We start from the raw sequence: 144,179 nt of genomic DNA, 5'->3' as shown, positions 1-144,179 counted from the left end.
GGTATCAGTAGAATAGATAGTACCCCATTGGTGGTATAAGTGGGAGGAATAGTGCTTCAATGGTGGTGTCAGTGGGAGGAATAGTGCCTCAAGGCCAGGTGAAGGTGAGCAAAGGGCCTGGAGCTGCAGTTTGGAGACCGCTGTAGTAGAAGAAGAAGACAGCCTAACGTATGTTTAGGTGCAGCTATGGACCAAGCAACATGTATATTAAAAAAGAATAGCGCACACATGCAAAAGAAATGACTATCAAATATGGAGACAATCCATAAATAAAAATGGGGATTTAGTCCCACCATATAGTGTAGGACCCATTGATAATGGGGTACTTTGACGTAGTGGTGGGATTGAGCATGATATGGCCATATGGTGGGACTAAATCCCCATTTTTATTTATGGATTGTCTCCATATTTGATAGTCATTTATTTTGCATGTGTGCGCTATTCTTTTTTAATATACATGTTGCTTGGTCCATAGCTGCACCGGCTTTAGATATACATGTTCAGGGCTTGCTCCCCCAATTTTTTGCATGTTTATTATGTATTCGGTCTGACCAGACTTCTGAGGTTGAGCACCCCACCCCCCACACACACCTGTACTCTATCAGTGTCCACTATCAAGTAGATATAGGAGGAGTCTCTTGTAGTGCATTAGCACATCTATCCCAGCAAGGAGTGTTGTCTCCAAGGGTTAGAGAGGCTGGATTCACCCCTTTTTTATGGATAGTGTAGGACCCACTGATAATGGGGTACTTTGACGTAGTGGTGGGCTTGAGCACGATATGGCCATATGGTGGGACTAAATCCCCATTTTTATTTATGGATTGTCTCCATATTTGATAGTCATTTCTTTTGCATGTGTGCGCTATTCTTTTTTAATATACATGTTGCTTGGTCCATAGCTGCACCGGCTTTAGATATACATGTTCAGGGCTTGCTCCCCCAATTTTTTGCTTGTTTATAATGCATGCATGCTTTCCCCATATCAGCCGACACATTTCAGATCCATTTCCTTTCATCGGGGATGTAAGACAAGGAGATACATAAGTTCATTCACTTCTGTTAAAAAAAGAGTAGCATTGTAATAAACATCATTAGAGATAACATGTTTCACATGAGTAAGGTATGTTGTTGTCCATATGGTACCTACGAATCTGGGGTGAAAAGGGAGTTCTAACTGTGTGGCATTGTAGAAAAGTTGAGATGTTTCCCCCACTAGGGGCAGATGTGATGGCGGAAGGGGGGAGGGGAAAAAGAAGATCGGTAACCCTTGATATTTCCACAAAGGTCCCTCACACAGAGAAGGCTGCTGGTGTGTGTATAGGTGCTGGTAAAAGGTAATAAAAGTTTTATAATAGATGTGTAACATATGTAATCATATTTAACCTAATATACAGTGCCATACATCTCATATATGTGTAAATCCCATAGAAGCATTAAATACCTTAGCTGCGGTAGTGATGGGGGGATAATAGAGGGTATGGAAGAACTAGAGAAGTATATCAGGAATGCCTTATGGGTCTGATTCCTGTGAAGGTCTGGTCCTATGTAGTCCTGCCAAGTACTATCCCAGGAATAGTCCTGAATAAATCAATATAGGGAAATTTATTAAGTCGTAGGTCCTCCCTATATCAAACAGGGTTTGAACAGAAATCATTGAGGCTGACCTTATTTTACCAGCTTGTTTGTATCCACCATATCCTCAGGTCCAGCACTAGCTGGGCAGACCTGAGGGTTATTTATGGCGTCCGAATACCTGTGCATGCGCACTGCATTGCGGTCACATTGCGCAGGCTTGGGGCCGCAGCCAATGGGACCAGCAGGCTGTGGAGTGCATGGCATTGCCCCACTCAGAAGTGGGGTGGCTCCATGCACTCCACCGCCTCCGATGCACAACAGCAGTGCTGAACACAGAGGCCACATAGCCGCCCAAAAGGGATGCCGGATGACATCCAGGACGGCACCACTACAAAAAAGAGGGAGGTCCATCCCACGGGGCAAACAACCACCTAGGAGGACCTCCCTTTGTGCGCCGGGTGGAAACATCAAGGGGAAAGGGTAGGGGAAAGGAGACAGGAGGGGGGGAAAAAAAAGGAGAACAGAGAGCAGATGTGTATAAAATATAGTCCGCCACCAGTTTCAGCATACATATACAGTGTATAAGAAAAAAGCAACATACATGTTGGACTAGGTGTAAAGATCATCTTAGTTAACTACAGTAGAGCTCCCTTACATGATGCATCCATTTTAAGGGGATCATGTGACAGACTCATAGATGTTCTCCAAGGTCCTTAGTAGCCACCTCTGTGTATATATATATACACACAGGATGTATATATATACACACACACACACAGAGGTGAGCTACTGATATCTATCAACTACTGTGTATTATTTATTTAAAAAGACGCCTGAAAGAAAGTCAGCTATATGTATCCTCCTTTCCAAATTAACATTGTATCACAAATATACTTAATAATGTATTTACATATTGCTCTGCAAATTTAAAAAAAGGACATTTTATGAAAAAAAAATAATCTATATTTTATTGGTACTGAGGAAGAACTTTGTAAAATATCTGGAGGGATCTCATACAGCACATACTGGAAATTATTTGTAACAGCAGATATACTTGTATGTTTATGTGATCAGCATTTCCTTTTATGAAAGGTTTAGATTATGCCAACACTTCCTGTTCTAAAACATCAGACATGACTTGGCTTGTTAGAATGTTTGGCACTTGGAGCCTGGGAGCTGCTTGTTCTGGATATGAGACTTTTTGTGCCAAGAAGTGACAAAGATTAAAATATATGCTAGAATGTCCCTAACCTGTACCTATCCTTAAAGTAGAACTATAGGCAACATTTCTTTTTTCATTTTGGATAGATCAATCCCTGTCAGATTTTTTTGTGCCATCTGTGTCCCATGGCAGAGATTAACCTTAATTTCCTGTCCCATAGCCAAACAGGAAATGAAAACAAAAATCGCTGCAAATTAAGGGAATTCCTTGGGGACCCCCAGGTCACCAGAACTAGTGTCTCCATTGGAAGATATCCCCTATATTACTTTTCTGGTGACAACCAAACTTTTGCTTTCACTTCCAATGATCATAGTAAACAGGACAAATAGAGAGAGTGAATCTCCCTAGAAGGGGCACAGACAGCAATGAAAGCTGACACGTGTTCTAATCTCTCACCCCCTATCCAAAACTAAAAAGAAAAGTTTTGCCTTTAGTTATACTTTAACCCTGCCTCTTAACCAAAGTAACTTTACCCTTAAAGTTAAGCATTAGTTCTTAAAGTGATCCCTTAATTTTTATTTAAATCCTATCATTTAAACATAGCCCTCTCCCTAACTCTAACATACAACCTAACTTTTTAAAAATAAAGTTTAACCCTTGCCAGCATGCCTCCCTGATCCGATTAGCTTCCTGAGGTTTAGAAAGGCATGCTGAGAGATGTCCATTAACAGAGCTGCAAGAACTGGAAGGACAGATCCTAAGGAGCTGATCAATACAGCGGGAGGCTCTGTTCTGGTGCGAGAGCGTTGTCTGCCCCTGACAACACTGCTCGCTCCTGACAACTGGCATTCTCCAATGCATGCCATCACACTGCCCGTCAGTTTTTACACTAGATCTGGTGCCGATTATACTATCTTTTCACGCACGTTGCTCAATAACTTGGCTGAGTCCATCCCCTGTCAGTGGTGCCATTGGGGGCTGGTGTATGCTGTTTTATAAGAACCCCAAATGTATGTGTGTTATGCCTAATAAATGGTGTTTATTGCAGTTTGAGTAACTGCATCGCCTTGTGTCTCTCTTTCCAGTTTCTCATGTGGCCCCTTGAGAAAGTTAGTTGCCTACCCCTGCCTTAACATAAAACTTAACACTTCAGTGCATAATAATATACTCTAAATTCTTACTTATTGCCATAAACCTGGCCTCTACAAGTCTTGCTTTGAATCTAGTTTTGGTCTAATGGTACTGAGATCTCAGCATCAAAACAGACCGATTCAAACCAGGCAGTCTTACACTAGCCATACCCATGGGACTGGATGAGAGAAATCAATAGGTTCCCCCATCCACACTAAACAGAATGGATGAAGGAATTAGTCCTGTTGACTAATGTTTTTAACACACACACAATCTATGGAAAGTGCCAAACAAACATCCAAGTGTCCAAGAAAATGTAATGATACAATTTACATATTTACATGTAAACCAAGTAGCCTAGGAAAAGTGACTGTGACAGGAGTTGGGCTAAACTTGAAAACAGTCATTAACCAAAAAATAATATAGATAATAAAAGGCATGTAAAGCAAAAACCCAACTCCTGGAAATGCCCAAATTTCCAGTAGGTCTTGGAGACCTGCAAGGGATCATTTCGGGAGTTGGGCTTTACCATATCAATAATATATTGATAATATTCCTGTGATCACTTGTATTATTTTATTCAGTAGAGAATCTCAGAAGAGGTGATGGAACATGTGAAGGCTACCAGGAAGATCTCAAAATCCCAGATGGACATGAACAGAGTCTGGAATTAGGGTAGGGCGATCTCCCTGTTGGAGCATCCAAGATGTATAAGAAGCCAGGTGTTGTCTTATCCACAGGACTCCATCTATAACAAAAATGTCACTTTTGAGTTTGTTGATCCCTTTTACGTGGATACATGGTATACTAGTTACATTGTAACCCCCTATCTTTTTCTGTATCATTTGTTATATGAAAATGTAAAAATAAAATCCTTTTTTTCACATGATTTTTTTTTTTCTGTCAGTTATGTCATCAATTTCATCACCAAGAGCAGCATTTTTCAAGCATGATGAGCAAGCTGCACTCACTAGTATAAGTATAGGAAGAAGCAAAGCCATCTCCTTCCTGGAAAAATAGTCAGTATTTTATTATTGTGCTAATATCAAAGTTCTTTACTAAAACGGAGCTTGTAATCAGAGAAAATGATTTTTGGCTAGTTGACTTGCTAAATCTCTGGTTTCAAACTTCTAAGTCTCTAACTTTAAATACGTTTATAGATTCAAAGTTCGGACTTTTTGGCAACATTCCTGTTACAGGTCAGTGCCTCGGCATTGAAGCAAGTGACAACTAGGCAAGTAGCATTTTTAAAAGAAGCTTAGCTATGAGCTTAGCTGTGGGTGCCTATATACAGTAAAACCTTGGATTGCGAGCATAATTCATTCCGGAAACATGCTTGTAATCAAAAGCCCTCTTATATCAAAGCGAATTTCCCCATAAGAAAAAATGGAAACTCAGATGATTTGTTCCAGAACCATTTATTCATAAGTCCTTCAGTTTATAGTCTACATAAAAAGATTATAGCAATGTGATAAACCATAAAATGTCCATCCACAAATGGAGGCCTCCGCAAGGGGATTTGAAGTAAAATCCAGCAGGAGCTACAGAGTATAAAAGAGAAGAGAGGTGCCTCTAAGTGTAGCAATATGGTTACATTAAATGAAGGTTCAACATTTACAGCCCATTCAGACTGGCGTGATCCGACTTCCAGGGGCGACCTGTGACTTCGGCGCGACTTGCACGGACTTCATATAATTGAAGTCAATGCAAGTCGCCTCCAGGTTGCCCCAAAGTAGTACAGGACCCTTTTTCTAAGTCGGAGTGACTTGTGTCGCTCCTATTAGAACGGGTCCTGTGCTAATCAATGGCGATCGACCGACCGCGACTTGCCAGGCGACTTGGTCGCCTGACAAGTCGCGCTAGTGTGAATGGACCCTTAGCAACTCACATGATTGATTTTTAAAAGAGGAACATGTAAGTATGCAGGCATCCAGGGTAAAGCCTCCCCCTCTGTTCTCTTTTATACTCAGTTGTGACGTGACGCTACTTGTATATCAAGACATCGCTTGTTTATCAAATAAAAATTAATAAAAAAATTTGCTTGTTTTGCAAAATGCTCTCAAACCAAGTTACTCTCAGTCCAAGGGTTTCCTGTATTTTCCTAAGGACAGATTTATTTTATATCACAATATATCAGATTTTCATTTTCCCTATTTTAATTTTTCATATTTTGGATGACAACATACTGTATGCTTCCTTAAACTTGGCATAATTTAATATTTTCTGTAGAGATAATCTGGAGAAGGAACATGGCAATATTTTTATTATATTTACTGGTTTTAAGAGTTCCCTGTTTCATTAACACTAAAAACAAAACATTTGGGCTTTAAATATGCATTCATGATTGTAGTAATTAATTTAAAAAAATTGTTGATATTAAAATGTATGTTTTAGGTATTTAGTGCACTGCGGGTTCTAGTACTCCTATTTGGCATTGCTTTCTGTAACGTTTTTCTTATAGAATTTATACTTGGTTTACTGGTCCTGTAAGTTATATGGTGGGAAAGTTGTAAAGGAAGCCAAATAAGAAAAAAAAAACAGCTTTGCAAACATAACCATTGGGAATATACATTATTATGTCTTCCATTATACTTAAACAAGAGGTGACCTGCCCCCGCCCTGAAAAACTACAGGAATGAGGCTTTAGTTACTGTAAACCATTTCAGAGGCTTTTCTTTATATACAAGTGGTGAAGATTACAATACCAGAGGTTTGGTGGCTGCCTGAGAGACTTAAGTTCTTTTTAGCTCATGGCTCCCGTCTGTCCACTATACTGATTTCCTATGTCCAACCCAAGACCTACTTTAAGGTGACCCTGTTACCTATATATATATATATTATATATATATATATATATATATATATATATATATATATATATATATAAAGATTTTATGCACATACCTGCACCAGATCTTATTCACTTTTGTTACAGCCAAATGCTGACTGCTTTGACTGGTCAAAGCTTCAGGACATATACTGTATTTTGCTTTGAGATATATATATATATATATACAGTATATATATACTATATCTCCAAGACAGACGGTTGCAGCACACATTCTGTCATTGCAGGATACAAAGTAGCAGCAACTGTTTTGAGCCTTTATCTTTATCCCCAAAAAAATGTCTGTGACTAATCTGAAGCTGGCCATACACAATTAGATTTTCATTTGAATAATTATTTGGGTATTCTGAAAAATTGCTTGTCAGAACATTCTTTCTTGCCAGAGGCGTAACTAGAACCTTCAGGGCCCCGGTGCAAGAAACCATGAAGGGCCCCCCCAGACCCCTGGTCAGGGCCCTTCCCTTGAAGCCTGGGGCTCTTCCCACTGATCCTGGGGCCCTTTACTCTCATTGCGGGGCCCTTTATTATGGTCCCACAGCCGGACCCTTTCACAAGTTCTGCAGTGGGCTCCCTTCCTGCCATCTTGGAGCCACCCCACGGTGGTGGAATGCCAGGGCCCGGTTGCAAGTGTGACCTTTCTGATCCTGGAAGTTCACCCACTGGTGTCAGTAGTTTTTATTTTCTGGTATTTTATTTGTATTATTTTTTATCATTTTATTTTATTTTTTTACAATGTCACTGACTATGACTCTGTCCATTCAGAAAAGGAAGGAGCTGGTAAATTACATATTTACCGACCCCTTCCTGGTTCTCTGTTGTGACACATCCCCTGCAGCATCTGGCAGGAGAGGGAAGGGAGCACAGTGGGGGGGGGGACTAAGGGCAGCACAGCAGGGGGGGACCAGGGGACCTACCTAGACTCTGCATTAAAATCTTCCCAAACTAAAAAAATATTCACAGTATTTCGTACATGCAAAAAAAACTTTCCATCCTGCTCCTTCAAATTTTCTCATCACTATAGTCGAAAACATTTTTCCATAATTCTGCTGAAGTATGGCCAGCTTAAAGGAGAACACTAAGCTGTGACTCTATAACGGGGCTAAATTCACAGAGCCGTGACATCACCCGCTGGCTTCCATTGTCCCCCCTTTGTTCGTAGCCCTTTCCATGAGCTGTAGTGAATGCCTACTTCCGCGTTTAGGGCAAGTGCACGCCGACCCTCCACCTGACACCCACTGTGATTGTACACAGTGGGAGCCTGTCAGCAAGTCCTGGCCAATGATTCACACTTGGGACCTGCTGATTGGCTATTTGCAATCACAGCCCAGAGCTTTGTGTTGGTAAACAACACAGAGATCTGTACGGAGGGAGCGATCTGTCTTTTTCTGAGAAACAGAGATTTAGTAGTAAAAGCTGCACACTTTACACACATTACACATAGTTAGACGCACATTTAACCCCTTGATCGCCCTAGCTGTTACCCTTTCCCAGCCTGTGTCATTAGTACAGTGACAGTGTACAGTATTATCACTGATCGTTGTATTAATGTCACTGGTGATGTCAGGGGCAGTTAATTAGTTACTCCCAGCCTCAGTTAGTGTCCGACACACTATCCCAGTCCCATTGTAAGTCACTAATCGCCACCATTAGTAGTATTAAAAAAAAATTCTAGAACTGTATATAACCCATAATTTGTAGACGCTATACCTTTCATGCAAACCAATCAATATACACTTATTGGAATTACATTTTAATACATTTGGGCAAAATTTATGAAGAAATTCGATTTTTTACATTGTTTTATTGGATATGTTTTATTGCAGAAAGTAAACAATATTGTTTTTGTTCCCCTAAAAGAAATTTTTATTTCATATCGCAAAAAAATAAAAAACTCAGTGGTGATCAACTACCACCAAAAGAAAAAAATGTATATAAATTTGGGTACAGCATTGCATGACTGTGCAATTACCAGTTAAAGTAGCACATTTCCAAATAGCAAAAAATAGCCTTGTCATGAAGGGGGAAAACTCTTACATAACTCAAGTGGTTATATAATGTATTTACACTAGGCTATTTTATAAAGAGTATGCAGGTATGCAGTATGGGTATAAGGAGTGGAAAGCAATGTTGTAAACCTGGGTTATATTAGTCTTTACTTCCACTTTAAATTAAAGCTGACCATATATTGTGAGAATTTTGACCAGTCCCTGTTGGCCCTCTCCTGCCCAACATCCTTTGATTGAAAAATTGAAGGAGCCAGGCAGAATATTGTTGGCCAAACACCAGCTGCATCTAATCAGATGTAATCATTGCTCATGTATTTCGAAAGCCAGAGAGGGATTTGACAGCAGGGGATACACCCTTCCGTGCAATATATTTCTTCTAAATGTATATGGCCATCTTAGGAGCAATAAGATGAGGATTATAAAAATAAAGGTAAAATCAAATTTTCATATTACCCAGAACTAGTTGATCCTGAAATTCAAATGACGTTAGATTCTAATTAAAATTGAATGATTCTGGATTTTCAAAATCAAGTCCAAATTTTCTTTTAAATTTTTAGCAGTTCTAATTCTCAAAGGGCTTGTGGGAGAAAGGGACCAATAATCACTCAAAAAGGTATTTTTTCTTCTGCTCATGACTGGGCAACTTTACAGACTGCTGGTGTTACCAGGTCCCACCCTTCTTAGTGTCCCTGGTAGTATAGTTAAAGGGAATGGCATCTTATGAGCAGGGCCAATGCAGGGATTTTTGACGCCCTAGGCAAAACCCCATTTTGCCACCCCATTGGCACCGCCCCCTTGGCCCCACCTTCTTTGCCCTGCACATGTATTCCCCTACCTTTTTAATCATTGCTACCAAGGGGGGGGGAGAAGGAGAAGGGGTGAAGGAGGAGAAGGAGAAGGGGGGAAGGAGGAGAAGGAGAAGGGGGGAAGGAGGAGAAGGAGGGGGGAGAAGGAGGAGAGGGGTGGGGAGAAAGAGGAGGGGGGGAAGGAGGAGGGGGGGAAGGAGGAGAAGGAGGGGGGAGAAGGAGGAGAGGGGTGGGGAGAAAGAGGAGGGGGGGAAGGAGGAGGGGGGGAAGGAGGAGGGGGGAGGAGGAGGGGGGAAGGAAGAGGGGGGAGAAGGAAGGGGGGTAGGAGGAGGGGGGAGAAGGAGAAGGAGGTGGGGGAGAAGGAGGAGGGGTAGAAGGAGGAGGGGGGGTTCACTCACCATCAGGGCTCTGCTGCCAAGGGTTCTCTCTCTATCTCCAATCTCCAGGCACAAACCCTGCCTCAGCGGTGTCTCCAGTCCAGGCTCAAAGTCCTCCGGGCTCCAGCTGACACACACACGACCTCCAGCCAGGTAATGACCCCGTGCCACTGATCGTGACTCTGCTCTGCGGCAGGGGAGGGGAGAAGGGCAGAGCAGAGCTTATTATGGGAGTGATGGCACTGATGGGAGGGACCAGCCAGAGACGGACAAATCGGATGATCACTTCCAAAGCTGGACTGGCACCAGAGAGACTGAGAGAGAGAAACAAGTCACAGACTGGGACCTGCCTATCATTGATCATAGAGGCACGGACCACCCCTGTTCTGTCACTGTCCAGAGACCGTCAGGACTTGGGAGACCGGTGGCATCAGGTCTGTTCCTCTGCCACGGCGCCCACACTTAGTGTGGGTCCAGGGCAGTTGCACAGCACAGACGGCGGCGTGACTGGGGAGAGCGAGACTGAGCAGGTAAACCAGCAGCAGGGCGCCCCTAGGCGGCAGTGCGCCCTAGGTGGCTGCCTAATTTGCCCTACTGGTAGCGCCGGTCCTGCTTATGAGGTAGGACTATCATGAGGATTCCCAAACCATACTGAATACATTTGAATAATTTGGTAATCTGTGATACACACTTTTTTTTTTTAAATCTGGTTTGGCTTTCCATTGACTTCAGTAAGACTCGTGGTTCAAAAATTAAAATTTTTTAGGTGTGCAATTTTTTTTTTAATTTTCCCAAACCACAACTAATCTAACTTTTCAGAGGTTCACCCTTTTCTACTCAGAGCCATGTACATATTACATTCAGAAACATGTTTGCAGTCCAAACTGACACAACTAAAAACAGATTTGTAGATACAAAATCTGAACCATACTAATAAAATATATAGAGGAAGGGAGAATCAGAACTGAATTACAAAGGTTATTCGTTCTGGGGTTTGATGTGTGGATCCAAAGTAAGTGAATTGTAAGCAGGGCTGGGACAAGGGGTGGGCAGAAGGGATGGCAGCACTGGGTGCAGCATGTATTGTAGGGATGGGGGTGCCACAAGTTCCTTCTACTATAAGGCTGACAGGAGTAGTAATAGCGGCACCACTACTTCTGTCAGCCCAGTGCTGGAAGCAGAAAGAAGCGGAGAAGAGAGCCTGGAGGAGGTGCAGGCTGTGCTTTCTTTCCCCCTCCTCCTCATGGGCTTGCATATAATGAAGGGGGCGCATTTTGGCATTTTTGCCCTGGGCACTGAATGATCATGTCCCGGCACTAACTGTAAGTGCCCTGTGCCACCAACAGAACTGTGCAGGGGCTGCAAAAATAAAGATCTGCCAGTTAGTCCTGGGGGGTGAGCTGGAACCTTTCATTGTACATGACAATGTCTTATTATAAGCGGCATGAAAGGCGGAAGCTCACAAAGGTCTCATTGCCATCATCTCGAATAATATCGAACAATATGATTCCTCTATTTTAGTGGGACTGTGAAGAGCAATATTGAACCTATAAATTAGAAAACGAAGTATAGAGAATACAATCTTATAAAAATAATTCCAATATTTATTAGACCATATATTAAAAAGAAGCCTCCAAATGTAAGCAGAAAAAACAGGGTTTCTGTCACATAGGACAATGAAAAACATATACAAATACAAATACAGATAAATTCCTTATTGAAAAGGGCAAGTCAATACTTTTGTTAAATCAATATATCTAAAAAAATTAATACAAAGTGGCAATTCCAGCTGTTCGTAGATGACTTAGCATCATGCTTGCACATCGAGTACATTGGATGCTACTCCGAGCTGGAAACTTCCAACGCGTTTCAAAACATTAAAACTTTTCCTTAATCAGGGATTTTTTTACCATTCTGCAACCATAAATGACCACTGTTAAGTTTCAATTCATCAATTGAATAAGCATAATAGTATGCAGTCATATATAATAAACACATTCCCAAAAAGTTAGATTGCAGTATTACCCCACAGACGGTCTCTAAACGGGGTGTACCAGTCCTCCCCAGATTGCACAAGAGCCATATCAGGTACCTTCCACCCATCAGATTGTCCTCATCATCAGAATATACTCCAGTATAAAAAAACTAAAGCTTTTAAAGAAGTACTCAAACTGAATAGAAAAAAACAGTATATACAGTGGGTACGGAAAGTATTCAGACCCTCTTAAATTTTTCACTCTTTGTTATATTGCAGCCATTTGCTAAAATCATTTAGGTTCATTCTTCTTCCTCATGAATGTACACATAGCACCCCATACTGACAGAAAAACACAGAATTGTTGACATTGTTGCAGATTTATTAAAAAAGAAAAACTGAAATATCACATGGTCCTAAGTATTCAGACCCTTTGCTCAGTATTTAGTAGAAGCCCCCTTTTGATCTAATACAGCCAGGAGTCTTTTTAGGAAAGATGCAACAAGTCTTTCACACCTGGATTTGGGGATCCTCTGCCATTCCTCCTTGCAGATCCTCTCCAGTTCTGTCAGGTTGGATGGTAAACGTTGGTGGACAGCCATTTTTAGGTCTCTCCAGAGATGCTCAATTGGGTTTAAGTCAGGGCTCTGGCTGGGCCATTCAAGAACAGTCACGGAGTTGTTGTGAAGCCACTCCTTCGTTATTTTAGCTGTGTGCTTAGGGTCATTGTCTTGTTGGAAGGTAAACCTTCGGCCCAGTCTGAGGTCCAGAGCACTCTGGAGAAGGTTTTTGTCCAGGATATCCCTGTACTTGGCCGCATTCATCTTTCCCTTGATTGCAACCAGTCGTCCTGTCCCTGTAGCTGAAAAACACCCCCACAGCATGATGCTGCCACCACCATGCTTCACTGTTGGGACTGTATTGGACAGATGATGAGCAGTGCCTGGTTTTCTCCACACATACCGCTTAGAATTAAGGCCAAAAAGTTCTATTTTGGTCTCATCAGACCAGAGAATCTTATTTCTCACCATCTTGGAGTCCTTCAGGTGTTTTTTAGCAAACTCCATGCAGGCTTTCATGTGTCTTACACTGAGGAGAGGCTTCCGTCGGGCCACTCTGCCATAAAGCCCCGACTGGTGGAGGGCTGCAGTGATGGTTGACTTTCTACAACTTTCTCCCATCTCCTGACTGCATCTCTGGAGCTCAGCCACAGTGATCTTTGGGTTCTTCTTTACCTCTCTCACCAAGGCTCTTCTCCCCCGATAGCTCAGTTTGGCTGGACGGCCAGCTCTAGGAAGGGTTCTGGTCGTCCCAAACGTCTTCCATTTGAGGATTATGGAGGCCACTGTGCTCTTAGGAACCTTAAGTGCAGCAGAAATCTTTTTGTAACCTTGGCCAGATCTGTGGCTTGCCACAATTCTGTCTCTGAGTTCTTCAGGCAGTTCCTTTGACCTCATGATTCTCATTTGCTCTGACATGCATTGTGATCTGGAAGGTCTTAAATAGACAGGTGTGTGGCTTTCCTAATCAAGTCCAATCAGTATAATCAAACACAGCTGGACTCAAATGAAGGTGTAGAACCATCTCAAGGATGATCAGAAGAAATGGAAAGCACCTGAGTTAAATATATGAGTGTCACAGCAAAGGGTCTGAATACTTAGGACCATGTGATATTTCAGTTTTTCTTTTTTAATAAATCTGCAACAATGTCAACAATTCTGTGTTTTTCTGTCAGTATGGGGTGCTATGTGTACATTCATGAGGAAGAAGAATGAACCTAAATGATTTTAGCAAATGGCTGCAATATAACAAAGAGTGAAAAATTTAAGGGGGTCTGAATACTTTCCGTACCCACTGTATATATAGATATATATCTATATATATATATATATATATATATATATATATATATATATATATATATATATATAAATATGAATATATCCTACAGTAATATGAGGTGGAACAAGAGTAGGGGGAGGGAAGTGTGGGAGAAAGAGGGGAAAAAAGATCCCCTCCAATCCTCTGGTAAAATGTAATATTTAATAATCAGTATACTTACAAAACAATAATAATGTAGATGTGGATGCGGAAGGTCCCAAAATTGAGGAGAGTTCACAGTTTGGCTCCCAGTGGGTAAGCCCTTAGTAAAAAATGGAAAAGGAGAAAGAAGTATTACTGGTCTACAGCCATGTAGAGAAAGGGGAGGATAAGAGAAAATTTCCTACATATCTTCCAAAGAGAGGAGAAAAAAAGAATCACAGTATACTTAGAACAAAAGAAAATAGTGTTGATTTCTCCAATAAAATCCCAGTAGGGCTTGGTCCCAAATGGGGTCACAGCTCCCACCTATCTGCGTCCCCCAGGAGAGGCAGGCGGGATCGTGTGTCCTCGAGGCTCCCGGCCTCTTCCTAAAAGCACTGCGCATGGGTGATATGGCGCATAGCGTGGTTACATCACCGCCAGTCCGTCCCACCTGCAGACCGCACATGTGCAGACTGCACATCGCAATGACATAGAGTACTCCGCTAGCGCTTCCTCGGAATCAGATGGCAACTACATAGAGGGAGACAGCCGCTGACACAGGAAAAAATATCCAGGTTCCCGACCTGGATGAAAGGAAGAAAGAGATGTAATAGTCCTCCTCTGATAGCCACATATAAGCTATGGCTTTCCTGTGGCGGGTGGACTCTTGTGGCGAAAGCAAAAAAAGGGGAAATGTATAATGATGTATAATTTACTCTGCTGCACTGCCATATTACCAGGCAATTAAGCCCTATTTAAATGGAGGTGGCACCGCAGCCAAGCAACAATATAGATTATATAGATATACAGTATCTCACAAAAGTGAGTACACCCCTCACATTTTTGTAAATATTTTATTATATCTTTACATGTGACAACACTGAAGAAATTACACTTTGCTACAATGTAAAGTAGTGAGTGTACAGTTTGTATAACAGTGTAAATTTGCTGTCCCCTCAAAATAACTCAACACAGAGCTGTGTCTAAAACGCTGGCAACAAAAGTGAGCACACCCCTAAGTGAAAACGTTCAAATTGGGCCAAAAGTATCAATATTTTGTGTGGCCACCATTATTTTCCAGCACTGCCTTAACCCTCTTGGGCCTGGAGTTCCCCAGAACTTCACAGGTTGCCACTGGAGTCCTCCTCCATGATGACATCAGGGAGCTGGTGGATGAGACCTTAGGCTCCTCCACCTTCCGTTTGAGGATGCCCCACAGATGCTAAATAGGGTTTAGGTCTGGAGACATGCTTGGCCAGTCCATCACCTTTACCCTCAGCTTTTTTAGCAAGGCACTGGTCGTCTTGGAGGTGTGTTTGGGGTCGTTATTATGTTGGAATACTGCCCTGCGGCCCAGTCCTTGAAGGGAGGGGATCATGCTATGCTTTAGTATATCACAGTACATGCTGCCATTTATGGTTCCCTCCATGAACTGTAGCTCCCAAGTGCTTGCAGCACTTATGGAGCCCCAGACTATGACAGTGTGCAGCGTATGGTCTGAGCACTGAGGCTGACCCCCCCCCCCCCAACCCCTTTAACCTCTGCAGCAATGCTGGCAGCACTCATACGTCTTTTTCCCATAGACAACCTCTGGATATGACGCTGAGCATGTGCTCTCAAGTTCTTTGGTTGACCATGGCAAGGCCAGTTCTGAGTGGAACCTGTCCTGTTTAACCGCTGTACGAACTTGGCCACCATGCTGCAGCTCAGTTTCAGGGTCTTGGCAATATTCTTATAGCCTAGGCCATCTTTATGTATAGCAAAAAATGTTTTTTTCAGATTCTCAGAGGATCTTAGCTATGAGGTGCCATGTTGAACTTCCAGTGACCAATATGAGAGAGTGAGAGCGATAACACCAAATTTAACACACCTGCTCCCCATTCACACCTGAGACCTTGTAACACTAAGGAGTCACATGACACCGGGATGGGAAAATGGCTAAATGGGCTCAATTTGGACATTTTCACTTAAGGGTGTACTCACTTTTGTTGCCAGTGGTTTAGACAAGCTGTACACTCACTACTTTACATTGTGACAAAGTGTTATTTCTTCAGTGTTGTCACATAAAAAGATATCATAAAATATTTACAAAATTGTGAGATACTGTACATTTTTTTACATATGCATTTCTCAGAGAATACAATAAAAACATTTTTAAAAAACATTTGGATTACAAAAATGGAAATAAATATAGCAAAAATTGAAAAAATTCAACTCGGCAGGAAAACTCTATTGCTCCAAGGAAACATTACAGAAAGGGTCGCTCTGTCCCTATTGACCAAAAGACAAGACCTGGAAAGAAAGAAAGATCCTACTTAACAGGAAGCACATACGAATATCATGTCTTATTGTCAGGATGCATAGGAATGACCTGTAAAAATTAACTAAAACTGTAGGAAGTAACACGTGAAGTTCATCCTGGTAGACACATCCCAATGCTTTTGCTAATCGGAGACATTTTTATTAATACATTTAACTGGGGTACTATATGCTTTGTTACAACTTTCTGATATTTTTCACCATATATTACAGTATAGGCAAAAAAAACTGCTATTATGAGCATAAAGCTATATATGAGTATTTTTAACTGTAAAGGATTATTTTTTTTGCTGAACCCCCATTGCTTAATATTTGGTTTTGCTTAAGTACTGTTTACTACATAATATAATAAACACAGTTGTGGTGTATGATGCAACATGCGTTTGCTGTGTAGCTTTATTCATTATTAGTACATGGGACACTAATTATACCTTCCTTTATTTAGAGTTTAGGGTAAATGTTAATTGCTCCCTGTTCTTTAACAGCCTCAGTCTAGTAAGTCTGGTGCCTAGTGAGCCACATAACTGCCCTAGGACTAACCAGAAACTTCCTTTAGAATTTTATCCAACTCTTTCTGCTTGACTTGTTACAGACCATCACCTTAGCCCAAGACCAATACTGCAAGTTTTATTAGTGATAGAGATAAGAGAACAATTTCCTGACCACCATTAGACCATGCAAATTCTTCACATAGCAATAACCTTAGGTGCATATCCATTCAAAACTTTTTGACCGCCATGGCCTCAGCAGAAAAAAAGGCTGCTTCTTCCAGGGCAGAATAGATATAATACACTACCCTGCCTCTGCATATATGCTTTGTAAACATCCCCTAGCAACTCTTCCTAAGCTGGCCAGTGCCACAAGTTATCTTAAATTACGCATATTATCCTATTAATTTCACGATAATGTATACTGTACAGTATCTCACAAAAGTGAGTACACCGCTCAAATTTTTGTAAATATTTTACTATATCTTTTCATGTGACAACACTGAAGAAATGACACTTTGCTACAATGTAAAGTAGTAAATGTACAGCTTGTATAACAGTGTAAATTTGCTGTGCCCTCAAAATAACTCAACACACATGTCTAAACCGCTGGCAACAAAAGTACAAAAGTGAGTACACCCCCTAAGAAAAATGTCCAAATTGGGCCCTTCCTGTTAACCACTTAAGACCCGGAAGATTTTACCCCCTTCCTGACCAGGGCCTATTTTGCGATTCGGCACTGTGTGAATTTAACGGACAATTGCGCGGTCGTGCGATGCTGTAACTAAACAAATTTGACGTACTTTTTTTCCCACAAACAGAGCTTTCTTTTGGTGGTATTTGATCACCTGTGCGATTTTTTGATCATGCGCTATAAACAAAAAAGGAGCGTAAATTTTGCAAAAATAACAATATTTTTTACATTTTTTTATATGAAATTCCCCAAAAAAATGTAAAAATCTAAATTTTTTAACATTTTAGGCCAATTTGTTTAATGCTACCTATGTTTGGTAAAAAAAAATCGCAAAAAGCGTATTTTGATTGGTTTGCGCAAAAGTTATTGCGTTTACTAACTAAGGGAAAGATTTTTGTCATTCTTGTTGTTTTTTTTTTTACGAGTAATGGCGGCGATCTGCGTTTTTTTTTTGCGGGACTGCGACATTGCGACAGACAGATCGGACCCTTGACTGACATTTTTGACACTTTTGGGGTTACCAGTGACATTACTACAGTAATCAGTGCTATACATATGCACTGTTACTGTAAAAATGACACAGGCAGGGAAGGAGTTATTTGAGAGGGAGGGGTTAAGTGTGTCCCTAGGGGCGTGCTTCTAACTGTGATTGGATGTGGCTACTGGTGTAAGAACAGAGATCAACGGTCCTACATAGTAGAACCGTGTGATCTCCATTCTTACACAGGGGAGAATGACAGGCGGCTGTGTTTACATTAGCCGTCTGCCTTTCTCCCGCTGTAACGGACGATCGTGAGTGCCCGGCGGACATCGGGTCTGCCGGGCACATGCGCGGGGGGGTCCGTGAGTGAGCGGGAGCGCGCCTCCTGTGGTGCACGCTCGCTTCCTACGTCGCTTTGCCTGTGAGGGGCTGACTGCCAACGTAAATCATCGTTAGGCAGTCGGCAAGTGGTTAAACCATTGCATGGTCTTGGCCACTGTGCTGAAGCTCAGTTTCAGGATCTTGGCAATCTTCAAATAGCCTAGGCCAGTGATGGCAAACCTTGGCACCCCAGTTGTTTTTGAACTACATTTCCCATGAGGCTCATTGACTCTGCAGTGTAGTTGAGCATCATGGGAAATGTAGTTCCAAAACATCTGGGGTGCCAAGGTTTGCCATCACTGGCCTAGGCCATCTTTATGTAGAGCAACAATTCTTTTTTTCAAATCCTCAGAGAGTTTTTTGCCATGAGGTGCCATGTTGAACTTCCAGTGACCAGTATGAGAGAGTGCGAGCGATAACACCAAATTAAACACACCTGCTCCCCATTCACACCTGAGACCTTGTAACACTAATGAGTCACATGACACCGGGGAGGGAAAATGGCTAATTGGGCCCAATTTGGACATGTTCACTTAGGGATGTACTCACTTTTGTTGCCTGCGGTTTGGACATTAATGGCTGTGTGTTGAGTTATTTTGAGTGGACAGCAAATTGACACTGTTATACAAGCTGTACACTCACTACTTTACATTGTAACAAAATGTCATTTCTTCAGTGTTGCTACATGAAAAGATATAATAAAATATTTACAAAAATGTGAAGGGTGTACTCATTTTTGTGTGATACTGTATATATGTAACTCTGATTACACCAGGAAGCACCAAGTTGACAGCCAATTTGAGGAAAGACCACATAATATACAGTATGTAGCACTAGGCCTGTAGGAGCGATAGGAATAGTGCCCAGGTCCTAAATAAAAGATTCACCTTGCAACTATGCACATAGGCTCATTCACACATTTTTTCAATGACCAGTCTAGGGGTGTTGTTTTCGTTGTTTTTATTTTCAGAGAACTTGTATAGGGTTGAGGGAATTGAGAGGGATACTCCAAGAACAGGAACTATGTACAACTTGAGGACTAAGTATTCTATTTCTGGACAAGCTGTAGTAAAGAAGCCTATCCGGCTACTAACTAATACACTGTTTCACTTTCTTCATCAGCTCATCCCCCACAGCTATTAACTTTTGTATCAATTGACCCTCCCTTTTAGATTGTAAGCTCTAACGAGCAGGACCCTCTGATTCCTCTTGTTCCAAATTGTATTGTAACTGTAATGTCTGCCTTAATTTTGTTAAGCGCTGCACAAACTGTTGGCACTAAATAAATCCTGTATAATAATAATAATAAAGACTCCATGCTTGTAAAAACATTTAAGCTTTGGAACATCAGAAGTTAACTGGAAACTCCTTTCTTAGAGTCCCTTTATAGAGGAATGGACGGACGAAGCTCTTCAGAACACCAGCCGGTGTCCCATTTACCTAGACGCACAGCTGACTCTCTATACCAGGGGGTGGGGTGGCAGCATCCAAAAGTCTCTAAGATTTCTCAAAACCATCTGTACTTGCAAGGCACAAGGACAGCTGGTTGCTTCCTTCCAACTTCCAAGCGACACCCTCCAGTAGTACTAGACCAGATCTTCAGCAGACAGCCCCGTCATTCAGCTCCCCTGTGGTCTCAACATCCCAGGTCTTAAGGTCGCCCACCTGAGGCCTCAAAACAGCAGGCATATAGCAGCATCAAATGGGAAATATAGGGAGCGCTAGTGATCCACAATTAAAACCCACCCTAAAGACTATATATAGTGTAGTTCACATGCTAAAATAAATGTATAAAAAATTATACTCCATAAATATATAAGCTTTCAGTTCATAAGGTATGTGATCCAGACAAATATAAACAAGAAATGTGAACAAAATTATTAAAAACTTGATATAATATCAAGTCCTTCTAATTATACCTAGACATGAAAAACAGTGAAATAAGAACAGTGAATACCACTACAATTATGCAAAAAGCAATTGCTTAGTCTACTTGTGGGCTGTATTAGTGTCGATTGGGCACCATTTTATGTAAGAGGCCATCTATTTGTTGTTGTTGTTTATGTCCCAAATTTTAATTAAATTTGCTACACTATGAGAAACTTTTCTTTTCTGGGCTAATCTGGTATATGTGAAAGATGCATAGGAGGAGAAGCTTGTAACAACTATAGAGCTGTTTCCCCTGGATACGTGTGGAATGGAAACAAGCGCACTGGTGGTCTGGTGAGTTTTTAGCATGCACACTAATCACTGGGTGTCATAGCACAGTGTGGGGAGGATTTTACGGACTGTAGTGGTTCTCTTGATTGCCTTTTGCACAATTATGGTGGTATTCGCCGTTCTTATGTCACTGTTTTTCATGTCTAGGTATAATTACAAGGACTTGATATTATATCAACTTTTTAATATTTTTCTTTACATTTCATTTTTATTTTTGTCTGGATCATATATCTTATGAACTAAATTTTTTTATATTTATGGAGTCTCATTTTTTATACATTTATTTTAGCACATAAACTATACTATATATATAGTAAAGTTGAGCGAACACCTGGATGTCCGGGTTCGGCGGGTTCGGCCGAACTTGAAAAAAAAGTCCGGGTTCGTGACCCGGACTTAACCTGAACTTTACCCCGATCCCGAACCCCATTGAAGTCAATGGTGACCCGAACTTTTGAGCACTAAATTGGCTCTAAAAAAAATGGAAAGGGCTAGAGGGCTGCAAATGGCAGCAAAATCTTCTTAAGAGCATGACAAGTGCTCTGCAAACAAATGTGGATAGGAAATAACTTAAAATAACATAAAAAACATAAAAATAAAAAATAATCATCTTGATCTAGGAGGACGAGGCCCATATGGAGTATGGGGTTGAGGTGGATGTGGCGGTATAGGTGGAAGCGGCGGCGGTGGAGGAGGAGGACGGGGTAGCCAACACTGGTTTTGGTTTTTAATTTTATTTTTTCTTAAATTAGGGTACACCCCAAAAGAGTAAGAAAGATCAAATACAACAATGGCTGGGTAAGGCCGGTATACATGTCTATTCTGCACAAGGTACAGACAAGTCCTGTGGGATCCATGCCTGGTTCATTTTAATGAATGTGAGCTTGTCCACATCTGGACAGGCGGCTGCGCTTGTCTGTGATAACACCCCCAATTAAATTTTTTTCCCCTAAATGGGTTTTTATTGAAAAGCGGAATACAACAACAGTATCCAATGGGTGTATCTCACAGTAACATATGCAGACTAGGCTGCAATTTAATTTTTTTTTCCTAAATGGGTTTTTATTGGAAAGCGGAATACAACAACAGTTTCCAATGGGTGTATCTCACAGTAACATATGCAGACTAGGCTGCAATTTCATTTTTTTCCCTAAATGGGTTTTTATTGAAAAGCGGAATAGAACAACAGTATCCAACAGGTGTATCTCACAGTAACGTATGAATGAAAAATTTCCCTATAATTGGTGCTTTTTGAATAGCAGATTAGAACTGCAGTGTCTAAACGCTGTATGATAGTGTCACAGTAAAGTATGAATGAAAAACTGAAAAATAATTGTCCCCTTAAATTGGTGCTTGTTGAATAGCAGATTAGAACTGCAGTGTCTAAACGCTGTAAGTCACAGTAAAATATGAAGGAAAATTTTTTTATTTTTTTTTTCAAATCCAGATTAGGCAGACACATATGCACTGAGCTTGCATTACATGGCCGCTACACGCCGCACGCCGCCCACCTAACAGACTGATAAAAGTTTTTTTTTTTCTCCCTCCTCCTCCTCACTGGGCTCAGGTCAGGGCAAAAAGATTGTGCACTGCACCCCCACACAATAAAATAAAAGTAGATCGCTGTCTGATTAAAGAAGATTCTTCCTATTCTTTCCCTGAAAGCAATCTCCAGCCTGCCCCTACAATAATCTCCTATCTCTCCCTCAGCAGCAGCAGGAACCTCTTCCTACAGTAGTTAGAGCAGAGTGAGGTGCAGCGATACGTGACTCCAGCTTATATAGAGGCTGGGTCACATGCTGCACTGGCCAAACACAGCCATGCCATTAGTAGGCATGGCTGTGATGGCTTCTAAGGGCACACTAGTTATACGCTTGCTGATTGGCTGCCTTGCAGCTGTTGAAACCGCGCCATTAAAACTGCATCAAAACATGAAATAAATTACCGAACAACGGACTGTATCCCGAACATACAGTGAAATGTTCGGGTCTGTGTCCGGGTACCGAACACTCAAAAGTCCAGTACGATCCCGAACAATACAGTCCGGGTTCGCTCAACCCTAATAGTTAGTCTATCGGGTGTGTTTAATTGTGAATCACTAGCGCCCCCTATATTTCACTTTTCATTATTATTTTCAGTGTTTCTACACTTCATGGGTGGCAGCAAGATTTTCATGTAGCCATTTATTTTTTATTTTTTGTCAATTTTGGTATTTAAAATTTCTCCTGCGGCGCATGGGTTTATGAAATAAATATATAGCAGCATTGCCTGGAAGGGTAATGTGCTCCCCAGGCTGAACTAATCCTCTCCAGGAAAAGACCCAGAGCCCAGTGTGACGGTAATATTTACCGTCTCCCAGCATGCCTTCAGAGCCTGCCTCTCTGGCTTGGCCAGAGCTGTATCAATATTCATGCTACCATCTGCATAACTCCATACCTATAATACAAAAGCTTCTCAAGCTCTCTGGAGACAAAGGGAGCTATCAGTCTGGCAGCAGCTGAGCACAGTGAGCAGACCTAGTGGAATGCAGCTGCACTGAATACAGTGAGCAAACTATTCTTTTACCTAACAAATAATAGTTGCCACCCAGTAGCCACACTGGGTACTGACCTGGGTGGCAACTAAATTTACCAATCACATACTAATTCTATCTATCTAATCCTAGCACCTATCTAGGAGTGTGCTGCATCTATAATAAATTAAAATGCCCAAATGGGATCAAAACGTGTGCGCTACCAGATAGCGGTTTTCTGAGCGCATTAAAATAATTGCTACGTGCCACATCCTAAATTTGGAACTAAGCTAATTAATGAAGGAAAACATGGACTTTATTGGCACAAGATAAGATAAAACATACTCATTTTATGCCCAAATGGGGACTTACACTTTTCCAAAAACATTTGTTGTCCTGGGGAGCCCTGATAAGACTTTGAAGGTGGGGGGGCATGACTGCAGGGAGGACTGCGATGGGAGGCCATGACTGCAGAGAGGACTGTGATGGGGGGCCCTGACTGCAGGGATGACTGTGATGTGGGGGGCCATAACTGTAGGGAGGACTATGATGCTGGGCCATGACTGTAGGAAGGACTGTGTCCGGGGGCCATGACTGCAGGGAGGACTGTGATGGGGGCATGACTGCAAGGAGGACTATGATGGGGGGCAATGACTGCAAGGGGCACTCTGATTTTGGAGGGGGGCAATAACTGCAAGGGGCACTGTGATATAAATGGGACTGCACTGCAAATAGGGACTGTAATCATTACAGCCCCCTTTATATCACAGTGCTCCTTTACAGTGCAGTTCAGGGGGGGTTGCAAGACTCCGTGAACCGCCTTCCCCATCTGCCACCCTCTTGTCCCTAAAAAATAATTGGCTACACCAAAATCGCTGGTGCCAAAAAGGTTGGGGATTGCTGGTCTAGAGAAGCTACAGAAAAGCATGGTTTCTATTTTACATGTAGATATGTGCAGGGAATCCTGAGAATTAAATAAGGTAGGAGCTTACCTACACAACACTGCATGTAAAGCTGTAATTGCTCAGGGTAGTGAAGTGTAGCTATGAAGCAGGATAAATGAGCAACATTGAAGGAGGTGCCATATTAGTGAGCAGTAGGCTTAGTCTTGATACTGTGCACAGAAATAGGTGTTTATTTGTATAATTATGGAGTATATCAAATCATTTTTTTCTTCTACCTTAAAAGCTATCCAGTGTTTTAATCCAATGGCAAAAAAAAAGTCCTTATCAAGTACAAAATAGTCAGAAAATTGCCCAGTCAACAGAAAAAAAAAAACAGTGGAATAATTACACTTTCTTCGTTTTCGGGCTCCATACTACAAAGCATGAAGCAATCTAAATAAATGTTATTCTGTGTAACTAATAAATGAACTGGAAGAACCAGTCTTGATAATTTAGTCATTTAGATTCAAGCTGGGTGAGGCCGATGTATTCATAAATGTGGATGGCATTCATTTGAAAGGTCAGGTACAGCATGTTAGGAATGCCTATATAAAGTATTGTGATCAAAATGTAATTTTCCCTGCTGAGAGACACAGAGGAACATTCATTTGTGTTTAGGACTAAAAAATAATAACACAGTCAACATTTTTTTCAGGTAAATATAAAGCATTGAATATGCACATTTCATATTACAACCAGCAGGTGGAACTCTAGCTTTATCTTCACGTTTACATGTCCATTATTAGCTGCTGTGTTGAAAAAGCCATTCGTTTACAGCAAACACTCAAATTTCCATATATAGTTGCATGAGGCCTGACTTGTCCCAGCCCCCTTCCTGATTGCTCTGCTTAGAAGGGTCATAGAGAATTTTAATCAGTGAGAAAGTGAGGGAATCAGTTTCTGCTGTATTTTCTTTAAAACCCAACAATGCTCTGTGACAGCAACATCATAGGTGCACCCTACATTCAATGTTTATTTTCCTAAAATAAAGATTTTATATAAGCCATTAAAAAAATATAAAACACCAGTTGATTAAAACATATGAAATCCAAAATTCTTGTATATTTTTCAAGCAGTCCCAGCATTGGGCCTGATGTGGGTCTGCCATTGTTACCGGTTACCTCTCCAGCCCTTGTGAGCTACGACCCTGGGTGTGAGAACTGAGACATTGACAACTCCGGCATCTTTGTTTTGTTGTATTTAAGGGGATGGGAGAAGGGAATGAGTGGGATACTCCTTTAGGCTCAACTAAGTACAACTTGGGACTTTCTCAGAAAATGTCTGTTAACGCTGCCTTGACGCCAGCCGACGCTAGCCAACGCTCACTGACTCTTAGAACACACTGTAACTTGAAGGAAGTGCTGAATCCTCAACTTTGAGTCCAGAAGATCCAGGACTATAGAATAATGAGCTTCTAACACTGCTGCACTGCAAAGTCACTGACTTCTTCCTCCAGTCTTTCACTGGCTTGAGGTAGATTGTTATGAATACCTGTATGGCTGCAACTCTCAACCAATACACTGTACACTTCAGGGCCCAAACTGCAGGTGCCCCCTTTAACTCTTCAGGGTCCCCTGACTAGGTACCCCCTGTGTCCTCAACCTAGACACTCCCTTTACAGCTAGCTGATATCTGGATCCTAGAACCTTCTCTGGAGTGGTCCCCTCTAGGCAATCCTCAGTACTCACGACCTGTGTAGGCTTTCCTTGGACTGGACCCCTCTCGCTCTCCACAGACTCTCGGTACACCGGATCCCCCTCAGCTCAACTCAGCACTCTCTGGATTCTCAGGCGACACCCCGAGACATCCTCTTCCTCAGACAGGAGGAGAGACAGCCTTCTCTCCTTCCTGGGACTCTGCTCCCGCCAAAGACACAGAGTCACACACTTCCCTCAAACTTATACCCACTCCCAGAATCCCTTGTGGCATAATCTGCCTTCTGGGGTAGTTACAAGCCTGAATGTGTCCACTGATTGGGTTTCCTCCACTGCCCTATGAGAAGCCTCTCACAGGAACCAGTGGGGAGACTCCCCTCTCAGCAGGCACACCTGGAAGCCATGATAAATAATGAGTGGTGTGCTATATCAATAAATTGTGTGTATATTCCAAACAATAACAATGTAACGCTCCTGCGTTTCTTATATGGTGTGGATTTTCAGCTGCAGAAATAGTTCCACGTCAGTAGTCATGTAAGAGATATGCTGAGATACCATTCCCAACCTCAATGACTCATCATGTGTGGAAGGTCTTATTTCAGCCAGTAAATACACACAATTAGCAAGCTGGTTCCTAGAGTGACTTTATGTATGTGGTAACACAATGATGAAGGTTGAGGGATAGGTTGAGTGGAGGTGGTAGGTGATAGACACTTGAAGGTGAGACAGTAGCAGATGGATGCAGGAAGGTTTAGCAATGTTGTATGGTAGCAGATGACAGAATAGCAGGTGGACATACAAAAGAGATCAACCCAGTGCAGAAAAGTAGCAGTAGTCTCAAGAGCTAGCAATCTAGTTATGCAGATGTAATAAACAGTCTTTACTATGCAGAGCTAGATATTGTAAGCTTAGTATAAGTTTATAGAGAATTCCCCTGCGGGGTACTTAGCACTATTAGCGATACAGCCGAAGGGTGGTTCAGGAGAGGCGGATGATCCAGTAGCGGGATACAGGGATCAGCGCAGCGAGGTTCCGTCAGCGAGGTAAGCTTGCAAGCATGGAAGCTTCAAGCAAGGATAGCATCCAGGTAAAGGTGTTTGAACGAACACATGTGAGTGAGAACCGGCGCTTTAAATAGCCATCTAGTCCGGCGCTGGGTGATGCCAGCTCCAGTCTTAAAGGTGTATGCGCACCTTTCCAAAAGTAAATGGTGGGGCGCATACACTTGTGGAAAGTGTAATTTAGGGTACCAAAGGTACCGGAACATTAAAAATACCCCCCCTTAAGGCCTGCTCCTGAAGGCCTCTGGAGCTGGTTTGTCTGGGTATCTCGCATGAAAATTGCGGATTAATCTAGGGGCATGTATGTCAGAGGTGTTTAGCCAGGTGTCGTCTTGGGGCCCATAGTTCTTCCATCTAACCAAGTACTGAAGTCTTCTTCTGTAGATACGAGAATCCAGAATCTCTTTTATCTCGTATTCTTCTCCACCTTCAACTTGTACAGGAGGGGGAGGTGGAATATTAGGCCTTATTCCTTGGTCCGGAACATGGGGTTTTAGTAGAGACACATGGAAAATGGGATGGATTTTTAGGTCCATTGGCAATGTAAGCTGCACTGCAGCTTTTCCAATAAGTTTCTTGATTGGGAAAGGTCCCAAGAACAGAGGTCCAAGCTTTTTGCTAGGGATCTTCAGTCTCAAGTTTTTTGTTGAGAGCCAAACGAGGTCCCCGATAGTATACTGTGGAGAAGGTCTTCTACGAAGATCATAGTACTTCTTTTGTTGACTGTGAGCGTGTGCAATGGTAGTATTTAGTAAACCCAGAGAATCCTTTATCTGGGTAAGATAGTCTGAGGCCACTGGGTTACTTGAAGGAAGGATGCGTGGAGGGAGAATAGAGGGATGGAACCCATAGTTCAAGTAGAACGGACTCTGCTTGGTTGTACTGTGAGTTGCGTTGTTGTAGGCAAATTCTGCCAGGGGGAGAAGATCCAACCAATCATCCTGTTGGTAAGAAGTGTAACAACGTAAATACTGCTCGATGCATTGGTTGACTCTTTCAGTCTGTCCGTTGGTCTGCGGATGGTAAGGAGAAGTGAGCTTCCGCTCAATCCGTAGTATGTGACATAGTTCTTGCCAGAATTTAGAAATAAATTGGGATCCACGGTCAGACAGAAGTGTTTTTGGGATACCATGTAATCTGAAGACATGTTTCATCAGGAGTTCTGCCGTTTGTTTGGACGAAGGTAGTCTGCGAATAGCAATGAAATGTGCCATCTTTGTCAGATGGTCCACTGACACCAAGATGGTATTAAATCCTTTGGAAGGAGGCAATTCTACGATGAAGTCCAATGACAAAACCTCCCATGGAGTTTGGGGTATTGGTAGACTGCATAGTAGACCGGATGGTCTCGTAGTGTCAATTTTGGACCTGGCACAGACATTGCATGAAGAGACGAATTTTTGTATAGATGTTTTCATGTCAGGCCACCAGAATTGTCGAGAAATCAAATTGAAAGTCTTTGTCATACCCATATGTCCTGCCATAGGCACATCATGCGATAATTCCAAGATCTTGGTGCGTAGGGTAGGTGGTATGTAAAGTTTGTCGTTGTAGTAGAGGAAGCCTTCTGCATCAGTATTTAGTTGTGGTGGGGGTGAATCCAAACTTATACCATGCAGAACCTCTTCCTTTTAGGAACGGACAACTCCAATAATGCGTTTGTGAGGTATTATAGGAACGGAAGGGATTTCAAAGTAGTTTTCTTCAGTTAGTCGTGATAGTGCATCCACCTTTTTGTTCTTATCTGCAGGTGTGTAGGTCACTAGGAAGTTAAACCTTAGAAAGAATAGTGACCATCGTACCTGTCGATGCGAGAGAGTTTTGCTAGTCTGAAGATATTGGAGGTTTTTATGGTCCGTGTATATAATTATTGGTAATTGGGTGCCTTCGAGTAAATGTCGCCAATTCTCCAGAGCCAATTTTATAGCAAGCAGTTCCTTTTCACCCACGGGGTAATTTATCTCGGGACTGCTCAGGGATTTAGAAAAAAAAGCGACTGGATGAAGTGGTGAAGTGTGGGTAGGTCGTTGGGAGAGTATTGCTCCTACTGCCATGTTTGACGCATCTACCTCCAGAATGTATTGGAGGGATGGGTCTGGATGGCGTAATATGGGAGCGGAAGTAAACCTTGTCTTTAACAAGTGGAAAGCCTTATTTGCTTCTTCTGACCATTTAAATGGTATTTTTATGCTAGTGAGCTGTGTGAGGGGTCTCACAATAGTAGAAAAGTTTTTTATGAACTTCCTGTAGAAATTTGAAAATCCCAGGAATCGCTGTAGCGCCTTGCGTGTAGTTGGTGTAGGCCAATCCTGAATGCAGGATATTTTACTCATGTCCATCTCGATTCCTGTTTTGGATATGATGTAGCCTAGAAAGAGTACCTCATCTTTATGGAACAAGCATTTCTTCAGCTTCACATAAAGATTATGTGCAAGCAATCTCAATAATACAAGTCTTACATGTCTTATGTGTTCAGACAGGGTCCGTGAATATATAAGTATATCGTCCAGATATACCACAACACAGACATCTAGTAAGTCTTTAAAAATATCGTTTATAAATCGTTGGAAAACTGCAGGGGCATTGCATAGGCCGAATGGCATCACAAGATATTCGAACAATCCGTATCTAGTTCTGAATGCAATCTTCCACTCGTGTCCATCACGGATTCGAATGAGATTGTATGCCCCCTTCAGGTCTAATTTTGAAAAATAGGTAGCTCCACGCACCTGCTCAATGAGCTCAGGGATAAGCGGTAGAGGGTAGCGATCTTTTATTGTGATAGCATTCAATTTCCTGTAGTCGATGATAGGTCTGAGACTTGAATCTTTATTGCAAACAAAAAAGAGTCCTGCTGCTGTGGAAGAAGTGGAAGGTCTAATAAAACCTTTTTCCAAGTTCTCATCCAAATAGGTTTTGAGATGGGCAAGTTCATCCTGTGAAAGAGGATAAACATGACCGAACGGCAATTTGCTATTTGGGAGTAGATCAATGCTACAATCAAAGTCTCGATGGGGAGGTAATGTTTGAGCATTTTTCTCAAGAAAAACCTCAGAAAGATCCTGATAACATAGTGGTGCAATCTCATCTGTCACCACAGACAGAATCTTCCCGGAAAACGGGAGGTTACACGTTTCCTCGCAATAACAAGAAGGGAAGGTCAATGACCGTTTCTTCCAATCTATGGTTGGTTGGTGTGTGTGTAACCAGGGAAGTCCCAACACAATGGGAAAGTGGGGTAAGGGAATTAAATCGAAGGTAGAAGTCTCCCTATGAGACTCGTTAATAGTGACTAGAAGTGCTTGTGTCTGATCGGTGATCGGACCAGAGGATAACGGAACACCGGTAATAAGACTTACTGAGACAGGTTTGAGTTTAGAAATAATAGGAATTTTATTTAAAGCAGGAAAACATATATCCATATAATTTCCACAAGATCCTGTGTCAATCATGGCCTTAGTAGTAATCCTGTTCTGGTCCCACTGTAATGTCAAAAAAACAGAAATGTAGGGGTTAGTGAATGAAGTTGTCAATCCTCCTAGAGAGACATGTGAACACTCACCCTTCTTTTTGTTGACTAGGGGACAGACGTTTATCTTGTGATCCGGGGATGCACAGTACAAGCAGAGATTTTCATTTCGTCTTTTGGCTTTTTCCATAGTTGATAGCGGTGGGCGTATGGTTCCTACCTCCATAGGAACGGCCAGACTCCGAGAGGAAACGGATAATGGCATTCCCATCTTTTCAGCCTTTCTTTCTCATAGTCTTCTATCTATGGTAATACTGAGTTGTATTAATGCATCCAGGGTTTTTGGCAGATCCGCTCGGGCGAGCTCCTCCTTAACGGCTTCTGATAGGCCAAGCCTAAATTGGGTTTTCAGAGATGCATCATTCCATTCTGAATCAAGGGTCCATCTCTTGAACTCTGCGACAAAGTCTTCTACAGGCCTCCTTCCTTGTTTCAAGGATCTTAACTGAAGATCAGCAGTACTCTGCCTATTGGGGTCATCATATAGGCTAGTGAGCTCTGCCAGGAACAAGGCATAGGAGTTGAGAAGCTGGTCGTTTTTCTCAAAAAGAGAATCTGCCCAGGCTCGAGGATCGCTTGATAGGTAAGAAATAATAGTACAAACCTTAATGTGATCAGTAAGGTAGGTACAAGGTTTTAGCAAAAAAAGTAACTCACATGCGTTTTTAAATTCGCGAAATTTTTTGCGATCGCCTGTAAATACCAAAGGGGGATTTATCTTGGGTTCAGGGGACTGGGCAGAGGTAAGTTGTGTCAGTCTAATTACCTGCTGCGACATAGCCTGATTGTCTTCTTTTAATTCAGCAAGTGCGTGTATTAACGCAGATACTTGCTGTTTTAGTTGTGTCACCTGAGTGGTTATTTCTGCTGAATCCATTTTTGGGTTCGGTCAATCTGTAACGCTCCTGCGTTTCTTATATGGTGTGGATTTTCAGCTGCAGAAATAGTTCCACGTCAGTAGTCATGTAAGAGATATGCTGAGATACCATTCCCAACCTCAATGACTCATCATGTGTGGAAGGTCTTATTTCAGCCAGTAAATACACACAATTAGCAAGCTGGTTCCTAGAGTGACTTTATGTATGTGGTAACACAATGATGAAGGTTGAGGGATAGGTTGAGTGGAGGTGGTAGGTGATAGACACTTGAAGGTGAGACAGTAGCAGATGGATGCAGGAAGGTTTAGCAATGTTGTATGGTAGCAGATGACAGAATAGCAGGTGGACATACAAAAGAGATCAACCCAGTGCAGAAAAGTAGCAGTAGTCTCAAGAGCTAGCAATCTAGTTATGCAGATGTAATAAACAGTCTTTACTATGCAGAGCTAGATAGTGTAAGCTTAGTATAAGTTTATAGAGAATTCCCCTGCGGGGTACTTAGCACTATTAGCGATACAGCCGAAGGGTGGTTCAGGAGAGGCGGATGATCCAGTAGCGGGATACAGGGATCAGCGCAGCGAGGTTCCGTCAGCGAGGTAAGCTTGCAAGCATGGAAGCTTCAAGCAAGGATAGCATCCAGGTAAAGGTGTTTGAACGAACACATGGTTTGATCCACCAAAGGATAAAGGGATCACAGGCTTGTGGGGTCTGTGTGACCCACCTGTATCGGATTAAGATCTGAATTCTGGAGGATTCGAAGAGCATTGGGAGGGAAGAAGCCTCCAACCCAGTGTCCGGGTCTTGCCAGAGACCAGCAGGCTGAGTGTATAATCAAGGGCATAGCAGCAGTTCAAGGCTCCTATAGGAGACAGTTGTGCTCTGCTCAGGAGACTGTACTCAATGCTGAAGTCAGGAGGTTCTGCATCTAGAGAGAGTCGAGATGACTGAGTGAGTCTAGAGGACTGAGAGAGTAAAGATAACTGAACGATTCTAGAGGACTGAGAGAACCCAGAGGTCTAAAAGGACCAAGAGAGAACAAAGAGCTGGGAGAGAGACTTATGAATACAGAGGTACTCTGTAAGAGGGCGTGAGGGACCCTACCAGAGGCCTGAGTCTGAGACCTAAACAGAAGAGTGAAACGATCCTCCTAATCACCTATAACAAGTGGCCATGAGCACTGTCTGGACATAGAAATCTACCTGACTGTGAACAGTAGAGTGGTATATGACTTCTACATCCATTGTGGCTGCCAGCATCGGTTGGATCTGAGAGCAGTGAGCAGTGCATGATATCCCTATTTATCTGGTAAGAGGCCTGACGGGCTCTTGTGAATGCACGGTGGGGAGCACTTCGTTTGGTTTGAGCACTAGGATGGTCTATTTTCACCATAGAAAAGCACTTATTTTATTCCGTCCGGTAAGGAGGAATTCCAGCAGGTGGAGGGAATTTCAAGTCACCAATTTGAATTAACTATCACCTGTCACCAATACACCACTGTCGGTGGTCCTACTATTGACACGGTTGTGTCTTGGGACTTTTTACACCATATACATTTCTGCACCAATATATTTTGTTTATATTTGAGGTTGTATTTATTTATTGATTGTTATTGTTTGGAATATACACACAATTTATTGATATAGCGCACCACTCATTATATATCACGTACTATTTTTCATCTGGGAGCAGCATATCACAGACCAGCGCACTTTTCTTTTTACAACACCTGGAAGCCATGACACCCTGGCAAAAAGAAATCATGGCCCTGCTGTTAGGCAGACAAGGCCCACTATACATTTGCCTAGTACCTACCTGTAGGGTGCTACATATAGTTGCATGAGGCCTGACTTGTCCCAGCCCCCTTCCTGATTGCTCTGCTTAGAAGGGTCATAGAGAATTTTAATCAGTGAGAAAGTGAGGGAATCAGTTTCTGCTGTGTTTTCTTTAAAAACCAATAATGCTCTGTGACAGCAACATCACAGGTGCACCCTATATTCAATGTTTATTTTCCTAAAATAAAGATTTTATATAAGGCGAGTAAAAAAATATAAAACACCAGTTGATTAAAACATATAAAATCCAAAATTCTTGTATATTTTTCAAGCAGTCCCAGTGTCCCCTCTGACGGGTTTTTTTTTCTCGCTTTAACTAAAGCCCTATGCAAGTATGTCTGGAGCCACAAACGTCCGAGAATTAAACTGAACGTTCTATCCCTGGCAAAAGTGAGAGGCGTGGTGGCGTTTCCATGAATCTGCCTCTATTTTCATGTGGCAGCCTTGATTTGGGTACTAGATTGGTATCATGGGATGTCCTCCAAACTATGAGTCTCTTTAGGATATGATTTGGTGGTGATACATGATATCACATTTATGCTTTGGATGAACCCATAGGCCTCCTTCAATGCCTCTCCTCCCCGGGCTACCTTGAAAATCTGGGATTCGTACCTTGCCAAGGGCTTGCTTTCCTAAAGGCTAAGTCCAATGTGCCCCTTGTTTGGGTGCTCTGCCTTTCGACTGGCTCTTAATGGAACACGTTTCCTTGCATGGGTGAGAGATGATAATCTACGGTTGAGTCACACCTTACTTAGGGGCAAGCTTCTCCTTCTAGTTAGGATACTCACTCACTGCCAACATCCCTGCAGTGATTGGATTGAATATACTGAATTGCAACATTACATGAAGTCCTTACACCCTATGGACTCATTGACCAGACCATACACGGACTTTGAGTCATTACTCTCCCAGTCCACCAGATCTGAACACCCTCTCTCCCTGGTAAACCAAATGGGAGAAAGGGTTCAATATATCTCTTGAGGGAGCAGAGTAGGACAAAATACTTTTTCCTATAAAACTTCAAGACCCTCAATTGCCCAGAAACGTAATTTGCAAGATACTGTCTAGATCAGGGTTCGACAAGCTGTCGATCGGGATCGACAGTTCAACTTTGGGGAGCCGACAGGTGGTTCATGAACACGGCTCTGCCTCCCCCCAGCCTCCACCACTAGGCTGTCACCTGATCTACGCTCTTCTGTACACATGATGGCAGGTAGGAAGTGCTACTTACACAGCGTAGTGTGTATGTTGAACTCAGGACACTACAGTGGGTGTGCTGAAAAATGGACAGAGGACACTGCTTGTGGTTGGGGGGTGATGTGAAAGGGGGCAGAGGACACTGCTTTGTGGGGTACAGGACACTACTGCAGGGGGAGAGAGGCAGAGGACATTATAATGAGAGGGGGGGGTAATGTGAAGGGGGCAGGGGACAGTGTATTGGGAGGGGGTATAGAAACTACAGTGGGAGGGTGATGTGGAGGGGACAGAGGACACTACTTTGGGAAGGTTATGTGAAGGGAGGGGCAGAGGGCATTACTGTGACACAAATGTGGTTTTCATGCTGTCTTTTTCTTGGGAGCTTGATAGTTTTTTTTTTTTTTTTAAGAGCGCTAGTATCCTCCCCCCACCCCCTGACTATCTTACATAAAATAAACCCATCTGTGCCAGATACTTGTGATACTGATGTGGCTAGGTCGGTGATAGCAGGACACCAGCACAGGACAGTGTTTGTAGAGAATTTTAGCCTGCAGAGGGAATTTGTATTTAGGAGAGAGGCTCAGATTAGTATTGTGTTGAATTTTTTTTTTTTTTTGGGGGAGGGGGGGGAGGTGGGGGAGATGGGATTTTTGCTGAAAGAAAAAGTGAGGAAAAGTATTCCTTGCAGGGAAAATTTTGCATTCCATTGACCCCTACACTTAAACATCCCTAAATCCTACACTCTGTGTATTATGTAGTCCTGACTCCTGCACTCTGTGCATTACACATCCCTGCAATGTGAGTCACGTGCCTTTAATCCCCGCATTCTATGCCTAATATACTTCTGACTCCCCAAATCCCCGCACTCTGTGCATTACACACCCCTGACCCCTACATTTTGTGCATTGCCTACTTCTGACGCCTGCATTCCGTAAATTATGTGCCCCTAATTCAGGCACTCTGTGCATTATGTACTCCTGACCATAGCACCCTCTACAATATTGATCCTTGTACTCTTTGCCATACACACCCCTGATCCCTGCACTCTGTGTTGCAGACTCCTGCACTTGGTACATTATATTGTATATTACATACTTCTGACCAAAGTGTTCATTGTATCAATAGTTGTTGCTTGCTAAGCAGTCCCTAACAATTTAATGGAGAAGTACAGCCAAAGCTCTATTGGCTGTACTTCTCCTGTGAATCACAGGAGTGTAGTTTGTTTTGCACTCCTGTGACCCCTTTTCAGCAGACAGCGGGTTGAAGCCCGCTGTTGACTGACATCACAGAGCCAGTCCAGGATCGGAAAAGATCGCAACCATATGGTCTGGATCTGCCCACATGCCTGGACCGGCACCCGGCTCAGACTCTTGGTGAATCCCTAAAAGCCTGAGCCTACCGCTCCTGCCCCCTCCACAGCCTAGTGCTCCAGTTGGCACAGGAGGACAGATTAGAGAGACGGTGACTGACAGTCACCAGCTCTTTACTCAGGGAGCTCGGAGCACCAAGCAATCGATGGTGTTTGATCGCTTGATTCTTTATGTTAAAGCTGGCGGGGGGGGGGCAGATGCAGCATCGGAGGGATGGTGCATCAACCTAGCTACTGTAAGTATGATTCTACAAAAAATTAATTCCCCATACTTCTCGTTTAATGAAGTTCTTTTTTAAAGTAAGTAGGATCAGACTTAGCATTAGCTTTTTGTCCATTTTCTGTGTACACAAAAGCATATATAATGGAAGCATTGCATTTTTTTTTTTTTAAATAGTTGTGCTGAGGTTTATACATATCTGTGAGACTCTCATTTGTGGCACAGCAATTAAAGGATATTTTATGGGAACAAGGAGGCTTGGGTTGGCCACAGCCACTGCATGCCACAGCGTGCTGGAGGCTTCACATTATTTTTTTTTTTCTGGCTTCACATTATTAACCTCTTTGGGGTGCCCAAAAATGCCCAGGTATTTTAAAATTCCAGCAACAACCATGGCTGATTTCCTTCTAAAAACTTATCCCATGTCATCTAAATAATTCTATTTTGGTGGAGCAATACCAGTCTTAGGATCCATAAAGTGTTTGGTCTGGATAAAATCTGAAAATGGAGGATGCAGCAAGAGGACTAAGACTTCCTTACAAGGGCTTTATAATGGTAATCAGAGCTTTGCAGTGTAATTCATTGGGGGATTTTTTATCACTGGAAATCTTGAAAGATTTGAGAGACTAGTTGGTAGTTTAGCCCACTAAAGCAGCCAGCCACTGTCAACAAGGGTTACATAGAACCTTGGGCCAACACCATTTGGCAGAGCCAACTGTCTGCAATTGGGGCTATTCTTCCCTCTGACTACCAATGTAAATAGCCTCTTCCCATTGACCCATTATAATTACATTTTAATAGGGATCGCTAAGACTTGAAAAATAGTTCCTTTGGTGTAAAAGGGTTGAGAAAGGCTGCATTAGAGTCGACCAAGCTTGTCAGCAGACTGGGGGTGTGTTTCTGTCCAAGCTGTACTGCTGCTGAAGAGAGGGGGAGATTGAAGATGTGAGTTGGAGAGTGTAGGATAGAGCCAAAGGGTAAACATAGCTTTTACTAGGGAACAGGGTCCCGGGGGCTGGTGGTTAGGTGGGCATTAAAAAAAGTTTAGCAACCTCGTTTATAGTACTGGGGTTGAATGAGGCAAGTAATGATTGTACCTGTGGATATGGAATGTTAAGTGGGGGAGTTATTTGTGCAGTGGAGATCTCCTCACTAATTCAATCAATCTTATTTTAAAGTGATTGGCAATCTCCTGGGCAGTGAGTGAGGTAGTGGGTGGAGCCAGTGGAGGATGAAGTAGTGAGTTAAAGGTAGAGAAAAGTTGACAGGGACTGGATGAGAAGGTGTTATTCAGAATGATAAAATAGGTCTGCTTGGCAGTGAAGAAGCAGGAAATGTACTTATTGAGGGCAGATTTATATTAGTTGAAGTCTTCCTGAGATTTAGTCTTATGCCACAGGCACTCAAAAGGGTGGCTAGGTTTTTTGACACTTCTGGTGTCATCTCTTTGCCAAGGCTGTAGGGGTCGAGGCCTGACTCTGTGTGTAGTGAGGGGGCAAGCATGTCCAGGTAGAATGACAGTGAACTGTTGTCGAAAGAAGTGGCTAGGTTGGAGAAGGACAGGGGTGAGATTGTGTCATAAATGCGGTCAGTAGCAGAGTAGAGAAGAGTTGAGACAGCAAAGGTTTCCACGGGTAACTGTTATCCGGTTGGAGGAAGAGGAGGTGGAAGACAGGGAGAGAGTGAAAAAAGGTAGTGATCAGAGAGAGGAGAAGGATTGTTGGAGAGGTTGCATGGAGTGCAAAGGAAGGAGAATACAAGGTCAAGGGTGTTGCCATCAGAGTGAGTAGAAGCATGTATCCATTGCTTGAGGTCAAAAGAGGAGGTCGGACTGAGATGTTTAGTGGAGGTCGGACTGGGAAGTTTAGAAACGGCAGGAGTGTGTCAGGATTCTTCAGCAGGGATAGCAAGACCCGTGTGGCTACACTTAGGAAACTGGGACCAGACTGAGTATTCTTGAAGGGTGTGGTTTATTTACAGTGAAATTAAATCCATACAAACACCTGCACACAGCAAACAAAAATACACGTGAACCAAAAAACCCAGTGACAGAATACCTGACTAATAAACCTACAGCAATATATACAACATGGGGAACAAAGAAAAGCAGAGAAAACTGGGGTGCAGGCAGCGGATGGGGAGGGGAAATCAAGACTGGGATTAGAAACAAGGAACAGGGCAGCAGGATACAGGATATAGCAAACAGGGCATCATCAATGGCAACAGGCTATGGTAGAAGCAAAACACTGAAGCAAGAGGCACCAAAGGGAGAGAACCTAAATACCCTCCCAGCAAGAAGGTGGAGACTGATTACTGGAAACTACTGGCTGTTGGAAGATTACCGCTGGTGGAAACTGGAACTGTAATGTCCCCCTCTGGGAAGCACAGTGCCACCAGCAGTTGATTTAGGTCCTGACAGAGTGTTAGTATTAACAGATGTTGAAGTCACCAAGAATGATTGTGGGAATTTCTAAAAAGAGAAAGTAGGGCAGCCAGGCAGAGAAGTCATCAAGGAAGGTTGATACTGGTCCAAGGGGCCAGTAGATCATGGCAATTCTTAAAGAAACTTGAGAAAAGAAGAATACAATGTGCCTCAAACAAATTATTTACCTAAAAGGTGCTATGTGGGGATAGAAGAATCCCCACTCCACCTCCCTTCTATCCACTGTGTCTGGGGAAGTGAGTGAGTCCAGAGAAGGCAACCATGGAAGAGGGAAGCAGGAGAAGCAGTGTCAGATTCATGAAGTCAGGTTTCAGTAACAGCAAATAAGTTAAAGAATTTAGTGATAAAGAGGATGTGGACAGATGTGAGTTTGTTACAGACTGAGTGGGCATTCCAAAGGGTGCAAGAGAAGAGGAGGCTGATATTGGGAAGAAGAGCAATGGAAATTAAATTATGTGGATTGCAGCTGCTGCTAGAGGGTGTGGGGTGATGGTTGTGTTTGCCACAATTAAATGAAGGCGGCCCAGGGTTTATGGATTTATCAAAAGAGGTAAGCAGTAGCATGTGGGTGGGTGCAGTGTGGTGTGGCGGCAATAGCACACACTCAGTCCAGGTGAAAATAATAGAACTTGTATTGGAGTCAAAGAAAAACAATTCATACAAGCTCATTGGAAGGAAGTCCCGCCCAGGAACATTCACGGATGACAACAGCTTGTAGTGGAGCAGGTTTCAGACGAACTGACAGTGTCTGTCTGGATGCAGCCTGGCTGGTCAGAGCCCAAATGAGAAGATGTCCACAAGAGTAGCAGATCCTTGAGCTTTTCCTACTTGTCTGGAACTTTTCCCTACCGCTAATACTGTCTCTGACAGACAGGTGACCTGCACTACTCACATGCTGAATGGGTGCAAAACCCAGGAGCCAGGGTCTTAGACTTTGCCAAACCCAAAGTAAGTGTGCATTAGCTAAAAAATGTAAAAGTGTGGCAATAACAAGTGTCCCTTTGATTACCGTGGAACAACAAATAGCAACTATCCAATTTAGTAAAAGTAAAAACAATGCAGCGCTCAAACACCGAGTTAAATATAAACCAACCAAATAATAATGTGTAGCAATAACAAGTGTCCCTTTAAACACCATGGAACAGCAAATTTGCAGTTCAATGTATCTGTATAACATATAATTGTTCCATATGTAAAATGAATAAAGGTGATAAAATTACGTAAGTGAAAAACATGTGTCTGAGTTTCCTTTAAATGTATATATATATCCGGATAAGTTCTGGTCCTATAGTACACTTCTCCACCACGTGAACCACCACCAACACATTGCACTCACTAGAGGATGTGGCTGCTTAAGTTATGATTTATGCATTATAATATTTACCAAAGGAACAGTTCACAGCTTCTTATCATCAGGAGCGGTTCCCTTTAAGGCTGATGACTCTCTGGTAATGGCATCAGTAAACCTATCACTTCAAGGACCAGCAGGAGAACAGTGGAGCTATATGGAAGAAGTGTTCAGCACAGGGGCCAGAAGCACTCACATAGTGTATTACTGTTATTAACAGAGTTCAGCAAACATCAGTTTAAAAGCACATAACAAAAACTTGCAAAGATGGCCGCCACATACAAGAACCATGCAACTTCACATCCGCATTCCTAGCTCTACCCAGCGCGTTTCATGCTCTAGTGCGGCCGTCACTAAATGGCGGCCCGCGGTCCATTGACGGCCCGCACAATGCTTCCGCCCGGACCACGAGGCCGCCTCCTGTTATCAGTCACTGGTTTGCTGGGACCGCGGGTGTCCCAGCAACCAGTGACGTGCTGTGTGTGCCACGCCCCCTCCTTACTGCGGCTACCGGCTCACTCCCAGCCGGTGTCCTGCCAGGCCCTGAGTAGGAGCGTGACGTCACGCACGCGCCCCGCCCCCTGCTCCTGACTGCGGCTCCCATTCAGTGGGGCAGCGAGTTGGGGCATGACATTATGTGCGCGCCCCGACCCCTGCTGCTCGCAGCTCCTGGCTCGACTAATGGCTCCAATTTCCCAATTTCAAAGCTGCACTTAAAGCTGGTGAGAGGTTTTTAAAGTGATGGGCATATTTTGTAGTGCTCATTAGAGTGCCCCATAAAAAAAAAATGTGCCCATCAGAGTGCCCCTAACATAAAATGTGCCCATCAGCATGCCCCTTATTTTATGTTAAGGGTCACGCTGATGGGCAAATTTTATGCTAAGGGGCACGCTGATGGGCACATTTTATGTTAGGGGGCACTCTGATGGGCACATTTTATACATTTTATGTTAGGGGGCACTCTAATGGGCATATTTTATGTTAAGAGCAACGCTGATGGACACGTTTTATTTTGCCCATCTTTCTGAGTCATAGCACAGACTTCAGATTCGGACCTTGGCCCAAAGAAAATTTTGGCAACCGGACCTCCTTGAATTTTAATTCATTACCCCTGCTCTAGTGCATCCTCAGGGATCCCCATGCCTATGTGCTGTCTATACCTTAAGCAGCTACATCCTCTGGTGAGTGCAGTGTGTTGGTGGTTCACATGGTGAAGAAGTGTACATGTTTTTCACTTCTTTTAATCACTTTTATTTCTTTTACATATGGAACAACTATTTGATACATGGATAAATTAAACTGCATATTTGCTGTTCCATGGTATTTAAGGGAACACTTGTTATTGCTTTTTCTTTGGTTGGATTATATTTAACTCAGTCTTTGAGTGCTGCATTGAGTTTACTTTTACTGAATTGAACTGCATAATTGCGATTTGTTGTTCCCTGTTATTCAAAGAAACACTTGTCATTTCCACACTTTTTCATTTTTAGGCTGGTTCACACTTTTTCTGGGTTTGAGCACTGCACTGCTTTTACTTTCATTTAATGAAAGAACCCCAATCACGTGCTTTCTACATGTAGCACCCTCACAGTTGCTAGTGTAGGTACATTTAGTTTAGCTCCCCTGTAGGCAGGGGATCATGGGTTAATTGTGTTTAGGAGACTGGGCAGTGCTTCACAGGCTGTGGCTTTATTACCTCCCCCTGTCTTCTGGAACTCACTGGAAACATTATCAGAACCAACATAGTTGGTGGAGGAACAGAGGCTGCAGTCTAAATATTTATGACGTTTCCACCAATCCCTGGGAAGGAGGGCCCAAAAGGTGGGGAAACAATTCTTAAATACTTGTGGGTTGTTTCCCCATAAATAAGCCTGGCAGTCTGAGAGCAGGGTCCAGCCATTTAGAGGTGACCCCTGTGTTTGGGGTTCTGCCCCCCTGGGGCAGAAGAGAAGGACAGAAAAGGAAAGCTCCAGGACATCATTTAGCTAAGCTTAGCTGCAGTCTGCAATGCAAGCCAGGAACATCCTGCTAAGCAGAGAGGCCAATCCAGCAGCTTTCTCGATTTTATAAACGACTTAAAGGAGACTGAATGAGTACAAACCAGCATCACACTCAAAGCCACAGGGAAGACAGTGTAGTGCAATACCACACATGTCGGGGACCTAGGGGACAGCTTGAGGGCAATGCAGGACAGCTAGGAGCACCCCAACATCTCTACTTTGGGCCTAGAGCAGCCAGGTCTCTTAAACATTGGCTCTTTTTTTGGAATTTCTGCCTTATTGTTTCAGCTGCTTCATTACTCCTGCAAGGCTGCAGCATAGTTCAGCTGGATTTCAGCAGCCAGAGACTTTAGCAGTTCCTCACCTGTTTGTTTGGAGTTTACAAGTTTCACCAGTTCTGGCATCCCATGTATCCCAATCCCTATCCAAGTTCAACATTCCCTAAATTAACAAAATATACTAAAACCCCTATAATGTTATTTTAAACCAATTGGAGAGTGTAAAAAAATTTGTGTCGCCTGGCTGTGGGTACAGTGTGAGTGTGTGGGAGGGGGGGGTAGCCCAAATTCCAGTGGCTCCTATACACCCATAAGCCCTTGTTCACATTGAATGTGGCTTTGAAATCGTGCGACTGTATTTGAAATTGCACAATTTCAAAGTTGCGTGTCAGTGTTCCTTTGAAGACATCTGTGCAGCTTCATGCACAGTCTATGCAAGTCGCACCTGGAATCGCCAAAAGCAGTGCAGGCACTACTTTTTCAAATTGATGTGGCATTGCAAAGTGTGTATCGCATCGAGTTGAATACTCTAGTTTTCTATACTGTTATAGGTGGGGTGGCTATTTGTCAATTAGTCAAACAACTTAATTAAGGGCACATGGCTTGCAGAGCAAACTTTTCACAGCAGAGTCTTGCAAGAGTTGTAAAGATTAAAGTCAGCCCAAACTTTAGGTAAGACGCTAAAGCCTCGTACACACATTCAAATTTTCGGACTAATTGTTGTCCATTTTTTGTTGCATGTTATGCCCCATACACACGTGCAGATTATCTGCAGACTTTTGTCTGCAGACTTACCAATACCATATAATATGAGGTCAAACTTAAACACTTTCAATTTGTATGCAATCCGGCAGGCCCTTGCACTACATAGAAAAGGTAAATCTGAAGACAAAAGTCTTCAGATAATCTGCACGTGTTTATGGGGCATTAGTCGCATGTAGAAAGCAAGAGGTTACTTTCATACGAAAATTCTCGTACGACAGAATACAACTTCAGAAGTGATGTCGTGTTGAATTTTTTTGTATGTATCCTTTTATTTCCAAGCATGCGTAGTCTTGCTCTTCCGATTTTTTTTTTTTTTTTTTTTTCCAGACGAAAAATGTACTTAGTAAACGAAAATTGAACGTTGTGTTCATGTACGAAAAAAAATGTATAGCCTGCACTCCCAGTTTTTGTCCTATGAAAATTCGTAGCTGACTGTCGAAAGCACTATACTAACTATCTGAAAATCGATTGTTCGTCGGATGAAGTTTTACTTCCGATTTTCTTATCGTGTGTACGGCCTTTAGGCTCCTTTCACACTAGTGGGTTGTTCAGATCCACCTGTCAGTTTTTCAGGTGGATCTGAATGGATGCCCCATGCATCTCTATGGGGCATCGAATGTCAGCGGAGACATGTCCGCTGACATCTGATCCGGTCCATCAAATCTGGACGCATGGAAACCCTTTTTTCCATCTGTCCAGCGGATTGGATCTGATGAGAACGGATAGACGGTCAGTTCTCATCCAATTCCCCCATAGAGAACAGCGGGGACCTGACAGCTCTGTCTCCGCACACAGCGTGGAGACAGAGCTGTCATCTGCCTGCTCAGCGGGGGGATCAGCGGATCGATCCCCCGCTGAGATAAACGGAGTCCACCGACGGACTCCCTTGTGTGAAAGGGGCCTTAAGAACAACATAAGTGGACAAGGTTACAAGCGGTGAAGAAGCAGCAGCTGACCATAGATGGAGCAATCAGTCAGTTTTAGGTGGCCGTGAAAGCAGCAGCCTACCTGTGGAAGCACAGAGAAGCAATGTTCATATAAGGTATATGGTTTCCTGTTGTGACATCTACCATAGGATATGATTATTATATGTTCTCTATTATTTGTCATATTTCCCTTCCAGGACAGCTCCACATGCTGCTGGCAATGTCTGTGAGCAATGAATGGGAGAGGCCCGTGTTGTAACTTGTGCTAGTCCTGTCTTGTTATTGAGTAACACAACACTTCTGGGTTGGGCATTATCGTCCGCAATACATTCACGACAGGATATTTCACACTTCCACCTAGGTACTGACATGCTGTGAGAGGAGCTTACTTCATCTTTCACAATTTTTCTTTTTTTCTACGTTTTCCTTTTTAAAAGCAGTTGATGGCCAATTGAGGAGATCCATATAGCTGGAAGACCGTTTGACGCGCTGTAGACATGGGGATCTTATACTCTGAGGTTGGTGTGTTTTTTAAATGAAAGCAAAACGCAGTTTCAGCTATTAGGTTTGAGATGTGCTGTTTGTACATTATATCTAATACTCTTTTGTTTAAGGGCTTATGTACACCAATACAGAGGGCTGTACACCACCAGAATTCAGCATATTTCTGCCCTGGAGTCACAGGTGTTTATGTAATTCTGCGGCCAGCAGCCTGTACAAATCAATGACTGGCTGACTGATGCCACGGCCAATGGATGCATGTGTACAGGGACTGATGAGCATCAGTTTACATTCAGGACCGAATATCACTCCCTGTATCCACACAGACGTGCACCTGTCAGCCTTTCATTGATTTGTACAGGCTACTAGCTGCGGCTGTTTGCAAACACCTTTGAGTACATGTTCATATTGGTCTGTTTTGGCATGCGATTTGACATGTCAAATCGGAGCCACTTGCCGTCAATGGCACAATCCGAATCGGTGCGATGGCGACTTTGCAGGGCGTACTGATTCCTAAAAGCAGTTTCTGTACTACTTTTGGTGACTTTGGGGGGCGATTTCCAATAGACTTCTGAGCAGGAACCCGCATAGATGTCTGTGAAATCGCCTCCGAAGTTGGACTGAAAATGCCGGCCTCAGTGTGAACCTAGGCTTACTCCCAGATGGAGAAATGGGATCCATGTTCCCTTGGCAGAAAAAAACATGCTTATTTAGGGTTCTTTCACACGGGCTGCCTGAACAGGTCCGTCTTTCAGTTTTTCGGACATACCTGATCAGACCCTCCAGTCTTGTCTATGGAGCAGCGCATGTCCGCTGACGCCTACTTCTTTCTGATCCGATCCTGCCGGCAAAAACCAGAGGGATGGTGGTCCCATTTTCCATCCGCCTGGCGGTTTGGATAGGATCAGAAGGAAATGGACAGGTGCCCGTTTACATCCGATTCCCCCATAGAAGAGAGCGAGACTGTGTCCGTGCACAGTGAGCAGACACGGACCTGTTATTTGCCTGCTCAGTGGGGATCAACAGAGCGATTCCTCCGTTGAGCAAGCCAAATCCGTAACATTAAGGTGCCCTAGTGAAAGGGCACATAGAGCATTTTTTGTACATAGTTTAGACAAGTTTAGGAGCATTTTGTGTTTTATTCTGACAGAAAGCTCCATTCAGAAACGCAAACCAGAAGGTTTTTTTTTTTCTTGCCTCTAAGCCTTGAGCTTAAAATATGCCTGTAATTGTCCTAATGTGCATGGACACATAGGAGAACATTGAGCTGCTTCTACAGGTGGAGCACAAAACTCCTGTAGAAGCAGTGATTTTAAAGTCATTGTGCATGGAGCCATACACTGAATTTTGGTGGTGTACAGCCCTCTGCATCTGTGTGCATAAGAATAAACCATGACCGTATCAATATAAGTGACGGTTTCTAAAGACTTGACTAATGCCAGTCTATCCATATGTATAGCATATTGCTTCGCTTTAGACTGGAGATTGGCAAAATCTAGAACTTTTATTGCTGTCTGTGTCCCCATTAGTGAGGTTAACTCTTTATAGTTGTCCTGGTGGTCATTGTCCGACATTGAGACAGAATGTAAAAGAAAATCTCACATTTTACAGTTGTCACCAGAACAGAAGAATGAGAAAATCATCCACTGGGGACACTTGTTCCAGTAATAAATATCTAAGAGGGGAATTCCTCTTACCTTGCAGAGATTTAATTTCACTTCCTGGTGGATCTCTGGAACTGAGGGGGAAACTCTCCATCAGGACTTAGGAAAATTTTAAAAATAAACTGACAAGTTTTTAATTCTCTTCTGTATTTAAAACTTAAAAAAAAAAAAAAACAACAAAAAAAACCTTTTGACTTTTACATACACTTTAGGACCATGGTGCCAATGGGAGTGTCAAGTTAACTTGTAGGAGCAGGTTTTCTGTTGTTGTAGGTTTAATCAGTGACAGATCCGTGTTGCTTTTCTTTGTGGCAGAGGAAAAGTCTGAATGTACAACATTCATGTGGTCTTCACTTCGCACAAAATGTACCTTTACCCCAGTTTTCACCTGTTTAACAAAGCCATTTAGAATTAAAGTTACACTAATCTCTCAATTTTATTAAAAAAATCCAGCATGCTGTAGTAAACAATTATTTTTTAGCAGAATCATCAGATTGCATTTCCATCTTTTTTTTTTTCCCTAAAATGTGAACCCCCCCCCCCCCCCCCAGCGAACACAGGCGCTTTTCCTGTCCCTTACATACTTTAGGTTTATGAGAACTGTGTGTATTGCTGTCACATGCACTGCTCACCTTTAACTACAGATCCCAGTAGTCAATGGACAAGGTTCTACTATGCATGGGTCTATAAAGTGGTAGACAGGTAGTCTGTCATGTCCCCCATGTTTCCTTCTCTCATTAGGCACCAAGAAAGGGTCACATGAGAGGTCTCCTCTCAGGGTGGGTTCTTTGGACTACGCCAGGCATTGAATGGAGTCACTAACTCATGTATGTGGGGTAATAATTCATCCGAAGGCATTCTCGGGGACGAGGAGGCAGCCGCAGTCATGTGAAAAGGCAGACTTTAAGGCAATCTCCTAAGTTCGAGATGAGCCACGTGTGTAGTATCCGAAATACAGAGTTCCACCTTAGGCCCTACACACTTGTACTGATGTATGCATTGAATTCAGAGGGACAGGCTGAGCTCCTGCCCACTCCACCAATTGGCGTACCTCTGTTACCTCACTCTTAGAAACAGAACGGGGTCCTGCTGAGTACTTGGCTTGGACCTCATACATGTGCTCCCTTAACCCTTCTAATGAACGCCAAAGATCTTTGTAACGCTAGCCCACTCATGGTGACCGACTGAAAGGGACAGCTAGGGAGGGAGTTCAAGCACCAACCCCTCCCCCGCCCCTCTACAGGTGAACATATGCCAACGACTGGTTGTTGTTTTTCCTTGTAGATACTCTACTCTATCGTTGTGTTACACATATCCCATACACTGGTTAATGACCCAAGTTCTTTGATATGCCAAATCCCCACATGCACCCCTTGAGTAACTTTAGATCAGGCTCTGAGCAATTTAATCAATGTTCACTGTAACTTGGAAAACATGTATAACATTCCATTCCTAACTGTGGCTGCCCCAGGTTACCTGCACAGGTAACGTCTCTTAGAGGAAAGTCCATACTTGGTGATGCTCTGACAAAGAATTGCATGTTCCAGAGCATAACATACTGTAGGTTCCAGCAAGTCTTTAGCGTAGGTTCCCCAGAGCAACCACCCCCCCTCCCCCTTCGGGCATCAGGATCTCTTCCCTTTTGTAGAACACAGGAGGGAGGCTGGACCCTTAGAATTTCTTCTAACCAGTTGGAATTCTTCATGTAATATCTTTTCTTCCGAGATGGCTGTGCACATATGTAGTACAGAATCACTGTTGATGTCTATGGCTGTTGGCAGTGATCAGGCGGAAAAAAGTCCAACAGGCTGATTGTACTGAGGTGAATCGATGTCAGTACAACCAGCCTGCCCATAGATGGATTGAAATTCGGCCAGTTCCTGCTGAATTGGTCGAATTTTAATCAGTCTATGGCTGGCTTTACACTGAGCAATAATGTGTAGCACTGCCCCTGTAAGGGTCGCTGAATATAGATTTCCTTGGGTCTCCCTCTGATTATCTTACAGCCAGTTGCTTTCACTCAACCAGGTGCACACTCATATGCTCATTATCCAATGACCAGTCTAGGGGATTTGTTTTATTTATTTATTGGTAGAACTTGGATAGGAGAAGGAATTAGTGGGAGACTCCAACTCAGTGAACTGATTCTTTGGGAAACTAGCCAGTATCCCCTTTAGCTGGCACCCGTCCACTGACTTTACTAGCTTAAAGGGATGGAACTTACAGAACAGGCTCCTAGCCGACGAGCTTGGTATTTATACCATTGGTATTTATACCAAGAGCGCACGTGTGCACACCTGCTCTCCTGGTATAAATAGTCACCCAGCATGCCTTGAGGCACTTTCCTCTGCCAATGGCCAGGGCTGTATCTACACCCATGCTCACATTTTTCAGGTTTCCTCCCACTGTCCAATATACCCCTTTTCTATTTTCTTTCAGTGTGAAACAGGCAGGCAGACAACATGAGCAGCAACTGATCACAGTGAGCAGACCTTATCAATGGATTACTGCTCCTTGTTAGACAGAGGGTACCTACATTTGCCTGACAGTCCCTCTGTCAAACAGGGAAACCCAAAAATGATGCACTCTCTAGCACCTACCTAGGAGGATTCTACAAATGCAACCTGTTTCCATAATAATGCACTGCTCTGCATGGCCCGCATGTCGTCACACAGCAAGTGCAGTGACATGATCACTTTGTACACTTCATATAAAGTTCTGTTAAAAATAAACACAACATAAAAAAAAAAAAATAAACACAACATTGATCACACCACTGACAGCAAAAATGGGGCACTATTCCTCCAACTGACACCAACTATTTCTCCCCCAAACACCAAAGATCGGCATGGTTTACTCCCACTGGGCACATTTCTGCCCCCCTAAAGGTTTAAAGGACAGTAAACGGGCCCTTTTTTATTAAGTTTGGAGACCTCTGTCTTAGAGGATTGTAAATGACCATTTGACACTGACAGGGGTACTTGGCAAAATCAGATTTTATTATCTAAAACCTTTATCACAAAAAAACAAAATGTGTGCTTTAATGGTTAAAAAAGGGTTAGCAGGAGTTCAACTTTCATTTGTTAGTCTAATCCATCTAACACTCGGTTCACATATGTGAATCGGATGGGTTTTTTACCGCATCTGATTCACATAACACGTGAACCGGACTGTCTTTCAATGGAGCCGGTTCACACATGTGCAGGACAGCCGTGGTCCATTTTCGAAAAGGGTTCTGTGCGATCTTTGGGTCCGATTTTAGGTGTGAATTCCAGCAAAAATTCAAAACTGAATCACACCTGAACCGGTGAATAAAGCCGTACCGCAGCCGGACATGTGTGAACCTAGCCTTTGTCTGCTACAGCACCTAACTACCCCTTCCCCAGACTTATAATGCTGCTGCTGTTGCTTCTTTTATCTAGAATTCACATGGGTGCGAATTGGATACGGTTTTCACCGCATCCAATTCGCATGACCGGTTCTTAATAGAGCTGGCTCACACATGTCCGGAGTGGCTGCAGATTCCAAAAGGGTCCTGTGTGTTTTTGGGTCCGGTTCAGGTGCAAATTCAGGCAAAAATTCGGACCTAAACCGGTGAACAGGGACGCAGCGGACCCCAGGCTGGAACCCGCGGCTGCACATCTGTGAACTCGGCCTAAGACAAGAAGTGTGTCACTGGCCAGATCACCAGGTGAAAATAAGAACAGAAAAGAAAAATACACAAATACAGCCACCTTCTCTAAAAATTGGTAAGCTGCAATACTTTACATTTTAGTTTTTGGATTTTATACCGGTTTAAACGAGAAGTAAGGATTTGGTTCTCCTTTTCCATATACATACTTACCTAGAGGGATGCAGCATCAGTCCAATGCTGCATCTGTCCCCTGGCGCCTCTACACTGAGAACCGAGCGATCAAACACCACCGATCGCTCGGTTCTGACAGCTCCCCGAGCAGAGAGCTGCTGACCGTCAGTCAGCAGCTCTCTGCTCTGCCCGCTCCTCGCTTACTGGAGTCCAGGGATGTGGAGGGGCAGGAAGTGGCTGGCTCAGCCTCTCAGCATCTCTCCTGAGTCCAGGAACCTGGTGGATGTTCTGTGACGTCAGCAGAGAGCGAACTTCAAGTGATGGTAATGGTTCGTTTTTAAGAAAAAAAAATTACCAACATGTTATACTTACCTGCTCTGTTCAAAGGTTTTTCACAGAGCAGCCCCGATCCTCCTCCTCTGGGGTGCCCTGGCCTTGCTTCTGACTCCTCCTCTTCATCGGGTGCCCCCACGGAGAGCCGCTTTCCATGGGGGCACCCACTAGTCCTACTACTGTGTACACTGACACAGACAGCAGGACTTGGCCTCGCCCCCGTCTCCCGTCTCACTGGTTTTGATTGACAGCATCGGGAGCTAAATCAATCTATCCAATGAGGACCCGAGACAGTGGCTGGAGCCGTGGAGCCGCTGGGCTTGTGCTCATTGGTGAAACGATTGTGTTCAGGTAAGAAAAGGGGGGGGAGGGGTCTGGGGGGCAGCTGAAGCAGGAAAGAAACGATCCCGATTCTTTTCTTTTTTTTTTTTTTTTTTTTGCGTGTTCCGCGACCTACAGTAACGTGAACTGAACCTTGGACAGGGGTACCTCAAGACTGAAAATACTTTTCAAGGGCACCCCGACTGGAAAAAGGTTAAGAAACACTGCTCTAGGCATCATATGTACTCAGTGGCGTAGCGTGGGGGGTGCAGGGGGGGCCGGCCGCACCGGGCGCAACATCTGGGGGGGGGCGCATGATCTGCTCGGCATTCTGCAGTTTCATGTCCGTTCAGTTGTCACTCACACTGTCTTAGGCTGGCTGCCGCCGCCCAGCTCTCTGCCCTGGCTCACTCACTCTCTCACTGCAGTCACAGTGCTGGCTGTGGCTGTGCAGCTCGGTTCCCGAATCCGATCCGAGCCGCCAGGTCGCCCACTGTGGGGGAGGGGGGGGGGGTGTTTGGAGAGACAGTTCCTGCACGCCTGGCCTATCTGGGGGAGGGACTAACCCCTGCAGCGGCCGCCCAGCGCAGCGCTGAGCGCGGGAGAGAACCACCAGGCCAGGCAGGAGCAGAAGAACCTGGCAGCAGTGGCAGATGAGAGGCCAGAGAGGAGAGAGCCAGTGGAGACGACGGTGAGACGGTACTGCAGGAGGAAATCCTAGGGGGACTCGAGGAGAAAACCTAGCCTGCTGTGATGGGGTCTGGGACAGGTGAAAAAAAAAGGTAGGAGTGTGTGAGAAGAACACTGAAAACTGAAAAGATCTATCCCCCCTTACAGCAGGCCAGGGTGAGGTTAGGTCACTCTGGGGTCCCCCATATAGATCCCCCCCCTACAGCAGGCCAGGGTCCGGACCTCACCTCACCCTGGCCTGCTGTAAGGGGGGAGATCTATATGGGGAACCTGCCCTGGCCTGCTCTAATGGGGGATCTATAGGGACCCTGCTCTAAATGGGATCTATGCCATAGATCCCCCCTTTAGAGCAGGATCCCCATAGATCCCCTTTAGAGGAGGCCAGGGTCCCCATAGATCCCCCTTTAGAGCAGGATCCCCATAGATCCCCTTTAGAGGAGGCCAAGGTCCCCATAGATCCCCTTTAGAGCAGGCCAGGGTCCCCATAGATCCCCCTTTAGAGCAGGGTCCCCATAGATCCCCTTTAGAGGAGGCCAGGGTCCCCATAGATCCCCTTTAGAGCAGGCCAGAGTCCCCATAGATCCCCCTTTAGAGCAGGGTCCCCCATAGATCCCCCACTTTAGAGAAATGTCCCCATAGATTATATGGAGACCATTCTCTAAAGGGGGATCTATGGGGTCCCTGCTCTAAAAGGTGATCTATGGGGACCCTGCTCTAAAGGGGCATCTATGGGGACCCTGGCCTGCTCTATAGGGGATCTATGGGGGACCCTGCTGTAAAGGGGGATCTATAAGGACCCTGCTCTAAAGGGGATCTATGGGGACCCTGCTCTAAATGGGATCTATGGTATACATTGATAATTGTTTAATTAAAAATGTTTTAATACCGCTTAAATGTTTGTTTACATTTATTTATAAAAGTGTGTGTGTATATATTCATATATATATATATATATACACATGCACATGTGGTTGAGGTGCACACCCTAATGCCATAGGCTGCGCACGCCTATGCACTCTGTCTGACTCTGACATAACAGTTCGCTCAGTCAGTTTAGCAGCGAGCGAGCAGAGTCAGCAGTCTGGCGCTGTCACAGATTTCGCTCCTCCAAGCCAATCAGGAAGCAGGATCCGCTTCCTCATTGGCCGAGCTGCCGAGCAGGAGGCGGGAGGACTCGAGGAGACGCGGGGGAACTGAGGAGAAGCCGCCGCTGCAGGTAAGTCTCTCTGTATTGAAAGGGGGCACACTGGTCATTCTGCAATGAAAGGGGGCACACTGGTCTCTCTGCATTGAAGGGAGCACGCTGGTCATTCTGCATTGAAAGGGAGCACGCTGGTCATTCCGTATTGAAAGGGGGCACGCTGGCCATTCCGCATTAAAAGGGGGTACGCTGGTCATTCCGCATTGAAAGGGGGCACGCTGGTCATTCCGTATTGAAAGGGGGCACGCTGGTCATTCAGCATTGAAAGGGGGCCTGCTGGTCAATCAGCATTGAAAGGGGGCACGCTGGTCATCCAGCATTGAAAGGGGGCACGCTGGTCATCCAGCATTGAAAGGGGGCACGCTGGTCATTCCGCATTGAAAGGGGGCACGCTGGTCATTCCGCATTGGAAGGGGGCACGCTGGACACTTAGCAGGGCAACTAATCTAGTGGAAGAGACTCGAGTGCTAAAATCCACAGGTTAGGGGGCGCAAATTACTTGCCTTGCCCCGGGTGCTCACAACCCACGCTACGCCACTGTATGTACTGCCTCAATACATGACCATGTACACAGCATTAAGCTGCCCATATACAGTTCGATTTTCGTTTAAGCATTCATAGCAAAATCATTCATCAGAGCATTCGTTCTTGCCATCAGTCAACTAATTTTGCTCACAAGCCCTTCACATTTCTTCCAGACCTGAATAGCCTGAATGATCTGAAATGAAATTGCAGACATATAAAAAAATTTGAATTACTGTATGTATAATTTTTTTGACTGAAAACCACATTCAGTGTTGGATATTTGTTCTTGCAAGCAAAAATTTCCATTCTTCTACCTGTGCTCAAAAATGAACATCGATTTGACTTCACCAACCATTTTGAAAATAGGATGAACAGTCTATGAAAATGATGTGTGACCTGCAACATTACAAAAATCTTCAGTGTTAGGCTCAGTTCATACTGCTGCAACTTGTTAGGCGACTTAGGAGTTCAAAGTCACATGACAAGTCGCACCCTATTAACTGCAAGGGAACCCTTCTATTAGGTGCAACTGAATCGCAGCAACTTAGAGAAAGGTTCCTTCACTACTTTGGGGTGACTTCATCGCGACCTACATTGACTTCTGTTAATGAAGTAGCAAGCAAGCCGCAATGAACTTGTGCAGGATGTCGGCTGTCACGCACTTTTGAAGCTGCGTAGATGTGAACCGTGCCTAACACTACTGTATTACCAAAGAGACCGCCACATGAAAGATGAGGACAATGCATTTAGAGACACTACTGAGTAAAAAATTGGCCATACACTGATTAAAGTTCAGCCGGTTCCACAGGAATCAGTGTCTGGGTCCTCCTGTTCCAACATGTCAAAGGGACATTTTGGAACATTTTTATTGATCTGCAGCTGCTGATCAGTGCATCGAGACAGTGGCACCTGTGGAATCTGGCGGAATGAAAATTAGGGATATAGAGACTGCCATGTTAGACTTTCCATATGACATTTGAACAGAGACTAGCCCCTACATTACTTTCGCAGGATAGCCACAGGTGGAGAGTGCATTTATAGTTTGTTAATGGCTTTAATCAAAAAGTAACATAAAGATAAAGTACACGCACAAGAAAGGAGTGTGACAGATGCGGTCCAGATCCAGTCCAGAAGACCCCCATCAGCCGTGGCCACAAAAAAAAGACAATATGTTTCTAAGATGCATGGATTAACTAGATGGCGCACAGTCTTATATGCGGGTAGAACTCTGCTTTAAGTTTGCTTTTGATTAGAACCTATAAACTACTGCATTTATGTAAGCAAAATCTTGATTCACACAATAGAGTTGCAGAATCCTCATAAGTTAAGCGTACTTTATATTATAAACTTTGACAGTATAATTTAGAATCCAGAAATGTAGCTAAGCCCTGGAACTGTTTTTTGAATTAGTGATATTGCACAAGGTAAGTCTTTGTGTATCTCATCAGATACACGAGGAAATGGTCCATTGTGTACTTAGTATGTGCCCGATACTCTGTTTATTATCAATGTAAGTAGCTGGCTTTGGCTATTTTTTTTTTTTTTTTATGTTCTATGAACGCTCACCGACCCAACTTAGATGGTGGACATGGTTTCGAGGAAGACTCCTTTGGTGGATGCAGCAAAACATCCAATGCCCATATTGTTTTAGCTGCTGTAGAGCTATCTTGCATGCCGTGGTTGGGTCATCACAGTGTAACTTGATGCTTAATATTGAACCATTGCACTTGGTTGACCCTTACATTTCTAGTGGATGAAGACCTCCAACTGGTGTTGAAATTGCCTGCCGAATGAGACTTGTGTGAAAGAGCCTAAAAAAGGGCATGTGTTTTGATATGCTCACATGAAAGAAGAATATAAAATATAATACTCTTAAATATTCCAGTGGGATAAAGCAGTGGTACTCACATGGGACTCCCATGGGATATGTCTGATAGGCTCAGGTAAGGGGCTCTGCAAGATTTTAGCAAATACCTTATCGTGTTAAAAATACATATCAACAACTTATCTACTATCGAATCTTGGTTTCCCTGGTAAATCAGGAAAAGCCAGTATGAACCTATGAGTAAGGCGTTACACTTGAATACTTGTGGCTGTTGAGATGACATTTATTTTCAAGTGTCACACCCATGCTGGAAGAGTCGCCCATTGAAACAATGCACGCCCTGTATCTCCACATTTTTCTTCAGTAAACTGTCACATGGACATATTTTACAAATGGACAAATCATTTTTACCACTATTGTACAGGTGTAGGCCAAACTCCACCTTGTAGCCTTCTTCTTCCTTTTTTTTGTTTTTTGGGTTCATTTCCTCGAACAAGTAATCAACTATACCGGCTTTTCATTGTGAAATTCTGATAGTATGGTTTACTAATTCTTAAATTAAAAAAATAGCAACTTTTACCAAATTGAAAAAAAAAAAAAAAGTAATATCGCAAAAACACAGTTGTTTGCACCTTATTCACACTTAAGAACTATATAACCACAAATGGATTTTTGCCAACATATTGACAAGTATGTATAGAATATGTTGATTCCATGCTGTCCATCATGATAGACCTGATAGAGAACTGGTCTTTTCAGTTCTTTTAGGCTCTTCCCACCAACAGACACAACAGACTTGATGTTTGTGTGCGAATATCATAGTTGCCCATTGCTTTCTGCTGTTAACCATAAGGCAGGCATACTTATTGGGAAACTCATAGTTTCATAGTAGTTGAGGTTGAATAAAGACAATAGTCCATCCAGTTCAACCTGTGTAGGTGTGTGTGGACGTAATCATCTCACATATCCCTGAATGTTCTGATCCTTGAGATGTACGTCTAAGAGTCTTTTGAAAGCCACCATACTTCCCGCAGAAACCACCTTTTGTGGTAGAGAATTCCACAATCTTGTAGCTCTAACACCCCCCACGTTGCCTGAGGTTAAAATGCTTCTCCTCTAATCGCAATGTATGCCCTCGAGTCCTCATTCACTCTCTACGACTGAATAGCTTTTTTTCTATGTCGAGATCCCCATTGAGATATTTATAAATTGCTATCATGTCCCCTCTCAGGTGTCTCTTCTCCAGGGAGAATAAATCAAGCGATTGCAGACGCTCTTCATAATTAAGGTCCTCCAATCCCCTAATTAGTTTAGTTGCCCTTCTCTGGATCCTCTCCAGCTCCAACACATCCCTCCTGAGGACTGGCGACCAGAACTGGACAGAATACTCCAGATGTGGTCAGACCAGAGTTTTATAAAGTGGAAGGATTATAGTCTTATCTCTGGAATACATCCCTTTCTTTATGCATGCTAATATTCTGCTGGCTTTGGCAGCTGCCGCTTGACATTGCATTCCCCACCAGGCTCTGCCCACTGTCCGTGTCCAGCCTGCTTCATTGGTCATCTGCATCCTAGTAACCAATGAAGCAAATAAACTACTGTTTACTCTATAATACAGTTAAACACTTAGAATTCTCTTTTCATTACTCTTGGACCTATGCCAAATTGGAGTTGGTGTTAAATACCTCTGGTGGTGGTAATTTTGGAGGCTTTTAGGGCCAGTTCTCATTTGGAATATGCGCATACCCGTACATTCATTTAATGGGCCTACAAAATGCACTGGAACGTGCAAGCACTACTTTTGCAAATCGCGCCATATCATGGTACAGACAGTGCTTTTGCAAGACGCGTTTTAAGGTGTCAATACCAATTGCCAACCACATGCATCTCGCAAGGGCAGTGCATTCATGTGTGGTGTGGGAAATGCTCATGGAACACTTTTTCTGCCCCATGTTCCAGTGTGAATGGGCCCCAAGTAGAAGTATTAAGAATGCCTTAAATGTGTTGCATGTGTCTGAACTCTTACCAGAACAATGGACCAATGTAAACTTGACACTTTAGCGCTCAGAATTCACAGGGAAGCTTGCCATAAACTGTACAAATATGCTAATTGCTGTCAGATCAAATTGAATGATGATAGCGATGCAGCCCTCCCCAGATGGGGAATTCTGTACTGTACAAACAACAAAAAACAGAGGGTGGAGACATTGCTCTGAGGAAGGGGGCCAGTCCTCCGAAACATGTCAGTGGGTTTTGCCATCCATGCCATTCTATGAGGTTGGAGGGTTGTTTGCTGGACTCTGTTACCTTTTTACGCTAACATTCCTATATGGTTTGCTAGTATGATTTTTATCTTTTAATAAAGCACTTGAGATGATGCATTAGGCATTTGCACCCTCCTTTTTTTGTTTTTTTGTTTTTTTTATTGCTTACCAAAATAATGCTTTGCTGAATGGGCTCAGGTATTTTTCATAGAGCCATACAGCCAGAAAAGTGTTGTAATTGCTTTATTGAATTATGTCAGATCACTATGTCAAATATTAGAATTACACAATATAGGTAAAAAAATATCATCCGGAAGCAAGTATGAGATGCTGTTCTCTATTGATACTCCTGCTACGCTCCACCAATGTGTTGTGTACTAAGTGGAACATTGAAATATTAAAGCAATTTTCCATTTATAATTTATGGTTAGTACTGTAAAGATGCACTCACTTTAAATATCAAATGTCTCTGCATGTGAGAGGGATAGGTCACAGCAGGTGCAGAAAGCTATTCCCCAGCCCTCTGTCCTGATTATCAAAAAAAAAAAAGACAACCTAAATAAAATCTGTTAACATTGCACTGAAAAAAAAAGTCAGTTGCTTACATTTGTTGTACATTTTTTTGCACAAGCCACATATCCCAATGAAGGTAATTTTGGAGCTATGGCTCCTAAACTCATCTCCAAATGAAAAGGGAGAGGGCCACTCTGCCTATTCTCCATTACACTTCTTGTACAGTGAAAATTCAGGCTGGTCATTGAAGACCTCACTCCATTATATGGGCCTATTGTGCGGTTTAACTGGTTGACATATGACCATGGTAGCCACAGTCAGGGCTGCCAAAGAGATGGCCATCTCTGAGTTAGTTTTAAATCAAGGTATGGATGAGCTGCCTTACTTTCCATTGCACACCCAGTGTGAACTAAATTAAAGTCGAGCTCCACCCAAAAGGGAAAGCTGCGCTTGTCTGCCTCCTCCCTCCCTCCGCTGCCACATTTGGCACCTTTTGGGGGGAAACCTAGTTTTTACCTGTACTGGATCCCACTTCAGCGAACTGAGCTGGAAGTTCAGCCACCTTCCTTTCCTCACAGCCTTTCTGGACACTTTGCGCAGTAAAAAACCAGGCTGTGAATTTGCAAGCGGGGCTGTAGATAAGAGGATATCGCCAGTCCTTCTGTACGGGCCCAGGTCAGCAGGAAGGCCCAGGCAGCAAGGTGAATTAAATGTGGGCAGGGAGGGTGATCGGGGGGGGGGGGGGAGAGAATTACTAAAACTGACCCCCGTATGACTCTCTCTGCAGCAGCTAAGGCTGGCTTCTTCTCCTCTCAATTCTGCTGGCTTTCAGCTTCTGCAGAGAGAGCCATACAGGGGATCGGTTCCATTAATTGCCACACACACACACACACACACACACTGATCAAACTCCCTGTGCACCATAAGATTTCACCTGCCAGGCTCCCCTGTGTGTTTCCCCCTACTCCGGAAGTACCTCCTGGCTTCCCTTCTCTCCTTCCCGCTGGCAGGTGCAAGCACAAAATAGGATTCTTTAGGATGGAGAGTGGGGGAAGACCAACCCCTTCCTCTCCTGAATGAACACAATGAGTGATTGGTACCATCACTCACTGGGCTCATTCATAACTGAAGCATAGCAAACTGTATTTATTTGGGTGGGGGGCATGTCAGGCTGGCCCTGTGGTTTCTTACAGCAAGGCTTCAGTGCTGGTTTCTTAGTCAAGATGGCGGCGCCAGCACCAGATACCTGATTGAAGAATCTGCTCCAGTGATGACACCGCTGGATGCCTAGACAGGTAAGTTCCCTAATAAGTAAGCAGCTACAGTATTTGTAGCTGCTGACTCTTCATTTTTTTTTCGAAGGAGCCTGGAGCTCCTCTTTAAAACTTTATGTTTAATCCACTTATGTTTTGCCTTCCCTAGTTCCCTTTTCTCCCCCCTCACCAACATGCTAATGTCATTTTTAAATAAAACTTTTCTGTTTTCATTGCCTTAATTTACCCCCCAGTAATGTTATAATTGGGTCTCTGTTTCTCTATGCAATGCCGGAAGATCATGGCTTGTGACAGAGGCTGCCAGGTTGCTGTAATTGCCACCTGGAAACATCTGCTTTAGGACTTGTCTTAAGAGCCCTTAGCCCCGATGTAAGCAATGGCCTGGCCCTTGTGAGTATTTATGCAAATATCAAAATGCCTTGATGGATGGGTGTCAGTTTGGAAAAGTGGAAATTACCAGGTAGATTATATTTGCAACCCACTCAGCTAACACCCATATGTGACGCTGAGCCTCCTTGATATAATTGAAATCCAATAACTGGGGAGGCTCAGGGACAGTCAGGCTGGGGATGAAAGGGTAAATGGTGAGCTGTATCTGACTTGCTGCAGGTTCTAATGCATACTCTGAGAAGTTCAGTGCGCAGTGAAATCACAGTAAGCCATTTTAGTGCAGGAGAGGGGCCTGTATAATGCCTCGTACACACGTAACGATCGTTGGCCGACCAATCGGCCGTCTTTTGTCCCCGGGCAGTCGTGTCCACTGAAAAGTGCAAAAGACTGCACACGAATTTTGTCCGCCGACTGCAGAAGTGATGTCATGTGATGGTTAACTTTCCCTGTGTTTTTTCTTTTCTGAGCATGCCCAGTCTTGCAAATCTGCTGTCTGTCGGCCGAATTCTGTACTGACTGGCGAACAATCGGCCGTTCTGGTGTCGGCCTACAAAAATTTGAATGCTTGCACGACAGATTCTGTTCGGCCGAAAGTGCGCTGTCGGCTGTCGGAAGCATCATACTAACAAGCCTACAATTGGCCGATCGGTCGTCGGCCGAATCTTTTCGGCCGACAATCTGCACGTGTGTATGGGGCATAACTTTGCAAGGTTGGAAGGTTAGGCTGGAATTTAGATTTGAGTTGTGATCACCTGGTGGTAAGTACAATTTTATTTAGTTATTATGGGCACCTCTTCCCAAATACCGCAAATGGAGAAACTGATATATTCTATAACCCCTATTCCAGTTGGAGCACTGTGTAAAATCTACATAAAAACAGAATGCTATGACTTGCAAATCCCATAAACCCATATTTTATTCACAATTGAAAATGGAAAACATATCAAATGTTTAAACTGAACCATTTTAAGAAAGAAAAAAAAATAAGGTAATTTTGAAATTGATGGCAGCAACACATCTCAAAAGTCTAGACAGGGCCATGTGTAGCTTTCCTTCTTCTTTTAACAACACTCTGTAAACATCTGGGAACTGGGGAGACCAGTTGCTGGAATTTTAGGAGAGGAATGTTGTCCAATTCTTGCTTGATATGGGAGTCTAACTGCTCAATAGTCCTGAGTCTGGTTATATTTTTTTTGTTTCAAGATTAAATATTTTCAATTCGTGAAAGGTCTGGACTGCAAGCAGACTATTTAAAGCACCCTGACTCTTCTACTACAAAGCCATGTTGTTGTCATAGATGCAGTAACATTGACCTAAAAAATATACAAAGCCTTTCCTGTAAAATTTGTCATCTGGATGGGAGCATATTCTGTTTTAAAATCTAGATCTATCTTTCAGCATTGATGGTGCCTTTCTAGATGTGAAAGCTGACCATTCTATATGCACTAATGCACCCCCATGCCATCAGAGATGCAGGATTTTCTGTTTCAATTATTTGTATTGAAAGTTTTCTGATTAGTAAGGAAAGAACATTACAAAGCAGAGCAGTGAACAATCCTTGCCATTCTCTGATCTTTCAACAACCAAAAATGCACACGAGCAACGAAAGAAGGGGGTGGTGTAGTGGGGGGGACATAGCAGAGGTCATAGCAAATAGGATAAACCCTCTTTGGTGTCCCTTTTTTATAGTCTCCTACAAATAGGAAGATCAAATGTTTAATAAGTAGTTTTATATACTCCAGACCTGTAGGGCAATCAGAAATGGGAAGTGATGCGGGAATTTGAACTGACCTCTGATAACAAGCTGGAGGTTTCCTCTCTTCTTTAGTCCGGAGGAAGCAACACCCATGGTTTCCAAAAAGAATGTCAAATTTAAATTCGTCTGACTGCAGAATATTCTTCCACTTTGCAACAAACCATTTCAAATGCGCTTTGGCCCAGGGATGACGATGGCATTTCTAGAACATGTTCAGATATGGCGGCTTCTTTGCATGATAGAGCATACCTTGCATTTTTTAATGGCACAGTGAATTGGGTTCAGACAGTGATTTTTGGAAGCATTCCTGAGCCCATGCAGTGATGTCCATCACAGAATCTTGCCTGTTTTTAATGCAGTGCCGTCTGAGGGCCCGAAGATCATGGGCATCCAATATTGAGTTTCAGCCTTGTCCCATGCGCACAGAGATTTCTCTAGATTCTTTGAGTCTCTCTTGTTGAAATTATGTACTGCAGATGCCGATATATCTAAAGTCTCTGCAATTTTTTGTTGAAACACATTATTCTGAAATTTGTTCAATTTTTAGATGCAGCTTTTCAGATTGGAGAACCTTTTGCCCATCTTTAATTCTGAGACACTGACTCTCTAAGATGCTCTTTTTATACCCAATCATGTTACTGACCTGTTACCAATTAACCTATTTAATTGCAAAATATTCTTCCACCTCTTCCTTGTTAGTTACACTAGTTGAAAATTACCATATTTTCTTCCCTAAAATTGTACATTTTCTTAGTTTAAACATTTGATATGTTTTCTATTAGGAATAAAATATGGGTTTATGAGATTTGCAAATCCTTGCATTTTGTTTTGTAATGTAGAACTTTTTGGGCATTGGTGTTGTATTATCTATAGTGGCAAACAACCTATAGTGTTGTCCTTCTCCCTATAACTGCCATCCACATATGTAATGATTTCCTCTTCTGTGTGTCTTGTCATCATGTCTTAGAAGAGCCTGTCTAAAAAAGGGGAAAAAATGAATTTTGTTCTTGAAGCTGCTTCTTAAGTTGTGCTGTGCAGAGGTTGGCCAGCAATGTTTAGGATGTCTGATCCTTGACTGCAAATTGCAAGGAATGGAAAAAAACATATTCAGCCACTCATCATCATAAAATATTATAATGCTATTAGGTTAGTGTTTTTGATGAATATTTAACTTTACTTTACTTTTTTTTACCAGCCAATTTGTCAAGCTGCATATGGCAATTACCTAGATGAGGTCGAGCTCCTGCTGGCAGAAGATCCCAAAAATCTGAATGTGAAGGATAATTTTGGTGGTGACACTCCACTGATATGTGCCTGTCGGCGCGGTCATATCAAAATGGTCAGTTACTTACTATCTATGAAAGCAGATGTAAACCTCAGAAATAATGTAAGTATGTTGTTTTCTGGAAGTAGAAACCTTATTAAACTGCCATAATCAAATGCATTGTAAAGTACATGATGATTAATGATTTTATTCCTGTTGCAAGATGTCTGTTCCGAGTATTTTGTTTTGTTCAAACATTTGTGCAGAAAAAATGTGGCAGCTGACCTTTTTTTTTTTTTTCTGGTAGATTTGGACTAACCGGATCATATACTATTCTTTTTTCATCTTAATATAAATATGAAACACTTGGTAACTCTGCATAATTGGGATGATCTAGGGGACCAAGTGCAAGGAACACTTGCTCCCATATTGATTCATGGCTGCCTTGTGCTGTAAAAGGACATCTTTTTTTCCTGTTTCTGCTGACTGTAGGTTCACCCCAGACTGAAGCCCAATTTGTGGGTGTTCATGTGGTGGAATTAAAGCAAGCTAACTCCAGCTCCATCTTCATTTTCCTTTATAATGAATGTGAATATTATCCTGAAACGCTCTTTGGGGGGAGCTCGCTTTTCTGGATCCTACTTAGCACTGAAATTTTCCTATTATGACACATTGGCAGTGCTGAGCTGAAGGAAGAACCATGAGGTAGAGTGTAGTAACTACTTTCCTCAGTGCTGTTCTCTCCCCTACAATCAGCTTGCTGCTTGTGCAATGTATTAACACCTTATTGGCTTGCAGCTCTGCCCCCCCCCCCCCCAGTCCTATGGTACCGGGAACAATAGGTGTCCTATATAAAGTCAGTCTGAGGAACGATTTAAAACCCAATGCACTTTTTTTTTTTAATGAACACCTAGGTTAAATTAAGGTATTTTTATATCTGCATACAATTCTGCTTTAATCATTTTATCTCATATCATTAGGGTCCTGTTTTTAATATTGATTTTCTGTTGCCTTTGGAATATATTGATACTGTAGCACTTACCCCCCAGGGGCTGCTGGAAAAATAAAGAGTCCCTCTTACCTGTTCAGAGGCTGCCAGCCCTGTATCAAGTCCTAGTGCTTCAACAAATTCATGCTCAGTCTAAGCTTTTTAAGGTTTTATTGCAGGTTTGGAACAAAATGAAGGGAGGAGGTTTGAGGGTACAGGATACCACAAAGACATGTGGATTTCACAAGACTGCTTCCTGAAAAATATCTTGGTGCCAGTAGTATTGAGTCCTATAGTAACAGCCTCAAAAATTGCACTGAATAAGAGGGGGCAGCCATTACATCTAAGACCCTATAAGAACAGTCATTCCTTTGCAGCAACTTCAACTGTCTCACCTTCCAGAAGAATGGCCCCCACCTCTTCAGCCAAGCAAGTCATCTTTAGGCCATCAACCCATAGCTCATACTGAGGCCCAGTAGCAGGAGCTCTTTGGAACACATACACAGGCCCCATCCAAGGGGGGAAAGCCCCAGGGGAAGATTGCTCTATTCAGATACTCAAATATTTATCTTCTCCCCAGCCACATCTTCTGTGCTAGCCTCCCAGGGATTGGCTAAGGTCCGATAACTATTAATAATCCAGTAACTGGCCACCAGGTTTAGGGACAAACCCGATCAGACCTAAAAGTAAATTTGCAGCTCAGCTGCTCCAGCAGAGATATATACCAAGTTTAGCTAGCCCAGGGCAAGGGGTGCTAAATACTTTGCAACATTGCAAGGTGGAAGAATATGATGATGATGATTTTTTTTTTTTTTTTTACTGGAGCTTTCGATTTGATTGTTTTTATTTCGATTGCTGCACTTAGTGATACCTTAATTTAATTTTCTTTCGCTTATATGGAAACCTTTTTCCAATGGAATACTGGTGCTAGAACCAGATCCCTCTAAAACACTGAGCTCTTCTAATCTTTCTGCAGCCTTGGAACTTCCCACAACCTGACAGATTAGTGAAAGATTATTTCTGATCGCCAAATAATTTTGTTTGCATTTAGGTAGTTCTGCTGTTAGATTACCAGTGTACTTTGATATGAACAATCCCTTTCCCCTCATTTGTTATAACATACCTTTACAAACCCTCAGTCTCTTGGCTACACTTTTCCAGTGTCAATACTAGTGTTAACCACAAATCAAACATACATTTGGATTACATTAAATGGTAACTGAAGGTGACATGCTGACATTTCAACTGAAAGCCATTTCTTCTTATCTGATTATAGAAGGAAAGGACATGTTTGCACTATGCTGTAAGAAAAAGGTTCAATTTTCTGGACTACTTGTTGATTATAATCCTGATGCCGGTTATGCTTATTGGATATGTTATCATGGTGAGTATAAGAAAGGTATTGTTAAAGGGTTGTTTCTGAACCAATGGTAGCCATATTCAGACAAATCTCTGCCAAGTGTGGACATTGCCTGCTACATTCAAGCAAGGATCCAGCCATGAGGGGTTTACCTAGAGGTATAGAATACTTCTATGTATTAAAAAAGCTTCTTGGTTAAGTCATTCCAGCACTTGTTCACAGTGAACGTTCACTCTTCCTAACTACAATGTATGGCCACACACAACCTATACCTTCACTATACCACACATCTTGTAAATATGGCATCCGATACATGCGTCTTAAGACATAGACACATGAAAGGTGTTCACCCTAATTCAGAAAATACATTAAGGTAAAAAAAAAAAAAAAAATGTTTTTTCCTTTTAGAACCATTTTAAGTAGCAGGTACCTAAATTTATATTATGGGACCCCTAATGTAGGAAAATGAAGGAAGAGCAGCGATTTGAAAAATGGATTGGTAGAACATGAAATTTGCATCCAAATAAATGTTTATTCTTCTCCTTGAAGAAAAAAGTATATCTAGTACAACCATGCCATAATCTTCAGGTATCTGTTGCATTTTGTATATCATCCATTGAGTACTGTTCATGGTTGTAAGTGCACTAATACGGCTACAATAACAAAAAGCAAGATGGTATATCATCCATGTAAGATGAAACCACTGAATACTATCCGTGATACTGTGGGGTTTTTTGGGTCCTTTTTGTTTTTTTTCGCATTCTCCGTTAGATTTTCAGGACAAGATTTCAGGATGTTTCAATTCTTTTAGGTCCAAAATGTGGACGAAAGCTTGTCCTGAAAATGTCACTGTTCATGTAAAAGTATCACAGACAGTACTCCATTGTCTTGTTGTCTGTGCACTAATATGACTACAATCACTTCTTTCAAGACGAAAAAATATATTTAGATCTTCTGTAACAAATGTTTATCAAGAGACACTTTTCTATATTCATGGGATTGAAAGTTTGTGGAATAATTGTTTGAAAAATCCTAACCCTATTTGTGGTCTTCCTTCTAAAATCAATGTACACTTTGCCACCAACACAGTGAATATGCTTTTAATGTGTATGTATCCTGTTACAGATTTCTAAGAGCAAACAGAATGAGAGACTGATCAGACTTTTACTGCGCTCAGGAGTTGATGTCAATGCTGCAGATAACGTAGGTCATAGAAAATTAGCTGAATATTATATATTCGTATTACGTTCACTTCTTTTATACTATACTATACATTATCACTGTATGATGAAAAGGAACATGGCTCAACCAAAACACCAAAGGCATGTTTTTATACTAATATTTCTCATTATGTGCACATTATTACTGTATATTAGATGTTAAAGACTGCAAATGTAACTCTCTTTACAGCTTTTTACAGCATACCAATTTAAACATTTCCATATACTAGCCATTTAACAGCTTCCACTGCATAAATTAAGGTAAACCTAGCAATTTTCACAGTTTAGTAACGTGTTACTAAACTTAGGACCCTGCATTCACTAGATCTGGTCTCCCACAGTACACAGAACATGGAAATGCAATTATTTTAGTAAATCTAAACTGCTAAATACATTTTCTCATAAGCAGTATATAGCAGTCTTGTGACTTCTATCAATGCCTGGTTAAAGCTTATAGGAGGAGTTTTCATACTGCACTGGCTGTCCTATGAGGATGCAGGGCCCCTGACCCTCTGTCTGGACAGTGCTGATTGGCCCTGTGCTGATCACATACACATATGCCTGTGTGAATGAGACCTGAAGAAACCGAATTGGACATAGAGCATGGGTTATACAGATTGTTCAGTCTGGAAACGCTTAGGCACAGACGTGTGGCTTGATGAGCGCTACTAACTTATGTTTGTGAGTAGTTCCTTTTTATCACAAATTGTTATTAAAATGTGTAGGATAATACAGTAGGCCTTGCGCCCTCTGTTTTATTTGTTTCAGTGGTCCTAGGACATCCCTGGTCCTAGAAGGCAGCAAGGCTTCCAGAGATAACTAGTACTCAAGGGCAATAGTACTTGTGCCATTCTTGGCTGTCCTAATTATGTGCAGCAGACAATTGTTGTTATGGGTTATATACCAGTGTGACACTTCTTCCATGGCACACTTTTTCTCTCCATCTTTTTTTGCCTTTCTGGAATAACTAGGTCTCAAGGACTAATTGAGGTTTACACAAAAGGAATACCGAAATATTAAATAATGAGCAAACCCATAAATTGAAATGTCTGTTTGCAGCCATTGCATTTCTTCCCAGGGCCAGCTAAAAATATAAGGACCCGGCATCCTAAAGCAGAAAAGGACCACTCTGTGTGAGCGTAGCGATCTCTCTGCACCAGTCTGAGAGGCCTCCTGCCTTGTTATCAAACATTATTACAATCCGCAACGCTTGCTCAGGAATAAAGCTACCCTGGAGTCTGTCACTTAGGCTGGATTCACACTTGTGTGAATTGGATGCGGGTTTCCCCTGTATCCAATTCGCATGACAGGAGAGTGTGACCGGCTCTCAATGGAGCCGGTTCACACATCTCCGGGGGGCGGCCGCGGAGCGCACTGCAGAAGGGTACTGTACGTCTTTGGTTTGGGTTCAGGTCTGAAAACTGGCAAAAATTCAGACCTGATTCGCCCCTAAAACAGTGAATTGGGACCCCCTGCTGTGAGCCGCTCCGCGACTAGTGTGAACCCAGCCTTAATGTTCTGCAAATGATTACCCCTGAAAACTGAAGTGTACTCAACATATTTGTTCCAGTGTGACCATTCCTGGTGCTGCGTGCACACATATGCACCAAGGAGGGTTTGAGAGTCCCGGAGCAGAAGTTGTAACCCAATACACAATACACTCTACCGTCTAGGAAAGACTCTTATTTGAGCTGGCTTGGAATGGGTGCATAGAAGCTGGTCCTGCAGTTCATTACAGATGTTCAGCAGTAGGAAGAGATAAATATTTTCTGCCATATGTTGATATACCATACACTTTTTCTATATGGAGCCTTCGGTATACTATTAAAGCCTCAGGCCTGTATCTTTGGAACCCAGGTGAGCCAACCTCTGTGAGTTCCATGATCCCTACCCAAGGCATTACAAGTGGGCCCTATACTCTTTGATGGATTTTTAATTTGCCTTCTATGTGAGCGAATGTAACAATATGACTGGAAAGTTGGGCAGAAAGACAGGGAGAATTGCCAATGGATTTTCCAAGAAATATACAATGCCAGGTGGTGATTCAGCCCACCAGACACAACTTTTTTGATGGACATATTAGCTAGTTTTCTAAAATGCCAGCCATGATCTACAGTCCTCTGTCTTTATGATTCTGTTTAGAGATTATCATACTCATCGTTTGACACACTAATCTGAAAAAAAAAATGCCTCTAGCCTCATGTAGCATACGCTCAAAAGTGCCTCAGCTGGCTAATAGTGATTTATTGGTGGTAGTGATTTCATGTGCTGACAAGAACACATTAAGCAGCTGTATTCAGTTCAGTTCCATTGTGTATTAAGTGCATTAGTTGGGGCATTGGTCTAATACCTAAATGCAATGTCTCCCCCAAGCAACAAAGGCCAGCTCTTCCATGAGACTATTTTAAAAGGTATAATCCCATCATCAAAATAAAAAGAGAGTAAGATATATGTAACTTCTTTACACTATAAAATATTGTACATCTTTGTACTCCACCCTTCTATATTATTTTAAAACAGCTGGTATGTTTTATTATTATACATGTACAATGTATTTTTTTTTTTTTTTTTTGTTTTTTATAGGTGGAAAGGTGGGAAAAAAAAAAGAATAACAGTAGGCTCATTTCACAACGCTTTAACACAAGGATAAGGCTTTCTAATTTCGCCATGTGACCTATTTTCAAATCCTTTTGGTCTTGGAGTTGCAAATAACTGACACTTTTTGAAAATACGTAGTACATATCCTGTGTTGTGTAAGCATAGTGAATTGAGCTACATGTGTGTTAAAGTGGCTTTAAACCTCCGATATGCCTAAGCATATCCCTCTATAGCAGTGATAGCGAACCTTGACACCCCAGATGCTTTGGAACTACATTTCCCATGATGCTCAACTACATTGCAGAGTGCATGAGCATCATGGGAAATGTAGTTCCAGCACATCTGGGGTGCCAAGGTTTGCCATCACTGCTCTATAGTGTGTACTTGCCTCAATTAAGAGCACTTAGTGTTATTTCTACCTGCTTCTTCGTTCCTCTAGCAGCATGAAGCATTCCTGACACCAAGAGAAAAATGGTGACAGGAGAGGGACCTCCAGTAGATTGACAGCCACAGCTGTGTGGAGCGGTGTGTGTCTCTTCCCTCCAACCAGCTCTCAGAGCTTTCCTCACTGCACACTTCAGTGTGTAATTACATCTCTCCACCCTTTTTTATTCTGAACTTTCAGACAAGCTTTATAAATTAAGCACTTAGAACGGCTGTAGAGAAGCGAAGACTGCAGATGGACAGATACAACTTATGTAGGAGGATTTGTGACATCTCTGTTTCCCCTGAGGCCAATCACTTCACTGGCATATGTAAGTGTTTAATAATGGTGAAAGTGAAAGGTGTGCAAATTATGAGTGCTGAAAGCGGAAAGCAGCACTGGAAAAATTAAATGTAGAAGAATAGAAAATAGTGCGCTAACCTAATATATCAATAAACATGACTTTTGGTGATTAACACATATCAAAATAAGTGCAAAACATATGAAATCTTGTGATTAAGTCCATGTGGATCAATTAAACAAAAATTGGAAAAAAACACAAGTCTCTCAAAAGATGTGGGGTGTAAAAAAGGTGTTCTGTGCCAAATAAACGTGCCACTCTATAGAAATGATCGTGTTCCCGAATAGGATCCTGGATATTTGTCAAGGTGGCCCCTTACCGCAGAAAACCTTTACGGAAAGCTTCCAAGTAATGGACTTTCTATGTCGTTGGTATGATGACACTTGGAATGACCGCGCTCGCTACCACTGGTCACGTGATGACCCAGCTGGCAAAGCATAGGAAGCCTACACCTACAGCTTCCTACGCTTTGGGTAGGTGGGTGGGGCGCCGCTGGGTCATCACATGACCAGTGGTAGCGAGCGCGGTACACTCAAACTGAGGCCGGAAGAGAGACAGAAAGGAGCATCAGCGTGCACGGCCGTCTTATCGAGCATAGAGTGGGTACCTGCTTCGTGGAACCTGCTCCTTACATTGCCGGCATCTCACCATTGCAAAGCGGACCAGCTTCCAGGCTTCCTCGTGGAATTCCCGGTTTATAGCAGTCCATGCTCAAGTCTCCCTGATTTCTGGTAAGCACCCACCTTTACCATAAAGTGTCATCATACCAACGACATAGAAAGTCCATTACTTGGAAGCTTTCCGTAAAGGTTTTCTGCGGTAAGGGGCCACCTTGACAAATATCCAGGATCCTATTCGGGAACACGATCATTTCTATAGAGTGGCACGTTTATTCGGCACAGAACACCTTTTTTACACCCCACATCTTTTGAGAGACTTGTGTTTTTTTCCAATTTTTGTTTAATTGATCCACACGGACTTAATCACAAGATTTCATATGTTTTGCACTTATTTTGATATGTGTTAATCACCAAAAGTCATGTTTATTGATATATTAGGTTAGCGCACTATTCATTTTGTCTATATGTAAGGGTTTACAACCATTTTAAGTTTACCATAAGGGCCACCAGTCTGCATGGTAACAAGCTGCAGGTGGATATCCATTGTATAGGGGTAGTGAAAGATGGTGTGATGCGTTGTTACTGCACTGTTACACTGTTTCGTTTTTCTTAAGGTGGAATTCAAGCCTTACACTAACCTTAAAAATGTTCCTTTCCCCTACCTATTCGGCCTACTCTGTGTAAAAAAGATCTGTATACTTACCTTTTTCTTTAAGTCGGCCATAGATGGGATTGAAATTCAGCTAAATTTCGATCCCTCTAGGGGCAGGCTGGTTATGCTGAAGTCGACTTTAGTACAACCAGGGTGTTGGGATTTTATTGCCTGATCACTCCCGGCTCAAGATCCCCAGCAAGCTACTTGTAAGGCTGGGTTCACACTGATTCAAATTGGATGCGGGTTTGACAGAAGAGTGTGGCTGGCTCTCAATGGAGCCAGTTCACACAGCTCCGGGGCTTTTTTTATTATCACACTTGTGAGTTTTCTACAAATTTATCCATCCAAAGTGCTAATTAATACTAAACTTAGAGGCACTCTTTTTGTTTTCTCCTTTTACACACAGCTCCGGGGTGGCCGCGGTTTGCACTTGAAAAGGGTCCTGTGCATCTTCTGGTCCGCTTCAGGTGCGAATTCAGCCAAAATTTGGACTTGTTTCACCCCTGAAATGGAGAACAGGGACGCACCAGCCACAATGCTGTGACCCGCGGCCGCAGCTAGTGTGAACCCGGCCTAAATGTAAAGACAGTCTTTATTGGTCTCTCAAAACTGGCAAACACAAATGGTTTTCTTCACCAACAGTATAACAAACAAACAAGAAAAGCATACAACAGGCTCACTGCCAAACTCTTCCCCACACTGGGTTTAGGCGCAGCTATGTCCAAACTATGGCCCTCCAGCTGTTCAGGAACTACAATTCCCATCATGCCTAGTTATGTCTGTGAATTTCAGAGATTTACAATGCCTCATGGGAATTGTAGTCCCTGAACAGCTGGAGGGCCACTGTTTGGATACTCCTGGTTTAGAGTTTCCAATTGAATCACTCCACTCTGCCTCACTGACAAAGGTGATTATTCAAGCCTGCTGCTTTTCATGACTCCCTTGCCTGTGGCTTAACCTCTTTCGAACCAGAGTCCGTGTAACCAGGGTTTGGAGTTTCTTCCCAATCTAAACTCTTCTAACCTCTGAAATTCTGTGTCCTAAGTAGGGACTTTTAATCCAGAGAGTACTGAAAGTCAGTCCTCTCTAGCCAGACATACCTGGAACACCTCACCCTAAGTACTCAACAATCTCTTCAATACGGTCTCCCTGACTCAAATACTGGGAGAATATACCTCCCGTCCAGAACACATTCCTGGTGCCCTGCATAATATACTAAACTTCAGCTTTAAAGCTGAAGCAAAGCATAAATAAAAATGAAATCCCAGACCATGAATCCGATGGTTTCAATAATTTACAGATAAGTATTAAATACATGATGGCTGCACTCTAAATATTTTGTATTCTAAATGTAATACCTTCTATGGAAACTCTATAGGTTGAGATTCTACTCTATTAAGACCTGTCAGATGTATAATTACAGATGGCTTTCTCTTTTTCTATAGAGTGGAAACACTGCCCTTCACTATGCCTGCAAAATGAAGACCCAAGCCACAATACCAATACTGCTTGAAGCTAATGCTGATCCCAACATAAAAAATAAGGTGAGCATCATTAAAGAGCTGGTTTCTTTAGGCTTATAAAAAGCACTGTGCTGGCTTCATATTTTAGGAGAATTTTCAGAGAAAATGTAGCCTTGGTAATTATACGGATTATCATCAGCAGATTGGCCATTATTCTGACTGTCCCCCACTTGAAATTTTGTGGTGAAATGGTTAAATATGCTGATAGCATCAAATGATTTTATCAGTATTATATTATAATGTACATCCTTACTTGTTTATAAACTGGAACTTGCTTGAAAATTTCTCGTTATGTACAAGCCCCCACCCCACATACAAAAACATTAAGTGACACCTAAAAAAAAAAAAAAAAAAAACTTTGAGGTTACAGAAGTTGGGATCTAAGGAAAGCATTTTACTTTTTTATTTTAAAGTGACACTAAACAATGTCCTTATTCTACAAAAGACACATACACATCTACTATTTAGTGGCCCTGTAATCTTTTTTTTTCATGTTTTTCTTCCTCCTTGTAACTGCCTCTGAGTTTCTGATTTGGAAAAGCTTTTTTAAAACCAGCATTTAGTGTCACATTAATGTTTTTCCCCTTCCTTTTGTTACTGTGTGTTTTTGCAGGTGGCATTGGGGGGACTTGTAAATTGCAGGATCCTATACTTTGATGCAAGGTCCTCTTTAATATTTTTGATAGTATTCAAGATTCCGCTGTCATGTAAAAACACATTGGGGTTGATTCAATAAAGGCAAATGGGTTATTCACTTTGCAAGAGAATTTTAGTAGATAAGGTGAAGCTCTGCCGATTTTTCCTTTTATCCAATAATGTGGAAGCAAATACTATTATTATTTTTTTTTTTTTTTCTTCGGTATTCTTTGCAAAGTGAAATTTCACCACAGTCATTAAGTTAAAGTGGTATTGAACCACACCTTTCAAAAAACAAAAGCCCTGCAAGACAATGGCATAATGTGCTAGTATGCATCACATTTTAGCTCATTATGAAATGCTTACCTTTAGAACATAGCCCTCCAGCGGCGAGCTGTCACTGATGACAGGGCTTTCCACATTCACCTAGTCTTCCTTTCCGGGTTCAAAATGCTCCAGAAGTCTGATTGTCTGAGCGGCGATGATGCATGCATGCAGGAGACACGACTGCGGCACGGAGCTCTGGAGGGAGGGCATGGGTATGCCCTCCCTTCAGAGCGTATGCGCCGTGATGCCACCAGCTGCATGCTGTGTGAATATTTCCTAAACCGTGCAAGTTTAGAAGATATTCACTGTACCTACAAGTAAGCCTTATTGTAGGATTAAGGGATTGAAGGACCTTTATTATGAAGAACGTTTACAATCGCTTGATTTATTCTCCCTGGAGAAGAGACGCCTGAGAGGGGACATGATAGCAATTTACAAATACCTTAACGGTGATCTCCGCATAGAAAAAAATCATTCAGTCACAAGGATTGTATGAAGACGTGAGGTCCTACAATGCGATTAGAGGAGAAGCGTTTAAACCTCAGGCAACGCAGGGGGTTCTTTACCGTTAGGGCTACAAGATTGTGGAATTCTCTACCACAAGAGGTAGTTTCTGCGGGAAGTATTGCTACTTTCAAAAGACTCTTGGACATGCAACTCAAGGATCAGAACATTAAGGGGTATGAGAAATAATTACGGCCACACACACCTACATAGGTTGAACTGGATGGACTATTGTCTTTATTCAACCTCAACTGCTATGTAACTCTGTCACGGTGAAAGTGGTCATTTAAAGGACACAGAGTGTGCACTTTGGCTCTGTGCAGGACTACAGAGCATAGATGTGCAGTGGAGAAAACTGCTTTTGCTGCTTTCTCTAGGTTTTGGTATACCTGGATGGGGCTCTGTACTTTGGAGATTTCATAGTGTCTTGGGAGGGACGGAATCTCCAACTCTGTGTCCATGTTTTGTTGATTACAAGCAGGGTGTGTGCTCAGGTGCACACAGCCCTTATAATGAAGGTTTAGGAAAACCTCAGGGCTCCCAGTTGGAGACTGTTTCAGCCAACAGACAGGAGGTCTGTCCATGGGGAGTCAGGAGGACTCCAATACTCTCCGGGAGTCAGTGGCTGCATGTGGCAGCCAGAGCACGTGTGTGTGTGTTTGTCTGAAGATACAGGAGGGCCTGAGGACCAAGGCCACAGTGAAGCTGTCCGCTTCAGAAAGTCCATGGTCTGGGGTTCAGCATAAAGTGCAGAGGCACTGCTAAGAGAATAAACTGCATGAGAGCGAGAGAGCCAGGTGGGCTGGTATTTTCAGTTTTGCATTGACTGGAGAAGAACCCCTGCGTGGGAAAACCTAAGTTAGACTGTTTATGTTTGCCTTTTAATAAAAATGGGCTACCACGCCCTTAAACTACAGTCCTGACTACAGTGAATCACTGGAAAAACGCATCTGCCACTGAGCTAATGGGGCCCCATGTTACATTATGTACAAGTGGAAAAAAGACTTCCACTTTAAGATCCCTTGCAAAGTGAACAGCTTACTTGCCATTAGTAAATCCACCTCATTGCAGTGTAGGTAATGTAAAAAATATATATATATCCTTTTTATAATGATACATTGACTATATAAATTCAGACATTTGCATTTTTTTTTCTTTAACAGGAAGGTGAAAGTCCAGTCGACATTGCAGAGAGATTAAAGTTTAAAAAAATTGTGGAGTTAATGAAAAAGTCTTCATAGCCTTAATAGGGACGCATCTTCCTATAGCTGGTAAGAAGAACAAAGATCACACTACCTACCTGTGGAATGCCATACAGACAGGCAATGGAGAAGTGCGGATATTAATTGCACTGGACATGTAACTGTATCAAAAGCCATGCACGAGTTGTTTTTTTTTTTTTTTTAATGGTAGTTGCCAAATGGTTATTTACTTTACTATGTAATCTCTTGTTGCTATAATGAAGTATGCCTAAGGTGTGTGTCATCAAGTTCTTCCTCGTGTGCCAGGACTGGAGTCTTTCTTACTGGGGTTGGGACTTCACACCTGGCATGAAATAACCAGACGGGCCATGTTTACATTTATACTAGTAGTTCCACATTTGCCATCTTAATACAGGTGCTGCTGGTATCTACCACTGGTCTGTGCTTTTATTTTACCATCCACAGAGTATACCACAGTGGTAAAAATGGGTTACATAAAGCCAATCCCAGCCAATCGGAAGCCTCTAGTGAGTGAAGATATATTGCTAATAATCCCTGACCCAGGATATTTATGAAGCAAGAAAAGTCAGTATATCTAATCTATAATAAGTGAAGTAGTACAAGGTCATCTGTGGACTGTTCAATATATCCAAAATAGGCAGAATTGTGCCATTCATGAGATCCAGTCTAATTCCTGCTTCCATTTTATAATCTGCTGGATAAAATAATATTTAGAACCTTATGGACTGCTGTGGACAATACAGATATCTTCTTTTGAAAAATGATTTTGTAAATGAAGAAGCTAGAGGGAACTGCAACAAGACAAGCACTGGATAGACATGGATGTAAATACTTGTTTTTTTGAGCTCTTGAAGTCCTATTTATTCTGCTATAGCTTCCAACATTACATTTATTTTACATTTTACATCAGTGAATTGTATTATTTATAATGCGGCAGTTTAAGGTTACATTTTTGTGTATCAGTGTTAATAAATATTTTTGGAAAAGAAGCACATTGTTGTGTATTTTATATATTTCAACCTTTTAAATTCCAAACGGAATAATGCTTACAATAATAGGTACAGTATGTTCTCACATGGCTTTCATGCCCCCGTTTTTATTTTATGGGTTCACTCATTTCATAGGGGTTTATTCACTAAAGGCAAATATTCTGTTCTCTTTGCAAGAGAATTTTTCCCTTGGCTTGGTGAAAATTCACTTTGCAAAGAATGCCTTTTATCGTGTGCAAGGAAAATTTAAAATAACAGTATTTGTGCTTGCACATTATTTTAATGATGGAAGTCAATAGAGCTTCACCTTATTCAGGGGGTGAAGAGAATTTTCCCTTGCAAGTGAAAACTCTGTTGCAAAGCGAATAGCCTATTTGTCATTAGTAAATCAGCCCATTGTGTGTGTAAATGAATACCATGCATATAGAATTTGTTACAGTTCAGCAAATGCCACAGGGTGTAGTTTGGGAGTACTTGTTGTATATTTTAGAATTTTATGGTGTTAAATATTTAACCTACATCAAGAAATAATAATGGGCAAGACGATCTGAAAATGGGGAAACTCCCAGTAGAAAAGTAATCCATCCTAAGCCATCCTGCATACGTTTGCCTTTAGATGACTTGGATTCATTGTCTGGAGCCAAAAAAACAAGGAATCTGATCCCCACTGTGAGTCCTGAGCAGGAGGTAGGAGCCCTGGATCACAGAGGGAGAGAAATGGATGCTGCATTAAATGTTCTGGGCTTAGAATAACAAGAGCCGGGGGCGTGGCCGGAACTCGGATGTGAAAGCAGCGCGGCTCCGGAGCTCTGTCCTATATGCCCTGATCCTTCCGTGATCCTGCTGGAACCCGACCTCCTACTCACCTGATTCCGACGTCTCCTGTCTCCTGATATCCCGGTGCACCCACGGCGATGGTCAAAATAGGTCCTCCCGGTCCGGAGGCACCCGGTATCCGCCCGCCGGACCTCACGCTGCCAAGATCCCAAGATGGCGCCGGCCCTGCACGCGCTGCGGGCCCTTCCTCCCAGGTCGCTCGCTCCTCAGCTGTGCGGACGGCATTGGCCTCTGTGGATGGAGAAGCAGTCCCTCCTGGATCATCTCAGCTGGCGGTGACTGTGAGTAGTGCCCTCTCTCCTCCCCTGGGCTCCCCCGTGCCCTCGGAGCCTGCTCTGTCTGTGGATAGGCCCGAACCTACCCTGTCTGCCATAATGGACGCTATCCAGCACTGTCAGACCTCGCTTGCCACTCAGATTGAGTCTGTCCAGATGGACATGTCGTTTCTCAAACAAGATGTGCACAACCTTCGCCACAGGGTGGGCAACGCGGAGCAGCGTATTAGTGACATGGAAGATGCCCACCGCCCCATGCAGTCCACTGTGTCAGAGTTACAGAGGGGTCATGTCGCTACTACAGACAAGCTAACGGACATGGAGGACCGCCTCAGGCGCAATAATTTGCGTTTTTTGGGCTTTCCGGAGGGATCGGAGGGTAAAAATCCTGAATCATTCATGGAACATTGGCTTATCGATACTTTTGGAAAGGAAGTTTTCTCCCCCTTGTTTGCCATTGAAAGGGCGCACAGAGTGCCATTGCGCCCCTTGCCGTCCGGGGCCCCACCCCGTCCTCTTCTCATCGAGCTCCTGCATTTCCGTGATAGGGAGGCTGTGCTCCGGGCCTCTAGGGACAAGGGCCGAATCCTGTATAATAACCACGCTATATCTATCTTCCCGGACTTCTCTGCTGCGACCCAGAAACAGCGGGCCTCCTTCATGGCAGTTAAGAGGAGACTGCAGGATTTACAATTGCCGTATAGTATCCTGTACCCGGCTCGTTTGAGGGTCATCTATCAAGGTAAAGCCCACTTTTTTCAGGATCCTCAGGACGCTGCGCAGTGGGTGGATTCCTTGGGACGCCGCTCGCCTCCCTCCCAGGATCATAGGTCTCCTCGTCGGTGATCGTTGGCCTGTGTCTTGCAACTGCTGCTGGGTTTCCCTTTCTTCCTCCTGGATGTCGTTGGGATACACCTTTATATTCTGTGATCCTCCTTGCAACTCTTTTCGTGATCGTCGGGTGTCCTCCTGAATGGGGGGACCCTCCTTGTTCCTCTGGAAGGGCATTTTTGGGGATGGTTGCTCCCCTTCCCCCCTTTTTTTTTCCTTTTTTTTTGCTACCATTCCTGTCTGCTTCAGGACGAGCAGATCCACGTTTCCCTGAACTACACTGTTTTTTGGTTATGGGATTTCAAGCTCTCAACTGTTGGGGACTGAGGGCCGGGTGGGTTAGGGTGGGATGGGTGTTGGGTTACTATTGTTTTTGTGTTTATTTGGGATTTTGGGGGTTCCCCCCCCCCCCTTTTTTGATTTGCGTTTGCTCCGTCATGTCTTCTTGGACTCTTATCAGGGATTTTTTTCACGCCTAGGTGCTGTGATTTTCATTTCTGCCTGGCTGTACTTGATAATATTTTGGTTCTTGTTTATGCATTTTCCTCCTATGCATATTGCCTGCCGATGGTTTTGCCTGCCATACTGTGAGGTCTTGGTGCTCGGGGGGGGGTCTCCCCCTTTTTTGGGACCCCCCCGGTCACCAACGCTGATTTTTAACATGTCACTATGTCTACTCTCCGTATAGTCTCTTGGAACGTCAGGGGGCTAAATTCTAAAGTCAAGCGTTCCCTGGTTTTCGAGTATTTAAAACGTCATAACCCACACATTGTTTTATTACAGGAAACCCATCTCCAGGGGTCCAGGGTGATGGCCCTAAAGAGGGTGCATGTGGCGTACGCGCTACACTCTACATACTCCTCGTATGCCCGTGGTACTTCGATTCTGATCGCAAAATCAGCCCCTGTCACCATCAAGCATTTGAAGACTGACCCTTCTGGGTGTTTTATTATTCTTGTCTTCGAATTTCTGGGTAAGCCCTATACCCTGGTTAACGTTTATGTCCCTCCGCCATTTACTAGACAGTTTTTTGACCGTGTGCTGGGTCTGGTCTTGGAAATGGCTGAGGGTCCCCTTATTATGGCGGGTGACTTTAATACGGTCCTCGATGCTGCTCTGGACAGGTCTGGTGCTGTCTCCTCCGCACCAACTCCTTTATGCTCCTACTTGGACAAATTGGATCTCCTGGACGCCTGGAGATGGAAACATGGGGGGATTACGGAGTATTCCTGTTATTCCAGCTCCCATAATACATTGTCCCGCATTGATCTCTGCCTGCTCCCTCGGGAACTGCAAAGTCTTCTTTCGGGTGTCAGGTATCTGCCCCGCGCAGTATCGGATCACTCCCCTTTGCTGGTGGATCTCGCATTGGGGTCCCCCCCTAATTATAAACTTTGGAGGCTCAGCCCCCTGTGGCTGGCGGACCAGGCAGTGACTGACCAGGGGTCGGCGGAGATGAACTCATATTGGGCACTCAATAAACAAGCTGGATCTGAATTGTTGACCTGGGAGGCCTTTAAGGCGACCATGAGAGGTACCTTTTCGTCTGCCGTGGGCGGTGCCAGGAAGGCTCGCCAGACTAAGTTGGTTGACGCCGAATTGGCGCTGCATGCGGCTGAACGACAATATACTGATGACCCTACTCCCCAGCACCATGCTTCTTGGCGGGCCAGGGCCCGGGACTTGGATCTGGTGGTCGTGGAGCGTACACAGAAGAAACTCCTTTATCAAAATCAGCGCATTTTTGAACTGGGTGATAAGAACAGTCGCCTCCTGGCTTATTTAGCTAGGCCGGAATACCAGCCCTGTGTCATCCCTCGGATTACCAGCCACGCCGGTGTCATTGTGGAACAAACCCCCGATGTTCTGGCCAGTTTTGTTGCTTTTTATTCCTCCTTGTACCAATCTAGAGCTCATTATACCATTGTTGAACTTGATGATTTCTTATATGATATTACTTTGCCTAAGTTGTCGGCCGGCCAATCTAGTTTTCTGGATTCGCCCCTGACTGCGGATGAGAAAAACAAGGCCCTAGCCACTTTCGCACACAATAAGACACCTGGCCTGGATGGTTTTCCTATTGAATGGTACTTGCACTATAGGGAATTGCTGGTCCCCCATTTACTGACTGTGTTCAATTGTGCTCTGAAGGAGGGTCGTCTGCCACCCTCTATGACAGAAGCTCTCATTGTGCTCATCCCCAAGCCACGTAAAGACCCCCTTCTCTGTGAGTCATACCGCCCGATCTCGCTTATTAATACTGATGTCAAGATTCTTGCCAAAGTCCTCGCGAGGCGTCTGAATACGGTTGTCACGGACTTGGTGGGTGCGGATCAGTCGGGATTTATTCCTGGCCGTTCTACATCGATCAACCTGCGTAGACTTTTTACTAACCTTCAGACGACTCATGCCTCTATGGGGTCCAGGGTCGTTGTGACCCTGGACACTCATAAGGCTTTCGACTCCGTGGAATGGCCTTATTTATTGGAAGTGTTGGCGAAATTTGGCTTTGGGCCCGGATTTATAAATTGGGTCCGCCTTCTGTATTATCTACCTCGTGCTCCTCTTCGGGTGAACGGTTTTGTGTCGGACCCCTTTCCCATTTTTCGGGGCACTAGGCAGGGGTGTCCGCTATCTCCGCTGTTGTTTGCCCTGGCCATTGAGCCCTTGGCTGCGCAGATCCGCCTTTGTGAGGGTATTGCGGGCTTTGTGATCAATGGCTTGGAAGAAAAGGTCTCCCTGTACGCGGACGATATGTTGATATATCTGGCGGATCCCTATCAATCCCTCCCTATTCTGTTGAATGTTATCGAACGCTTTGGTCACTTCTCTGGTTTCAGGGTGAATTGGAGTAAGTCCACGCTGTTCCCCCTGGATCCCCAAGATCTGCCCCCTTCCCTTGCTTCTTGTCCCCTCCAGGTTGTGGATCGGTTTCGATATTTGGGGATTGAGATTCAGCTCCCCTTGTCTCGATTCTTCTTTTCCAACAACCTGGATCCCCTGGTTGCCCGTCTTAGGTCCTCGCTGCGGCTTTGGTCTACGCTTCCCCTCACGGTGCTTGGCCGGATTAATATTTTTAAAATGATTTTTCTTCCCCGTTTTTTATACGTGCTCAGCCATTCCCCGGTATATGTTCCTAAGCGCAGCTTTCAGGCCATTGACTCGCTCCTGACCTCCTTTATTTGGGGGGGTCGGGCGGCGCGTGTGGCCAGGGATGCTCTGCAGCTGCCGGTTCTCGCGGGCGGACTGGCTGCGCCTAACTTGCGTCTATACTACTTCGCGTCTCAATTGGCCCATGCTCATTGGTGGTTCCACCCGGAGGATGCTAATGCTGCTGCTTCATTGGAAGCAGCTATTTTCACCTCCTATGAATCACTGCAAAACTTGATACATCGAAGGTCCGTTATGGGCAGACCGAACACTGCTCTTGTTTCTGTCACCCTGCGGATTTTCGCGGCTGCGGCCTTGGATGGTTCCGACCCTCCGGAGCTGCATTCCCCCAATGCCCCCCTTTGGAGCAATCCGCGGCTGAAGGAGTTCTTTAGTCGGGATGATGGCCTTTTCTGGTCCCGCCTAGGGGTGAAATCCATTTCTCATTTGTATGTCCGGGGAACCTTCAGGTCCTTTGCGGACATGCAATCTACCTTTGGTCTGCCCTCCACGGCTTACTACCGATACTTGCAATTGAGACACACGGCGGCCGCACAGTTTGGCCTCCGTGATGTCTCGCTTGAACCGACCCCCTTGGAAAGCCTTCTTTCTGACTCTTCACATGAGAAGCTGGTCTCTACATATTATACTCGACTTTTACATTCTCACTCCAAACGGCTCGCGGTGGTTGAGTCTCAGTGGCGGGAGGATATCCCGGAATTGTCGGATGAGGTGTGGCAAGACGTCCTTCCGGAACAAATACCCGTTATCTCCTCGAGGGATAGGGTTATCCAATTGAAGCTTCTTTACAGGGCGTACTATACCCCCGTACTCTTGCACAAAATAGGTACATTGCCTTCTCCGCTATGCTCCAAGTGTACTGCTGCTGATGGTTCATTTTTTCATATGTTCTGGGAATGTCCACCTGTCCGGGCCTTTTGGTCAGAAGTCACAGCTTTTATTGCAGATATCTCTCAGTTATCCAATATTTGTAGCCCCCTTCGTTGTCTGCTGGGTTATGTGGATGACGAGGACGTCCCTGCTCGTACTAAATTGTTTCTCCGCTTGACATTCTTTTATGCTAGGAAGACTATAGCTTCTAGATGGAAGTCTACTGCTCCCCCTGACGTTCCATTATGGATTGCACTCATTAATCAGGCATTGCCTCTGTATAAAATGACGTATGAGGCCAGAGGCTGCCCCAAGAAGTTCCGGAAAATTTGGTCTTTTTGGGTGGACTCTGACCGGACTACTTCTTCAGTTTCTGACTCTGCATAGACAATGGTTTTACAGCCTCTGGAAGATTTTTTATTCTGGCTGAGAGGGTACTATACTAATGTTACGGCTGACAGTTATGTATGTTATTTTTGTCATGGCTTTTGTTGTGAAATGGAGTCTTGTGTGTGTCTTTTTTTGGCTCTTCAATTGACATGATTCCGGTTATTTCTCTGTTATGTATTGTTTTGTTTGTTCAATAAAATACCTTTAAAAAAAAAAAAAAAAAAAAGAATAACAAGAGCCCAGAGCAGTGTTGTGCTGTAATCTAGGCGGTGTGCTGGAGGAGCCCAAAAATAGAGGATTTAGCTCTTGGGCTGCCATAAGGTTGCTGTGCATCTAGGTTGAGTGTATTAAGAGCCCAAGGCTAAGTGTCCTGTTTTACTACAGTATCTGCTTTTGCAGGGAGAAAGGAAATGCATTCCGATATGGCATTCAGAAACTGCTGGTTCAAAGTAGTCCCTTGGCCAGTGTATTCTGTCATCCAGAAGGCCCACTGTTCCAGCCATTGCGCTGCCCAATGTACTGCTGACCCAGAGATGCTGTTAGAAACTTTGCAGAGATAGAGAAGAAAAAGGACTGTCTATTAAACCTGCAGAGAGCTGGCTCAAGAAGGATCAATTCACTGGCCACTGGGGGGCCCCTTTAGGCAAATCCCAGCTTCATCAATGGCGAGAGGTCTCTTGGCCACCAATTTGTAATAAATAATTTTTGAAAGGGCCCTGTAAGGGTTATTTGCAGTCAGGACTCACCCATTCAATCTGTGGTACTTTACTGAACGGGTACCCAGGAACAGATCTGAGACACACACTTAAGTAATATTCCAAATCTATTCAGAGCTTTATTTCCTGTATACAAACTTTTATATGTGAAAGCAAGTGGGCAACTATAATATGGCCCTTTACCCAAAAAAAAAAAAAAAAATACAGGTTGACAAAGCGTATTCATTTTTAGCATATTCATAAGTAATGCATAACTCATCTAAAACACACTATGTATTCTAGCTTTTGCTGTGGGAAATTGTGCTTTTATCTGAAACTAGTTGCATTCACACAATACTACCTACGCCAAGCTTATCATCTAGTTACATTTTTCAAGGACACAAGCTCAAGCAGAACAATGAAAGATGCTGGGAAACAGAGACTTAAAAAGTAACTCTATCCCGAACTAAGAAACAAACAAAGAAGCTTAAAGGGTGACTCTATAGTATCAAGCTTCTAGCAGGATGTCAATGGCCAGTGATCTAGGTAGTCTCCACCTTCTAAATTTGGCTTTTAAAATGCAATTGTAAAAGTGCTTGTTGGGGTTTATTACATATCCTGATTAAAGTGATTTTAAAAGGTACTTGCACAGAGTGGCTCCAATCCTTCTCTAATGGGGTCTCACGCTGGCGCTATTGCCCCCCTTCCGAGCGCCCCGTAGCAAGCCGCTTGTGCAGGCTCGCTCCCTGAAGGTCTTTTGCCTAAACGCATTAAGGAAAAAAAAAACACCTGCCTTTAGAAACCCTTTAAGCTTTGTTTCCCTTCAGGGTTTTGGCTTAAATATAATCTATTTAAACTGTAAACCGATGTTTCAGTGTTTTTAGGTCCAGGTACAGGGGCAGGTCATCAATGGAAGGCAGGCAGAGGGAACCAAAAAATCGAGTGGCTCCTTTGGGGATGGTGCTACATAGAGTTTAAAGTGTGTGTCAATGCAAGAAACAAAAAAACACACAATACAGGTCTGCAATACATACACATTTCCTTATAAAGACTCTGAATGTGTATAAAAATGCATTCGGCCCCTAATTTACAATTGTAGGCTGAGAATACAGAACATATTTGTGGATTAAGTGATGCCCACTTGTCTTCTGTTTAATTACTCAATCTATCCTGCTGTCTTTCTTTCTAAAGCATAAACACTAAAGTTGCCCATACCTTAGTTTTTTTTTTTTTTAGTTCAACCACTGCCTTGAATGAAAATTTGACCCGCTTCCCCCATCAACACAGGAGGGGGATCCTCCCCACTGAGCTATTGTATTCTAGCAGCAGGGAGACTTCCCCACCGTCAGATAACACTGATCAGCATTGCAGTTTATAACCTGCAGTAATAATTGAGCAGGTAATGTTTGACAGGAAGGTTGTACAGAAGTCAATTTGATTTAAATTTGGCTGGTCCCTGCTGAACCGACCAAATTTCAATCCATGTATGGCCAGCTTAAATTACTTGTAGCCCAAAGATTAAAAACTAGGAGGGCTAAATAGATTCTTTGAGATAACACAAGAAGAGAGCACCAAACACAGGACAGCTCTGAATTTTTAACAAGTTCAAAAGGTTTTGCACTTATAAATCACATATGAAAAAAGGGCCTTCAATGGTATATTTAACAGACCAAAAAGGGAAAATGGGGGACGTTTATGGTTTGTTGGTTTACATTTTCAATACTTCTTACAGCATGGATACTGCATATCCACTGCCTTTATAATTATTTTTGCCTGGGAACTTTCTATAGAAACCAGAAAAATGGCGAGGCGGTACAATTTATGAAAACTTATTCAGGAGCTGAAGAATTTCATTGTACATTCTGTATGGAGCATCCAGACCCCAGATGAAATCTAAATGTTCCCACTCTGGGATCTCCTTGTGATGGACCAGCTGGTTTATTTCAGGTAGTAATAGGGCGACATCCCTCTGATCGGCCAACCAGTCATTGCCGCCACTCCACACAGCTGTGGGAACCTTCATGTCTTTTACGTTGTACACTGGAGGGGTGGCCTACACAAATCAAAAATAGAGAAATGTCATGACAAGAAATGCACATACAATAAAAACAAGCTTTAATAGCCCATCTAAAATATAGAAATATACTCAGTTTTAAACAAGTCGACCCTAAACTAGAAGGAAAGTTAACAAACGAATCTTGGAAAGTATTATTATGCTTGTAATATACTTCCATCAGAGGTAGAGTGTCAGTCAACAGTAAATGGATTCAAACATGCTTGAGCCAAACCTAAACCTAGATCTATACTCCTTTCTGCTGTCACACTTCTATGTATCTATGTTAAAGCAGAGTTCCACTTTTTGGCACGTCATCTTTTGGGGGGGGGGGGAGAAGTGGGTACCTAATTTTAACCTCTCTCTCCTGATTGGCTCACTGACTTTGACAGCTGTGGGAGACAATGGTTCAAGGCTGTATCTCAGCCAATCAGGAGGGAGAGTCCCAGGACTGCCGATGGATTTGTGGACATCGCTGGACAGAGAGGGGGGACAGCTAAGTATTAGGGGGGGGGGCTACAAACAGAAGGCTTTTTATCTAAATGCATAGAATCCATAAAGATAAAAATAACCTTCCTGACTTTACAACTCCTTTTAAGCAATTCAATCCCATAGTATCTGCATCATACAAAGATTCGCACCTCCAATTAATTGCATGCCAGATTTTTGGAAAGTCTAAATTTTGCTTCAAGAAAACCAAAGATTTGTTATTACCAAATAAAATTACTGGACAAGATATATAACAATTTTGCCTAAACCAGAATGTGTTATGTCCAGATTTATCTAGTTTAGGGCAATGCCCTTCTTCCTTTGCTGCAAGAGCCTGTGCCAAAAAGCCAATACAACTGATCCCAGCAAGCATGTAAATGTAGCACCCTCAGAGCTGCTGTGTTTAGTGTTTTTGCTAGGTTTAGTTTGGCCTCCCTGTAACCAGGAAGAAGAGCACCTATCGATTAACAGATCTGCTCTGGGCTCTATTGGCTTAGGCTCAAATGCGTCCCTCTATATCCCAGGGGATCCGGGGACATAGTGGGTAGGAGAGTTCAGTTTCCAGCCTGCCTGTTAATATCCCCTCAGCCAATCCCTGGTGAAGGTGACCAGCAGGGGGCTGAGGGAGGTATAAATAGGCTTGGTCTAGAGCAGAGGGCCGTTGGTCCTGGGGTAGCATCCCTGGGAGTTTCATCTTGGCCTGCAGTACTTTTATGGGGGTCCTAGCTATGGCTTGTCTGGTGACCTCTGCCCTGTCCTTCCTGGAATATTCTCTGAAAGTCCACTTCAGTTCCAGAATATAAGCTGCTGGAACACTTTGTTTGCTCACCCTGCAAATGGCTGCCTGGAAATCAAAAACAGTGAGTACCAGCCTCTGATCTAGAGACTTTCCTTAATTCCTCTAGAGAATCTTTAGCTTCAATTTTCTGCATTCAGGACTACATCTCTATTGGCATTCCTATTTGCCTGCTGCTTAGTGTTATAACTTTCTGCATTCAGGATTGCATCTCTATTAGGATTCCTGATTTCCTGCTGCTCAGCATTACAACTTCAAAGCGGGTGCCTTCACCCTGAAGTTCTGGTTCAGATTAGGTTTGTCATTGTTTCTACTATAGTTTTTTGGAATATTCCCAGGCACATCCCTACCCCATTCAAGTTATACCCTCTACAATAAAAAAAGCTGCACAGCCTGTTTACTGCCTCAGAATGAGAAAATGTTGTGTGCCTGGCTTCTGTTTGCCAAATAGGGTATAGAATCTGGGATCAAACCGCCAGACCAATCCCGTCTATACGCTACATAAAGATTTGATATTTCAGAGTACAGAAAATGGGCATGTGACTTGTGTTTAACTGTTTTGATTATCTCAAAATAATAAGTAATCAACAGATTGATAACACCACAGAAAATATCTGACAAATTCCAGCTGTACACATTTATTTTTCAAAGAAATTTGTCGGCAAAGATGTTTTCAATCTTTCCAAAGCTAACCACACATATTACAGCCTGACTGCAATCTACTGTATACATATCCAGGGCTGGGACGGTTACCCAGGGCGCAATGTTTTTTTTTTTTTGCAGGGATGGGAGGGCGCCTTGACCCTAACCTTAAGGGAAGAGGTGGGGGGGCAAAATTTGGCATCCTTGCCCTGGGCGCTGGATGACCTTGCCCCGGCACTGTACATATCAAATGTAGTACAAAGGCCTGCCTGACTACATGGAGACTGAATGCATAGTTTAGGTAGGTCCTTACAGCAGGGTTTTTCAACCAGGTTTCTATGTAACCATGGGGTTCCTCCAGAGGTCACAAGTGGTTCACTGAAAAATGTCCAATGCCCCATACACACGTGCAGATTATCTGCAGACTTTTGTCTGCAGACTTACCTTTTCTATGTAGTGCAAGGGCCTGCCGGATTGCATACAAATTGAAAGTGTTTAGGTTTGACCTCATATTATATGGTTTTGGTAAGTCTGCAGACAAAAGTCTGCAGATAATCTGCACGTGTGTATGGGGCATAACTCTCACTAACCACTGATATAAATGATCTTTAGCTGTCTGTAAAGGGGACTGGCTAACAATGCAAGAGGTGCTTCTCCCATTGTCCACCAAGGCACTACAATGACTACCACATTGGGTGGGAACTTTTCTACTGACCACCAATGTGGGGGGCAGCACAATTTTTACTGTCTGTGGGGGAGATTAACTAAAACTGGTGCATACATAATCTGGTGAAGCTGTGCATGGTAACCAATCAGCTTCTAACTTCTGCTTGTTCAATTAACCACTTATGGACCGCCCCACACAGATATACTGCAGGAGAGCGGCCCTCCTGTGCAAAATCACGAACCTGTATGTGATTGTGTGCACAGCGTCTGGGGCGTGCACGCCGCCGGTGACCCACTACCACTGTGATTGGACACAGCGGGAGCAAATAAGCGGAGCCGGCGGAACGCGATGTCCACCGGGACCCTGCGATCGTTCACAGGAGAGGTAGAACGGCGCTCTACCTTTATAAACAAGGCAGACCGCCGTTCTTTCAGAGAGGAAGATGGAGATCTTGTGTTTCTGCTAAGCAGAAACATGGATCTCTGTCTTCCTCCAGTTAAACAAGCCCCTACACAGTTAGAAAACACTAGATAGGAGCATACTTAACCCTTTGATCGCCCCTGATGTTAACCCTCTTCCCTGCCAGTGTCATTAATACAGTGACCGTGCATTTTTTTAGCACTGATCACTGTATTCATGTCACTAAAATCGCTGATCGCCGAATCCCATAGTTTGTAGATACTGTAACTTTTGCGCAAACCAATCAATATACACTTATTGGGATTTTGTTTACCAACAATATGCAGCAGAATACATATTGGTCTAAATTTATGAATGAATTCGATTTTTTACATTTTTTTAATGCGTATGTTTTATAGTATAAAGTAAAAAATATATATTTTTTTTTTTTCAAAATTGTTGGTCGTTATTTGTTTATAGCGCAAAAAATAAAAATGGCAGAGGTGATTAAATAGCACCAAAAAAAAGCTCTATTTGTGGGAGGAAAAAATCCATTAATTTTGTTTGGGTACAGTGTCACACGTCAGCACAATTGTCAGTTGAAAGTAAAGCAGTGCCGTATCGCAAAAAATGGCCTGGTCATGAAGGGGGTAAACCAGGGGCGTAACTAGAACTTTCAGGGCCCAGGTGCAAGAAATCATGAAGGGCCCCCCCCCCCCAACACTGCCCTAAAACTCCTTCAAGACCCTCAACCTCTCACAGGCTTGTAAGGCCCCCTGGACACCGATTGGGTACATACAAAAAAAAAAAACTACTGTATATACTTTATATATAATATTCTTTCATTAAAGGGAATGTGAACCTCAACAATCAATTTCTTTGATTTGCCTCCTTAGGATCGGTAAAATCTGACCTGGGGAATGAGACCAGTAATAGTGCTGGTGGGGAGAGGGGGGTATGGGATCAGTGGCAGGACTGGTGGGGAGGGGGAAATGGGAACAGTAATAGTGCTGATGGGGAAAGGGGGGTATGGGATCGGTGGCAGGACTGGTGGGGAGGGGGGAATGGGACCAGTAATAGTGCTGGGGGGAGAGGGGGGTATGGGATCAGTGGCAGGACTGGTGGGGAGGGGGTAATGGAACAGTAATAGTGCTGGTGGGGAAAGGGGGTATGGGATCAGTGGCAGGACTGGTGGGGAGGGGGGAATGGGAACAGTAATAGTGCTGGTGGACTAAAGAAACACCTCCAAATTCGCCCATAAAAGGCAAACAATTGCAGAGTGACCCTATGCGCTCAGGAGTATAGGACACATATAACACAATGCTGCTACTTATATAGAAGTAATTATAGTTAATGAAATCATGTATAAATGTTGTAATATGAATTAGATCACACAATACAAAATAGAAAAATTTCAGTAGCGCAGGACTGGTGGTACCTCCTAGCCACCTTTAGAGCTCTTTCACACGGGCGTTCCGATCAGATCCACCTGTCAGTTTTTTAGGCGGATCTGATCGGATGCCCCATTCAGCCCTATGGAGCAGCGGATATCAGCGGTGACATGTCCGCTGACACCCGCTGCCATCCGCATCCGAACCTGTCCGTGAAATCCGGACGGATGGAAACCCTATTTTCCATCCGTCCTGGGGATCGGATGAGAGCGGACAGGTGGTCCGCTCTCATCCGATTCCCCCATAGAGAGCAGCGGGGCTCTGACACCTCCCTATCCGCATATAGTGCGGAGACGGAGCTGTCATCCGCCGGCTCAGCGGGGATCGGCGGATTGATCCCCGCTGAGCAGAGCACGGTCCGCAACGGAATGCAGACCGTGTGAAAGGGGCCTTACGTGTTTAAAGTAAATTGGGAAAACCGACTATAATATAATGACTGAATTACTGCACACTTCAGCTTAAAATCATTTAAAAGTCCTTAAAAGTCCATAAACTCAAATGGGCAATAACTTGAAGCACACACACGTACATATATCCACACACATATAAACACACACACATACATACATGCACGCACATACATACACACACATACATACACTCACATAAAGTACACACACATACGGTACACACACATACAGTACACACACACACACACACACACACACATACATATATACATGCACACACATACATATATAGATGCACATATGCACACACATACAGTACACACACATACAGTACACACACATACAGTACACACACACACATACACACATACATATATAGATGCACATATGCACACACATACATACACACACATACACACATACATACATAAATACATACATACATACAGAAAGCCTTTTTAAAAAACGAGAGAGGACTGTACCTTCCTGTAACTTCCTGCCGGGTATTACACTGTAGGGGGAGGCAGAGAGCACAGCACACACTCTGCTTTCACTTTTCATTGCTCCAATGTTATGTGAGATCAGCTCCGTCGGGAGGATGGAGGGAGCTCCGGTCTCAGCTTCGATTGCCGCTCCTCCTCTCTATACATACAGGGGGCCCTCTAAGGCCCCCTGCAGCATGGGGCCCGGTCGCCATGGTGACCCCTGCGACCCCTGTACGTCCGCCCCTGGGGTAAACCTTCCGGGGCTGAGGTGGTTAAGCTTTGACAAAAAAACCTAGAAGCTGATTGGTTACTATGCACAGTTGCACCAGAATTTATGTGCACTGAGATGTGCACTTTCTTGTCCCTGAGACAAGAAACATATTTCAAGGTTTGCCCTGTTTTAAAAAGTTTGAGAAAGGTTGACTTACATTATATAGTGTTGGTAAACACTGCAATGTTACTATTATGCAGAATTGTATTTGGGCACAAGGTGGCAGTGTTCCGCAATCTAGTTATCACACAGCCCATACAGGAATACTGAGGATGCTGGGACTTGTATGCTGTAAGCAGAATTCTTTCATCCAGATCAGCTGAAGCTGAACTACACTTCCCTGGAGGACTGGCAGAGGGGCGGGAGCCTTTAAAAAGGAAGAAGCCCGGGAACACAGGGGGTAGATGGGAGAGACTGTATTGGAGGCCAGATGTGAGAACAAAGCAGACCCAGGCCAGATTGGGCCAAGATGGGAGGTCGCAAAAGCCGCTGACGAGGCAGGTTAACAGAACCTGTGAGCAGTCAAACCAGGTTATTGCCATCTTCGCATCCATACCAGAGGAGGACAAAGGGGGCCCCCATTACACGTAAGGTCATCGTTTCGCCCGGTTACGCTGTGGAATCGGATGAAAGAGTTCCTAACCCACACAGTGCTGTCATTGCACTCAAGCCTGTTGTTTGCATTTAGTTGCTAGGGTCTAGAACAGTTTACAATACAGGCCTATATCCTTTAGGCACAGATGCTACAACCTATCCAGTGCTGCAGTCTAACCTCTTTACTGCCTTTATCAACACTACCTGCAGGATACCAGGATACACCTCTTTGCTGCCCTGCTAGACAGGAATTCCACACACACACCCCACTTCAGACTTGAGCTATCCAAGAAAGAAATTTGCTTTTCAAGTGCTGGTTTCCATTTAAAGGTCATACTTCAGCAAAAATGTGTTTTCCCCCTTCACCTTCCAAATCCTTAAAGAGACTCTTTACTCAACCAGTGTTTATTAAAGGGGAACTTTGTGGGCTATTTTACAATTCCTGGAACAACTCTGGCTTCTTCAAAGAAACTATATCTCTGTTGTGCACCAGCGTAAGGGCCCCAACTAACAAGCGGAAGAGTTCTTCATGTACTCGGGGTATTTACTAAAAATGAGAGCGTTAAACCCGGACTCTTCTCACTAAGAGCCCGCAAGTCAACTAGCCCAATGTCTGTTCTTTCTTTCTCATCTTATTCGCTCACTTGGGGAAAATGTCTGTTTTGGGAGCTCACTTTTAAATCTTCAGTCCTGCAGGACGGGATGGGAGTGGCTTAAAGTGGTACTGTATTGTGTTATATTGCCTTTTCTTGATAGTGTTTTGTTATGTGGAAGATTCAGCCAATTGTTTCCTTTTGCCTTTTTTGCCATTTCAGTGATATTAATATTCAGTGTGTACGTGTATATTCTTTGTGTGACAGCCAGGGAGTACACTGGTCATGGTATTTTGGTGGTGTCAGCAGGGGCAACACTCTGGTTAAGGCTCCGTACTGAACAGGGTACCAAGAATACTTAGCAGCTCCTGAGGGGGTAGTGCTACAGGAGATTTTTTAGTGATTGAACAATCAGACTGTAAAATAGATGACCAGCCTTAAACAAATTTACACCTCGAAATCATGGATTATCTGTAATGACAAACACACCCACTCCATTGTATCGTTATTATTACCTGGTTGTAATGCTTTATATTTCCTTCTCGACCCCAGTCATAAGCCTGCAGCCGGCCCGAACGCAGAAGCTAAGTAGAATGTTAAAAAAAGAGTTTAGCTTGAATACATTCATTGGGTAGTAAGCCGATGTTAAACCCATCCTTTTATTACACTCTGCACTTATAATCTACAGCTATGAAACCAATGTAATTACTAACATATGGTTCAATACCATTTGACTGCGTAACAGTTAACATTGACCTTTGCTAAACAAATCCAATTACTGGAATGTTTATAGCCAGTGTTGATGGGCTTTTGTTCACTCTAGAATAGGTTTTGCATTTCCATACAAGTCTATGGGAATGCAAACCCCCCTGAAGCAGGTCAAATGCAAGTTAGGAGGTGAACTACAGGTCAAAGGCACCTGTCAAATAATGATTTGCTATAAGGCTTCAGCATTAAAGTTCCACTGTCTTTAAATATTAGACAGTCACTTGATCATCAATGTTAGGACGAGGAGAAGCTTGTCATGATGTTTTTAACATGACTGGTCAAAATGCAAATTCTTATGGAACTGGCCACTTAACCCCTTGCCAACCAGCTGGCGTAGTTATACTGCAGCAGGTCGGCTCTGTTACACGAGACGACATACCTGTACATCGCTTTGTGTAGCAGATAGTGGGGACGCACATATGCGCCGATTGGCTAGAGGGGGAGCCAATCTGCGGGTCCGGTGGACGCAATGTCCGCCAGGCACCCACAATCGCTCCCCATGAAGACAGAACGGCGGTCTGCCAATGTAATTACGGCAGGCCGCTGTTCTGTCAGTGATGAACACAGCGATCCTGTGTTCCTCCTATTTAGAAACACAGGTCTCTGTGTTCATCCAGTGATTACAACCCGCACACAGTTAGAAAGCACCCCCTAGGCACACATTTAACTATTTGATCGCCCCTGGTGTTAACCTCTTTCCTGCCAGTGTCATTAGTACAATAACAGTGCATACTTGTAGCACTGATTACTGTAGTAATGTCACTGGTCCCCCCCCAAAAGTGTCAGTTAAGTGTCCGATCTGTCCACTGTCTTCCCAGTCCAGCCATTTAGGCGGCTGAAGATATGGAACCTGGAAGAAAGACCAGGCGAACATAAAAGCACCAGGGACCAGCGAGAGCTGTTACAGCACAGCGCTGGAGTCCGTCATAGTGTGCTGGTATGCAGTACATTACGATTTAAACCTGCAGGAGTTTCTTTAATATTCACAAGTGACTTCACTACCGCTTTAAGAAAACCTGTTGCTTCATTAGTTTAACATTCTCACCAGATCTAGGATAAAATAACTACATACACTGATCAGCCATAACATTATGACCACCTACATAATATTGAGTAAGTACGCCTATGCTACAAAAACATCCCTGACTGTCAAGGCATGAATGCCACTAGACCTCTGAAGTATGCTGTGGTGTCTGCTACCAACATCAGTAGCAGATCACTGCCTCTGCCAGCTTGCCTTCTTCTCATCCTGCATCATGGTGCCATCTCTTCCCCTAGTAAGCGACGCACCCACGTCAGTTTTTCTTCCTTGGACCACTTTTGGCCACTGCAGACCGGAAACATCGCACAAGAGCTGCAGTTTTGAAGTTGCTCAGACCCAGTCGTCTAGACATTTGGCCCTTGTCAAAATCACTCAAATCCTTACACTTGTCCATTGTTTTGTTTTCAATATATCAACTTCAGCGACAACATGTTCACTTTCTGCCCGATATTTGCCACCTACATTCAAGTGCCATTATAATGAGATAATCAATATAATTCACTTTGCCTGTCAGTGGTCATAATATTGTTACCGATCTGTGTATATTACTACATACAGTATCTACTTCAGTACCCTGAAAGCCCTGAGATGAGGTAAACTTTTGATGCAAATTCCGACTTTAGTAAAAAAGTCAAGCTATGGCATGTCTACTCTTGCTTCTCACACCTCAGTTTCTGTCAGTAAGACCCCTAAAATCTCTGATGTTTGGGAATCCAAAGGCACTCAAGAAGCTTGGGTGAAAGCAGGCGACAGGTTTGTTTTAATCATGTGCATGTGCAACATTTTCCAAAAATATTAATTACTACGACTGTATTCATTTAGATAACTACAAAGAATTGCCATTGCCTGGAAATGAATCCCTCCATTCAGCCAAGAACAGATTATGAATTCAGAGGAAGCTCCGAATTTCTGACTGTAGTTTGTAGAAGTGATTAAGAATCTGGCATAGTTCCCTATTGTCAGGCCAATTGATTTTTGCTTACGTATTTAAAGAAAAACTAAAGGCAAACACTTTTTTTTTCATTTTGGGGAGAGTAAGGAAGGTAAATAATTGCTGTATTTTTGCCATCTATGTCCCATTGGGGTGATTCCCCTTCACTTCCCGTTCCATAGGCGAAACAGGAAGTGAGAGGAAATCCCTCCAAAGTAAAGGAATCCCTGGTTGTCACCCGGGTCACTAAAATGAGTGTGCTTATTGGAAGATTTCCCCCTCTATAAATGTTCTGGGGACAACCCAACATTTGGAATTTTCTTTTTAGTTTTGGTGATAACAGTAAACATGACAAATAGTGTGAATCTCCCTAACGGGGCACAGACAGCAATATAAACCTCACAGATGTTTCTAATACACCTCCATTCGATCAAAAAACTAAAAAAAAATCTTTGCCTTTAGTTATACTGTAATAAATCTGTAAAAGCAAGAGTGTAAAAAAGGCTGTAATCCAGTAACCAACAGTTTACTCAAGTGAGAAAAGCAAAGAGGAATTGTGATTGGATGTCATGAGATACTGCACTATACACATTACAATTGGAATAGGTCAAACAGTATTGCAGAATCTACTATAAATGAAATGCATCCAATGTACTACTATACTGTGAAAGCTTTTTGGCATATGCATTGTTAGAATCCTACAGATATACCGCATTAGCATTATTTAGATGCTTTCGGATTATATAAAATACGTCCCATAATACCTGTAACCAGTGGTGCATATTTTGCACAGATGTTCCAGCAGGACAGTGAGAAACATACACAGGCACCCGACTCTGCAAATCACAAACAATACATAAAGAATGCCACTTAAAAGAGGAAATTCAGTATAATTAAAAATGAGGAAGATTTTCAAATGAAGATCTAAAATCAATATATATGAACTTAGCATTTTTCTTGCAGCACACCTATTAATTTGAAGGCCATCAACTCACATCTTCCCTTGGGTTGCCAAGGACAAAATGTCCTGTAAGGAATTTTGAATAGAGTAAGGGAAGGTTATAACCGCTGCCAGTTTTTTTTTTTTTTGCCATCCCTGTCCCATTGGGGGATTTCCCTTCACTTCCTGTCCCATAGCTAACCAGGAAGTGAGAGGGAATCCCTCAAAAGTGAGAAAATCCTTGCTTGTCATCAGATCTAGTGTCTCCCCATTAGAAGATTTCCCCTCGGTTACTGTTCTGTTGTTACCCCCAAATTTGTGATTTCTTTCCCCTTTACTCTTGTTGATAACCACCACTAGAAGAAATAGAGAGGGTGAATCTCCCTAATGGGGGCACAGCAATAAAAACCTGAAAGATGTTCTAATTCCTCTCCATTCTATCCAAAACTAAACAAATGTTTTGCCTTTAGTTATACCATAATACACGTTTAGTGTGTGCAGTGTGCACCTATTCTGCTAGGTCCAGCTGCCTGACAATCCAGATCATAGTGCATTGTACTAAACTTAAATGTATGTAAAAATGACTGCGCCACTGTCTGCAAAAGCAGCTGCAGTCGTAGAGTAAACCTACATTTGGAAAGAATTAAATGGACTTTATAGGCACAGATAGGGATAAAGTAAAAAACTTTTTTATTGATTGACATATAAAACCAGGGGAAAAAAAACCCTAACACAGGGGAATGGTTATTAAACATTCATGAGATACATAGAAAACAACGAAATGTACCTTAACAATAAGGCATATAAATACAAAATGATGTACAAATAATTGCATGACACATGAAATGTGGTGGTGTAGGGATACAATACATTACATCCTACATGACTCGAAGACGATGCCAGAAATGACGTTGAACGTCCTCTAGAGTGTAGTTGGTACAGCCCTAAACGTGAGGGATGGTTCATGTAGCCAGATGCCCTACATGTTTCGTTTGAGAAATCAAGCTTCTTCCGGAGCTACTGGTATACATGGTGGTTTATCCCCATCCGGGGGAATCGATCTGCTGGTCTTTGAGCCTGCTTTCCTGATGCTTCCTTCATGGTTACCGCCTTTGGCCCCTGTTTCCATTAAGATATGCACCCTGCTTATCCTGTCTACAGTGACATCAGTTGACAGACTCACTCCAGCAGAATACCCCCCTCCCCCCGTGTTGATTTATGATCTGTTTACCTCTTTATTGTCCAATATATTGGTTATTATGATTAACTACTCGCCTCTACAGGGAGTCTGTATACCAGTAGCTCCGGAAGAAGCTTGATTTCTCAAGCGAAACATGTAGGGCATCTGGCTGCATGAACCATCCCTCACGTTTAGGGCTGTACCAACTACACTCTAGAGGACGTTAAACGTCATTTCTGGCATCGTCTTCGAGTCATGTAGGATGTAATGTATAGTATCCCTACACCACCACATTTCATGTGTTATGCAATTATTTGTACATCATTTTGTATTTATATGCCTTATTGTTAAGGTACATTTAATTGTTTTCTATGTATCTCATGTATGTTTAATAACCATTCCCCTGTGTTAGGGGTTTTTTCCCCTGGTTTTATATGTCAATCAATAAAAAAGTTTTTTACTTTATCCCTATCTGTGCCTATAAAGTCCATTTAATTCTTTGCAAATATTCGATGCCTATTAGGATGTGGCGCATTGTTCCCTTGCCTTGTTGCGCCCTTACTTTGCTGCTGTATTGCTTGCGCAATATATCCGTTGAAGCAGAGTAAACCTAGCCTCGCTTTCACTAGAGCGAAAAAAGCAAAAGCTAGGCTAGGTATACTCTATGACAGGGGTACTCAAATGTAAACTTGAAAGGTCCACTATACAAATTTTCCATTCAGTCCGAGGTCCAGGAAAAAGCGACCGTCAAATTCCAAATACAGAACGCCAACAACAAAAAAAGGCATTCCCCAAAACTTGCCCCCATCCAATGCAGAGCGACCAGCGTGCGTGCCCCCGTTAATGCAGAGCGACCAGTGTGCGTGCCCCCATTAATGCAGAGCGACCATGTGCGTGCCCCCATTAATGCAGAGCGACCAGTGTGCGTGCCCCCATTAATGCAGAGCGACCATGTGCGTGCCCCCATTAATGCAGAGCAACCATGTGCGTGCCCCCATTAATGCAGAGCGTCCATGTGCGTGCCCCCATTAATGCAGAGCGACCATGTGCGTGCCCCCATTAATGCAGAGCGACCATGTGCGTGCCCCCATTAATGCAAAGCGACCAGTGTGCGTGCCCCCATTAATGCAGAGCGACCATGTGCGTGCCCCCATTAATGCAGAGCGACCATGTGCGTGCCCCCATTAATGCAGAGCGACCATGTGCGTGCCCCCATTAATGCAGAGCGACCAGTGTGCGTGCCCCCATTAATGCAGTGTGACCAGTGTGCATGCCCCCATTAATGAAGAGTGACCAGTGACCCATGCCCCCATTAATGAAGAGTGACCAGTGACCCATGCCCCCATTAATGAAGAGTGACCAGTGTGCATGCCCCCATTAATGAAGAGTGATCAGTGACCCATGCCCCCATTAATGAAGAGTGACCAGTGCGGATTAGAGCACCACATGATTATAAAAAGTCAAGTCATCAGCAGGGGGGGGGGGGCAGAATGGAGAGGATCGGAGTGGCTGTGTCTTACACTGGCAGCGCTGCATGATTACAAAAAGCCGAGTTCTTCTGCTTACCCGGCGGAGAGGCTGTCATACAAAGTCCCGCCTCCTTGACACTGGCTCCTATGATAGACGTCACCAGTGTTCTGTCTATCATAGGTAGGAGTCGGCCCAGGAGGCGGGACTTTGTATGACAGCCTCTCCGCCGGGTAAGCAGAAGAACTCAGCTTTTTGTAATCATGCAGCGCTGCCAGTGTAAGACACAGCCACACCGATCCTCTCCATTCTGCCCCCCGCTGATGACAGAAGGAAGGAGACCGCTTCGGCGGTCCAGATTTAAGTGCGTGTGGGTCCAGAGGCGGCCCGGAGTCCGCCTATTGAGGCCCCCGGCTCTATGACTTCCCCCAGTTACAACTATTATCCACAGCGGAAGGAGGCGTGGAACGCACGTCGTACACCATGATACATACACTTCTCTCTATGCTGGTAGAGTCTTACGATTTCTGAGATTTGAAGAGATGCTGTCAACCGTTTAGTGATGTTGTACCGTTAAGGCTTATAGCCTCGTGCCTGCATGACTCTTTGCTATCGGCAGTAGAGTCCATGATTTCTGATAAGCGCTCCTGACCTCCCTTTATGGTGATGGTCACGTTTGCGGTGATAATATTATATCTCTGAACATGGAATGCCCCTTGGTTTAAGATATGGACTTTCATTTTGATTTGAACACTATTTATCCACAATTTAAGGACTTAGCACTTCTATATATATATGTATGATATCACTTTGTGATATATGAGTAACACACTCTGTTTATTTTTGCATATATAAAACAGAGTGTGCACCTATTAGATTGTAAGCTTTTCTGAGCAGGGCCATCTTAATCCTCTTGTATTTTATTGTATTGTAACTGTATTTTCTCCCTCTAACATTGTAAAGCGCTGCGTAAACTGCTGGCGCTATAGAAATCCTGAATAATAATAATAATAATAATAATAATGATATATAGCACTTTACACTTAATTTGATTTTGCAAAGATACTGTATATATATTTTTAATATGTTTATACGTAGCACTTTATAGAGCATTCTGATGTTTTCCATGTTCATAGTCTCCAGAGTCTTTGCTCAAAATATCTATATAATGTTTGGGTGTTCTAAGTCATTTTCTAGCTAAAAATACAGATTTTAACTTGTAAACAACATGTGTCAGAAATAGGCTTGGTCCTTAAGTGGTTAAAGAAAATCTCAAATTTTGGGTTGCCCCCAGAAAAGTTAAAGAGAGGGAAATCTTCCAATGGGGACACTAGTTCTGGTGACCTGGGAGTCCCCAAGAGATTCAGTTAATTTGCAGGGTTGTTCACTCGCTTCCTGTTTGGCTATGGGAGAGGAAGTGAAGGTAAATCTTCCCCCAATGGGACAAAGATGGCAAAAATTAATCTTACATGAGTTATAATCCTCCCTTACTCTATCAAAAATGACAAAATTGATGATGAATGACAAAATGACAACATTTGGCCTATAGTTCTACTTTATTGTATTCCCCTGAATCAGTAAAACTTTGAAAAGCATCCTATATTCTTCTATATGAGTGAGTATTGACATGTGTGGTGACAGCTTTCTGTGATTGCACAAAAGAAACTGTCCTTGACCATACAGAGTATGATCTGAGTATGATCTGAAGGTGAGAAAAGGGACCAGTTCAAGCACTTATTAAACATGTACTAAAGTTTCCATAAGTGACCTTTAGATATTTTGTGTGGTGTCGTAATTGTCCTGTTATCAGTCATGCCCCTTTTTAACCACTTGCCGACCGCCGCACGACAATTTACTGCGGCGGTCAGCCCCTCACAGCAGAGTGACGTAGGTCTACGTCGCTAGCCTGTGAGGGTCTAGGGAGCGAGAGCGCGCCGCCGGAGGCGCGCTCCCGCTCCCGAGTGGTCACGGACCCCCCCCCGCGCGTGGGACCGGCGGACCCGATGTCTGCCGGTCACTCGGCGAACGTCGGGGGAGAGGGAGAAAGGCAGGCGGCTAATGTAAACAAGCCGCCTGTCATTCTCCCCGGTGTATGAATGATGATCATACGGTTCTACTATGTAGAACCATTGATCACTGTTCATACATCTCAAGCCACAGCCAATCACAGTTAGAATCACGCCCCTAGGGACACACATAGCCCCTCTCTCTCTCTCAAAAAAAGTTAACCCCTTCACTGCCAGTGTATTTTTACAGTAACAGTGCATATGTATAGCACTGATTACTATAGAAAAGTCACTGGTAACCCCAAAAGTGTCAAAAATGTCAGTCAAGGGTCCGATCTGTCTGCCGCAATGTCGCAGTACCGCAAAAAAATCGCAGATCGCTGCCATTACGCGTTAAAAAAAAACAACAAAAATTACAAAAATCTTTCCCTTTGTTAGTAAACGCGATAACTTTTGCGCAAACCAATCAAAATAAGCTTTTTGCGGTTTTTTTTTACCACACATATGTAGCATAAAACAAATTGGCCGAAACTGTTAAAAAATTTAGATTTTTACATTTTTTTGGGGGAAATTTCATATAAAAAAATGTGAAAAATATTGTTATTTTTGCAAAATTGACGCTCTTTTTTTGTTTATAGCGCATGATCAAAAAATCGCACAGGTGATCAAATACCACCAAAAGAAAGCTCTGTTTGTGGGAAAAAAAGGACGTCAAATTCGTTTAGGTACAGCGTCGCACGACCGCGCAATGGTTTGTTAAATTCACGCAGTGCCGAATTGCAAAATACCCCCTGATCTTTCAGCAGCCAAATCCTCCGGGGCTTATGTGGTTAAGCATTAATTCAATTCTAAACCCTAGGACACCAGAATGGGTCATCTTGTACATGTTCATAACATGTGTCCAAAAGTGATAAAGACCGTGCTCAAAAAATCAATACATCGTGAAAAGTGTCCATGAAAACTTGTGTCAAAAAACAGCTTATATGAATAAGTATGGTGGGTCCCTTTAATGTCACTACTTAAAACGTGGGTTTGTGCGCTCCTCCACCGACACCATATGCACAGCCCACTTACCAGATGTCCCATCATGATTTGAGGAGGTATGGAGAAGAAGAGAGGAGGCTACCATAGTGTAGTAGATTAAAACTTCATTTATTTGAAATAATATCAACTTACATTCTCATAGTTAGTAGCCAGTGAGGTAGAAGAACGAACAGTTGCTCAAACCAGAACCGGAACGCACTTCCGCGTTCTACCTGCATTCCACCGAAATTACGTAACGGCATTCCCAGACTCAACGTGTTTCGTCAGCACGTCTGACATTATCAAGAGTCAGACGTTCTTAAGAAACGCATCGAGTCTGGGACTCCTCTCTTCCTTTTCATACCTCCCCAAATCATGATGGGACCGAGTGAACCATTATAACCTGTGATGTGGGATTAAGCAAGGAATGCTTTAACATCTGCTTATAAGGAGATTGCTGTGGAGACTGATTTACCTACTGCTATCCTTGAGACATATGGTAAGTGGGCTGTGCATGTGGTGTCGGTGGAGAAGCACGCAATCCCAAGTTTTAATGGACACTTTTCACGATGTATTGATTTTTTGAGCACGGTCTTTATCACTTATGGACACATTATAAAGCTTTTAGCTTTTTGGATGAGCCGCTCAGCACAACTATATTATTATTATTCACACTGTTTGTATTTATGTGTATTTATCACGGAAAATGTATTTACCTAATTGTTTATTGATATAGATTCACTAAATATATTTATTAATTTATTTATATATTTATATATTTTTATATTTATATATCTCAATTAATTTATTTACGCCTATGCGCAATTGCACTGGTGTGATATACACCGTTTTTTTTTTACATGTTCATAACACCCATAAAGGTTTTTCAGACTCCCTCTCCATAATGGCGTTCTTAAGATCGAAACTGTGACAGATATTTAACTCCTGGCGTTCATATTGTAGAATTAGTTTTCCACATCAAAGAAATGTCTATTTTTTCTAGATATTTTCTTTCTTTATTCTGTTCATTTTTTTTTTTTTTTTTTTTAGCCAATATCAGGTAATATATATACAATTAATATAAGTATGCATTTATATAGAAATGCATTCTAAAGCACTTGCTTGCAGAAATACGGACAGTGTGTATATGCCACCTAGATTATCATATATATATATATATATATATATATATATATATATATATATATATATATATATATACATGGGTAGGGGCTCCAAAGTTTATGGCTGCTGTGCAGAAAACTAGTTTTTGGCTTTTTCAGAATCTTAATAAATTCTGTTTGGCTCCTGATGCCCAGAGTCTTTGTAGAGCTTTGTGCAGGATAAAACTATTCCTAGGTCTATTATTAGTTTCAGCTGTCCATTGACCTTTTTATATGTGAGCGGACTGTGTATGTGTTCAAGCACTTGTAAACATATTATAAATTATATTAAAGAGGATCATACAATGAATTATGCTATTAAAACATGACATTGTCAGAGCATTGGGAATGTCATTGTGCTAGTGGGATCCCAAAAATTTACTTTAGCCCCACCCTCCCATAGTTAGCTGGGACCTAAGGTGATGCCAATATCCTAACAATTGATTAATTTTAAAATACTACAAATACCATATTAATGTTCCACTTATTAAATCCACACAGGATGAAGAAAGTATTGCCACATATTTCTTCCAGTAGTGCATGACTACATAACTTATCAGCCAGCAGTTTGATAATGTTTGATGATGGTAGAAATTCTTTGTGATGAAAAAGAGTCTAAAAATAAAAAATAAATAAAATTAATGTTCACAACATCCCCGATATATATTACAAGAGAAAATAGGTTTGAAAAAAAAAAAAAAAAGCAGCAATGCAGTCAACAATAAGCCTACAAAAAAGTGGTTTCTTGCAATAATTTTAGATTTTAGCAACAAAATTGTCTCCAGAATCTCCAGTGTGAAGATTGCATGCCTTACCTAGGCTGGAGGGGGATTTCACCCTTTGAAGACAATGATGCATTCTGAAAGAAAATCTATGCTAGGAGACATGCAAGTTTTGACTTCTGAAATTAGTTGTTGCTTGGCTATCTCTAGCTTCAATTCTTTGTCTTTAATACTGAATCAATTATATGGGAAACGCATGGCACAGGAAAAGTCATAACTCCAGCTCTGAAACACTTGTTCTGGCTTAGCGACTCAAGTGGTAAAGCAGTTGGACCAATTTGTGGGAAGTATTTTCAAGGTGGGCTGATCATCAACTGTAAACATGTCCTTTTCTCTGAATGAGAGGCATCTAAGATCAAGTCTTGAATTGTGGCCCATGTGCTCACTTGCTCGCTTGCTTGCACAGAGAATGTCGCTTGGAAAAAATTACAATTATAGGTCTTAGCAACCAATAGTGCTCAAAACTTGGTTAACAAACAAAGATTTAATGTGACTGGTAAGGGTGAAACAGTATACACTGTATTTTTACTTAAGATCATCAAAACCTAAGGCCTACTATCCTTCCTCTATTGTCATACCTCAAAAAGCTTGTCTGGCATATACTTAGAAAACGCAACTGGACCAATGGGATCTTGAAGTGTAGCCACCGGAGCAAGGGCAAAAAATGCTTTGATTTTTTGGGCAAGCTCGGGCATAGTAGAAAATGCTATAAATGCTAGACAGAGAAAAAAAATGTCAATCATAAGTATTCAAAATAGCACAATTATTATTTAACCTATGTCCTGTAAACAGTACTACATTTTTATGCACCAGCCAGGTCTGGTTGAAATCTTGCACATTAATCATGCTTTGTCCTCCTACCCATACTACTTGGCACTGCCACTTAAAAGACTTGGATATGTTTATTTATACAAATTTTGGAGTCCAGGGGAAGAGAACCCAGGCACACAGCATATAGTAACATAATCAACTACAAAGCCCCGCCAATAGCTGTTTATACTACCCAGATGGGTTAAGGTTTTTTAAGTGCAAACGTAGAGTGTGAACACTGTTGATAATAAACTTCGTAGTCTTACAATTTATATGCTCTATAAGGCCAGCTACTCGACAATGTATAAACAGAGGGTAACCCCTAGTGTTATAATCTGTACATCCAGAGATGTAGGCAGCTGAATTCCTATGAAGCTCTCCACTCCCACCACTCCCTCCTTCTGAGCATCCTTATGGGTTAATGAATCAAGAGTGGAAAGGAATCCGCGCTTAGGATAATATCGAAGGGAGAGGGTAGAAAAAAACGATTGGCTGCAGCCCACTTCAGAATATAATCTACTAGAGATTATATTAGATATGTAGAGGAAAAAAGAAGAAGAAGTGCTTGGCGCTGCCAATATATGCGTTAGAAGTGTGGAAGGTGGAAACTAATATAAATAACACAGATATCACAAATATTGCAAATGTAATGCACGATTGAAAAAAGTGGTGGATGTTAGATAAATAAGTGAGGTATTAAATATTCAAGAGGTAAAAACAGGAATAAAGTGTAAAAGCATAAAACCTAAAAACCAATATTTAAATGTATGCAGAAATATAAATAGGTATGCAAAAAATGAATAAATAGAAAATGACGTATATATCCACAATATACTCCAGTAAAAAATATATATAGTGCCCTTCAAGTGAGGGTGAAGTGGTGATGTTGAAACAATAAATAAATATATGAATTCAGAAATGGTATTATAGTGCAGTGAGTATTTGGTGATATGTAACACAGGTGTATAAGTGATGATAAAAAGGTATAGTAGAAGAAATTAGTAAATATAAATTAATTTACAGTGACTTGGGTGACCAAAAAGTGACGTGTGCAAAAAAGAAACCTCAGTCCCAAACCAGGGAGGAGGGAGTGCCCAATATGGTCCCCCAAAATAACAATGGGGTGAACCACAGATGAAAGAAAACAAATCCAAAAAAATAATAATAAATAATGCAAAAAAATTATAAAATGGTGACTAGGTGATTGTTTACACAGAATATCTCAAGATCAATAGTGTGCTAGTGGAAAAAATGCGCAAAAAATGTGGTCAAAAATGCATAGGAAAAAACATCCACATATATATATACGTCATTTTCTATTTATTCATTTTTTGCATACCTATTTATATTTCTGCATACATTTAAATATTGGTTTTTAGGTTTTATGCTTTTACACTTTATTCCTGTTTTTACCTCTTGAATATTTAATACCTCACTTATTTACCTTATGGGTTAATGAGACCTCCCATCATAATAATATAATGGTACCCCAAAAGGGAGTTCTCCCTCACTAATGTAGAGGCTGCCGTGCTATGCAGAGCACAGTCCAGGCCCACTGACTCAAAGCGCAGTCTAGGGAATATTCTATTGTGTTTTTTTTTTGTTGAGTAACTTGGATGGGGTGTAGGGTAGTATGGGATACTCCAGAACCACTAACAGAAACTAGAGGACACTCTTGTCTAAGTTGCAAACTTCCAAAACAGTTCTTTTGCTAGGCTCAGGAGACAATCCTTCCATGAGAAACTAGTAGAGGCCAGAGTTATGTATTCCTCAGGAGGAGAACTACTTAAACCAGCTTTAAAGGACAGTCCTCTCACAAGAAACTAAAGGAGACCAATGTATGAACCTCTCAGAAGAGGAAATACGTAGTTCAGAATTAGTGCACAGTCTTTCCTTGACTAAAGGAGACTGGTTGGTATGTAACTCTCAAGAGAGGATTGGTTTGATCCAGCAATTCAAATAATACACAGTCCCCAGGATCTTACAGAAAAGCAGTTTCCATGAGGACAGGGGAGCAGCTGTGCCTATTCAGCTATTTTCAGGTGCCTTCCAGTGTAGCTGTGCGGACTGGATCGTTAGGTGAAGTTTCAAGGTATCTGACAACCTCTTAGATATAGGTCCCCTGGCTCTCCCACAGCTGGGACCTTGATGAACAGCAACTTGAAACAGCAGAGTGGCTGGAGGCAGGGGGGTAGCCACCCCTCTCCTGAACAGGTGTATGAGAGAGACCCCATTAAGGGGTATGAGAGATGATTACGGCCATGCGCGCCTGCACAGGTTGAACTGGATGGACTATTGTTTTTATTCAACCTCAACTACTATGTAACTATGTAAGGTGGAACCCCTTGAACAGGAAGACACTGCTGTTCTACAGTTCAGACTATATGCTCCTCAGCCACTTTCTGGCCGCACCTCCCCAGGGATTGGCTGCAGCACCATAAATATTCATGCTGCCCATTTATCTTGCTCCACTCCTATGAGAACTTACTGGAAGGCAGGGGAGAGCAATCAAACCAGCAACCTGTGAAACCTAGAACATCCAAAAGAAGTCAACAACTTCTCCAATGACTACAGAGGAGCCAAAAAAAAAAAAAATTTACCTAACATGGGATGAGGACAGGCCCAGATTTTGAAGTAAAGTTGAAACTTAGATATGTACTAGCTCCCTATATCTCAAGATTAGTGATTGTTATGACATGAAGGTACCCTCTGCTTAAAAAATTATTTTCCCAAATGCTTAATTGAAAAAGCCCAAGTTTGTGACTGTTTCTTTTATATAGTAAACATCAATGTACGAATTGCAGTAATTCTTGGCAAGTCATCTTTCACTGGTCTGACTATTGAGTAAATTGAATTCTGTCTTGTCGTTACTGCAGTCACTGATCTCTACCTAATAAATAAGCCTATGATAGGAGAGCGTGCTGGAACGGAAGATAATTTATCACTGTTTATAAATTAAACCTAAAGTCATAGATTTACAAGTAACTTTCACTCATGAATCAAAACTCACCTATAGTGGTTCCTTGGGAATGGCCGATGTAATATATTTGTTTCTGACCTGTTGTCTCCAAAATGAAATCTATAACAGCAGGAATATCTTTCATTGCCATTTCATCAAAGCTGGGGGGGGGGGAAAGGGAATAGAGCTTACATAATAAATGTATTTGAGGTTTGAATTAGTCTTTATGGTCATGATAACGTACCTAACCCTCCGTGAAGTATATTTTAATGGACTTAATCAATAAAATGGTACATGGAACAGAAACCCTCATAAGTGGGACTTTGAATGGCAACAGTACTATTGCATAATAAATTGTATTTTGGACGACTTTATATAAAAATACACAAAAAATCTTTATTATGTCAAAAAATATAAAAGCATGCTATACAAAGCTGAAAAGCTATTCAAAGATATAAGTAGATTACAGTATTACATCACAAAATGTCATTCGGAGAATGCCAAGCATAAAGCTCAATAAATCAATAAAACAGTGCAAGGAGCCAAGTGTGGTATCTAGAGCAACCAATCAAATTTCATCTTGCACTAGCGTGGTTTCAGTGAATTATGATAAATTGTTCTGGTTTATTGTACTCTGCTCTTAGCACTTTGCTCCTTGCACTATTTGTTGAATAACATTCTACATTTACCAGTCGTGTGCTGAAAAACTGACTGTGCACAAGCACAAGGCATTGTGAAAGTAGCCATGGTTTAAATAGTAAATTGATATACTAATAAAATGACAACATCAAGCTTATACATGAAAAATGCAAAGAACAAAATCTCTAGCTTAAAAATGCAGTTGCTCTAGTAACCAATCAGACTTCATATTTTACTAGTGTGAATTTAACAAAGTGAATTTCTATTGGTTCCTAAGTGAATTCAAAATTAGCTTCTGCATTTTGCACTTTTGCCTTTTTCTCCTTACAAATAAATAAAAAACCCATTATAAAATTAAACATCACAAATAATTATAAATGATAGATTTAAATAAATTATAGCATGTTTACCCACCTAAAGGCCCAGAATTCTCTATCTTTAGGTGACAGGCTCTTGTGTTTCCGGGACCAGGTGTTGCCCCGACTATTTCCCATCCAGACATCATAGCCGGCATCAGCCAGGATAAACCCCAGACTATTGTGATTAAGGCTGGAGACCCAGGTACTGGAATCCGCAAGCAGACCATGTTGTAAGAATACTACAGGTTTATTAGCACCTAGAACAACAAAATACGTTATTGTGCAGAACTGGTACTTTGAAAATATTGGTTGTGACAGCTCAAGTTAAATACTGTATATATTTTAAATTATCAACAGTGTCCTAAGGATAGATGATCAGACTGACACCCCTATCCTGCCTATAGATCGCCCAGCTCACCATCACACACATGTAACGAATGGACTTGAAGCAGTGTGCCGGCGCTGTAGACATGTCATATATACACACATGAAGCATCACCCTAGGATACAACTCTCATGGTGCACTGTTGCCTCGAACTGCAGTCTTTGTCTATGCGTCAGTAACATCAAAGAAGTTGCGTGGAAAAACAACCTGTTGCCATAGGGACGCTGTACGCACCATGTTGCTGTAGGCGGCCAGAAGTGGTCCAGTCCGGGGAGAGAAAAAGGCCAACACTGGGCGCCATGTTGGTTGTGGCAAAAGCGTAAAAAAAAAAAAAGGGAGGAGTGCTTCCGGGTGAGAGGTCATGGTCATTCTGAGTGCACGGTAAGGATGTCCAAGCTGTGGTAGGTAGAGTGTTGGGGGAGGGGGTGTGGAGGTCTCAGAGGCAGGCTGGTGAACATTGAGGGCTTTGTTTCAAGGAGAACTCCATAGGAATGTAAACAAACATGTATCCAGCGCACTATGTTTTATTTAAATGGTGATATAAGGAATTTCCTAACTTTTTTGGTATTTTTGGAACCCGTGTATTTCTCTGACTTTTAAAGTGTAACAAAGAGAAACCTTTTGAGATGGGTTTTCATATATCGCATATATCATGCACCTGGCTCTGACCCTTATGTCTGTGCCGCAACTTGCTGCAACAGTCACTTAGACCCCGTACACACTGGGGCGACGCTACTTCCCGGGGCGACCTGTGAAGTCGCGGTGCGCTGCTCGCACCGCGACCTCGGAGCGGCCGGCACGGACTTCATATCATTGAAGTCTATGCAGGTCGCCCCAAAGAAGCTCCGGACCCTTTTTCTAAGTCGGAGCGACTTGTGTCGCTCCTATTAGAACGGGTCCACAGCTTCTCTATGGAAGGCGACCTACGGCGACCTGTCAGGTGACCAGGTCGCCTGACAGGTCGCCCCAGTGTGAACGGGCTCTAAAGCAGGCTAAATATAACTAAAAGACAAAGAGAAACCAGTAGCTGTCAATATTTGTAATTTGTTTTTTTGTTTTTTTAAATGGCTTGCTCAGTCTAAGTGCCAGGCATCTGCCAACTATAGTATAAACAGTATATTTGATAATTAATCAGTTCTGATGTCCTGAGGGCCTCATCTCATTTCTTGAGGCCCTGAAATGCTAGGAGAGTACAAATACCCCCTAAATGACCCCTTTTTGGAAAGTAGACAGTCTGAGGCATTTAATATTAAGCATAGCAAGTTTTTTGAAGTTGTAATTTTTTTGTCACAATGTTTTGGAAAATGAAGAAATTGAATGTTTGTATATATATATATATATATATATATATATTTATTTAAAATTAATTAATTTTTTATTCCACTTTTTTTAACATTTTTCAATTTTTTATTATTTTTGCATTGTAACTGCAACGTTTTTCAACTAAGCTCTAACAACAACCCGTATACTACCAAGCTGACTCATTTTGGGGGTGCACCCCTTCCTCAAAGCTGTGCCAGCACAGACCTAAAGAAGGGGGTGTGCCCCTAAAACACATCAGCTTGCTACTATAGGGGAGATTGTTGGAACATTTGAACCTTGCACCACATGGCTTCTTCCGGCCAACAGCACTTTTGTAAGGATGCATTCTATTGGTTTTTATTGTCTTTGAATAAAATATTTTATGGGTAATGCACTAGGTGTTTGTGCCTTTCCTGTTTGTTGTCTCTGGAGTTTTACATTGGATTCCCTTATCTGAGATGGACTGCATTTGCCAAGCATTGGGTCATGTATGGACGCGTCGCCTGTGTAGCCATCCCTCTGTGGAGAAGTGCTGGGAGTGATTGCTTTTCTTTTCTTACGTTGGACACTGGGATAAGCAATATTGGGTTCAATTCACAAAGCGATATTGCATGTGATATTTGGATCACGTGATTCATGTTAGCCAGATTTTGCATGCAATCATGAAAATGTGAATTTATTATCTTTTTATATCGAAGAACAAACAGGAAATGCATGGTAAATACCGCATAAAATTATATAAGTCAATTTTAAAACACATTTATAAAATATTTAATGGCCTAGCCACTTGCTATTATATGAATATATAAATTAAGAGTTAATTGTTCAGGAGCTGCCACCCGCTGGTATCCTAACAACCAGTGACTCTTGTCCTGCACATTCATCTCTAAGCCAAGGATTCCCTGAAGACAGGTGAATGTAAACAAAAAAGCCGGGTCAGTTAAAACATTTTTTTTTTTAAATGTTGTGGGGGTTCTCTCACGATTCATACCGGGTACTTAGCATCTGGTATAGATTTAACAACTTCAATACTGGGCACTTTCACCCCCTTCCTGTCCAGGCCAGTTTTCAGCTTTCAGCGCTGTCATACTTTCAATGACAATTGTGCTGTCATGGAACACTGTACCCATATGAAATTTGTATCATTTTTTTAAAACAGATAGAGCTTTCTTTTGGTGGTATTTAATCATTTTTTGCTAAAAAAAATGAAACCGACAGAGAAAAGACTCCGTTTCTGTTAGAAAATGTTGTAAGTAATTTTTTTATGTGCACTGATAGGCTGCATTGATGGGCCCTCATGAGGCAGCACTGATGGGGACTGATGAGATGGCACCGAAGGGCACTGATGAGGAGGCGCTAATATGCAGCACTGATGGGCACTGATAGGCGGCACTGATATTCCGCACTGATGAGCACTGATAAGCAGCACTGATGGGAACTGATAGGTGGCACTGATGAGCACTAATGGGTGGCACTGATGTGCACTGATAGGTGGCACTTATAGGCACTGGTAGGTGGCAGGGATAGATGGCACTGATATGCACTGAAAGGCAGCACTGACTGGCATCACTGCTGGGCACTGTTGGGGGATGCACTGATAATCAGGACACGTCATAGTCTTGAAGCGCTTGGTGTGGAATTTGGGGGAAAACCCAGAGCCATTTTTAACACACCCACGCTCCCTAGATTCATTTGCCTGTCAGATAAAAATCCCCGGCTGACAGCTGAATGAGCAGGACAAGGAAGAGCCACTGACTGGTTGTTAGGACACTGGCAGGTGCTTGCTTCTTGACAACCAGCATCTCTGAGCTGGAACTGTAAAATTTAGCAGTATTAGAAATACCACTGCTAATGTTTTCACTTTCCACTGCAATAAAATAAGTGTAAAAAATGCGTTAAATACCTCAAAATAAATGCATGTGTTATTTTAAAAGTGTTTTTTTGATGAACTGCTAACATTATTGAAAAAAAGTTATCCGGTATTTAAATGCTAATTTAATGGTGGTAGTTTAGTTTTAGTGGATTGAGCCCAATTTCTAAATACAAAAGGGAATGTGAAACGTGAAAATGGTAAAGCAGACTAAACTGATATATCATTTTAAGAATATCTTGCTACATAAATTGCTTCTCTAATTCCTGTCACTGTCACTGCTTCTGCTGTTTGAAGGACGCCTGTCATGATCAAAAAAAAATAGGCTGCTACTACAGACATTCTTTTGAAAATGCTAGTTGCTTGGCTGTCATGCTGATCCTTCGCCTTCAGTACTTTGTGAAGTACTCATGCAGAACAAGTATATATAACTATACGAGGGGGGTTCTTTACTGTTAGGGCTACAAGATTGTGGAATTGTCTACCACAAGAGGTGGTTTCTGCGGGTAGTATGGTGGCTTTCAAAAGACTCTTAGATTTACATCTCAAGGATCAGGACATTAAGGGCTATGTTAGATGATTACAGCCACACACACCTACACAGGTTGAACTGGATGGACTATTGTCTTTATTCAACCTCACCTACTATGTAACTATGTAAGTGTACCACAAGTGAAAGCAGGACTTCTGATCCACGTAGGTCTTTTGTCAGTGGCTTGAAAAGTATTAATTCCAGTAGGTCAGCATAACAGCTAGGCAACTAGGATTTTCAGTATGTGCTCATCAATTGCAGCCCCTGCACTTCTCTGATGATAGGTTTACCTTAATAATACAACCCATAAATTTTGTGAAAATGGGGTAAACTCAAATGTTCTCAGGCTGTACTCTCTGCAGGTCGAACGTTAATCAAAAAATAAAAGTGTGAATGGAGAAAATGTGGTAATATGGCCATGAGAAGGTGCTGAGTTTTTTATACAATAAAATAAGTATGCACCATCTATTGGCTATAATGTTGTATATCCCCCTTCACTTTTTTGTTTCACTGAGCAACATTTGATCTGTTTGAAAACATTTGATTTTGCCCCACTCTCACAGAATGCATTTAGAGTACATGCACTTTAAATGGGCAAACAGTTTTTTTTTTCTTACAAATACACCCTTTAATCTCTTTATTTTTCATTTCCTGTCTAGCCATTATTCCCTGCTTAGCATTCCAGCTGCATCTGTTTCTTTCTATCTAGCAGAATCGGAGCCTCCAATTTGTTACTTTACTTATACAAACATGGCTACTTGTCAGTAGCCTGTGAGGTGCACAGGAAGCAGCTGCCTCAGTGCTGTATTTTGGCCTAGGCCCACAAGGCCCAGGCCTAGGGCGGCACTTTGCAGGGGGGGTGCCAAAAGATCCCCCTCCCCGCCTCCACCTGAGACTCTATCCGCTAGAGCTGCCTTGGGTCTAGCAACCAGTGATGTCATGGCCGTGACTCCCTGGCCTTTGCCATAATTCAAAGTGAAGGAGGATTTAACTTTCTCCTCCTCCACGCCTAGTGCTTGTAGGGCCAAAAGAGTCCTGCCGGTCCTGTGGCGGCGGGTTGCAGAGCAAGATCCGCTGTTGACAGTAGCCGCTGCTGCTGAACAGCAGGGTCTTCACACAGCAAGTGGGCGGCCGGCCGGCCGGCAGGCCTGCCCTGGAAGCTGGCTAGAACCAAGAGCCTGGGAGAGAGAAGATCTCCACTACCATGGCGCCACCCTGTCCTGAACAGCAACGGGCGCAGCATTCCTGGTGCCTCCCAGAGCCTGCACTCCTTCTCAAACCTCCTCTCCACTCCCAGCTGGGACATCAACAGGAAGACAGGCTGACCGAGGGCCCAGAGGACAAGGATGGGCGGGAGGTAGGTGTATCCCACACACCTACCAACAGATAGGGTGCACAGGAGGGACTGCAGGCAGGGCTAGGGAGTATTCCACCACCCCTCGCCCTTACCCCCCTCTCCCTTTCTCTCCCACCTTTTCCCTTCCCCCCTCTCTCTCTCTCCCACTCCCCCTCTCTCACCCACCCTCTCACTCTCTCACCCCCCCCTCATTCTCTCACCCACCCTCTCTGTCTTCCCCTCCCACCCCCTCTCTCTCTCTCCATCCCACCCCCTCTCTCCCTCCCTCCCCTCTGTCTCATCCCCCCTCTCTCTCTCATCTTACATGTTACAAAATTTTATAACATAAAAAAAGAAAAAAAAATTTTAAAAAAAAATTTACGGTCTTTTTTTATTTGTTTAACAAAAAAGAAAAAACCCAGTGGTGATCAAATACCACCAAAAGAAAGCTCTATTTATGGGGAAAAATGATAACAATTTTGTTTGGGTACAGTGTTGCATGACCGCACAATTGTCCTTCAAAATGCGACATCGCTAAAAGCTGAAAATTGGCCTGGGCAGGAAGGGGTGAAAAAACCCAGTATTGAAGTGGTTAACAGTGAATCAATCCAGCATGGCATAGCAACACACTAGGGGTTTGATTTACTTAAGGCAAAAAGACAGTTCACTGTGCAAAGAGAAGTCGCACTTTGCAAGGGAATTTTCCCCAAATCTTAGTAAATGTAAAAGAATACCCAATCACATGCAAGGGAATTTTAAAAAACAGCATTTTTGCTTACATGTGATTGGATGATGGCAGTCAGCAGAGCTTCACCTCTTTCACTAAGCTAGGGAAAATTCTCTTGGAAATTGAAGAGTCTATTTGTGTTTATTAATATTGTGTTTATAATGGTATCATACAGTCAGTAGTGCTACATTTCTTCACTGCTTTCATTTTTGGTAAAACACACAGAAAATGTGACATCACCCCTCAGAGAGTGAACTTACCTACAGACTGTAACTTGGTTCCATGTGGAATTCTGTTTATGGTCAGGATATAACCATCATCAGTGACCACCTCATGCTCCTCACTGGGGTATCCTCTGTATGTGATTATCTCACTCTATAACATCATACACAAGTTTTATATGTCATTATTTTTGCCAATCTGCAGGTTTTTCTATTAATGGTTTAAAGAGGAACTAAACCCTCCTATCGTTTGATCTTCAACTGCCATGGTGCTGCAAATGCGATCAGTTGTGACACCCGCCATTTGATGGTTTGACAGTTTGGTGGAGGGTACAACTAATGTGACAGCTACATCCCGGCAAACTATTGTTGTAACTGTTAAATCGATAAGTTGCCAACTGAAACTGTCTACAGGTGTCAAACTGGTGGCCCTCCAGCTGATGCGGAACTACAAGTCCCATGAGGCATTGCAAGGCTGACAGTTACAAGCATTAACAAACCAAATAAAGGCATTATGCAAATAAAAACAGCAATGTGAAATTTGTGTGCCAGACCCTAGTCACCATAAGCATTACAGACATAGAATATGGCAAACGTCCACAGGTACACCTCAGTTTATTAAAGTTTATTATTGAGTTAGCAGATTACAGAAGGAAGATAACATTGTTGGGATCGCTAAACCCAAAAACAAAAAAAAAATAATATATTGTAGCTTACCAGTCCTTACATGTGGTAGCTATATTAGCTTTTGCTTCGAGCTAAAAACATTTCCAGAAGTAAAGAAAACGGAAAATTTATATCAATACTTACCGTAATTTTCCTTTCCTGATGGACTCCATGGCAGCACACGTATGGGTAGGCTCCGCCTCCTCTCCTACCCTATAGGACCCCACTCCCATAAATCTTTGCTCCTTACCAGGAGCCGTGTTCCATAACTAGAACTACTCCAGCAGATGGGAGGGGACTCCTGCTGCCATGGAGTCCATCAGGAAAGGAAAATTACGGTAAGTATTGATATAAATTTTCCGTTTTCCTGACAGACTCCATGGCAGCACACGTATGGGAAATAACTAGCCATACACACCCGGGCGGGTAACTGCTGGTTTAACAGAAAAAGGTTTAATTTGCACCGTCAACAGACAAGACTTTTAAACCAAAGTTGACCGAAGATAAAGAAGCCGGTTCAACACAGTAATGCGACATAAAGGTATGAATTGATGACCAAGAAGCCGCTCTGCAAATCACGTCAGGAGCTACATGAAGAGAAGCTGCCCACGACGTAGAGATCCCTCTAGTGGAATGAGCTGTCACCACCTCTGGAGGAGCCAGTCCCTTGGCTTTATATGCCCACTGGATGGTCTGAACTATCCAACTTGCTATAGATCTTGAGGAAGCTTGTTTGCCCTTGTTTTTTCCACAGATGAGGACAAAAAGATGGTCTGACTGGCGAAAAGGAGCTGTAGTCTCCAGATATAGCCGAAGAGTTTCCCCCACGTCCAAAGGATGGACAAAATTTTCATCTTGAGATTTGAACGTGGGTAGGACAATTTCCTGGTTGACATGGAATACCGACATTACTTTCGGATTGGAGCCAAGCATCGGAACCAATACTACCCGATCAGGGAAAAACGTAAGGAATGGTTCCTTGTAACCCAAGGCACCGAGTTCAGAAACCCGTTTGGCCGAAGTAATAGCCACCAGAAAGGCTGTTTTCATGGAGATGTTTTTAAGGAAGAATGGATCCTTCTGATTCAAGGTGAGTGAGGAAAGAAACTCCAAGACCGTAGGAAGATCCCACTTAGGGAACCTGGGCTTTCTAGGAGGTCTTAACCTAGTAGCGCCTCTGAAGAACTGGCGAACCAGGGAGTGTTTCGCCCATGCAGTCCCAGTGAAGGCCGAAATGGCTGAAATTTGGACCCGAAGGGAACTTACTGCCAATGACAGGTCCAGACCGGACTGGAGGAAGCCCAAAATATCCTGGATTCCTGGGTCAGAGACAGAGCTAGATCTGCTATCCACATAATCCTTAAACTTGGACCAGATTTTTTCATAGACCTTGTTCGTGCCGGGTCTTCTGGCACTCATCATTGTAGCGATTGCCTCGTTTGGACAACCGAGCGCTTTCAATCTTTCCCTCTCAACAGCCATGCCATGAGATGAAGCTGTGCTGGGCAGGGGTGAAGAATAGGCCCTTGGGACAGAAGGTCCGGCCTGACTGGCAGAGGTATCGGGTCCCGACAGCTCAGCTGGAGCAACAGAGGAAACCACGGTCTCTTTGGCCAGAAGGGAAGAATCGCTATGATCTGCACTCTCTCTGTCCTGAGTCTGTGAAGAAACTTGAAGATGACTGGCACTGGAGGAAACGCATAGGCCGTTTGAAAATTCCAATGATCCGTCAGGGCGTCTACCCCGTAGGCCTGGGGATAACGCCACCTCGTGTAGAATCTCTCCAGTTTGGCATTGCTTGGAGATGCGAACAGATCTACCTCTGGATGGTAACCTAGAGACATGACCCATATGAAGGTCTCTGGATGGAGTGACCACTCGTTGTTGTCCAGAGCAGACCTCGAGAGGAAGTCTGCCTGGACGTTCTGGGCACCCGGAAGATAGGCGGCTGACAAGTTGGACGGATGTCTTTGAGCCCAATCCATAATAGGTTTCACTTCTTTCAGAAGAGAAGGACTGCGGGTGCCCCCTTGTCTCTTGATGTAGGCGACGGCTGTCGTATTGTCCAGTCTTAGGAGGACCGAGGCATCGGTCGCCAGATGCTGAAAGGCCTGGAGAGCACAGAACGCTGCCCGAAGCTCCAGCACATTCGAGACCACCCCGTATGTAGGGAAGTCCCATCTGCCCTGGGCCACCTCCGACAGGCAATGCGCTCCCCATCCCGTCCTGCTGGCGTCCGAGGTCATGACCAACCAGGACGCTTGAACGATTGAATGGCAGTTTAAAAGATTCTTTCGCTGAAGCCACCAGGTTAGGCCGTCCTTCATGGACGTAGTTATCCGAATGAGGACTTCTGGATTCTCGAAATTCCATTGTTGGAGGAATCCCATCTGAAAGGGCCTCATCTTCCACTGTGCCCACTTCACCATGGGAGCCGTGGAAACCATGGTCCCAATTATCTTCATGCACTGGGATGCCCGGAGATGAGAGGCTGATAACGCCGGACGAATCCTGTTGCGAATTGTCGGAATCTTCTCTAATGGAAGGGAGATAGTGCCTCTGGAAGTGTTGAAGAGGGCCCCTAGGAAGACCAACGACTTCGTGGGTTCCAGATGACTTTTTTCCAAATTCAGGAGCCACCCGAACTCTTGAAGGGTGGAAATTACTTGAGATCTGTGAAGCAGAATTTGATCCTGATGTTCTGACAGAAGGAGCAAGTCGTCCAAGTAATGGTAAAGACGAATCCCTTTTGCTCTGATCAGGGCTACTACAGCCAGTAAGATTTTGGAAAAGATTCGAGGTGATGTGGTAAGCCCGAAAGGGAGACAGGTAAATTGAAGATGCACCTGACCCACTGCGAATCGGAGAAATTTTTGCATTTCTGCTGCGACTGGGACGTGAAAGTAGGCATCTTTCAAGTCTATGGATATCATCCAATCCTCTGGCTGTACCACTTGCCGAATTGTAAAAAGTGTTTCCATCCTGAACCTCTCTTTCTTGATGAAGGTGTTTAGGTGTGTTAGGTCTATAACCGGCCTCCAAGAGCCGCTTTTCTTCAAGACCATGAAGAGCGGAGAGTAGATGCCTTGGAACCGTTCCTCGGTTGGGACAGGCACTGCTGCACCCTGGGCAACCAGGGATTCTACATATGTAAGAAGAGTTGACTTCTTCTCTTCTGAACGGGGTAAGGCCGTAGGAATGAAGCGAAGAATGGGGCTTCTGTCGAAAATCCACACATGTCCGTGTGATACGGTTCTGACGGCCCATTGATCTTCGATCGAGGCTGCCCAGACGTGCGCAAACTGAAGCAAGCGTGCGCCTACCCGCACCGTCTGGACAGGTTCGATGTCAAAAAGACTTCGTCGCCTCTCGGCTTGCTGAAGATTTTCCTTTGGAGAACTTCTGCCCTGTAGACTGAGGGCGCTTCCAGTTCTTCCTGAACTCACGACCGGGCCTGTAAAAACGGGCCTCTCTGGCACGATCAGGATTTTGTCTGTTTTGAGGTCTTCTCTGATCTATCAACCGGCGATCCTGGGGAAGGAAACCAGATTTACCACCAGTGGCACGGGTAATAGCACTGTCCAGTTTATTACCAAAGAGGGAGGAACCCTCAAAGGGAATTTTGCACCAGGCCTGCTTAGAGGCAGGGTCGGCCAACCAGGGGCGCAACCACAAGGCGCGTTTGGCCGTGACAGAGGACAGCATGACCCGCGCCGCCAAGCGGATTATATCAATGGATGCCTCACCCAAGAAAGCCGTTGCCAGTCTCAACTCCTGAATGGCTGAACTCCTGGCCACCTCTTCGGAGACAGTCTGAAGTGTAGCCTCCACGCTGTCTACCCAGACTTCCATTGCCTTGGATGTGGCTGCCAAAGCCAGAGCCGGCTTACACGCCATACCTGCGGAGAGATAAATCTTCTTAAGATCTGTGTCAATCCGCCTGTCAAGAGCGTCTTTGAATGAGACTGAGTCTTCCAATGGTAAGGTTACGTGTTTCACCAACCTCATCAAGGCCGCATCCACCGTGGGAGCGGAGTCTAGATGTTTCACCTTATCATCCTTAAAGGGATACATTCTGGAGACCTTAGATGACAAAGAGTTTCTCTTTTCAACTCCCTGCCACTCGTCTGTAATAATTTCTCCCAATTCCCCTAGGAGGGGAAAATGGGAACGCTCTTTTTTGAGGTGTTTGAAGTATTTCTTCTGTTTAGCTGGGGACTCAGCTGGATCTTCCCATTTTAATGCCTCCTTAACCGCCTTAACTAGCGGTGGGACCATAGCAAGTTCAAAACCTACATTCTGGTCTGCCAAATCATCTTCACTGTCTGTAGAATCTTCTGACAGACGACTTGGTTGTGAAGTACCTGGCTCCACTTCATCCCTTGGGAGGAAACCAGGAGCCTCTGAAGAGTGACCCGAAAGCCTGCTCGAATCCCAATCTCTAAGGGATTCTTTTACAATCCGCCTGACCATAGCCTCCACTGGTTGTGCAGTGTCTTGCTTTTCCCTCAAAACCCTGGAATAACAGGTATCACATAGGGATCTATCCTCAGGGATATGGGCTCGACAGCCCCAGCATGATTTCCCTGAACTTCGGTCAGAATGGCGGGATTGCCGCGGAGCGACTGAACTGGAAGTGTGCTCATGTCGTTTAGACCTGGAGCTAGACCTATGACCAGACTTTGATGAAGAATGCCGATGGGCTGAAGGAGAACGATCCTTTGATCCAGAAACAGGGCGTTGGTCAGACCTAAAAGGGCTAAATAGGGAAAGAAAAACACACTTAGGCTCCATTCCACCAGCCAACGCAAGCAGGTAAGGGTTTAAGAAAACTAGCTCACCTGTTGCGCAGGGACTGGCCACCGGGGGGTGGTGAAGCATCCATTTGCAGATAGAAGCAAAAGCCTGCACAGAAAGTAAGCATACATGTACTGACTTTCGTCTCCACACCAACCCTTTTACCCCAAATGGCACCTGGATCAAAGCATGACTCACCGCTGAAGAGCAGAGAAACAGCACGGGGAAGCCACCGCAACGCCCGCAGACATCCCATTGTAAACAGGAATGACAGCTGCTTAAATCTCCCGGGCGCCGCAAAGCCACGCCCCAAACGACGCAATATCGTCATAGGAAATCGGGAGCGATGCGCGCGCATGCGCAGACGATACCAGGGCCAAGCCTCATCCTGGACAACCAATTGAAGGTCCAGCGAGGCAGGGGGAGGAGCCTAAGCGACGATCTGGAACGCAGGAGCGCTCCACCGCACAAACAGGAAATACAATGAAACCAAAAGAAAGTTTTATACTTTACCACCATGACGATAAACGAACAGTCTCAGGCCTGGATGAATTCATGCGTGTGTGACAGGGCACCAGGGCCTATCCGCTCAATAGCAAGGACGTATTGGCCATCAATGCAGCCCACCTCTCATTCAGGATTTACGGCATCTTCAGCATTTTAAAATAATATTGCCCGGGTCCACCCGATAAATATCGAGATTGCTGGACATAAAACAGGAGGCATCTGACATCAACAAGGTCCACACGCCACCAGCTCGCCTGAAACCGATAGACGTCCTATAAGGTAAGACTTCCTTCTCGCAGGAGGAGGACGAAAAAGGAACACGGCTCCTGGTAAGGAGCAAAGATTTATGGGAGTGGGGTCCTATAGGGTAGGAGAGGAGGCGGAGCCTACCCATACGTGTGCTGCCATGGAGTCTGTCAGGAAAATGCCTTTTTCACCTTCTAGAAATGCTATTCCCTTGTCATTTCCTATGAGCATAACTGAAAACACAAACAATGTTATCTTCCTTCTGTAATCTGCTAATTCCCCAACCCTATGTAATGGGGATGAAGAGGGGAAGACTTGTTTGAAATCCAGCCTGGGGGACAACAATGGCTTCCTCATAGATACATTGGAAGGTTAAGCGTTGTCACCCGAGGACAGGAAGGTTGTCATTTGCAGGACCACCAAGTGGAAAAATAAAGGGACAAAAACCATAAAAAAATAAAGGGACAAAAACCATAAAAAAGAGAACTAGCACAACCACGACTACACCTGAGGCCCAGTTCACTGTGTCCTGTGCTTAGAGCAGCCCATATATTTCAATGAGCTGCACTATCCATAGAAACGCAGGGAAAGAAGTCCTGGACACTTTTTGAAAATCACGCTACACAGAATCACATGGTGCGGCGGCATCATGTGGTTTTGTGTGTGTGAAACCGCAGGCATTTTGCCAAATCACGGAAGTGCCATTAAAGTGGAAGTAAACTTCCATTGATTGTTTGTACCTATAGGTAAGCCTATAATAAGGCTTACCTTGAAGTACTGTAAATATCTCCTAAACGTGCACCATTTAGGAGATGTTTACTGTACATGCAGCGATGATGTCATAGGCGCCTGTGCTCTGAAGGAACAGCCACCCATGCCATTTCTTCAGAGCACTGTGTCGTAACTGGAAGCTCCCGCGCGCATGCCTGGGCGGTCATACAGCCAAAGTCTGCGGACCCGGGAGGAAGACTGGTGAAGATGGATGCGTCCCCCAGCGGTGACAACAAGGGCTTCGTTTGGAGGTAAGTTTTACATAATGTGCTAGTATGCAATGCATACTAGCAGATTATGACTTTACTTTTGTAGGTCAGGAAAAAAAAAAGCAGCGTTTTACTTCCTCTTATAAATGGTACCCCTGCATGCCTGCTAATCAGCAGCTTGTTTCTCTTGTATGTAGGACTGGCGGAGGACTGGTGAGCTGCGATGTTTTACAATTTTTTTTTTGGGGGTTATATACTCTAAAGTTCCATTGGGGTAAATATATGAATTCCCTCTTTTACTGAAGTTTTCCACAAGACAGGCTATGTACTATACCCCTTACTAGTTGTGGTATACTTGGCTATGTTCATTGTTAGGTATGGTGTGTGCCATGTCTATTGTGCTGGTCAAAGCATATGTTGTAGTGTGCTGTTTCCAGTCTGCCTCTTGAATGAGCCCTGAAGGAAAACTTTCCTGGCATGGAGGCAGCAATGTTTATTTTTAATTTCTCAAATGTTGGAACAAGCATTGAAATAAAGAAGCATGCGATCATTTTCTCCCATGCTCCAAGCTGAATCCTCCCACACTGCCTCAGATGCTGGGTGTGAGCAGTATACAGTATCATCCACGCTCCATATACACAGGAAGAAAAAACAGGCTGCCACACTCCAATGACCACATGGATCCCAGTTTATTAGAACTAACAACCCTGCTTTTGGGGCCTGCCTGCTAACGCATTTCACCCATTGGAGTGTGGTGACCTGTTTTTGTTTTGTTTTATTCCTTTGCAAATAAAGATGTCTTACTTTACAGATATGCATACTTGTTCCAGATCAGTGACTCCGACTGGGTTTCTACCTGCCACACAGAGCGTCTCACAGGAGGGGTCCGGTGTGTCCTGAATTTTTGGCTGAATTCAGACCTGAAACAGACCAGAAGACACACAGGACTCCTGTGCACTTCGCACCAGAGCCGCTCCGGAGATATGTGAACTGGCTCCATAGAGAGCCGGTCACAATCTCCTGAAATGTGAATCGGATGCAGGGAAAACCGAATCCAATTTGCAATGGTGTGAATCCAGCCTCAAACATTGTACCATACGGGCAACAAGCATCTTCAGAATAGAATTGCCAATGGCTGCCCCCATGTGTCTCTCAGGAAAGACTTTTGCATCATCCAGTTTTAGTAAATCAACCCCACAGTGACAGTAATTTTCACTGGTTAATGTTATTTTACACTTCAGCATTTGCAAATTCTATCCCACCGACTGAGAACAACTTACAACATTCATGTGTACTTCAGGGTCCACTTTATGAAAAATGGGATTTACTGTACTGGAAAACGTTTCTGTAACAGATCCGGAAATCAAAATGGTCACAGCCATCAACACCCACATCTTGAAACTGATAAGAGAAAAGGGAAACACAACATATAAATAGCACAATGGATCTGTACTGTTTTCGCAATTCATTTTGTATCACCTTTTCTAGTTTTAACATCTCACACAAGTGTAGCACCATCCTAGGTAGGTGCTAGAGAGAGAGAGTATAGTTTTGAATCCTTTCTGCTTACCAGAGGCATTGCAGTTATATCTATATTGTTCTCTGCCTACCAGAGAGTTTTTACAGATAGCTGCAGTACATCGCTAATGGATGCTGTCAACTTTATTTTTCTTAAATACACAAAACCGTATGTTATGAAAACTTAAAAAAATGCAATGTGTGAATGGGTGTGGGGGGGGCGCATGGGATGCATTGTCTGCATTTAGCTGCGGTAAATACGTTTCTCTATCGGTAGCTAAAAGCTGAAATCTAACCGCTCGTGTGAAAGGGGCCTCAGAGTTTTCTTTACTGGAACTAAGAGGCCAAGCCCAACCCCTGAAAAACAATCTGACACCATAGTCCCCCTTCACCAAATGATTTGAACCAGTGCACAAAGCAAGGACCATAAAGACATGGATGAGGTGGAGGAACTTGACTGGCCTGCACAGAGTCCTGACTCCAACCTGATATCACACCTTTTTGTAATATAGTGTAAATGTAGTCTGATTAAACACCATAAATGGAGAAAAAGTGTCCCTTAAAATGGTAAGCTATCAGCAGCTGCAGCTACCAAAGCCGGCAGAATATTAGCATGCATAAAGAAAGGGATGTATTCCAGAGATAAAACTATAATCCTACCACTTTATAAAACTCTGGTCCCACCACATCTGGAGTATTCTGTCCAGTTCTGGTCGCCAGTCCTCAGGAGGGATGTGTTGGAGCTGGAGAGAGTCCAGAGAAGGGCAGCTAAACTAATTAGGGGATTGGAGGACCTCAATTATGAAGAGTGTTTACAATCGCTTGATTTATTCTCCCTGGAGAAGAGACACCTGAGAGGGGACATGATAGCGATTTACAAATACCTCAATGGTGATCTCAGCATAAAAAAAAACTATTCAGTCGCAAGGATTGCATGAGGACGCAAGGGCATACAATGCGATTAGAGGAGAAGCGTTTTAACCTCAGGCAATGCAGGGGGTTCTTTACTGTTAGGGCTACAAGACTGTGGAATTCTCTACCACAAATGGTAGTAACTGCAGGGAGTATGGATACTTTCAAAAGACTCTTAGACGTACATCTCAAGGATCAGAACATTCAGGGGTATGAGAGATGATTACGGCCACACACACCTACACAGGTTGAAATGGATGGACTATTGTCTTTATTCGACTTCAACTACTATGTAACTATGTAACCATGTCATTTTGCACCAAAAGTATTTCATATAGCACAACAAACACATCAGAATTACAGACATAGAGAAGCATGTCACTGAATTGTATTACCACTAAAATGTGTCAAGAAATACATTTCCATTTCAATGTGTATAATTCATTGCTCCTCCTTGTAACTCTGTACAAATATGTGAATTTCAGAACCATTTTCAGAAATGTATAAATACTGATCAAGGGATCTTAGTTGTCCCAAAGCTTTCATCTTTATTAAAGCAATATTAACCCCAAAAGCAAACATTTATTATATTACCACTTACTAATTCTTAGAAGTGATGTCTGTATTCATTTCCTTTTTTAGGCTTTCTTTCATCTACTTTCATCTGGTGATCCAACCAGCAAGTCTGTTGTTTTTCACAAGCTCAAGCTATAAAGCCATAAAGTGTGAGCTGGAGTTTGGCCTCAATTTGTTATCTAAATTTGCTAATACATTTAACACCACCCTCCCCCCAGACTGACAATCATGCTGTCTGCTGTGCCTCCTGTTTTCAATCCTCCAGAGTTGTGTCTCACTAATACAGGGGGTGTACTACTGGCCAGATCATCAGGTGAAGACAGAGAAAAAAAGCCAAGGAAAAGAAAACTAATGCAGCTACCACATCTAATAATTTGGAGTTTTTACTGCTTTAACTCAAGTTAGCCAAAAAAGAGTATCACTTAAACTCTAAACTATATCGAATAGAAAGAGATCTGCTTACTCACCCAAGGTACCAGAGATAACGTACTGTCAGGACTACCAGGAACTGGACAGTTTATATCGCAAGATGTCCCACCTCACTCCACTGACACGCCTTGCCTTATCTGCAGTAAATAGGCTGAACAAAAAAAATCTGACATTGCATTTTTGCAATGCAGGAATAAAATGAGTGTATTATGTTTTTTAGGGAAGAATGTAAACAGTTCAGCTTAATTTGATTCTTATCAATGTGTGTTACTCCTTGATCACTTTATTTCTGTGTAAAGTTTGTAATTGTATTTTTAGATGGGGGAAGTCCTAATTGCTAATTTCATGCTCGAGGTATGCATTATTCTCCTTCTATTCTTCCTTCTAAGTTCTTTTCACTTGTGTGTCTAAATTTCAGCTTCAGCTAATGAACACTGTAAACAACTGACTTTTTCACAGTAATGTAAACGCTAAAAAACTTTTTAAAATTGCAGAGCTACTACATGTACAAGAGAAAGTGCTTGCAAACCCAGATCCATAAAGCTGTTAGGAGACCAGGGTGAAATTTCCTCTGAACCCACGGCAGGAAGGCACTTACATCATGTTGCTTTGTCATTAGCTAAAGACTATGGCAGCCTTTCTCAATCTTTTCAACACAGAGGAACCCTTGGAATAATGTTCCGGTCTCAAGGAACCCGTGCTACAAATTTCTGTATCTACGACTCATGGTACATTAGTGTGATGGTCAGTGGGAAGAATTACCACCTTACAGATAGCTGAAAAGATCAATGATGTCAGTGGGAACTTATTGGGGAGGCAGAAATTGCTCATAGCGCAAAGATCCCCTAGCATCCTCTTGAAGAAGCATAGTTGAGACACCCTGGACTATAGGATCCAAACAACATAATCTTAGCCTTTGCAGATATCAGGAGTCTGTAAGAAGCCAGGGAGGTAAGAAGCTGTTCAAGGTGATCAAAAACAAGGCATAACCATCTTATAAATATAACTATACAGGCAGAGAGAGATGAGGGCGCTCCGGTGGGGGGCGGATGGCCAGTCGTGAGTAGCGGTGGGGGGACAACACTTCAGGCAGCACTTATGAGAGGAGAAGCAACTCTGAAAGATCATGAGAAAGAGAGAAAGGCTCCTCTAAGGGCAATATTAACAGGTTTATTATAAAACACAAGGGGTTAAAAACACTTACAGGATCAAAAGAAGGCATATCATAGAAAAGTCCTCATGCAAGTCGTTTGTCCTTCGTCTTATCTGCAGGGGAGAGTGAAGAGAGCTGCCAGCAGCTGTCAGATTCCCAGAAGACGTGCAGAGGCAAGGAGGCAAGGAGGGGATGGGGAGGCCTGGGTTCCAGAACCACGCTGGAACGCACATGGCTTCAGATGAGGGCTCCGTCTGATGAAGGAGCCACGTGTGCTTTGAAACGCATTACTGTACACTGCCGTCCAGTGTTTTTAACCCCTTGTACTCTATAATAAACTGCCTAAGGCCTCTTTCACACGGTCCGCCTTGCTCAGCGGGGATCGATCCGCGATCCCCGCTGAGCCGGCGGATGACAGCTCCGTCTCCGCTTGCAGAGCGGAGAGGGAGGTGTCTCAGCCCCCGCTGCCCTCTATGGGGGATTGGATGAGAGCGGAACGCCTGTCTGCTCTCATCCGATCCGATTCCTGAACGGATGGAAAAATAGGGTTTCCATCCGTCCAGATTTCACGGACAGGATCAGATACAGATGGCAGCGGGTGTCAGCGGAGGTGTCTCCGCTGACATCCGCTGCACCATAGAGCTGCATGGAGGATCTGATCAGATCCGCCTAAAAAACTGACAGGCTGATCTGATCGGATCGCCTGTGTGAAAGAGCCCTTTCTCTCTTTCTCATAAATACATAATTTATGAATATAAATAACATAACATAAATAAATAAAAAATATAGCCTTTGCAGATATCAGGAGTCTGTAAGCAGCCAGGAGGGTTATTCAAGGTGATCAAACACAAGGCAAAACTATCTTATAAATATAACTATAGAATGATGGGGCATATGATGAGAAACAGTTTGTGTGGTATTCAGATTTAGTGGACCTGTACCTTTTGAACAAATTGCCCTTTAACCACTTAAGCCCCGGAGGATTTGGCTGCTCAATGACCAGGCCCTATTTTGCGATTTGGCACTGCATGAATTTAATGGAAAATTGCGCGGTCGTGCAAAGCTGTGCCCAAATGAAATTGACATCCTTTTTTTTCCCACAAATAGAGCTTTCTTTTGGTGGTATTTTATCACCTGTGCGATTTTTATTTTTGCGCTATAAACAAAAAAAGAGCGACAATTTTGAAAAAATAACAATATTTTTCACATTTTTTTATATGAAGTTCTCAAGAAAAAAAATGTAAAATTTGTTTTCTGCTACACATTTTTGGGACAAATTTTGCCCCCTTTACTAAGTCATTGCAATGCCACCCATATTCCTGTCCTTTTAAACAGGGTGACTGACAGTAAGCTGACACTAATGCTGCACAGGTGTTAGGTTACTTTCACCCTGGTAAAAGGGCAAGAATATGAGTGGCATTACAATGACTTATTAAAGGGGGAAACATTTTTGGTAAGGAGCATAGACTGTACAGGAACAGGCGCTTCTGCTACTTGGGCAAAACTGTCCCTCACCTCAGTCACTGCAGGCTGCCCAGGAACTCCTTTCAGAGCTGATCCATGCATCCATCCCACAAGACCCACACCAAGACAGGAAGACCGCGGGAATCGGCATGAAGATTCAAGGCATGTGATTGACAGAGACAGACAGCGCTTCCGATGCACCCATTGGCTGTGTAAGTAGCAGGAGGCGGTGCAGCCTGCAAGATTTAGGCTGCACCCACTCCTGCTGCCTCCCCAGCCAATGGGTATTTGAGGTTCTCCTTAGTTCCTCCCTGGCTCCCTCATGACATCACCCAGAGGTAGGACACAAAGTGAAAGTAAGATACAGGACGCTTGTCCGGTCCTGTCTTGGTGTGGGATGGATCGGCGGCGCTCCCCTGTGATACCTCCGCTCCTCCTCCCTCCCTCTGCCTACCAGCTCTCCATCCGCCTCCCTCTGCAACTCCCGTACAGCGATCCCCTGTGATTCCTTCGCTGCCATGCACCCGCACAGGATCGGGGTGGCAACAGGGGTGGCAAGGACTTTGTCTGGGGTGGCAATTGCCACCCCAGCTAACCCTCTGGCTTCGCCACTGAGGACAAACAGAGAAGGTGAATCTGCTTTATGAAGGGGAAAGACAGCAATAAAAGCGAACAGAGTACTAATCCAACTCCACTCTATCCAAAACTAAAAAACTTTGAATCTGAAAACTGAGAACTTTGAATCTTTTTAAAAGTAACAAGCAACTAGTGTTTACAGCGAGGAATTGAAATGGTAAGCATAGATAATGAAAGTAAAACTTTTGATTACGATTTGAAGGACAACTACTTTACAAAGTAGTTTACAGTAATGTGGTCAACACTGTTATATGGCTGAGCTTCCACATAGTGTTAAGTCTATGATACCAAAAATGTAGGTAGTCAATGTAACCTTTGATAAAGAATATTGCACAGTTTGTATCCTGAGGGTGCATCTGGTTTAGAGGATTAGAGTACACCAACTAATTATATAAATCATTATATACAGGTTCTATATTTTCATTGCATAAACCAGTGCTGCCATGATCAATAGGACATGACCTTCTAAAGTTTTAGGATTTCTCTCACAATCATGAATAGCTCTATAATCAAGACTGTTTTGTTTACTTTAACACTATGACCTAAATCTAGCTCTTCATGGCAGCACATGTGCAAGGGTAGGTAGGGTGTTGGGGTGGGTGTCATGTCCTCCATTTTTCCCTCCTTGTTGGGCGCCAAGCAAGGGTCACATAGGAGGCCTACCCCGGGCCGGATTCTTCTGGGCTACACTAGGCACTTTGGTTTGGGTCACTGCCTTACACATGCAGTACCTTTACTTACACACATGATGACTGATGCATTTAGGAGGAACATGCTGAGCCAATGCCCTCTCCACCTGTCCAGCATATTACTGCTACCCTCACTCCCAGTAGTTGTATGATGTCCTACCTCCATGCCTGCACTCACTTAAAGCGGAGTTCCACCCAAAAGTGGAACTTCCGCTTTAGGGAGTCCTGACCCCCCGACATGCCACATTTGGCATGTCATTTTTTTGGGGGGGGGAGCGGGTACCTAGTTTTGACAGGTACCCGCTCCCACTTCCGCTCGGAGCGCCGCGGCGCCCTGAGCGGAAGTTCTCCTCTCCCCCTCCCTCCCTGCAATCTTCTGGGACACGTCAGAGGTCCCAGAAGATTGCCGGCCAATCACGGCGCGCAGCGCGACTCGCGCATGCGCAGTGGGTACCCGGCTGTGAAGCCGCAAACTGTAACAGCCGGGTGCCCACAGCAGTGATGCCGGCGCCGAGGGAGAGGATCGAGGCTTCCGGCGGCCGCATCGCTGGACCGTTGGACAAGTGAGTAAATGGCTGGAACTCCGCTTTAACTCTTCTTCTTCCATACCTGTGCACAGGCTGGGCACCTCTATGGTGCTGGTCTTCCCCTGTTGCTATGGAGATGGACCTGCTCATTGACAGAATGCTGACAACATCTCCTCCTGCAAGAAGCTATCCCACCTGTCACATGTACACGCTTATGACAGACTGCGTGTGAAACCTTTGTTGCCCTTGGTAACCACTCATGTCTCCACGCTGTATTAACACTTGTACTGCTGTCTTCATACCCCAATGTGTATAACTAACCCGAACTGTAGACTATGTGTGCTGGTTACTTGCATTACACCCCTTTAATAACTTCAGACCAGGCAAGGACAAATTTTCGAATGCTTTACTTAAATAACCTGGCATGACAAATAAACGCAACAGTCCTTCTCTAAAATAATTCCCTAACTCAGGCTTGTGGCTGCCCAGTAAACAGTACCTGCATAGGATAGATTCCGTTGCTGGTCCATGATGGTAGTATGCAGGGCTTGCATCTTCACGGTGCAGGTTCCAGCAATCCCCCTAGGCTGTAGAAGGATCCTGAAGGCAGATGTTCCTTAGTTTGCACTCCGGTCTCGGCATATTTAGCAGGCTATCAGAATAAACTCCAGCAATGGTAACGGCAAAGACTGTTCTCTCTTGTTTACAAGCCCCTGAGCCCTTCGGGTCTGGACCCCTGTCCCTTTTATAATGCACAGAACAAGTGAGTCAGACCCAGAAAAGCCCGCCAATAAAGAACTGGGAACATACAGTAATTGACACTAACCTGCCTACAAACAGACCAGCCTTGTACAGATCAATCAGTAAACTGCATATATAAAAAAGTGTTTGAGAAGTAGAAAGCAGTGATATTTATTAGGGTTGGGATTAGATGGTTGACTTCTGCAGCACATCTTGTTCATTATTTGCTGCTTTGGGATAACCACATTTTTGTTTTTTTAATAACTTTTTATGGTGATGAGCAAACATGCTGTGAGGCATGTTATCTTATGTTAAAAGACTATTTAGTAAGAAGAATTCTGGTATAACCAGTGGCGCCTATAGCGGTGAACTATAAGCCACGAGATTGCATCACCCAAATCCTGTAATAAAACACAGACACTACCATATAGCAGCACCACAAACAAAAGCTGGTTGGAGTATTGGAATTTTTTTTTTTTGCTGGTGCACAATGAAGCGTTCAACCCAGTGTACAGCATACCAAAGAACTGGTAAAACTTCAAGGGTCTATGTCACACTAGTGTGTTGTGGAAATGATAAAAATGCAATCTAGACCAGTGGTTCTCAATTCCGGTCCTCGGGACCCACTAACAGGCCAGATTTTAAGTATTACCTTGGGGGATGCAGACTAGAATACTGCAATCACTGAGCAGCAAATGAGATCACCTATGATGTAATTTAGTTATCTTGCAAACCTGGCCTGTTGGTGGGTCCCGAGGACCGGAGTTGAGAACCACTGATCTAGACAGAGTAACGGCCGAAGAGCGTGGTGACGTCACCTCTGGTTCAAACCAATGCATTTCGTCATACGTTTGACGTTGTCAGGGGCGTACAAATGTTTGACATAGTGCAGGCATACTGCACTATGGTGCACTGAAAAAAAAAGAAAAAACCCCAAAAAACATCAAGTGCTTTAGGATGCTCAGCTAGCTTATTGAAAATTAATTGTCTGGTGTTGCATTAAGGGCTGCCTTAATGCATGATAATGTGCTGCATTCACATATGCGTGTTATCACAATGCATAATCTTAATGTGCCCTGAGCAAGAAAATACATGGCATAATAAAGGAAATGAGGTATCCATTTTTTCTATAATTTAGTTGGTAAGAAAATGTTATATTTTTTTTTTAGTGTTCATGCAAATAAAAATTATTTCATATACCTAAAAAAAATGATATATTCTTGAACTAGAGGATAATAAACTTTAGACCCTGGAACTACAGTAAAAAAATACAAATCTAGAACTACACAAAAACTATTTTATTTGTAGGCGAACTAAAATTGCTAGACTACAAAGGGGATTTCCAATGTTAATCAGAATCCCTCATTGTGCATTTGATTCTGCCACGTAACAACACAGGCCTCCTCTGGCAGCTTCTACAGTCTATTTCAGCTGCAAATGGAAATAATTTCTATCAGCACAGTGTATAAGTAGGGGTATTTAATACTAATAAAATCATGGTAAAAAAAAATTATATGCCAGTGTAAAGAATGGACAGCAGATTTTGCCTTTTAAAAGTTACATTTTTGGATTATGAAAAAATACATCAAAGCTGGGACCCAGTTACTTGTTTCTCCTGCTGAGAATACATTTTCTTGACTGAAACCAGGAAACCCCCTTTAAGTTGGTGTAAGTAAGTCTAATAAACCCCAAATCTCTCCATAAAGAGTACCTGTCTTGGCCCATTCTATCACAAGTGATATTGTTCATCCCTTGTGATAGCAATAAAGTTACATTTAAAAAAGTACAGTAAAAAAAAAAAAAAAAATTAAATAAAATACAGTGTAAAAAAAAATTAAATAAAATAAATAATAAAATAATGTTACAAAATGTTGAAAGCGCCCCTGTTTCCCCATGCTCATGAGCAAATGTGAAAATGCATGTAGGTCCTGCACACATACTGTATGTAAACGGTTATCGCAACACACATGTCAGGTCAGAATGGAAGCAAAAATTCTAGCGTCAGACCTCCTGTGTAACTCTAAACTGGTGACCTGTAAATGCTTTTAAAGTGTCACCTATGGAGATTTTCTGTATAGGTAACGTAATTTGGCACTGTTCCATAGGCATTAGCCATTTCAAAACAGTACATGTTTGGTATATATTTTCTTGAGTATTATGTTGTGTTTGTGTGCACTAAAATTCACTTAAAGTGGTTGTAACTCTAAAAAAAAAAAAAAAGATAAAAGATCCTGTTCCTTTAACCACCTAAGGGCCTAGACTTTTTCTAATGTTTGTTGTTTACAAGTAAAAAATCGTAATTTTTTGCTAGTGTATTTTACCCTAAAAACTTGCATTTGATAAATCGCTGTGACATAAAAAAATGCAACAACCACCATTTTATTCTCCAGGGCCTCTGCCTAAAAAATATATAATGTATAGAGGTTCTTAAATACTTTTCCCAGCAAAAAAAATCTTATTTGTACATGCATGCGAGAAATGCCAGAATTCGCCTGAAGTAGGTAATGGGTGTGTTCAATAACAACATGAGAAATTAGAATTGTTTGTGCGTTATCAGCCTAAGCACATTGAGTCTGTCTATCGTTGTGACTTAGATGATGATCAGCTCACATTTTAAGGCATAATACTGCAGAAAACCAGTTCATTCTAATGGGTTCACATACTTTTTCTTGTCACTGTACTGTATAATATTTTTTATATAAAATTTTGTAATTTTCTTTTATTGATTAATACATATAATACATTAATACATATATTACATTATTCATGGAGCACAGGATAGAGCAAAATAAATTAAACTCTGTTAAATTTAGATACACATTAACTGCAAAACAAACTATCATACCTTGATCACAACCTCTGGGAAAATACCACGTTTTGCAAGTCGGCAGCAAAACAATGTATTTTCCCAGAGTTTGTGATCAAGGTATGATAGTTTGTTTTGCAGTTGGGTTTATTCGTACCCCCCTCCGTGATGTAAGAAACCAGAAGAGATGAGGATTTTGTCCCTTCTGGTTTTAGTTTGTTGTTTACAAACCATTCGCAGCTTGCACAGCATCAAACTCATCTCAGTTTGATCAGATGCTTTGGAGGCCATAGGAGAGATCTGAGGTCTAATAAACCCCAGATCTCTCCATATAGAGTAGCTGTCTTGGCGCATACTATCGCAAGCAATGTTGTTCCCTTGTTTTGGTAATAGAGTTAAAATGAAAAATAGTTATAGGTAAGCCCCCGTTCACACTGGGGCGACCTGGTCGCCTGACAGGTCGCCGTAGGTCACCTGGCATAGAGAAGCTGTGGACCCGTTCTAATAGGAGCGACAAAAATCGCTCCGACTTAGAAAAAGGGTCCGGAGCTTCTTTGGGGCGACCTGGAGTGACCTGCATTGACTTCAATGTTATGAAGTCCGTGCCGGCCGATCCGAGGTCGCGGTGCGAGCAGCACGCCGCGACCTGTGAGGTCGCCCCGGGAAGTCGGATCGCCCCAGTGTGAACGGGGCCTAAAAAGAAATGTAAATAAAACAAATAATAAAATCATTTGTTAGAAATGTTAAAGTGCCCCCGTTTCCCCATGCTCACGTGCAAATGTGAACATGCACGTAGGCCCCGCACACATATGTAATCGGTGATCGAACCACACATGTGTCACCAAAGTGAGAGTAATAATTCTAGCACCAGACCCCCTGTGTAAGTCTAAACTGGTAGCCTGTAAAGGCTTTTAAAGCATCACCTATGTCGATTTTTAGGTAACGTAGTTTGGCACCATTCCATGGGTGTTAGCAAATTTTAAAACGTGACATGTTAGGTATCTATTTACTCAACGTAACATTATCTTTTATGTTTTACCAGAAAATTGGGTATCATGTTTTGTTTTTGTCCACTAAGAATCACTTAAGTGTATTTTACCCCATAATAATAATAATAATAATAATAGATAATAATAATAATAGAATAAAATAACCCTTGTGCTTAGTTAACAGTGATCCCGAGAAACTGTTATATCCTGAATACTGGACCAAATATAATACTATATTAAAAAATGTGTCTGTCCCTTTAAATACAAATGATGTTCAATTCATAAATTCCAATCAAACAGACACAATTCACTGCTCATAATTCATAAATAATAATTATAACATGATCAATAAATACTGTACATACATCCAAAAGCACAATTAATAACCAACGTGCCAAATAAATTATTTATAAAATTCATATAAACATATAGTCCATGATAAATTATATGTGAATAAAGTGCTTTGTGCTCAAAAAAACATCTGTTGGAAAAGTACTCAAGTGCTAAAAGTGCTCCTTAACCACTTAAGGACCGGGAGGTTTTGCCCCCTAATGACCAGGCCATTTTTTTGTTATTCAGCACTGCATTACTTTAACGGACAAAAAAAAATCCCAATAAGCATATTTTGATTGGTTTGCGCAAAAGTTATCTCGTCATGAACTAGAGGAAAGATTTATGTCATTTTTATTTATTTAATTTTTTTTACTAGTAATGGCGGCGATCTGATTTTTAGCGGGACTGCGACATTTCAGCGGACAGATCAGACCCCTAACTGATATTTTTTACACTTTGAGGGGACCAGTGAATTTTTCTACAGTAATCAGTGCTAAAAATATGCATTGATACTGTACTAATGACACTGGCAGGGAAGGGGTAAATCCAGGGGTGGTCAAATGGATTAAGTGTGAGCCTAGGGGAGTGTTTTCTAACTGTATGGGGGAGGGACTTGTAGAATCAACACAGAGACCTATGATCCTAAATAGGAGGATCACAGGCTCTCTGTGTTCATTCCAGAGTGAATAATGGTCTGCTGTGTTTACAACAGCAGACCATTGCTCTCTCTACGGGGAGCGATCACGGGTGCCCAGCGGTAATCGCGGCTGCCGGCCCCGTGGATCGGCTTCCCTGCTGTCTAATGGGGCGGGCGCACAGCTCTGCCGGCACGCGCGTGCCCCTAGGAGCGCTCCCGTGAACCGCCGTACCTGTACCGAGCCTGCCTGCCACAGTATATCTGTCAGCAAGTGGTTAAAGGAGAAGTACAGTCAAAGCTCGTGACATCAGAAAGGCAAACAGGCTGGGCCCTTTGCAAGTGCAGTTGCATTAATTTTCCCCAGAGCTTCAAGGAGATGTATAGCCAAAGCTCGTTTGGCTGTACTTCTCCTATGGATCACAGGAGTGCAGTTCATTTTGCACTCCTGTGACCCGTTGTCATAGTGGGCTGAAGTCTGCTCTCTGCTGATGTCACAGAGTCGGTCCAGGCTCCTCGTCATCACAATCACAAAGTTATCCCTGGATGGACACCTGGCTCAGCCTATCAGCGAGGCGCTGAGAGCCTGAGCCAACCGCTCCCCACCCTCCACAGCCCAGCACTCCAATGAGCGAGGAGGAGGCAGAGCAGAGAGCGGTGACTGACAGTCAGCAGCTCTCTGCTCAGGGAGCTGTCAGAACCGAGCGATCAGCGGTAATCAATCACTCGGTTCTCAGTATCACGTACCTGGTGCTGGAGGCCAATGGAGAGAGAGGGCTTCCCTTGCGGCTAAGTTCCAGACCCCCCTGAGGATGAGAACAGGAGAGGTCAGGCCCAAAGTAGCACGGGTCCCCTGCTAGACTGTGTGCAGAAGGATCCAGAGTACAGCTGGAGTGCTGGAGTGGAATCAGCAGACAAGTGGCGCCCGTGAGGTGTTTGCAGGACTTGGATAATGCTAAGACTGGAACGTGGTCAGGTGGATAGCCAAGATCAGGAGCCAGGTGGATGTCAGAGCAAGCGTAATCAGGTGGATATCCAAGGTCAAACACAGGAAGCAATCAGAAGACAGGTCAAGGACAAGCTGGGTCGGTAACAGGAAACAGGAACTGGAATATCACAAGAATAACACACTGGAGGAGCCGAAGATCAAGCAGCAACTAAAATCACTGGCAGGCTTCCTTATATAGGCCCAGGTAAATTGCTGGTAGTGCTGCTGGGTCCTAAAGTCCTTCTGCTGCTAAGTTGCTGATAGCGCTGCTGGGTCCTAGAGCCCTTCTCATGGTGTTTGTGCCCTGACACTCAGTGTACAGGCTCCGGGGGACAGATGCAGCCTCCACCTGGGTAAATATGAGTTAAAAAAAAACTTACATCTCTTTTAAGCAAAAGGTAGTAGACCAAAGCATTTTCCAATTACAGATATCAAATGCACTTTTGTATACTAAAGAAAAAGTCATTACTCTCACTGTCAGACCCCCGGGTAACTTTATAGAATGTAATGGTATAATCCTCAAATTAAAAAAAAGCATGCGTGATTGGCATTTGAAGCAGAGGATGTGACATGCGTTTTTGATGTGAGGATTATTCCATTGCATTCCATCCAGTTACCCAGGGATCTGACAGTGGGCGTGTCGACCTTTTCTTTGTGATACAAATGTGCATTTCCAATACTGTATGTATTTCAAGATCACTTCAGTACATGTATGTGAGAAATGTCAGAATTTGCCTGGAATGGAAGTACGTAATGGGTGTGTTCAATGACACGAGAAATTGTTTGTATGTTATCAGCTTAAGCACATTGGGTTTGTCTATTGTTGTGACTTAGATGATGATCAGCTCACATTTTATGGCAACATACTGCAGAAAACAAGTTCATTCCAAGAGCTTCACATTTTTTGTATTTTTTTTTTTTTAATAATGCATATACAGTAAACCCCCCTCCATTGCGGGGGTTACGTTCCGGACCCAGCCGCGAAAAGTGAAAATCCGCGAAATAGAAAAACCCTATTAAAATGCATTGTAGGCATGTTTTTTTTTACTGTCACTGTACGTGTAAAAGCATTTTAAGGTCTTTAAACACACTTTTAAAACAATAAAAACTCATTTAAACACATAAAAGATACTGAGAGACAGAGCAAGAGCTATGGAAAACACAAAAATAATTCATTTTTAATGATTTATATAGTAAAATAACATTACAAAAAAACCCGCAATATACCGGGACCGCAAAAACTGAACCGCGATGGAGCGGGGGTTTACTGTAGTACAATAATGCATATACAGTATTACATCAATCATGGAGCACAGGATAGAGCAAAACATAACTTAAATTTAGATACACATTAACTGCAAAACAAACTATCAAACCTTGATCTTGACTCTGGGAAAATATTACGTTTTGTAAGTCGGCTGCTGGAGAGGGGAGCAAGGTGCATCCGTACTCGCCTCCTCTCTGTGATGTAAGAAACCAGAAGTGATGAGGATTTTGTCACTTTTGGTTTTAGTTTGTTGTTTACAAGCCGTTCACGGCTTGCACAGCATCAAACTGATCTGCGGTCTAATAAAGGAGGAGAGATCTGCGGTCTAATAAACCTTTTGTGGCCCATGCTATTACATGTGGTGTTGTTTATCCCCTGTGATAGCAATAAAGTTCAATAAAAAAACATATATATTTATAGGTACAGTGTAAATAAAATATTTAAGTATGCGCACGCAGGTCTTTCGCGCATTTGTAAACGGTGATCACACCACACATGTGAGGAATCGTCGCGAATGTCAGAGTGAGAGCAATAATTCTAGGGCCAAACCTCCTGTGTAACTCTAGACTGGTAACCTAAAGCGTCACCTGTGGAGATTTTTAGGTAATGTAGTTTGGCACCATTCCATTATATATTTACATTCCTTAATTACCACATGCATTTAATTATTTATTTCCTTTTGTGAATTGCTTTACACTTTTTCATGCGGTATTTACCAAGCATTTTGCGGTAAATATTGCAAAACGGCTCAGTAATTTGACAGTTTCAGGATCGCATGTGATATTTAGGAACAATGTGTCTGGACACATAAATACAGCATGCGATCTGCTTTAGTGAATGGAGCCCACTGTATAATGCAATAGCTTCCCCACATATGGGGCAATGATGTCATCATACCTTTTTTTTTTAATCAAGAAAAAGCTTTATTGAGAAAAATTCACACCATTACATTCAATAAAAGAAACACTGTCGGATGGCAGCATCAAACCATAAACATTACATAGTCCACACCATGCCACAGTCCCCCCAAGTTTATCACACATAGGTACAGTTCGATCCACAGAAAAGAGAACATAGTATATGGAAATGCAGGGAACTCCCCCAACCCAGACATTTGAATCAGAAATCAACAGAAGTACCACCCAAGGAATTACAATAACAAACGGTCCAGAACGAGATCATCAGGGGCAGGGCCGGTGCTAGACTGTTTTACGCCCTAGGCAAGATCAGCTACTTGCGCCCCCCCCCAAAAAATAAAAAATAAAAAGGGAAGGTGTTAAAAACTGCTCTATGTTATATCCAGTGACCCTGATCTCATGGTTCCTCCATGTAATGCTGTCATACCCAGTGATCCCAATGTTCCTCTATGTCACATCAGGGGTCCCTGATGTTCCTCCATGTCATACCCGGAGACCCTGATGTTTTTCCATGTCACACCTGGGGACCCTGATGTTCCTCCATGTCACACCTGGGGACCCTGATGTTCCTCTATGTCACACCTGGGGACCTCAATCCCCCATGGCACACCCAGGAATCCCAATTCCTCATGGCACACCTGGTGACCCCAAACCCCTGTTACACTTGTGACCCCTCTCCCCCATGTCACACCTGGTGACTCCGATTCCCCATGGCACACCTGGTGACCGCAATTCTCTTTCACACCAGGGATACTCCATGTCACACCCAGGGACCCTGATTCCCTGTTCTGGGGACACTTACTGGGCAGTATGAAGAGAGTGGCCTGCACTCTGCCCTCCTTCACCATGATCCTGCTTATTCCTTCTCCCAGGACGCTCCTCTCCTGGACCACAGTGCTCACCACAGCTCCAACCGACTCCTGGTGGAGGGAGAAGCAGCAGTCAGAGAGCTCCGCACCTCCTTCATCACCAACATCCTCAGACCATTCCGTTGCCTTGTTGCTTCTGCTCCAGTAAAGGTGCCACCCTCCAGTGCCGAGCTCTGGCTCAGGTTCAGCTCTCCTCCACTCCCTGCTTAATACCGACCCAGGGAAATGAACGGCTGCCCACCTGCTCAGATTAGAGATTCACTTCCCGCCCAGGCATTAGGCCGCTCAGCTCCAGACGAAGAGGATCATTATGCAGTTAGCACTCTGGTGGGCTCCTTTCCTGCCCCTTGGGGCTCCCCCAACAATGGTGGAAAGCCAGGGCCTGGTAGTTCTGCCACTGCCCCAGACACCTGGCATCTTCCTCTGTCCCTTCTTCCTCCCCCCCTTCTTCCTCCCCCTTTCCTCAGCTCACAAGGATCATTCATGGCGGAGTGTGAGTGCTGACTCGTGGCTGCGCCCCTAGATGGCAATGCGCCCTAGGGGGCTGCCTAGTTTGCCTAGTGGAAGCACCGGCCTTGATCAGGGGTCATGCCCGGACTGTTCAACCATACTCCCCATACCTTTGAGAATTTCTGAGGCACCCCCGATGCTGGTATATAACCTTCTCCATACGTAAAGTAGAACCCATCTGTTCCAGCCTCATCCTATACGTAGGTGCTTCCTGTGCTATCCAGTGTCTCAGGATGATTAAACGGGCCTGAAAGAGCACCCGAGTGGCGGCCTCTCTCAGAAACCCCTCCTCCACTATCGCCTCCAGTATCCCAAGAATACAGTGTCTGGGATCCCTAGGGATGTCCACCCCCAGAGCCCCATTAATGGCAGATATCCCTGTGGACCAGTACCTGTGCAACTTTGGACATCTCCACAACAAGTGAATCAAGTCCCCTTTCTCTCTCTGGCATCGTCCACAGAGATCATCGTCGCGAAGACCCATGGCATGAAGCTTCAGGGGGGTGTGATGCACTCTTAGTAGGATGTAAAGCTGCGACACCTGGTGGGAGACATTGAGAGAGCAGCTACGAACTACCTCCAAGGCCTCCTCCCACAGTTCCCCCGGGATCTCCCCGATGTCATGCTACCTTAATTTAATATATTCCTATACATAAATGTTGTTCATATCTCTGAGGGTAAGAATAGCAGGTCATACTTTACCCAGTATGCATTAGGTAGCAGTTGTTTGTATAGTGATAAAAGGGGCAACAATGATGGATGACAGTACTTGCAAATCCTTAATCTTGTGAATAATCAAAACCAAAAACCACCAAGACCACCTTTGTAGTAAAACTACTACTGGTCATTATCACTCGAGTTGTATTACGATGCTTACCCTTCTGTCTTTGTTTATGTTTCTGTACGCTGGCACATTTCATTTATGTACCAATCTGATCAATACTTGTCCTAGAATATTATTTAGTTCCCCCTTTTCTTGTTTGTTTATTTAGTTGGCTTATTTTCTTTTTGATTTTTGTGTTTTTATTTCTATTTTTGTGGTACTTGCCCCATATTGTTGGGGCATATTTATCATGTTTTGGAAATTTGTATGTTAAATTGTAAAATTTTTCAATAAAATTAGATTAAACATAAATGTGTAACATAAATGTGTAATAAATACAGCCAACATTTGTTTAGTCGATACATGGGCTTTATTTCCTTTGCAAAATCTATTATCATTCACCTTGCATAATGGTGTCCGATGGTCTAACTCCAGTGTATTCTGTATATGTAATTATGTTGCCATATACATTAGGGATGATCGAACGGTTCGGGTCGACCATCAGTTCGGCCCGAACATTGGGTGTTCGAGGTTCGGCCGAATTTAGAACTTTTTGCCCAAAAAGTTCGAAATTCGGCAACCAGAACCGACCAAAATGTAATGGTTCAGGAAATGGGCTTTAAAAGCCTGTGATTGGACCAGAACCATTAGCAAAAGCCAATTGAGGGGGCAGAAGAATGCTAGGAATGTGATTGGAGTGACTAGGGGGTCCATAGTCCAATCATTAGTGAGTACGCCCCCCAGTATATAAGATATAAGCCCCCGCCAAATTCCTAGCATTTGTTATACTGGACATGGAAAAGAGTGGAAGCAGTTCTGTTAATTTTACTTTAAAAGTGTCATTTAGCATTTATTAGTGTCAGGAAAGGGATATCTAGTGTAGTTAGAGTGCTCCTTTACACTTTAGTTAGCTTCAAAAATTTAGTTTCTGTAGGGAAAGTATGAAGTGTCAGGGTGACCGTAATGTAGTGTAGGGTTAACTGACTGCTATGGCAGGGTGACCGACTGACCAAACCCTTCCATACCAGGGTGACCGTAATGTAGTGTAGGGTGAACTGACAGTGACTGCTATGGCAGGGTGACCGAACCCTTCCATAGCAGGGTGACTGCAATAGAGAAAAGCTAGTTTCTCTCAAGTCACTTTAGTTTCCGTAATATGGCTTCGCCGCCGCCAGCATTTTTGGCTGCAGGCGTTGCTAGTGCTTTTTTGAGCACATGTTTGGAGTCAGACATGACATCTGAACATGTGTATAGGGGGTATATATACACACACATGTCTGTATATATACACCTGCACATATATAGGTGTGAAAGGAGCAGAAAAAACTACTTGCGCTAATGAAATAATTAGCACCAATATATTTCTGCTCCTATCACACCTATATATGTCTAGGTGTGTATATACATATAAGTATGTGTGTATATACACCACTATACACAAGTTCAGATGTTTTGCCTGCCTCCAAAGAACCCAAAAAAACGCTAGCACCAAAAAAAAAAAAAAACCGCCAAGGTGAGTTGTTGCAGGCATTTTTTGGGGGTTTTTGGAGGCAGGCAAAACATCTGAACTTGTGTATACAGTACCACTATACACAAGTTCAGATGTTTTTCCTGACTCCAAAGAACCCAAAAAAATGCCCAAAAAAAAAAAACGCCTGCTATTAAACCGGCAAGGTGTGAAAAGCGAGAAGCCATATTCCAGATCTATAATTGCACTAATACAAACAATCTTTTTTTTATGGTTCTGGACATGCTACAGAGCTAAAACTTCACAGGTACACCTTTTAGACCCCCAGATACTAAATCCAAAGAAATGTATTTATTTTTTTTTTTTTCAATAATTGGCTCTCTATCAAAAATCTATCAAAAATGACAATTTTTAAGAACTTTTTTTGTGTGATTTTGTGTCTGGGGGGTCTAAAAGGTGTACCTGTGAAGTTTCAGCTCTGTAGCATGTCCAGAACCCCCCAAAAAATCATATAAGTGTAAAAGTGGGTTCCCACCATCCCCACTCTACTGAAAAATGATCTTTTTTATGGTTCTGGACATGCTACAGAGCTGAAACTTCACAGGTACACTTTTTAGACCCACCAAATACAAAATCCAAAGAAATTTTTTTTTATTTATTTTTTTTTATTTTTTAAATAATTGGCTCTCTATCAAAAATGATGACAATTTTTAAGAACTTTTTTTTGTGTGATTTTGTGTCTGGGGGGTCTAAAAGGTGTACCTGTGAAGTTTCAGCTCTGTAGCATGTCCAGATCCCCCCAAAAAAGATCATATAGGTGTACAAAATTGGGGTTCCACCATCCCTGCTCTAATGAAAAATTATCTTTTTTTCTGGTTCTGGACATGCTACAGAGCTGAAACTTCACAGGTACACTTTTTAGACTCCCCAGATACTAAATCCAAAGTCAAAATCAAAAAATATCTTTTTTTTTTTGTAAATAATTTCAATAATTGGCTTTTTTATCAGAAATGACAATTTTTAAGAACTTTTTTTGTGTGATTAATAGTCCCTGGGGCATGACCCAGAACCCTAGGCACTTTTTAGGGGCATTTATTGGGTTTTAGGGCTTTAAAATGGTGTTTTTTGATTACCGAAGTTCGGGTCCATTGATTTCAATGGGGTTCTGAAATCCGGGCTGAACTTTCGGGTAGTTCGGATGTTCTGGCCGAACCGAACTTTTCAAAAGTTCGATCATCCCTGATATACATAAATACACAGATACAGCTACTGTACATAATATAGTACAATGGGATTGGCCTTAATCTGCATGATTTTAACAGCATTTTAGAAAGTGCCTTCAATGGTATATTTAAAGTGATACTAAACACACACTGTTAAATATACATTATCCCTTCTCTTTCTTTATATGGATGATTGCACTGTAATAATTTTACTAAAAAATATATCTAAGTACGTTCTTTCCTAATCTACAGTATCTCAAAAAAGTGAGTACACCCCTCACATTTTTGTAAATATTTTATTATATCTTTTCATGTGACAACACTGAAGAAATGACACTTTGCTACAATGTAAAGTAGTGAGTGCACAGCTTGTATAACAATGTAAATTTGTTGTCCCCTCAAAATAACTCAACACAGTCATTATTGTCTAAACCGCTGTCAACAAAAGTGAGTACACTCCTAAGTGAAAATGTCCAAATTGGGCCCAAAGTGTCAATATTTTGTGTGTCTACCATTATTTTCCAGAACTTCCTTAACCCTCTTGTCCATGGAGTTCACCAGAGCTTCACAGGTTGCCACTGGAGTCCTCTTTCACTCCTCCATGACAATATCAGAGAACTGTTGGATGTTAGAGACCTTGTGCTCCTCCACCTTTCATTTGAGGATGCCCCACGGATGCTCAATAGGGTTTAGGTCTGGAGACATGCTTGGCCGGTCCATCACCTTTACCCTCAGCTTCTTTAGCAAGGCAGTGGTAGTTTTGGAGGTGTGTTTGGGGTCGTATCATGTTGGAATACTGCCCTGCGGCCCAGTCTCTGAAGGAAGGGGATCATGCTCTGCTTCAGTATGTCACAGTGCATGTTGGAATTTATGGTTGCCTCAATGAACTGTAGCTCCCCAGTTCCGGCAGCACTCATGTAGCCCCAGACCATGACACTCTCACCTCCATGCTTGACTGTAGGCAAGACACACTTGTCTTTGCACTCCTCACCTGGTTGCCGCCAAACACACTTGACACCATCTGAACCAAATAAGTTTATCTTGATCTCATCAGACCACAGGACATGGTCCCAGTAATCCATATCCTTAGTCTTCTTGTCTTCAACAAACTGTTTGTGGGCTTTCTTGTGCATCATCTTTGGAAGAGGCTTCCTTCTGGGACGACTGCCATGCAGACCAATTTAATGCAGTGTGCGGCATATGGTCTGAGCACTGACAGGCTGACCCCCACCCCTTCAACCTCTGCAGCAATGCTGGCAGCACTCATAAGTCTATTTCCCAAAAAATAGCGAAGCCTGTTCTGAGTGGAACCTGTTCTGTGAAACCGCTGTATGGTCTTGTCCACCATGCTGCAGCTCAGTTTCAGGGTCTTGACAATCTTCTTATAACCTAGGCCATCTTTATGTAGAGCAACAATTATTTTTTTCAGATCCTCAGAGAGGATGAAGCATGAAGTGCCATGTTGAACTTCCAGTGACCAGTATAAGAGTGAGAGCAACAACACCAAATTTAACACACCTGCTCCCCATTCACACCCGAGACCTTGTAACACTAACAAATCACATGACACCGGGGAGAGAAAATGTCTAATTGGCCCCAATTTGGACATTTTTACTCAGGGGTGTACTCACTTTTCTTGCTAGCGGTGTAGACATCAATGGCTGTGTGTTGAGTTATTTTGAGGGGACAGCATATTTACACTGTTATACAAGCTGTACACTCACTACTTTAGATTGCAGCAAAGTATAATTTCTTCAGTGTTGTGACATGAAAAGATATAATAAAATATTTACAAAAATGTGAGGGGTGTACTCACTTCTGTGAGATACTGTATATACAGCAGTCACATAACCCAGCTCTTTCCCAGCCTGTCTGCGGGGAAACATAACCTAATCCTCAGCTGCTGGTCACATGCTCAAAATATAAAAAAAATTGCTTAAGGCTCCATTCA

The 144,179-nt window shown here is 43.1% G+C and overlaps 2 protein-coding genes across 2 annotated transcripts; one reads left to right on the top strand and one right to left on the bottom strand.

Moving 5' to 3' along the window:
* The first annotated feature begins 43,760 nt into the window (after positions 1-43,760).
* ANKRD22 (ankyrin repeat domain 22) lies at positions 43,761-74,350 on the top strand. Its single transcript, XM_082266842.1, has 6 exons — positions 43,761-43,963; positions 61,703-61,894; positions 64,036-64,143; positions 65,245-65,322; positions 71,443-71,541; positions 74,151-74,350. The coding sequence occupies exons 1-6, from the start codon at positions 43,943-43,945 to the stop codon at positions 74,226-74,228; spliced, it is 576 nt and encodes a 191-aa protein (XP_082122968.1). The 5' UTR covers positions 43,761-43,942; the 3' UTR covers positions 74,229-74,350.
* Positions 74,351-84,027: 9,677 nt separating this feature from the next.
* Positions 84,028-124,794, bottom strand: LOC309564268 (lysosomal acid lipase/cholesteryl ester hydrolase-like; the record flags this gene model as incomplete). The annotated part of the gene is made up of 10 exons (XM_082268891.1): positions 84,028-84,321; positions 91,634-91,702; positions 94,624-94,695; positions 102,107-102,253; positions 102,999-103,135; positions 106,241-106,350; positions 107,243-107,444; positions 113,600-113,714; positions 122,037-122,157; positions 124,790-124,794. The coding sequence occupies 10 exons, from the start codon at positions 124,792-124,794 to the stop codon at positions 84,088-84,090; spliced, it is 1,212 nt and encodes a 403-aa protein (XP_082125017.1). The 3' UTR covers positions 84,028-84,087.
* Between the last annotated feature and the right edge of the window lie 19,385 nt (positions 124,795-144,179).

Source organism: Pelophylax lessonae, assembly GCF_965119305.1.
Source record: "Pelophylax lessonae genome assembly, chromosome: 9".
Lineage (NCBI taxonomy): Eukaryota > Metazoa > Chordata > Amphibia > Anura > Ranidae > Pelophylax > Pelophylax lessonae.
The sequence above is the reverse complement of the archived record's forward strand: the minus strand, read 5'-3'. Positions and strand labels throughout refer to the sequence as shown.

Bases quoted from the DNA above. Each gene is read 5' to 3' on its own strand.
- ANKRD22 (XM_082266842.1), top strand. From the start codon at position 43,943: ATGGGGATCTTATACTCTGAG. The intron at 43,964-61,702 runs GTTGGTGTGTTT...TTTTTTTACCAG, and splicing joins TGGGGATCTTATACTCTGAG to CCAATTTGTCAAGCTGCATA. The intron at 64,144-65,244 runs GTGAGTATAAGA...ATCCTGTTACAG, and splicing joins TTATTGGATATGTTATCATG to ATTTCTAAGAGCAAACAGAA.